The 121,896-nt window shown below is 33.7% G+C and overlaps 11 protein-coding genes and 2 non-coding genes across 20 annotated transcripts; 6 read left to right on the top strand and 7 right to left on the bottom strand.

The window, feature by feature from the left end:
• The first annotated feature begins 4,452 nt into the window (after positions 1-4,452).
• On the top strand, positions 4,453-10,918 carry LOC125056538 (FAD synthase-like). 2 transcript variants are annotated; one of them, XM_047659674.1, is made up of 5 exons: positions 4,453-4,635; positions 7,760-7,834; positions 8,447-8,803; positions 9,756-9,877; positions 10,494-10,918. In XM_047659674.1, exons 2-5 carry the CDS (start codon positions 7,766-7,768, stop codon positions 10,756-10,758), a joined length of 813 nt encoding a protein of 270 aa, XP_047515630.1. In that variant the 5' UTR covers positions 4,453-4,635; positions 7,760-7,765; the 3' UTR covers positions 10,759-10,918. The 2 variants fall into 2 exon arrangements, with proteins under 2 accessions (XP_047515630.1, XP_047515629.1); XM_047659673.1 differs by lacking the exon at positions 4,453-4,635 and adding an exon at positions 7,543-7,569.
• LOC125056537 (tRNA (guanine(37)-N1)-methyltransferase) lies at positions 4,632-6,046 on the top strand. Its single transcript, XM_047659672.1, has one exon. It carries the CDS (start codon positions 4,665-4,667, stop codon positions 6,012-6,014), a length of 1,350 nt encoding a protein of 449 aa, XP_047515628.1. The 5' UTR covers positions 4,632-4,664; the 3' UTR covers positions 6,015-6,046.
• A 2,833-nt stretch (positions 10,919-13,751) lies between the features above and the next one.
• LOC125056535 (GPN-loop GTPase 1) lies at positions 13,752-17,607 on the bottom strand. The gene is made up of 9 exons (XM_047659671.1): positions 17,403-17,607; positions 17,192-17,317; positions 16,647-16,814; positions 16,248-16,444; positions 15,411-15,602; positions 14,783-14,835; positions 14,484-14,572; positions 14,103-14,240; positions 13,752-13,868 (listed from the first exon to the last, which is right to left on the bottom strand). Exons 1-9 carry the CDS (start codon positions 17,443-17,445, stop codon positions 13,786-13,788), a joined length of 1,089 nt encoding a protein of 362 aa, XP_047515627.1. The 5' UTR covers positions 17,446-17,607; the 3' UTR covers positions 13,752-13,785.
• Positions 17,608-18,808: 1,201 nt separating this feature from the next.
• Positions 18,809-34,180, bottom strand: LOC125056455 (integrator complex subunit 5). Its single transcript, XM_047659552.1, has 17 exons — positions 33,846-34,180; positions 33,492-33,639; positions 33,178-33,288; positions 32,470-32,642; positions 31,739-31,859; positions 30,937-31,113; positions 29,899-30,057; positions 28,892-29,204; positions 25,325-25,502; positions 23,925-24,039; positions 23,195-23,418; positions 22,226-22,381; positions 21,654-21,770; positions 21,123-21,291; positions 20,314-20,453; positions 19,430-19,514; positions 18,809-18,997 (listed from the first exon to the last, which is right to left on the bottom strand). The coding sequence occupies exons 1-17, from the start codon at positions 34,059-34,061 to the stop codon at positions 18,849-18,851; spliced, it is 2,751 nt and encodes a 916-aa protein (XP_047515508.1). The 5' UTR covers positions 34,062-34,180; the 3' UTR covers positions 18,809-18,848.
• Positions 34,181-37,405: 3,225 nt separating this feature from the next.
• On the bottom strand, positions 37,406-45,551 carry LOC125056947 (kinesin-like protein KIF18A). Of its 3 annotated transcripts, none has more exons than XM_047660320.1 (8): positions 44,739-45,551; positions 44,450-44,668; positions 44,118-44,323; positions 43,625-43,926; positions 42,965-43,146; positions 41,601-42,465; positions 40,933-41,067; positions 37,406-39,042 (listed from the first exon to the last, which is right to left on the bottom strand). In XM_047660320.1, the coding sequence occupies exons 1-8, from the start codon at positions 45,285-45,287 to the stop codon at positions 38,981-38,983; spliced, it is 2,520 nt and encodes an 839-aa protein (XP_047516276.1). In that variant the 5' UTR covers positions 45,288-45,551; the 3' UTR covers positions 37,406-38,980. The 3 variants fall into 3 exon arrangements, with proteins under 3 accessions (XP_047516276.1, XP_047516277.1, XP_047516275.1); XM_047660321.1 differs by having other exon boundaries at positions 37,406-39,039; XM_047660319.1 differs by having other exon boundaries at positions 37,406-39,084; positions 44,739-45,550.
• Positions 45,552-46,282: 731 nt separating this feature from the next.
• LOC125056952 (zinc finger protein 271-like) lies at positions 46,283-50,651 on the top strand. Its single transcript, XM_047660329.1, has 7 exons — positions 46,283-46,410; positions 46,579-46,707; positions 47,023-47,134; positions 47,707-47,847; positions 48,270-48,391; positions 49,402-49,607; positions 50,331-50,651. Exons 1-6 carry the CDS (start codon positions 46,342-46,344, stop codon positions 49,408-49,410), a joined length of 582 nt encoding a protein of 193 aa, XP_047516285.1. The 5' UTR covers positions 46,283-46,341; the 3' UTR covers positions 49,411-49,607; positions 50,331-50,651.
• A 13,372-nt stretch (positions 50,652-64,023) lies between these two features.
• Positions 64,024-73,474, top strand: LOC125056948 (zinc finger and BTB domain-containing protein 17). Of its 3 annotated transcripts, none has more exons than XM_047660322.1 (10): positions 64,024-64,271; positions 66,155-66,477; positions 66,662-66,905; positions 67,066-67,379; positions 67,944-68,113; positions 68,294-68,422; positions 69,226-69,337; positions 69,971-70,111; positions 71,215-71,382; positions 72,715-73,474. In XM_047660322.1, the coding sequence occupies exons 1-9, from the start codon at positions 64,024-64,026 to the stop codon at positions 71,361-71,363; spliced, it is 1,830 nt and encodes a 609-aa protein (XP_047516278.1). In that variant the 3' UTR covers positions 71,364-71,382; positions 72,715-73,474. The 3 variants fall into 3 exon arrangements, with proteins under 3 accessions (XP_047516278.1, XP_047516279.1, XP_047516280.1); XM_047660323.1 differs by having other exon boundaries at positions 70,025-70,111; positions 72,715-73,473; XM_047660324.1 differs by lacking the exon at positions 64,024-64,271 and adding an exon at positions 65,150-65,328 and having other exon boundaries at positions 72,715-73,472.
• A 2-nt stretch (positions 73,475-73,476) lies between these two features.
• On the bottom strand, positions 73,477-80,492 carry LOC125056951 (proliferating cell nuclear antigen). The gene is made up of 7 exons (XM_047660327.1): positions 80,377-80,492; positions 80,118-80,238; positions 79,767-79,873; positions 74,750-74,907; positions 74,522-74,638; positions 74,176-74,351; positions 73,477-73,779 (listed from the first exon to the last, which is right to left on the bottom strand). Exons 2-7 carry the CDS (start codon positions 80,229-80,231, stop codon positions 73,669-73,671), a joined length of 783 nt encoding a protein of 260 aa, XP_047516283.1. The 5' UTR covers positions 80,232-80,238; positions 80,377-80,492; the 3' UTR covers positions 73,477-73,668.
• LOC125056950 (NAD(P)H-hydrate epimerase) lies at positions 80,377-82,186 on the bottom strand. Of its 2 annotated transcripts, none has more exons than XM_047660325.1 (4): positions 82,084-82,186; positions 81,627-81,841; positions 81,215-81,538; positions 80,377-81,010 (listed from the first exon to the last, which is right to left on the bottom strand). In XM_047660325.1, the coding sequence occupies exons 1-4, from the start codon at positions 82,153-82,155 to the stop codon at positions 80,779-80,781; spliced, it is 843 nt and encodes a 280-aa protein (XP_047516281.1). In that variant the 5' UTR covers positions 82,156-82,186; the 3' UTR covers positions 80,377-80,778. The 2 variants fall into 2 exon arrangements, with proteins under 2 accessions (XP_047516281.1, XP_047516282.1); XM_047660326.1 differs by having other exon boundaries at positions 82,050-82,160.
• Positions 82,187-84,767: 2,581 nt separating this feature from the next.
• LOC125056492 (transmembrane protein 115) lies at positions 84,768-87,080 on the top strand. Its single transcript, XM_047659616.1, has 4 exons — positions 84,768-85,302; positions 85,379-85,574; positions 85,691-85,867; positions 86,059-87,080. The coding sequence occupies exons 1-4, from the start codon at positions 84,792-84,794 to the stop codon at positions 86,279-86,281; spliced, it is 1,107 nt and encodes a 368-aa protein (XP_047515572.1). The 5' UTR covers positions 84,768-84,791; the 3' UTR covers positions 86,282-87,080.
• A 28-nt stretch (positions 87,081-87,108) lies between these two features.
• LOC125056493 (E3 ubiquitin-protein ligase Hakai) lies at positions 87,109-90,381 on the bottom strand. 2 transcript variants are annotated; one of them, XM_047659618.1, is made up of 8 exons: positions 89,900-90,381; positions 89,533-89,720; positions 89,300-89,374; positions 89,091-89,192; positions 88,582-88,680; positions 88,210-88,347; positions 87,927-88,053; positions 87,109-87,466 (listed from the first exon to the last, which is right to left on the bottom strand). In XM_047659618.1, the coding sequence occupies exons 1-8, from the start codon at positions 90,105-90,107 to the stop codon at positions 87,324-87,326; spliced, it is 1,080 nt and encodes a 359-aa protein (XP_047515574.1). In that variant the 5' UTR covers positions 90,108-90,381; the 3' UTR covers positions 87,109-87,323. The 2 variants fall into 2 exon arrangements, with proteins under 2 accessions (XP_047515574.1, XP_047515573.1); XM_047659617.1 differs by having other exon boundaries at positions 87,927-88,056; positions 89,900-90,379.
• A 2,152-nt stretch (positions 90,382-92,533) lies between these two features.
• Positions 92,534-92,652, top strand: LOC125056990. Its single transcript, XR_007118147.1, has one exon. It is a non-coding gene; the product is annotated as a 5S ribosomal RNA (ribosomal RNA).
• A 3,318-nt stretch (positions 92,653-95,970) lies between these two features.
• LOC125056989 lies at positions 95,971-96,089 on the bottom strand. The gene has a single exon (XR_007118146.1). It is a non-coding gene; the product is annotated as a 5S ribosomal RNA (ribosomal RNA).
• Between the last annotated feature and the right edge of the window lie 25,807 nt (positions 96,090-121,896).

The following is a 121,896-nucleotide window of genomic DNA, read 5'->3' as shown; positions in this document are numbered from 1 at the left end:
GAGTCGAACCACATATTGTTTATTTAGAGGAAACTCATAGCAGTGCAGCGGGTTCCGCAAATGTTGACACGGGGCAATATTGCTCGCCGCTTTTTGTACTGTTTGCCGCCGTTTATTGAAATGAATCAACGTTTTTAGTACAAGCTCTGTGGCGTGTGAAAAAGTAATCGAAAAAGCCTTTCCATTGATAGCTTACATATAGATGAAAGTACACAATTTATCGACTTTTCGTATCATTAAATCGCGATTGAGAATACGTACTAATAAGGTTCAAATATTTAGCAGCAGTATTGGCTTCAGCGTGTGCCTCTCATACCTGAGGTCGTACGTTCGATCTCCAGCTGTACACCAATGGACTTTCTTTCTATGTGCGCATTTAACATTCGCTTTAACGGTAAAGGAAAACATCGTGAGGAAACCGGCTTGCTTTATACCCAAAACGTCGACGGCGTGTGTCAGTTACAGGTTGATCACCTACTTGCCTATTAGATTGATAAATGATAATGAAACAGATACAGAAGCCTGAGGCCCAGACCTAAAAAGGTTTAAGCGCCCACTGATTTATTTTATTTCTTATCTCAAATATTAAGGGTGGAATAATGTTGGCCTAGTGGCTTGAGTGCGACGGGATGCGGACAAGGCTACGTTGTTACCATGTCCTACCTCGAGCGATTGCTGGTGGGGCCGTGGGGCTCAGGTGGCCGGGGGAAAGTCACAGGCTTGAACATGCAACCCTTAACCCAGCGGTCGAGGGTTCTAGTCACGGCGGGTCTTCAATGGAGTTATCCTCCGGCCATGGCCTCCAGGGGTGACAAAATAGTATTTAATCACTAGGAAGGGGTTAACTCTCTAAGGGCATACGTTTTGGATGATATTGTGTAAGAAACGCGCAAAGGATAAGGTCAGAAGGGCGGTAGAATTTTGTATTAGATCTTCGTACTTGTCATGTCAACTTTGACAATTTACTAAAAGTTTTACGAATGTTTTGTTAAATTATAGTTTTTTTTTTAATTATTAACTTTAAGGGCATTAAAGTGTGTTTAATTCTGACTCTTGAGTTCATTTTTTTTTTAAACAGACAGTCGATTACAACAGCTATACATGTCATGTATAGTTGTAATCGACAGAATATTTTTTTTTATGGCAATAGTTTTAACTTTATGCGACAGAATACATTCAACCCACTTATTCATGTCAAATTGTGATTACGCTGTGATGATAAAAGAGAGGTGAATACTTTACTTAAAATTGTGTAATTACAATAAATTAGTTTTGAATAAGTGGATATAAGTATTACGACGACACAGAAGCAATCTACCAAATGGGTTCTAGCAATTCTTGCTTTAGTTTATCTTGTGATTGAACATGGAAGTTCTCAAAGCTAGTTAACGAACAAAATTGGTAAACAGCAACCAGATCTTGAAACTCATTTTACCTGGATTACCGAAAGTATCCGTTTTGAAGCCACAATAATGCTTTTATAAACTTTTTTACGTTCGATCCCGCGTTTACATTCTACGGTTTACTGATGCAATAAAGATTTTTATAAGGAAATTGGGTACGTTGCTGTTTTAAGGTTGAAAGTTAGTACCAAACACTGTTTAAGGGCGTAGCACACGATCTTTAATATAAATAAGTATTTTTAAGTTTGTTTGTAAGAAGTAATGTATGGAACTGCAGATTTAGATATTTTTTTTGAACAGTAAAAATGTTAATTATTCCTTAGTGATATAGACTATAGTAACATTATTGGTATGTTTCCGTTTCTGAACGAATACGGCGGGCAATTGGCATATAATATCAAAATATTTTTTGCTTGCATGTGTCGACGTATGAAACCCCGTATGGAGCATATAGCAGATATATACATACATTTCCTTGAGAATTTTTTGGGTAAGTCGGTGATCTGCCTACAATGGCAATAGGCAAAGATTTCCAGCGATAGAACCCAAGAACGCCATAGCTTATACGTCACTCATTTAATGTCTCTGTAATTTACGTATACCTACCTCATTTATTTTAGTAGTTATGTTTTTAATAAGTAAAAGAGAGACAACAGATACAAATATGTAATTTTATAATTTAGTTAAGCATACACTTGAAAAGACAATTGAAGATCTTTAATTTTATTGAAAATATCATTGTTTATGATTTGGTGTACCTACACACTTATCTCTACATAGCCAATTTAATGAATACATCAAACCAACAGAAAATGTAGCATCACACAATTTACACATCGTCAATAAAACATTCGTTAACTGGCGAGCGAAGAGCAAAAATAATTTTAAAAATAAATAATCCTCACACATAAACAAACACTGACTTTTCGATGCAGAATAAATTACATAAATTCCCGCCAAATTGTCGCGGGAATTTGGCACAGACGGCATAAATAAGTAATAAACGTGAATGTGAATAAATCTGATTACTTTCAGCACGGTACAGTTAAGTATGACATTATAAAAAATTTTAGGTAAGGTAATTTTACAATTTATATTTAAAAAATACTTTCATTTATTTTACAAAATACACATTACTTACTTACTTATCCATAAATTACGTGAGGTGTTTTTTTTAATTTTCTGTAGCTCCCTCCCCCCCTGGTGAGATGTCGTGAGATTTTATTCAACCCCCTCCCCCATCCCCCAATCTCACGTGAGATTTTTCAAAATGTGGGTTTCTTAAGTAAACGCGTTGGATTGTTATTGTAAAAAGAAAAAAAAATTGCATCGTGCTTTTATTTTCGACTAAAACAAAATAAGTGAAATGTTGAGCGTAAAGGTATGGAGTTAGCGGGAAGTTGCAGAGATGGCCTTTAAGGGCCTGATCGACGGACGAGTAAGACCGCGGTTTTATGGCTCGTCGGTAAAGCTCGCCGGTGTAACACCAAAATAATATTTATTTATTCACACTGTTTAATTGTACTGTTACGAAACACGTGTTCTAAATATAAAAATACTAGAATATACAACTTGAACATAGTTATTATCGATTTTCATGCCACCTAGAACTAACTTCATTCTGTTAATTTTGTGTAACGGTGCGCGCGCATCGTAAAATTTCACTCTCATCAATTTTTCATAACGCGCCTAAAGAAGTATAGGTAACTTCAAAAATATGAACCAAACTCGGATATAACCGATGTTAAGAAAAAAATTCATTAAAATAAATAAAAAAATAAAACAAAACAAATAAATAAAACGAAACAAAAAAATTAAAACATAAAATTTATTTATCCTATGGCGAGATAACGCATGGCTTCAGACTCGGAACAAGACATGTTTGCGACTGTTTTGCTTGCTAATCGATCAGCACCAACGAGCCGCGAGCCAGGTTTGTCGGTATTTAAAACCACGGTCTTACTCGCCCGTCGATCATAGGCTTTAGGGTGAACCGTTTTCCTAAATTTTTTTTCAATCAGAAAAAATTGCGTGATATTTGCTGAGACCCCCCCCCCCCCCTCTCTCTAACGTAAGATTAAATGAGATTTGACTCGAACCCCTCCCCCCCTTAAACACCTCACGTAATTTATGGACGCCCCCTTATACAATATTACATTTGAAACCACTTTGTAGTAATCTAACATTAGAGTTAGTCAGAGAACAGAACAATCAAAGTTGTAGCTTAATTTCTACTACTAACAAAAATAAATAAAAATGTGTGCGTGTACTAGGTGTACACACGTAAAATAAAGTTAAATTAGATAAAGTTTAACAAAAGGCTTTTATTATCATAGACATGAATACAAATACAATTATTTCATTTTATCTTATTACTACTAAGATTATTACAGAATTTCACTAATTGTAATAGAATTATTACCATCATTGTTATCGTTATTATATATTTTTGTTATTAATGGCTTCGAATCTCTTCGGATCAACCGTGGCAGGGACAAGAAAAAGATGGCGCGTAACCGAAAAATGTGACGGTAATTTTTTTTACAACGCCGATAAAGAAGTTTGACTTCAATGAGCAAAATGGCGCTTAACCGTAAAAAAGTGACGATTTGCTACAAAATTTCTCCCATACGTCGATAAAGAAGTTTCACTTCAAATATCTTTCAACTTTTAATCAATTATTAAAAGTTATCCTTTTACGGTAATTTTACTTTCAATCTAAAATTGTGACTCATGCTCGTTTCTCTATTAAAAGTATAAAATTTAGAATTAATTCCCATTATTATTATCAATGTTTATATTTAATGAACCTTTTCCACGCCATCTGACTGTCAGAATATGTGACATAACTTAATGATTTCTGACCAGCACCATGTTACATTATGTTATACAAAAATGAATTCTACATGCTTAACTGGCATCATAAATGCAAGATTATATTATTATTATCTTTCAATTTTCAAACATCAATTGACTGACACTTTAATGTCATATCATATCCGTTCCATTCATTTGACAATTTGATTTTCATATTGAATGATGCAATGAAGTGCTAGTGTCAAGTGTCACGCGAGACAATATTGTTGGATATGGTTGGCACTTGGCTTTAATTTTAGTTTTTAAAATGTATAAATTATAGCTTTTGATACACCACCAATTCCCAAATTATTGTAATTTGTAGTGCATTTCTATGGAAGGAAAAACACATGTTTACTCTCTGACCTGGGATTAGGTTAGTATTTCAATATTTTGGTGTAAGTTATGACCGTAACCCAAATAAAAAATATTTTTCAAAAATTATTTACAAGGATGTCTGTGTCAGTTTCGTTGGCCCCAATTGGTGTCCGTGGTATGAAAGTCTTAGACCGCGAGAAATTCTTACGAAACGTGAGTGTTCCAGTGCTTGAGGTGACTGAAGATAAACTGGCAAAAACTACTCCAATAGTGAAGCCGTATTTTCTGAAGTTGGAAAATTTCAAGCCAGTTCAAAACTATGTGAAGGAAGACAACTTAAAGAGAAAAAGAATTTTTTTCAACCCGGAAAAAATCAAATGTTGGTCTGATATAGCAGAAAATCACAGATTAACACTTAAAAGCTATGATGTTGATGAGGCCAACTTTACATTTGTCACACTTGAGTTAACTTATGATAACTTCAAATTTGATATCATATTTAAAGCTGTTCTGCCAGAGAATGAGGAAATTGTAAGTAGTTTTTCTCAAATTGGTCATATTATTCACTTAAACTTGAGAGAACATTTGTTTGAATATCGCTATTTGATAGGTCAAGTCCTTTTGGACAAAATTAAAACTTGCAGAACAGTGGTAAATAAAAGCAATATCATAGATAACACCTACAGAAACTTCAAAATGGAAGTAATTGCAGGTGAAGAAGACTTTCTAGTGACAGTTAAGGAAAACCGCTGTAACTTTCAATTTGATTTCTCCAAAGTTTACTGGAATCCTCGTTTATGCAAGGAACATGAAAGAATTTTAGAATTCTTAAAACCAGATGATGTACTCTTTGATGTTTTCTGTGGTGTAGGTCCATTTTCAATACCAGCTGCTAAAAGAGAATGTCAAGTTTTTGCTAATGATCTTAACCCAGATTCTTTTAAATGGCTTGAACACAATGCTAAAAGTAATAAAATTGATATGACTAGACTAAAATTGTATAATCAAGATGGAAAAGATTTTATCTGTACCATATTTAAAGATTATGTCACAGATATTTTCAATGGCAAGAAGATATTAAAAAATGAAGCAAAAATCCACATTACTATGAATCTACCGGCATTGGCAGTTGAATTTCTTAATAATTTCAATACATTACTGAGTATTGAAGATTTATCTAGTAACATTAAGTGTGACATCATTGTTTATGTGTACTGTTTCGCTGTAGGTGACGACCCTGTAAAAATATCAAAGGAAAAAGTAATTGAAAATATTGGATATGATATTTCAAAAGATATCATTGATGTTTTTAATGTGCGCACTGTTTCACCTAAAAAGGAAATGATGAGAGTGACATTCAAGCTAAGCAAAGAAGTGTTGTTTAGTAAAAAGTTAGCGCAAAATGATGAGCCTCCTATTAAGAAACTCTGTGTATGAATAATAAGTATAAATATACATAATTTTATATACTTACTTGTATTTAATTCTTAAACTTTGAATATGAAGAACCAATGAGGAAACTAATAATTAAGTAAATAAAAATTATGCAATATCACTAATTAGTAAGAGAATTAAATTGAGCAAGATTAGGTAATAGTCACAACTTTATCATTTATAATTATGATAATTAAAACTATATTTACCAAATTTTATAAATGGGGGACTGAACTGAACTGGAAGTCCAATGTTTAGTACTTTTGAAAAAGCATAAAATTTCTTCTTATTTACGTTTATTTTTGGTTCTAACTGGCCTAGCTACGGATCTAGCTGCTTATTAACAGAAAGTAAATCTATACTACAATAAAACAGATGTTTTATTATTATCTTAAATGGCATTTAATATGGAGTTACGTTACTGCTGGATGCTGTGCTACATGATGTGATGGACTGCTGTTTATGGTTCAAACTCAAACTCAAAATGACTTTATTCATAGAGGTAACAGTACACTTATGAACAGAAAAGATGCTAAATTGATTCTAAATTTACATTTACTACCAGTTCGCAAATCAAGGGCGTAGAGCGGGCAAGAATATAAGAACTCATAGTATAAAAAGTCATAATTGTCCTAATTTATAATATTAAAAAAAAAGCGAAATAAGTCATCTCAGTCAATTCCATTATTAGGGGCACAATATTATCAATGAACTAGAATTGTGATCGTTTAATTATGATACACATTTAGATAACGTCTAACCTTTAAAGTTTAATAAATAGATAAACTTAGCAATAAAAATCAATACATAACTTATATGTTAAAAGAGCGTGTCAATTCTTAAAAGTCCGGCAACGCACTCGCGAGCCCTCTGGCATTGAGTGTGTCCATCGGCGGCGGTATCAATTAACATCGGGTGAGCCTCTGCCTGTTTGTCCCCGGTTCTATAAACAAAATTATAATCTTTATAAATTGTTGCTTTCGTCCATCTTGATATTGAAATAATAAAAGTAGACTACTCCAATTCTGATGTTAGCAGTGTTGGCTTAGTGGCTTCAGCGTGTGACTCATCCCTGAGGTCGTAGGTTCGAGCCCCGGCTGTACATTAACACTGTGCTTCTGACATTAGTCACGAGATCGGCATATCAGGTAGAAAGCCGATCATCTACTTTATATGAAATAAAAACGATTAAAGAAAACGGATACAAGACCGGTTTAGGGTTGCAGCGCCACTATATTATTTTTATTTACTAATAGAAAATGTATAAGAGAATAATGTAAATGTGTATAACCAATTCGGGCTTGGCTAAAAGAACAAAAAAAACCTCTCAAAAAAACCTCTAGGTACCTAAGAGGTTTACGTGTCTACACTCTAGCTATACACGATTATTGTTCTATTATTTAAAAAGAAAACGCCAAACATTAATTACTTTTTTTAAATTGGTACTTGTTAATTTATAATGACTTAAAATTACTTCCTACTATACTTATGCTATATAAAGGTTATTTGGTATTATCATGATCTAATGAGAATTAACTCACCGTGAATGTTACAAATGGTAAATAACGTCGATAGAAACAGTATATTAATTATATTATATTGTTCGTAGTTTTAGATGGATATCTACACGAGTATAACATTATCATTTCAGTTAAAGCATCAATTAATTTTTAATTGTCTTTAATTATAACAAATTGCCTTCGGGTTTTTTGTTGTAAAAAATTGTAAAAACATATTTCAATTTACAGCGAGCAATGCCGCAACCTAACGAGTTTATTATGAATTTTGAAGATATCGCCGAGGTCACTAAAGAATCTGAGCAGGTAAACCGTTTTTGTGGAAAAAATCTTTTAATGACATACATTTAATTTATTTATTTATTGAAGTTCCATCATACATAATACTATATCTACTGTAATATATATATATATATATATATTTATTTCTTGTAACATTTATATTTACCAAAATTGTCATATTTTTTAGATAAGCTAGCCTGTAACATATATACAGTAGATAAAGTATACTAGTATTTTTATTTTGCTTATTGTTAAAAGAAAAAAAGAAAAAAATTACCAGCAAACCAGTGCATTAGGTATGAGATAGGCACTTAACAATGCTTCCTTTAAAATTGATCAGCCCTCTACCAAATATATCCAGCTAAGTACTGTTTAATATTCGGGTAACTACTGTTTAATCCGTTATAATCGCGAAGAATTTGAATGAGGAGCCTGAACTCCTAGGTTGGTTTTTTTCCGAAATTTGGAAAATTCTGCTGATTTGAACTTTTGACTACTTAATTAGTAATTGAATAACGTATCCAATAACTCGTGTCGCTTTGCAAATCAGGCAACGTCGCTATAAACGTTTAATTGAAGTTTTATAAGGTAAGTAAGTACCCAGTAACATATTCGTAATTTTTTTATGCTTCACAGGTTATAAGACAATGCTTCTCACAATTCAGACTGGACGAGGTCTTCTTGTCTTTCAATGGCGGGAAAGACTGCACGGTCTTATTAGACCTGACAATAAACGTATTAAAGGATATTCATCAAAAAGATGATATCGCGAAAGATCTGAAAGTCATATACATGCGTACTAAGGGTCCTTTTAGAGAAATCGAGTCTTTTATAGAAGAAATTGAGGCGCATTATAAAGTTAAATTGGTTGTGACTGAGGGTGAAATGAAGACTGCGTTAGAAAATATATTAGAAGGCGACAGGAGATTGAAAGCTTGCCTTATGGGAACTAGACGGACTGATCCTTATAGTCAGAACTTGAAGTTTATGCAGGTGAGAAGTTTATTGATTTTCTCTACTTACATTTCCTGGATACCGATTCTAAGTACTTATTTGTATCTCAAGTAACAGTTTCGTCTCAGCGCTGTCAAATGTCAATCTTCACACAGCGGTTTCGGTTTGACAGCTCTAGTTTAGATTTAGGTTTGATTGACGTTCTAGAATGCGGGCTTTAACTCAACGTATAGTGCCCCAAATTTTGTTGCCCGGCGGCTGAAATTGGTACTACCGTCGCCATTTTGAAATGTCAGACTGACATTGTTTATTTTCTGTAATTTCTTGGTGCGTACAATAAATAATTTTACTATCTACCAACATATAATAAACATCCTACTAAAATTTATTAATATTTATTCCTTGCATGATTAATTTCAATTTCAAAGATTTAATAATCGACCGGTTCTGATTGCTAGATATTATATGCAATAATAGTACAGGTAACAAAACCTATCATATCATTTGTTTCTAAGTTTGCGTCACATTTATTTAAGCCTAGAACTGTATTTCCTAGATACATTGTTTCATTAAGATGTTTCAATAAATTATTAGGTTAGCCTGTATGACTTCAAATTATTGCCTTCATAATGGTTAATTTTCATTTACTGGCAATACTAATATCAATGACAGCAACGCTCTTACCGTGGCAGTGTAGTTCACTTATTGTGCTACCTATATATTTTTTTAATTACATATTAATATTCTATGGCCGTTGATGCGCCGGCAAAGAAAATAACACTTCTTATCTCATGAATGTCGGTAGCCTATTAACAAACTGCGTTGTCGTATTCTAAAATGCGAATTCAAATCTATATTTATTGAATATAGATTTGAATTCGCATTTTATAATATCTCAGATAATATTTAGGCAAGAATACGATATCCGAGAAACATCAAACTTATATCTAGACGCGAGATGTGGGTGTCAAAGTGCGTTTTTTTTTTTCAGAATACGGATTCATCCTGGCCCCAGGTAGTAAGAGTATTTCCAATTCTCAACTGGAGTTATCATCAAATATGGAGTTACATTCTGCAGCGTCACGTTCCTTACTGCAATCTATATGATATTGGGTGAGGTTTATTATTTAGCTATCATTAATACATATAAAAATCTATAGCGATCGGATTTGATAAAAGTATAATTCATACACTCAACTTTTTGTTGGTGGTTGTACAGTTACAGTTAAAAAAAAAATAGTCATAATTAAAAAACAAACAAAAAAATGGTTATGGAATAACTATTAAGTTGCTGAAAATCTGGGAACCCTGACACATGTATAATTTACTTAAAAGGGTTCCCAAATCTTACGCATTGGAATGCATTGTTATAATGAATTAACAAATTTTTAATTATTTAATACTGTATTTGCTACTTGGTATGCTATCTTGTTTTGTCGCGTTAAGGCATTAATATGTATCAAAATGCATAAGTATTTAATAAATTGCCATCAAGTATAATAAAATAATATCCTAAATAATTAAATCGTAAGAAATCCATATAAATAAATATAAACGAAATAAATTAAAGTTTTCTCAGTAAATATTATGTGCTATAAATGGTTATATTTTACAGCGGCCTTATTATATGTTCAGTTGACCTTATAAGTTTTTGACATATGGGAGACACACTCTTGTTAGTAGTAACCTGTGGTATAATTCAAATATTTTCATACAATTTTTATTTCAGTTACACATCAATTGGTAGCATTCACAATACGTGTCCGAACCCGTCCTTAGCGTACACCATTAGCGGGCACATTGCGTACAAGCCGGCATGGCTACTTGACGATCCAACAATGGAACGCGACGGCAGAATGACAGCTGTCAACAGCCGGGGTTTGACGGATGGGATGGGAAACACATTGACAGATGTCATGAGTGAATCTGTGAATGGACACGCTCACAAAGCAGATAAAACTGATTCTATCAGCAATGCACTTAACACGGCGTAAATACTTAAATTATACTAGTTTATATTATAGTAAAATCTAGATGTGATAAGTTATTGGATATTTTAATACACAGTACCTGACTTAAGAATTTTTCTTTGACTAATTATGTATTTAAAGAAAATTCGATTAGGTCTTTGAAAAGTCGTCAAACAATATCTTACGGACATAGATTTATATCGTTAGATAGGCCCCGACACCAAAAACTGTGGCATTGTTTTTGAATGTGTGCGTTAACAAAATGCCGACAACAAGTGTACTGAGAAAATAGTGTCATCTCTTTTTCTCGTACATTAGTTGCAAACACTACTTTCTCTTTCGTGCACTCGCCATTTAAATTTGTTATTTTAGACAGTGCGGAAGGAAAAATAAAAGTTTTTAAATCAAATCGCAATACTTACGAGTGAAATGTTACACCTCTGGCTTTATTTGTGTTTCTAGAATTGTTGTTGCACTTTAAAAAGGCACACGATGGCATTTTGTGACACTAAACTGCTCGCAAACGTCCTTTACAACACGTCCGGCTTACACTGTGTTTAGGGGTGCACTGATCCCAGGTTAGTGAGCTCACTCACTTCGACTGTGCGACAACACGGCGCGGTCTCACTGCGGTAAGGGCCTATCTAACGATATAAATCTATGCTTACGGACGACTAAATTGATACCTTGATATCTGATTTTGATTTTCAAATTGCTTTGAACTTCTAATTGATAATAGTACTTAGAAAACGAATCTGTATTATGATATTTTTTTTTAAATTAAAGGAATAGTCTTGTGGACGAAGGATTGCGAACAGTGTCTCCAACCTTAAGGCAGGTTCCTCAACCAGACTGTCCCGAGTGGCTAGGGCGAGAAGTAAATATCCTTAGTCGGAATTTCTTCTATAGCGCGTTTCAGGGTGTGACGTCATCGCAGTGATTTCTTTTATTGACAGGGTTTAATCTAACATTGAATGTTTGATACAATCTATAGAATTATATTTTGAAAAATCATTATGATAAGGACTTTGTTTTTTTGTTATTATATTATACAATATATGTATATGGGTTATGTAACCCATTACATACTGTGATTAAGTTCCAAATTATTCGCATCTCAAGTAAGAATCTCGCCTTGAGCGCTGTCAAATGTCATACAGAATTTTTTTTGACAGCCCTTGAAACTGGATATATGTTCGATTTAAATACTGTACTACACGTCTTAGAAACTGTCAAATTTCATACAGAAAACATTGTTTGACAGCACTTGAATACAGTATACAGGTTTGATTTACATACAGGCCTTAGAGTCCGTGTGTCAAACTTAATTTTGACAAATGGAAGTAGCTTTTAACTTCAAATTTTACTCTGAATCCCTAAAATTTTTGTTAATATTTATTGAGTGTATTCAATATAATATTGGGTATCTCGTCATAGATTTTTGTAAAACGTGGATTAAAGATACAGTGTCTTGTGTTACCATGGTAACGACGTAAAGGTTCGAATGATCCATGCTTATAAAGGCCAATTAAATTTTGCAGCAAAGTTAGACAAACTTTGCTTCGATTAGACAAACTTACAAAAATAATAAAAACGAGTTGTTAAATTTCGAAAATAAAGCCCAGTTTCTATAATAACGTCGATACTTAAGTTATGTTTGACCTTTAAATGGCGTTATCAATCTAGATATGGGCGTGTATTATCACACCGATAAGGAATACTTTGTTACGCGGTTAGATGTTATGCTTTATCATTACGTCAATTAATTAGTATACGACAAACTTAAATCAAGTTTCAAGACTTGAGACACGCTTTGAATATGAGTGATTTAATAAGACAGGCTGCTCTGCGTCTTAGGCGAATTGAAATCTAATCTTGTCCGAAGTGTCAAAGCACTTTATCTTAATTTAATAGTGCTAAAGACAAGACACGAATAGGCACGGAATACGAGCCTATACAAATAATACAATAAGTCTTGAGATTTAAGTTTGATAGGCTGAGATGACAGGTTTTAGTATGTAAGTCCCTCGAAAATTAATTTTATGTTGTGTTATTTATTTTTGTCCCAATTAATTATAGTATCCCAAATAATTTTTAAAAATAGCAGAATTTTTTACGTTATAGATGAATACCTCTACAATTAATAGTCTGTGACTTAAAAATTGTTCCTACTAACTAATCGAACAAATAATATTAGAATTTACATAATAAATTATATTTATACAATTTCTTTGACCTGTTGAATAAATAGTTAATACCATGCTGAAACAAATTTTTGTACTCATTTATTTGTTCTAGAATCTTAGTGTTGATAGTTCTATAATATTTGTGTGTTTCATAAATTTACGTTCTTTACTCTTATATTTTTACTAAGAGGACGTAATTTACACCCAATAAAACAACAGTAAATTTAACAAGTGCTAGTTTGAGCGCGAATAACCACTGTCAAGTTTTGACAGATGGCCATAAACTCACTTGTGTCTGAATGCCAAATGATTATACGAAATGTCGATGTATTCTATTTTTAAATATCCCTACCAATATATAAAGGAGCTAACTGTATTCTTTTTCATGCGCAAGCATTTTCTATTTTTTTTTTTTTAATTTTATGGCCTGGTAACGAGACCTTTAAGCCATTTTTCTAAATATATACTACAATACTTTTATCCTACAAATTGTGTCAATTAAAACAAAAAAACACAAGGCAGTCTATAACAATAAGATGGCCAGAACCAAGAAAGGTGGAAATCAAAAAACCTAGAATTTAAATAAAGAATGCTTATTTGACATGGTAAGTGGCGTTCTTAACACCGTTTTAGAATTATTTTATGAAATTGCTTATGTTTATTCAGTGTAACATTTTTTTTTTTTATTATAATTTTATGGCCTGGTAACGAGACCTTTAAGCCAAGTCTTATTTTCGGTCACTAAAAGTGTAACATTCAATTTTAATGTTATCTTAAGTTATTTATTTTATAATTATTTACATATTCTGTGTTTGTTTAATAAAAAATAGATTACCTTTTATCATATTTTATTTTACAAATAATTTCAAGTTTTGCTCTCACTATGATTGGGTTTTACATGTTTTTTAATAAACTCTTGAAATGCTAGGACATCTTCTGGTTTGTCATCTGAAAAAAAAAAAGATCTATTTACTACGAGCTTCTAAAATAAGATAAAATATAAATATTTAACTTATTATACAAGTATATAGTTAATATTGGTTATTTGATCTCTTAATGTAAAAATAATTACATAGTTTTAAACGGTCACTATATTTTTCTTTTTTCATGTGAATACAGTGTTTGCTAAGTAACAGTAATCTCAGCCAAGTTATAGACAGATAGTCAAGTATTCAAACTCACCAATATCTGGTTTATGTTCTTCACCTTCTTCATCACTGGAACTCTCATTTCCCGGATGCTTCAAATACATATCACTTATCTCCCTCCCACCCATAACTTCTTCAATAAGTTTGCTCTTTTCTAACACTGCATCATTAGCTGGAATAAAATTACTCCAAAGCTTGATTTCTATATGACCAAAGTTCTGGACTTGTTAAATCTGGGATGATTCATGATGAAACATTTTTCCCACAAAACTAATTCAATTAATGTCCTTGGATGGGGCTGAATATGTCCTCTGGGAGCCACTAGGTTGTTCGGTATTGAAATGAATATCAACCCATTTTTCTAATATTCATTTAAAGATTTAAAACACAATGTTATCCCAATTCTTATACTTACTGTCAGTGCTCATTTTTCTTTCTTCTTCTGTTCGTTTCTCTCCAGCAAGCTTCTCTTCGCGCATTTTTAACCAATCCGCTTTGTAGTCTCTGAAAATAAAAGTTTTAAAATCATCAAAACCTGTTTATACAATATTATATCTCTGTAACCATAAACACATGTTGTGCCAATCTGATATTACTTTTAAATTGTAATACCACAGAAGATAGCAAGAGTTAGGAATATATGTATTAAGAACCCAATAATTCTGTACCCATGTCCATGATCAGATGATAAATAAGCCCATTTTGATCATTTACCTTTCATATTCCTCTGCAGCTTCATCAACTAACTTGAAGAACTCATCTATTCCCTGAAAATTTAACATTATTATAAATTATTACATATATCCACTTTAAATATATATCACGACACAAACTTAATGAATTTAAAACAACTTTATATTTATAATAGCTACATGTATTCTTGTAAAAAAATTTATAAAAAGTTCTTTCCACACTAGTCTAGCTGTATAATAAACTACCCACAAATATAAAAAATATTTCTTCTATCAATTCATTCACATTCGATGTGCAGTGCTAAGTGAATTTGTTAGACAAAATTACTTTTAAATTCATTTCTTATAATTACTTTTATTAATATTTCTTTGGTTACTTTTAAGTTTATTGCATGTATCTTTTATTGTGATTATTTTAAGAACAACTACAATGTTATGTTAATAAAAGTATTATTCTCATGTAAGTGACATTTTTTTGTCTTTTTGAGAAATAAAGTCTTTAAACATAAATAACAACTGCATATGTTAGATATTGCTTTTCTTTGTAACATTCTTAAAATAATAATGTATTCAATCAAATTGCTTATAACAAAACTAACTAAGCCACAGAGACTAAAAAAGTACACATTAGTTACACAGGTTATACTTACATCTCCTGTATGAGCACTAACTCCACAACATTTTAGATCAGTATAAAAATTATCCAGCGCAAGTGCCATAGACCGAGTGAGATTCCCTACGTAAGAACTGCCTTCGCCACTATCTTCTGAATCTAATGCTTCTTGAAAAGCTTCAAAATCTCTCATCCACTCCACTGCATAGGCGTTATCAACTACATCTGTCTGAAATTATTATATGAAAACTTATTAACATTTAGATAATTAAACATAAAGATAATTTAAAGAATCAAGGACATCCAAAAGTTGAGGGTATGTTCTACATGTGTATCACTGTTATGAAATGCCAAATATATTGGAAGTGACGCTGTTTTTAAACTTGCATGTTATAATCTATGATAGCTATTGACCTATTACCACAGAACTTCTATAGTCCTGTTATAGGCAACAGCTTCTCACAAAGATAGCGTATACCTGTATTATGTAAACTTGTAAAGATGCATTGGTATCTTTGCAATTTTACTTACATTTTTTAATGATATTCCTAGTATTAAAATACAAAACGCGGTCTTATTAAGTGGCAGCTAGGTGAGGGGTACTGGGTTCGATTCCCGGTTCGAGGGCAAGTTTTAATTTAATTATAATTTGTTCCCGGCCTTTGGGAGGGTTGTGCGGTACCGGGCGAGTGCCTAAACTGTACATGGAGGACACGGTCGAATTTCTAAAGACAAGCACGAATTATAAAAAATCCTATACTTGACGCTGGCTAATGCACAAATCGTGCCAGAGCCATAAAAAAAAATATAAACCCCATTAAAAAATAGGTCTAAAGTGGTCTTAAGATGTGTAAAAAGTTTTAATCACACATACCTTATTCATAACAACAATAAAAGGTAACCTAGTCTTATACAGAATCGAACATGCATATAACATGTTAGACATGAATGTGACAGGTGATACACTTCTTACTGTGTCCATTACGTATACAACTACTGTGGGACACGATGATGCCAAGGTCTCTGTAACTATAGTACCTGATGCTGACCATGTGAATACCTCGATTTGACCTGCAAAAGCAAATTAATGTTTAGATTGTCCAAATTTAACTGAAGTCAGGCTTTGGAAATTTCAGAGTTAAGCTACATAAATTTAATGTAGCAGTAATATACTTGTAATGTTTTAATATCAAATAAAAATTATCACAAAAATGTGCCAAATTTTAAGGAATATAGAAACCTAAGTATGTACAGCTATCTATTTAAAACCTACCTGGTGTATCAATAACACAATATTTATGTTTCTTGCCAGCTTTTTCTATTAGATCTATAACTTGTCCAAACTTAGTTGAGAATAAATTCAGAGCAGTGACGATTCCACCATTTGGTCCTAATCCATACTGTTTCATAACTGCCTTATAATCTACTGTGTCTCTTATATCTGAAAGGAGTAATAAAAAACTTGACCTTGACTGCAGAATACTTATTAATAATAGTCCAATATAATATAAAAAACTATGTTTACAATATAGATGTTATAATGTTATTTCATATTTCTTTATATGATGAGAGATTTATATTCAACATCGAGTATATTGATGTAAGTTTATTAAGTTATGGTTATAAAATCTTCATATATGTTACAACTTTTAAAAAAATTTACACAGAAACATTTATATACAATTAATTTATTTGCACCGACTATTACCAGTTACAACATACAACACAAAAACGAGATAAGCTGATTAAAACTATTTTATTTCTCAGCGATATGATTACAGGAACCCAAGTGAGTCAATAAACTATAAAGGAGCTTACCTATATTAGCTGGATATGGCACTTCTCGACAAGCCGGGTCTAAATTTATTAAATAGGGCCTTGCACCATTAATGACTTTTCCTGCTAATCGTCTTGTAAACGACGTTTTACCCGCTCCTGCCATGCCTTCAAGTTTTGAAAATATAATTAGAAACACAGTAATAATTTACCACAATTTTACACAATAATTTATAAAAACAAGCAATCTAACCTAAAATGATTAAGCACACAGGCTTTTTAGCCTCTTCCTCCATTTTTTAAAGATCTTTATATAGTATTTCTCACTGATTCAATTATAATATAAACTATACAAACGATTTCAAAACTGACAAAAATTAATTTTGACTATAGCTTCTAAATTTTGTTGCTTGTAATTTGTTTTCGTAAATAATCTCGAAGTGTCTAATTTGAGTGATATTTTATATTATACATATTTATACATATTATACATTTTACAAGTACTTGTCATTTGTCAATGACAATTCACAAGGCGAAATATGACTACTTCAATTTTCAATGTCACAGAGCTAGACTAAATTTGGGGCAGCTCGGCCATAATATTTGTTATTGTTATGTGTTATTGGATACCAAAGGAATCCACTCGTAACCCAAGTTCACAAATACTTGTATTGCCGCACTTGTTCCAGCGTCTTTCCACCTATAGATAAATTAAGGCTTAATGCCTTTCGAGAAATGACCGATACCTTCGTGTTTACTGCATGAATAGTCAGTCCTCCAGTCTCTTACGCTAGTTTTATAAACTCTATATTAACAACATTGGCGGATTTACCAGCAAGCTGATTAGGCTCGAGCCTAGGGCGGCAGATTTTTAGGGAGAGAAATTTGGGAACTGACTATTTTCTACCTCTAAAAAATTTAAAAATAATAATATAATAAACAAAATTGTTGGATTCTAAAAATAATCTAGGATGTGTTATTAAAACTGTCGTCTGCATAGAAAATGTTGTTCGTGATCTTTCCGTTAACTTTTACTTCAACCTCTAATCCCTCAACGGCTTCTGATATAGTTTCTTCAGAACATATACATAGAATAACAACGGAAATCATATACAACCTTGACGAACACCACCGTAAATATTTATTTCATCAGTTTCCTCGTGATGAGCTTTCACGTTTACTTTTTGGTCTTTGTACATGTTTCAGATCATTCTTATATCCGTCTCATCCAGATTGGTGTTAATTAAACGATTTATGAGAACGTCTTGCTAAACCCTGTCAAAAGCTTTCTATAAAGCATAGCAAGATGTCATTCTGCATTAACACGTTTAAACGGGAACTAATGATCTCCCAATTGTTCGTCACACTTATTTCTTATTCTGTTTCTGTATGATGGTCAAAAATACCTTTAGCACGTGGCTCGCATTTTTCTTTTTCGGAATTCTCCTCGCAATTATTTAACAAAACATTATCCTTAAATCAAGCCGTTTTAAGACACAGCCTTCAGTTACACACACAAACATAGACACGCATTCTCTCTCTCATAATAGTGTTATGACTGTAAACCGTCTGATTGGCGTTTTGAATTAAAAATTATTTTGTATTATAGTTAAGTAAGCTGTAAGGTTTTTCTAAATAAATAGAAATAAAAAACAGAAGTATTTCCAGGCACTTTATTAACATACTGTGTACTTTTAATCTAGGTTAACTGCGAGTCTTTATCAAGATTTAGAAACATTATTGGATACATATGACCCAAAGTTGATATTCGTTTTTGTAAAATGATCCGTAATGAGTCTGTGTACGTCGTTGGAGGCTTGCATGTTGACGGATCGCGCCAATGTAGTCCTGAAAGAAGGAAATGTCAAATAGTACCAACATTAACATTTGCATGTCAGTGTCATTCTGATCAAACTTTATTCAAGAGCTGTCAAAACATGTTCTGAAGTTTGATATATTTGACAGCGATGCCATTACGTATACATTGTATAAATTAATTTTTGTACACTAGCTGCCAGAGCGAACCGTGTTTCGCGATGATTTCTTTACTTAGTCTACCATAGTGGAATATTTTGCTATGCTACCTCATAGACTGTTCGCTTTTTCGGAATAAAAACCTAAGTACTGAATAAAACATTTTTTTTTATTATTCCAATTTTCGTCTCCATAAAAAACTTCCTCAGAGAATATTCCTGTTCAAGGGATAAATAAAAAAAATCGAATTGATCTTCGAGTTTTTAGCAACATATTTTGCGATTAATTTTTATTTATTTAGATTACCTGTAGAGTCGCAAGTGAATAAAGCAGGTGAGGGGACATGATCCCTTGTGTAATTCCATAAACAGTCCCGCAATACTTGGACAAGCTGAAATACAATAAAAAAGTGTGTATTTATATGGAAAATTATTATTTTACTAGTAGACTCGGCCAAGCGTTGCTGTGGCTAAGGTTTTTGTTATATTACATAGTAGTAAACTATTCAAGGGAAACGGTAGGAGAACTTATGTGAAAAGTAGATAGCTTATGTAAAACTTTGGTACTTTTAACACAGCGCCATCTGTTAGAATTCTAAATAATAAACAAATATTTGCAATAAAATAATATTGCGGGTATAAATTGAGAAGTAAGCTATCCTATCTTTTAAGTTAGATCAAACTGCACACGGTGTGCAAATTTGATTGATATCGGTTCGGTAGTTTAGGAGTCCATAGCGGACAAACAACGTGACACGTAATTTATATGTGTTAAGATTATGGCTATACAGTCAAAACCGTTTACGACGACATAGTTTAGAACAACATACCGGTTATATTGACCAAAATCAAAGGTCCTGGTTGAATTCTTATGTATTAGGTACTTAATAACAACCTCATCGGCTGGTACGATTATCGGTTTTTACGACCAAATATGAGTAGTCCCTTTGATGTCGTTATAACAGATTTCGCCTGTATTTAGAATTGGTACTATAAATAAATTATTCATAATTTAATAGACTAATTTTTTTGTCAAAATGTCAACAACCACTGCACTGTCAGTTTTTTATGGCATTAAGTATGAGTTTGATAGACAATTTACAAAATACCTTTAATTAGAATAAGTTTTTCTACCCGTGGTTGCATGTGCGAGATTTAAAAAAAAACTAAAAAAATGGAAAAACATCTTACTTCGTTGGCTGTAAGTTCTGGGGCCAATTCGAGTATATGACACAATGGGTGTGGTAGCAATTGTCCCAAAGTCATCGTACTCAACAGTTCAGTCAGAGCTGACAGCTCTCGACTAAGTTCCGGGGATTGTGTGTGACGATCTGCAAATTTTCTTTTACTTATAAATAAAGAAACGTAATTATACTTTTGAAAATAAATAAAAAAAAATATTTCGTAAAATACTTTTAACAATTAAATTATTTTACATTTAGCGTCCATTCTCGTCCAATTGTCTAATTAAGTTAAGCCGTCAAAAGTCAAAACCATAGACATCAAAACATATGATTGTTCAATGCACACGATTCACGCTTGCGGTGCCTACATCATTACGTATTTATCTATTCCGTGTATATTTTATTTTGACATATCTCACCGGAGTATCTGGACTAAGTATATCAAGTTATATAAGGTTATACAGTACATTAAAACCTTAAATTTAAATTAATCACAGATTGCATCCGATTCGTTGGTAATTTTTAAAAAAAAGTAATAGTTCATTCATTTTTATATATGTTATAACATACTTTTAAGCAACTTCCTTTGTTTCGCTAAAATCTCAAGAATGCCTGGACCAATTTGGCTAATGATGATCTTGAAATATTTGTGAAAGTTTAGGGGAGGTTTAAACATGTATAAATATAATATATATATTGTATTTATGACATGTGTACAGAACAACGTTTGACCGCTTGGACCGCCGTTGGACCGCTAGTTATTAATATATTAATAATAAGATTTAATAAATAAATATTCAGTCTTAAATGTCTTACCAAGATGTGCCCTCAACCTATGTAAAAGCGTAGCAGCTGAGGCCCTCAACAGCGCCGAGGAAAGACAAAGGGCAGGCCTAGCGAGGGCCACTCGTCTAAGAGCCGCCCGCGCAACCGCACAACGCTCCACTGCGCCGCGCATGTATAGTTCCCGTTCAATACTCACTTGCTGAAATATATATTCATAGAGTAATTGTTTTATACATTCGAGAATCAAACACATATTTATTATGACAAAAATATATTTTATTTAACAAAAACTAAGTTGCATTTAAAAAAGATTTCGGTGATAGAGATATTTTTGGTGGTGTTGAATTTCCACTATGAGCAGTGTTGTCCTAGTGCGTTCAACGTGCGACTCACATCCCTGAGGTCGTAGGTTCGATCCCCGGCTGTGTACCAATGGACTTTCTAAATGATGATCATGAACCAGATACAGAAATCTGAGGCTTCACATACTTTTTTTTATTCCACTCAGTATTAAAGGTATTTAAAAGATTCTAATTAAAAACCATATCAACGAAAAGTTACCTTAGTAAAGTCTTCATCGGGCCAAGGCAAACCGTTGTACATAACATCAGGCGACACTAATTCAACTAATAATAATGATACGGATGTGGCGCCCTCTACTATACCACTATTGCCATCCTGAGAAAAAAAACAATTCCCCAAAATTAAATTGTATTTTAATTTACGGAGCACAACGAAAATAAATAGTCACGAATTATTTTTTATAATAAAAATTACAGAAAAATCAAATATCAAACATACGAAAAAACGGACTATAAAAAAATTGTCTATGGTAAGTTTTAAAAAAAAATGTTTATGGTAAGTTTCGCAAAAAAAGAAAAGTAAAAAAATTGTTTGTGGTAAGGTTTAGAAAAAATAACTTACATTCATAGCCATTTCCAATCCTATTGACGCAAATTTCAGTTCAAATTCTTTATATATCATGAAGTGGTACATAGATGATAGAATACCAAAGATCTGTCTTGCGATTCTGTATCTCAAATGAGTCGTGAGCGGAATCCGCTGTGAGAATTTGAAGAGTGAGTTACAGCAAGGCTGTACAATCAAAGCATGCAAAATGTCAAAAGTCTCACCATACAAGACATAAGCGCCCCCATCAGCAGTTCATTGTTAGTCGTGAGTATTGGCGGGATGCCATCATCTCCGCCTCTATGTTTGCGCACACCCGAGCCGATCACGCCCGCGTGGAACACGGACGTATGGCTTTGGGTGAGTTGTGTTATTGGGCCCTGGGAAAACGGATTGTTAAGTCAAACGGACGTTCAATATAAAAATACCTATGCAGGTAGGTGCGCTACTGGATTATTATAGACATAGACATAACATTTATTACTAACAAAAACACATAAACACACAAAATAACAATAATCAAAGAAAAAAATATGAAAAAAAAACCCATTCGGTTCGTTTCAAGTGTGTAATGCGTGTGTGCTGTGGCTGTAATTTGCCCTGGCTCAGCATTATGCTGAGGAGCAGACTGTTCCACAGCGCTGGCCATTCTGCCAGAGCAGCAATAAACAGTCGCAAAAAAAGAAATAACAGGAATGTAATAACTTTAGAAAAAATATATAATAATAATAATATTAGTAAAAGTTAGCAGTGGAAGTAATGAAGTATTGTGAAAAGGTGTTAAATAAAAAATAATAATAATAAAGAAACAAAAAAATAATAAGATTATAGAAAATATCATTATTTGGGCTCGAGTGGAATATACCTAAGTACAGTAATCCCTCCTACAACGCGATTTCGTGTAACGCGAAATTACCCCCTATAACGCGGATATTTCTCAAGTTATATAAATATATATTCTGTATTGTGAAATTTATTTTGTCCATGACATAATTAGTTTTGCGTACCTTGGCACCTGTTTCAATTATATGTGTTATAAAATTCGTGTTCTACGAGAATACTCCTACAACGCGGTCCGGGTCAACCGCGTTATAGGGGGATTACTATACCGGGTAATACCACTCGTAATTGCTACGAATCATAGATTTTCACAGCCATCAATGATCAAACGAGTTAAGTATTTAACAACTTACATGTTTCTGATTCATATAAATCAACAAATCATCATTGGTCCATTCCTTGGATGCAGAAAGAAGATTTGGTATGACTGGTTTACTCCCGAAAATCTTGTCTTCTCTAAACATTGCGGTCTCAAGTAAATCTCTCAACGCCACGGCTCTGGCCAATTTGCTGTGAAGGCATAATTTCCGAAGAAGTCTACTCGCCGTTTGGACTCCGCGGAGTTTCGCCATAATGTCTAAAATAAATAAGGGAGCGTTCAAGTATTACGTCACGCAATTTTTGGAGACTATTGACCCCCCCCCCCCATGTAACGCGCCGTAACATTTTTCTGTTCCCAAGTTTCGTGACCACCTTGTATCTTATTATACCTAAAAGTTACCATTATGTGATGTAAAGTACTGGAATGTCGAAAATAATATTAACAATAACGCGTAAATCAATCCCCGCCCCGCATGTAACGTTTTATAAAATAAAATCTAGAATTTATTGAAAATCTCTTAATTCTCTCAATGTACGACTTTTTGGGTCTTAGACATGTCGGTTTCCTCACGATGTTTTCCTTTACCGTTCGAGCGAATGTAAATTGCGCACATAGAAATAAAGTCCATTGGTGCACAGCCGGGGATCGAACCTACGACCTAAGGGATGAGAGTAGCACGCTAAAGCCACTAGTCTAACATTTCTCTCTGCTCTATGATAATGATTATTATTATGTATTAAAAACACCTAAGCTATACTGACCCTCTTCGTGCAAACACCTGAAGAAATATTTAACAACGGCTTGAACAACTTTCAGTATGACCTCAACACTGGGCGGAGGTGACTTTGAACCAGACATGTCTACTCTATCCAGGACCTGGAAATGAAGTAAATAACAATACATAAATTAACCCGAATTGACCCCAGAACTGCTTTCCTCGCTCAATGAATAAGTATCGCAATACATAAATTAACCCGAATAGACCCCAGAACTGGTGCTTTCCTCGCTCAATGAATAAGTACCGCAATACATAAATTAACCCCAATTGACCCCAGAACTGGTACTTTCCTCGCTCAACGAATAACTATCGCAATACATAAATTAACCCCAATTGACCCCAGAACTGGTACTTTCCTCGCTCAACGAATAACTATCGCAATATATAAATTAACCCCAATTGACCCCAGAACTGGTACTTTCCTCGCTCAACGAATAACTATCGCAATACATAAGTTAACCCCAATTGACCCCAGAACTGGTACTTTCCTCGCTCAAAGAATAAGTATCGCAATACATAAATTAACCCCAATTGACCCCAGAACTGGTACTTTCCTCGCTCAAAGAATAAGTATCGCAATACATAATTTAACCCCAATTGACCCCAGAACTGGTACTTTCCTCGCTCAAAGAATAAGTATCGCAATACAGCGAGGAAATGCTGCCAGCGTTAAAGGTACACTGCCACAGGGACCAAACTTTTTTAATAATTTTTATTATTACTATGTGGATTAAGAAAATTGTAAATACTGTATAATTGATTGCTATAGTGACATAAATAAATGAATGAGATTTAAAAAAAAACATACATTCCAATAAAGGTTATAGGTCAATCAATTATTTTTATAACTAATGAAATATATATAATTAAAAACCAAAACTCCATCACAATTTTAGTCCAGTCATTACAGTAAGTTCACCTCGGAATTCGAGATATGCAGCTGTTAGTCTGTATATTGACACTATAAAAGTTGTCTCAAAACCTACATATTATGGTAGGGTAAACGCAACTATTAAATTTAAAAGTCAATTTTGATAATAAACACACATAGCAAAAACCCCATAGGAAATGAGATATTTACAGAAAAAGCGCAAAAATCCGATTTTTGTGACCTTTGACCTTGAAATTTGATATTTGCGTACACCCTACCATATGTAGGTTTTAAAACAACTTTTAGGGTGTCAAAATACAAGTATTTACAGACTAACAGCTGGGTATCTCGAATTCCGAGATTCTTACCTAATTTAAGTTTAAATGACTGGACTACTAACAAATACAGCCGATCGCCTGAATTTCAAAGCTTCAAAACTGCATTGAATTCGATCCATTCGATTAGGAGCTATGATGCCACAGACACACATTTATAAAAGACGATGTTCTTACCTGCGCAAGCGCATGACAAGTAGGCATTTCTGGTAACGCGGTGACAGTGCATTCCATTCGTGGTTGGAGTATACACGAATACCGTTGTAGGGCAGCTCCAATTCGATACAAATTTCCTTCCACTGCCCGACATATACTGCGCGTGCGCAACGCTGACACACGATTTGAATTTTCCCATCTAGAATTGTATAAACAAAGTGATGTTGATTGCTACATGGTGCTACATGGTGATGGTCAATTGTTTGAATTTGAAATACTAAAATGTAAAGATCAAAAAAAGAAAATATGCACAATTCCTATAACAGAGGATCGGTTAGATAGATTTAGGAAAAATTTGATATTTAAAATGCCATTTTTGCGTAGTAACCAATGCCCTAATAATTTATATAGCACATTCTTTGATTCATTTATTGGTGAATTCAAAAATGTGTTCACTCCAAAGACTTTTTTGGTCTCGGAGAAACCTACCTTTTGTGACTGGGCAACTCCGGAGCTACACAAAAAAAGGCTAAAATTGTATGAGTTGTATGATGAAAAACAGTATAATGACAGTGAAGAATTTAAAACTTATGTTAGGATATTCTCAAAAAGTTTTAGGCAAGAGTGTAGAATCGCTAAGGCGAAACACTTAAGTCTTAGAATAAACAACAGCTCTGATAAGATAAAGGCTACTTGGAAAATTATAAACGAGGAGACTGGAAGAACCTCCAGAAAGGATACTGAATTCAAAGTGAACATAAACGGCAAAGTAATTAGTTCCGACCTCGAAGTAGCCTCTGCATTTGAAGAGTTTTTTACTAACATTCCTTTAAATACAACCAGCGTTTTAAATTCTTCACCATCAGCCGCCCTTTTATTATTGAAAAAGAATGTTCCTGTATGCAATCATAAGTTTGTATTTAGCCGCATTAGCTGCAATGACATTATAAAAACATTTAAACAGCTAAAAATAAAAAAAACTAAAGATCTTTGGGGTGTATCTGTTTTCATTTTACAATCAGTAATCAATACTATCAGTTCAGAGTTGGCTATAATATTTAATGAATGTATAGATTGTGGAGTCTTTCCAGACCAGATGAAGATAAGTAAAATCACACCGTTATTCAAAACGGGCAGCACTTCGGACCCCACAAATTTTAGACCCATATCTGTGCTGCCGGCTTTGAGTAAAATCTTTGAAAAAATCATTCTTGAACAATTATTGACACATTTTAATAATAATAAAATTATGCATAGCCAGCAGTTTGGTTTTACAAGAGGTCGCTCCACAGCAGATGCTGGCATTCAATTAATTTCCGAGATTTTAAATGCTTGGGAAAATTCTCATGATGCCATTGGAGTTTTTTGCGACTTATCAAAGGCTTTTGATTGTGTCCATCACGAAATCCTAATCAAGAAACTTCAACACTATGGCATTGGCGAAAGGGCGCTAAATCTTGTGGAATCATACCTGAGCGATAGAATTCAAAAGGTAAATGTAAATGGAGCTATATCACAGGGATCCTCTGTTACTATGGGAGTACCGCAGGGCTCCATACTTGGTCCCTTCTTATTCCTTGTCTATATAAATGACCTGCCATTTCTTGTAAAGGAGCTTCACGAGATAGTACTGTTTGCTGATGACACTTCGCTTTTATTTAAAGTGAAACGACAAAATCCATCACTTGATAACGTAAACAGTGCCATCTCCAGTGTAGTTCACTGGTTTAATACAAATAATCTTAAGTTAAACGAAAAGAAGACAAAATGTGTTAAATTTGTAACTACAAATGTAAAAAGTAGTCATTCTCAAATAATAATTAAAGACGAGGAAATAGACTTTGTTGATAATGCGGTGTTCTTGGGAATTACTTTAGATAGTAAACTCCAGTGGGGCCGACACATAGAAGGTCTTTCGAATAGGCTAAGTTCCGCAGCGTTCGCAGTTAAAAAGATACGCGATCTTACGGATGAGAACACAGCAAAGCTTGTTTATTTCAGCTATTTTCATAGTATAATGTCATATGGTGTTATTTTGTGGGGTAATGCAGCTGACATTAAATCGATATTTGTAGTGCAAAAGCGGGCTATAAGAGCGATCTGTGGGTTGTCCCCACGGGAGTCGGTCCGAAGCAAATTTAAGGAATTACATATTTTGACTCTGGCAAGTCAATACATTTATGAGAATATTTTGTATGTGCGGAAAAATATAGATATCTTTAAAAAGAATAGTAGCTTCCATAATTATAGTACTCGTAATAAAGACAAAATTAGCGCACCAACCAGAAGGCTGCATAAAACGAGTAATTCTTTCCAAGGCAATTGTATACGTTTTTTCAACAAAATCCCTAGTGAGATACAAGCGTTGTCAATAAATAAATTTAAATCGTACATTAAAGTAAAACTGTTTACTAAGGCTTATTATAATATAAATGAATATTTAAACGATCCTAGTGCTTGGATATGAGTTGCTCCAGTATATATTATAGGTAACACGACTGAATCTCTCGGCTGCATTTCCAGACTCTGGGGCGATCGTCAACATCCACGACTGTTTTAATGTAAAGTGGGAACAAACCGTGATCCATGTGGTATCCAATTATTTCAGTATTATTATTATTTTCTTATGTAGCTAAGTCCACATTTCAAGGATCGTCATGCTCGCTTAAATGTCATGGCTTGTGGCGGCGTCCATGCGTCGGGTTGTCTCTCTCCCTAAAATATGGCGAGGGGGCCGATGGCTGGCCATGCGTCATACTCGTGAACGGGTGCTGCTTGTGGTGACTGGTCGTACTTGAATTCGTGTATGCGGTGATGTTAATTATTTCGACTATGTGTTTGCGTGTTGTTCCCACGAGAATGTAAGTGCGTGCTCCTATTTCACCATGCCTCCTGCTGATAGGGGACAAGTCTTTGTTTTTATTTATGTTCTTATTATTAATTACTTAAAATGTCGTGTGGAACATGGTGTAATGGTTGCAGCTCCTTACAACCGTTGTGTAAAAAAAAAAAAAAAAAAACATGGCGATTAAAAAGAGTGGCGGAGAGTTTATTGCCAGTTCTTCTCTTCCGTTCTACGCCCTTGATTTGAGAACTGGCAGTAAATGTAAAATTAGAAGCATTAATATTTATATCTTTAATGACGAATCACAAGTGTACATTGTGTTACCTACGTGAATAAATGATTTTTGAATTTGAATTTGAATTTGAATACATATAAAAGCATAATTTTTTTTTCTAATTCACACTAATAATATTCAGATAAATAATAAAAAAAAACATTAGATATACAATATATAAATACTATAGCTAAAGAAAACACTTTTTACCGGATTAAAGTTGGCAAAAAAGACTATAACGCGCGTAACAGATAAAAATCTTTTTTCAAAAATTTTATTCAACGTTTGTAGAAAAAACTACACTAACAATAGAAAAAACTAAAATGTTGACTATAGCTTAATTCAGGGTGTCGGTTTTCTGTGACGGTGTGCGCGCATCGTAAAAATTTACCCTCATCACTTTTCCCTAAAGCGCCAAAAATATAACTTCAAAAAAATGCTTTGGCAATAATTTGAGACAATTCCTTACCTCAACAATTTAACGATATTCAAACAAAACTGATGCATGTATGTATCCTGTCCCTCTGGCACTCTATCCTCTATGAAACACCTTTTAATCTGCTGATCTGACAGCACAGCATCCCTCAACGCGTACTCGATTCCCGATTTAATGAAATTCTGATATCTCTCCGTGTCCATATTAATATCGGTCGAGTCGTTCGGTGTATGCATCGTTATCGTACCAGATATAATACGCACTAATAATGCCAGGGTAGCATCAGTTTTTGAATATTGTAGGAGATAGGCGATTGTACTAATGAATTCTGACGGCTGATTATAACCTAAAATAAAATGGATACGACGATTTTATTGGAAGTCACCATCTTATTACGTTTCTATTCCGTTAAACGTAAATAATGAATAAAGCTTTTTGTAAGTTTGGCGATTATTTAAATGATCCTAATCCTTGAGATTGATTTGCTCCAGCCTTGCGATTCTGAAACTCACTTTTCGATTGACGATTGGCACGATTTGGCATTCGGATAAGGAGGGAGCTTGTGTTTATTGTTTATCAGAATGCCAAATCGTAAAATGACTGCTTCACGACTGATTGGAGCGCGACCGCCGCTGCAAAAACCACTGTGAGAGTTCGAAAAGTGAGTTACAGAATCGCAAGGGAGTTCAAACAATTTGTATGACTCAAAACTTAGCGATTAAAAAGAGTGGCGGAGAGTTTCTTGCCAGTTCTTCTTGCCCGCTCTACGCCCTTGACTTGCGAACTGGTAGTAAAAGTAAATTTAGAATCAATTTAACATCTTTTCTGTTGACGTTCGCAAGTGTACTTGTTTACCTATATGAATTAAATTATTTTGAGTTTGATTTATTGGCCATCCACACTCTCCATTTGTCGGTTTTTGGGGCGTGAGTCAAGCAACTGATCCCGCCATTTTTAACGTCAAAAAAACCAAAGGAGTTTTTATGTTTTTTTCTACTCTTTACTGTGTGTCAAATAAAAAAAATATCAAAAATACTCACATACTAGTATCAATATTCGCGCTATAGAATACTGCTCCAGCTGATTTCCATCCAATAACTTTTCTCTTACAATATTTATTTCCTCTCCCGTACTTATCAAAAGCGGTACACTGCGATCCGGGAACATCACCTCATTTTCTAACTTTTGTAACAAATACTCTAAAAATATTTAATATTTAAGTATGTTTTTATTAATTCCAATAAATTGGAACTCATCCTGTCTTATGACAAGACTCAGTAACGATAGCGGTAAGTCTGACTCCCCTAAGTCAAATATATTGGATTTTGACATACTTATGGAAGTAAATTGCAATAAGTATGTCAAAATCACATGAGGGTAAAATTTTTACGGGTGAAACGCAATAATAATAACGTTAGTCTCACGAAGATGTGCAGCGTTTTTGTCGAAGAAAAGGGAGAGAGCTATTGAGACCGATTGAGAGAGAGTGAGAAGGGCGAATTACCTTATAGAAATTCTTTGTGAAGTGTAAAGACTTTGTGACATATTACTATTTTATATTTTATGCTAAATAATTTGACAAATTGTCCATTAAATACCGTGTTTTAACGTGTTTTTATTATCGAAGAAATAAATTTAAAAAAAAAAATTTATAACTTGTATTAATTTTCGACACTTTTAATATTTTAATGCCTATAATAATTTTGCCTCCCTCTAAATCTCGGAAATCTAAAGTTTTAGATTTTTACAAATATGAACAAGACTTAAAAATTAGTTTGCCAAAGAAGTTTCACTTCTGACTTTGTACGCACGTATTTTTTTTTAAATAAGTGTGCTAATTACAGAAGAATCATAGAGATACTTTCTTACAATGGATTATTATGTAAAATAAAAATTCCAAACAGAGCACTTAAAAATCAGTGTAATAAAAAAGATCCACCCCCAAAGACATGCAGGGCAAAGTCTTAACTGTAAATCTCGACCCTGCTTCTTACCGAAATCTTAGGACATAGACTACAGAACATGATAATGATTATAATAATTTTATTCGGCTTGCAAATGTATGTTAAAACACTCACCAAGCAACTGTCGAGAAAAGAGATTTTTCTGTGCGTGTTTAAGCAATAATAGGAAGCAGTGGACATCAGAGCGTAACAACAAAGTCACTAGGGAAGCCGGTCCGACCCCTTCCCAGGAACCACTGTGTCTATACATAGAGCATATAACGTTCAGGCGATCCATTACTTCGTCTGTCACTAAAATTGTAAAAAGTATATATTTTTAATAAGTCAATTATTAGGTATTATAATCTGTGTATTTCTTCACAAAAATATTAATCTATGTATGATATACGAGAGCTAGATTTAGGAGCGGAACGGGGCACCGGGGCTTCCACAACAGACTTTTTTTTTTATTATTATGGCTCTGGCACGATTTGTGCATTAGCCAGTGTCAAGTATAGGATTTTTTATAATTCGTGCTTGTCTTTAGAAATTCGACCGTGTCCTCCATGTACGGTTTAGGCACTCACAGGCAAAGGCCGAGAACAAATTTAAATTAAATTAAAACTTGCCCTCGATCCGGGAATCGAACCCGGTACCCCTCACCTAGCTGCCACTTAATAAGAGGCTAGGCTATGAGGCCCCTCAACAGAGACTTAAATATTGGCAAAAAAAAACATTTAATAAGTCAATCATTAAATATATATTATAATCTGTGCATTTCTTCCCAAAGATATTATTAATCTATATAATAAAATTACTAATCTATGGAACAAATTTAATATTTTTAATGATCTATTTGGTTTCATAATAAATCAATTAATCAATTATTAGAAAACTTGAACAAAAAGAAGAACCTGAAATATATCAAAATACTTACAAGTAGCTTCAATGTCTTGGATTAACGCTTTCAGTACAATATCAGATTTTGATGCTAGATTTAGCAAATATGGAATAACATCTCGTTTCTTATCAGACTTTAGGTCTTCATCAATAGCTTCCTGGAATACATAGTTCAAAAAATTATTACTAAAATTGCACTTTTTTTTACTTATTTGACCACAATTTGACAGAAAGGGACAAAAGAGTACTTAATAACAACTTACATATAGAGATTCATATAAACCTTATGGTTTTCACATTTTACTCAGCTACGACAATGCAAGATACAACACACCAATTAGATGTAAAAAATAAACAAACATAAAGGTATTTTTACCAATAAAAAAAATAAAATATGTTTATTATGGAACATAAGATTCATCAATATCACTTATTCCACGTCATTAAATTTGAATTTGTAGGCCCTACTCATCGGCAAAGAAGACAGACTTCTATAGTTTAATGATTCCCAATAACCACACATAACAATCCCAGTTTTCAATTCTGGCACCGTTTGGATATTAAACTAAACAATTAAAAAACTAAAAGAAACTTCTAAACTAATAAATCACCCAAAAAGTTCAGCGCTCATTTATAAATTTATTCTTAATTCATATTGCAAATGACATAAAAATAGAAATTACAAAAGTTTGTGGATTAATAGAGGAACCCTAAACTAAACTAGGCACAATCAACCAAGTCATACAGATGAGTGGGATATTCACTAACCTGGAACAAATTCACAAGAGCTCTACGGACATGGAGCAACGCTGGTGGGTGATTGGCTAAATGGGCTAGGACTGCACGAGCCGCATCAGCCCCTAGGGCAAGGGCTCTTGGGGCTACCAAAGCTGGCTCTGCTCTACCAACCCAACCTACCGCCCATGAGCAGGCACGACATCCTAAAAAAATTTAGTTGTGTATAAGACAAACATCTTTGTAAAAGAAAAAACATGGCAATAAAACTGAGTGGTAAAGAGATTTCTGTCAGTTTTTCTGGTAGTAAAGAAAATTTTGAAGCATTAGTTCATTACTGAACAATGAAGTATTTGTAAAATGCATTAATTAAAGGCAATTTCATAGTAAGTGTTTATCCATTTAAGGTGTAACATTTCCAATTACTATTTTTGTTATATTTTAATTGAAGTTGTAACTTGTAAGTATGTGTTTGTATTAAATATGAATATAATTTAGCAACCGCATATCTGTTATGGACATTACTTAACAACCTTAGTTAATCTGTTATAATTATTTTTAAATGTATTGAAAATAATTTATTCAGATTCTACAGGAAACTTGTTGAACAAAACAAGCAGACTACTAAATACCATAGATGTTGTCTGTTATTCTATATAAAAGGTAAATATCCACTATGACCATAAAAGCTAAGAATCTCTCAGTCTCTCTCAATAAGGGTATTAGACAATAAAATCTTACCTAACATCATATCAATGCATTTTGCCCTTTCTTCAGCATTGAGCAGCATCAAATTTTGAGTGGTAATGTCAAGCAGAACTCTTACTGGATCTATGTTTTGAAGAGTTGCATCTATAACACAAATGTAATTAAATTCATATAGAGCTTATGATATATCTGTCTTAACATTTAACTACTGAAGGTTTACAATGTTAAAGTATATTTTTTTATTTAATATGTTTGTGTGTATATTTATATAACTTAAAATTAATTAGAATAAATATGTCTGAAAAAGGCTTCTAGAATTTGAATATGTATTAAATATATGGACTAACTTGGCAAATTAGCTTTGTCTATTGCTATATCCATTATCAATTTTATACACCATGGAGCTATAAAGGGTGCCCATGCTTCACCAAGGCCACAGAGCTCTGGACCAATCATGCTGACAGCTTCCAATGAACCATTTGTACTCGAGTCTACCTGTTTCAAAATTAAAATGTTAATATGTACGTACGTAAAGTAATAAAAGTATGAACTACTAATTTTTTCAAAATTTGGCATATTTTTTTGAGTATTAACGAGCTAAGGACTGAAAGTGTCGTGGAAACAATACAAATTTATGAATATAATTGTGTATCCAAAGTCGTACAAACACGATAAGGCAGTATTTATACGAAATTTCTTACATCATAGTCCGAAGGATTGACCGCAATATTAACAGCATCATGAAAAACCATCGCGAAGTACTCTAACACAGCATCTCTAGCTGCTGGAAAAGTTTTTAACAAAGATAATGCAACTTTTGTCAACTCTGGTGAGTTTTGAAAATTTCTTCGTGAAACGCCGTAAATAAAGTTGTTTAGATCGCTGGATAAGCATGTTGATTTGCTCGGATTATTCATTTTTTTTAAATTAACCAACAATTGTGCTTAATGGTAAATTTTACTTAGATTCTAATACGTAAAGTATAAATAAACACGAACATTCAACACGGTCTACATTATATTGACATGTTGACTGTTGACACCAGCTATTTTCTTTTTTTTTTTGAGTTTATGGCCTGGTATCTAGACCTTTAGGCCAAGTCTTGAGTATTTTTATTCAACGTTTGACAGCTAGCTTTGAAAGCGTCACAGAATATATACAACTTAGATTGGAACGTTAAAATAATACCAACCGCACTATTTGGATATTAATAGATTATCCTTCAATTATTTATTATTGATGTTGTTTTATGTATCTCAATAATTGTAATCTATGTATATAAAATGAAACCCGTTTTCCGTTGTCACGACATAACATGAAAACGGCTTGACCGATTTGTCTGATTCTTTTTTTATAATATTCCTTGAAGTACGAGGATGGTTCTTACGGAGAGAAAACATAAAAAAATTGAGTGAAAAAGTCTAAAAACAACACTTTTCTATATTCCCATACAAAATATTCGTAATAATATTTAAAGGCAATTTGAACTTTAATATCATATCATAAAGTTCAAGTGTTAGTGAAGGGGTTCCGGGAAGGTAAATTTTTATTTTTTGACATAATGTATTTGTTGTATTATTAACTTTCTTTTTTTATCTTACTAGCTAGACCGGTGTCCAGAATAGCAGAATAAGTATTAAAAAAAAATAAAGAATCGAGTGTTAGGCGGTACGATGTTCGCCAGGCCAGCTAGTAGTTATATAACTAAAATGAATGAATGTTTAAAAAATAATTTTAACATACATCCACAGATGCTGTATCGCCATATAGTATATAACAAAAACGCATCTTTACAAAACAAAACAGATTTTCGGTACAATACGAAAAAACATGATTTGTCAATAATATTACCTAAGAATTTATTATATTTAAGTTTAAATGTGTTTTAGAGCCAGAGCCCACGACGGCCAGACCTTCCTTATTTAATAAAAACTGAAAGTTCTTCTGTGCGTAGGGGACACGCACAGAAGTCGTGGTAAGGTAACTGGTAAGAATGACCAGGGACTATAGAGTTTGGGTAGTGACTAGTGGTTACTTGGGCAGGTAACAGGTAGTAAAGGTGTATAAAATAATACCTTAAATTCGTTAAAGTATAAAGCTCAATTTTTTTATATTTTATTAGGGACAACATTATAAATCTCGTCATCCATTGCCAGACACTTACGACAGTTGCTACCCCCTGCCAGACACCCCTAAACTTTAATAAATTATAATTATACTCAGTTTTGTTTCCATGATGCGATAGCGTTTTAATTGGTCTGTATCAAAGACAAAAGGTCTGGTGAAAAGGCTTTTATTGCTACGATAAGGGGTACCTTGAGAACAGTTGCCCTTAATATCAATTTCGTACCCGAATCACGTCTGTTTAACAGCTTAATTTACAATATATGCGTATCTCACAATTAGAAACCCTAAGTTGTAGAAATGACCCAGGAAACTTCGCAAAGGGGGTTTTGTAACCGGACTCCCGGGAAAACCAAACCATAATTACAAAAGGCTGTAGAGATATCTTCGGGGCTAATAATAACTCCGGGCTAAATAAGGCACGGAAATCTATAAGAAAACAAACCAGTAGCCCTAACTTTTAGGTCTAGGCCTCAGATTTTTGTATCTGTTGCGTGATCAATTGTTTTTTCTAATAGACACATATCAGTCTTATGCTTGAGACACGTCATTTACTTTTTAACTAAAGCATGCTGTTTGTGTGTACGATGTTTTCACCGTACGAGCGAGTGTTGCGATTATAGAAAGTCTAATGGTGCCCAGCCGGGGAACTAACCTACGATCTTAAAAAGTCGCACGCTGAAGCCAATGTTGCTCGCCTAAAATTATAAAAAAAACTGCACACTCAGCCATATAAAAATAGGCATGCAAATGTCATATTAATTATTATAATGTCATAATAAGGAAATATACGTATAGGTTTCAGTATATTTAGATAGCATTGAATTTCTTCGAGATTTTTCGATAGTCAGTTAAAAGTAAACTTTCATATTTTCTTAGAATCATAAAAAACTGTGTGTCAGCAACGAATAGGTAAACATTTTAGACTTTAAATTTAAATAACGATATGGTATGGCAAAATCTATATATATAAAAGAAAGTCGTGTTTGTTACAACACTTATAACTCGAGAACGGCTGGACCGATTGCCATGGTTTTTGATTTGTTGGATTTGTTTCCGTCCCGAATAGCAGAATAAGCAATAAAATATCGGATAAGTTATCGAATAACAATTAATTAATTAATTAATTTTACGAATGCAAAAACCATATGGTGCCATCTGTTGACAAAACTACGCATCATTTTACGTCGAATTCGTGTCAGTTCAAGAAATTCCGATCTTGAGGTGAATGAGGAGATGCATAACCATGCTTTGATCCTGATCAAAAGATGTTGGATATCAGAAAGTGCTTAACATGCAGTATCGCCATATTGACGCTAGAGAGAAGATGCCTAATGTGTAAAACTGCCATTCTTCTTTCGCAATGGCAAGCAATAAAACATTTCTGTATTTGCAAAAAAGTTGTATTAATGTATTAATCCTAAAATAAGTTAAATTAAAGTAACAACGATACAATATAAGGTTGTAGGGCGGAACGAAGTTAGCCAGGTCAGCTAGTCTAATATAAAAGTATGTGTAAATCGAATCGATCGTAATGATCATAAACACCCTCTCTTATCCACAGGAACTATGTCAGTCTAATTACAAGATTTTAACGAAAATACTTGTCTTTTCATCACAGCGTATAGTGTATATGTTAACGTAAAATTGTAAATACCGTTAGATTGTATATTTTGATATATTTTTTTATCATGTGGTGTCAGAATTATTGATTACCTACCTACTAAGTAATAAATACTAATTTTTGAAGTGCATTTATTTTATTTGACCGATACCCTTGTTTCATTCCTAACTTCACAATCAATGTTGAAAATTGACAATTTTAAGATTTTAATTTGACGGTTTCACTTCGATAGATTACAATTTACCGAATAATAATACGTTAAATTGTAAGCAGTTCGTTGAGGTTCACAATCTTTCGACAGTTTACAATTTCGCGAGATAGATTACAATCTAACGGTTTTTACAATTTTACGGTGACATATATACACAATATTATTTGACAGAGACGAAAGAGTGCTTTAGTAAAAAGAGGCAATTTAAATGTACTTTTATGAATTAAATGAATATTTCCTATTCATATACGTATTGGCATTGTCATAAAATAACGTTTTTTGGGAAGAATTAAAATAAAAAATCAATCATAATCTATTTATTCAGAAACATTAATATAATTCAAATATAATTCTTAATTTAAAACGCATCACAATTATTGAAAAATTAGCATAAACTATAATTGGCACCAAATTACAAAATTCTTAAACTTCTACAATATTATACTATATCAATAAATTATTTAACCCGGCTCATTAAAGAAACGTATACATGGCGGCGCTAACCATGCATCATGCTTGCACACTAGTGCCTGCTCAAGTGCGAATTTCGTTTCTGTAATGAACTCTTAATATTAAAAAATATTACAAAAAACCTATATATAAAATACAAACACTGCATTACATTAGTATAAATACTTTAAAGCTAAACACCGTAGCGCGCACACACACACACACACAACAAAATAATTTATAAGACCAAGTTATGGGCAAGATTAATTTTGTCAAGAAATGCGTCAATGCCTTAAAAGTATGTAGTATACAGCCGATACCATATTTTCATAAAGTTTTACTACAAGGGAGGTTTAGAATTTCTAGACTGATGTAAATAGAACTCCCTAGTGTCAAAAGTATATTTGACGTATAGAAGTCATACTTAGAGCTAAGTCGCTACTACGAGCGTTACCAGAGGGCAGAGACTGGTTTGAAAAGAAAACCGACCAATAATTTTACTATTGAACTATAATTGTCGGGTTTGTATAAACGCGTGACTCAACATTTTTTTCATATTTAATTAATGAAGCTATTTACGCTTTAATTTTACAAATGTGTCTAAGCTGTGTAGACATGTTTATCCGCAAATATTCTATTCAAAGCAACTGTTATACGATCTATCATACAAAAGTGTTTGTCCATAAATACATAGTCAAGATATCGTCAAAAAATATTAATAAAACCGATGCAAAACCGCAAATTAGGCGTTGCAAAGTTCTTATGAAACTCAAAGAAAATTAGCTTTTCCTCAAAAAGATAATGCAAAGACGCCTGTGTCCAATCAATAAACGTACATTTCAATATAAAGGGGAATATCGGCCGCAACTTGGTATCATAGTATATTATATGTCATTATATTATATGTCATTATATTATATGTCATTATATTATATGTCATTATATTATGTGTCATTATAGTATATTACATTTCATATATTATTATGCCATGAATCGGTAGATAACTGAGTTTAATTTATTTTAATTTCATTAATTGAAATTCGGTTTGAGAAAGTCGTTAACGATTCGTTTGGTTGCGATTGGTCAACATCTCTCGTCCAATCACAGACTGTCATTCCGTTTTTCTAATGACAATCATCTTCGTACCGTCTTAATCTAAGTCTTTAACACTTGGAACAAAATTGGTAGACATTGACTTTGTTCCTTGCTAAAATACTGTTATATAAAGATGAAAACTATACTTCTCAAGTGTCAAAAAGTTTATGATCCGATCTATTGGGGAATTTATAATAATGTTTATTGATTAACTTGTTGACACACATTTGTATACACTTAAAAAACAATTAAACAGTACTAAAACATCAAAATATAATCCCTATAAATAATTCTATACAAAAATACACTTTTCTATATAATATCTTATTTTATCATTTTCTTAAGGCAGGCCTCGAGTATGGATGAGTCTGCATTCGTTGCCTCGCTCGGACTGCTTTAAAACCAACTGATTTTTCATTTGAATTCGCCGTATGGCCTGTTAGTTGTTAATGACGTCACAGGACACACACAGGTTAGTTAATTAATACATGAAACAAAAACATCACATTATAAAACATATTATCAAGGATTTTAAGAAACAAACCCGTAATAATTTTAACCTAGAAAATTATTTACGGTTCAAAAATGCGTCGCCATTTTGGATTAGTTTCTTCATTGGTTGCGGATTTTTTGAAATAAAATTTTAACCTGTTTGTTTCCGTTTCATATTAAAAATCTAATCAATTCTTTACCTAACCAATATCCCGTTAATATCATATGCAATGCCTACCTATCAGACAAATATGACAAGCTCAGACATAGCTTTGTATCGTTACACGTCAATTCACTCGACAACTAATTAAGATAGCTTTCACTTCAATAAACCAATCAAAAGTCATGTAGAACTATCAAACTAATCAAAACTAACTTAGGATTTTAATTAATAATCTATATATATAAAAGAAAGTCGTGTTTGTTACAACACTTATAACTCGAGAACGGCTGGACCGATTGCCATGGTTTTTGATTTGTCGGATTTGTTTCCGTCCCGAATAGCAGAATAAGCAATAAAATATCGGATAAGTTATCGAATAACAATAAATTAATTAATTAATTTTACGAAAGCAAAAACCATGTGGTGCCATCTGTTGACAAAACTACGCATCATTTTACGTCGAATTCGTGTCAGTTCAAGAAATTCCGATCTTGAGGTGAATGAGGAGATGCATAACCATGTTTTGATCCTGATCAAAAGATGTTGGATATCAGAAAGTGCTTAACATGCAGTATCGCCATATTGACGCTAGAGAGAAGATGCCTAATGTGTAAAACTGCCATTCTTTTTTCGCAATGGCAAGCAATAAAACATTTCTGTATTTGCAAAAAAGTTGTATTAATGTAATACTTAACATTAATGAAATCCTAAAATAAGTTAAATTAAAGTAACAACGATATTATAAGGTTGTAGGGCGGAACGAAGTTAGCCAGGTCAGCTAGTAATAAATAAACAATCCAGGTAGCGCTATATATAAATATGAGTCTTAGTATCACATAAATAAACAGCCTTATGTCTGACACATGTCATAGATTTTTGGGTTTAAGACATGCCGGTTTCCTCACGATATTTGCCCTCACCGTATCAGCAAGTATTAATTGCAGATAGAGAAATAAAATTGCCTAGGTGCACAGCCGTGATTTGAACGCACGACCTCAGAGTCACACGATCAAGCCACTGCCAACACTGCTATGAAGGACGTCATACTGAAATATATCTAGCTACTACCTTTAAGCATTTCATAAAGAGAAATAAAGTGTTGCAAGTGCTGAAGAAAACTTTTATCAATTATGGTTTAGCAAAATATTGATATTTTGGTTTTACGCTTTTTGTGTCTAAAAAAATTCTACACAGTCAGGACACCTTTACGGAACGGTTTTTTTTAACAATATTATTAATAAAAGGCATTTCAATTATAAGAAATTAACATTACAACATCCGAGAATACGACGATATTTTTAAAAATTTAAGGGACTACTACTGAGCAATACCTACATATCCAATTAGAAATATAAAATCTAAACTTTGTTAAACAAACATTGAAATCCATATGTTAAAAATAAAGAAATGCATTTTAGTACTACCACTCTAGATTATATGTTAAAAAATTCCACCATGCTTTTATATACATACATATTTAATTTTAAATTTGTTAAAATTATTTCGTGTTAAACTCATAGTCTATTTATTACAACTTTATTATTGAGACAATTTTAATAAATTTTATCTTATGCATTTTAAAATCAAAAATCATTACAAATAAAAATAACGTAAATTATAAAACGTTACCTTGACCATTCCTTTGCAACGATGTCCCATCTCTGGCGACACCAGAGCCGAAGCCAGCAAGAGGCCTTACTGCTTCAGGCGCCGGGTTTCGTTTGAAGGGAATTACTTTTCCGACTATCGGCTTCACTATTTTAGCTGTTGAAATTATTATTTTATAATATTACTTATTTTGTCGACGTATTGAAATGTTTTAAAGCAAATAATATTAATTGTGTTTAAAGGGTAGTTTTGAAAAAAAAAACTACTCTAAAACTAAATTTCTAATAATAAAATATTCGAAAAATTCGAAAAATAGAACATAAATAATATAAGCTATCGTTTTACAATAAATTTTTCTTATTTTGGGATTCATTTTGATTCATCAACGAACAATTTATGATTTTTACTTATAAGTTTATTTTTGTTAATTTAGTTAAGCACTTCTCGCAGTTTACCGTTAAAATATTTGTTCCTTTCTAGGGTTGCCTGGAAGACGACGCTTAGCGATAAGGTGGTTCGTTGCATCGTGAATAATTTATATTTAATGTAAGGAAGTTTAAATAAATAAAATAATTTGCTAAGATAAACAAAGTTCGATTCCCGGCTAAGCAATAATTGTGTAACTCAGAAAACGAAATTAACTTAACAAATAATCAATGAACAATATCTGATACGCAACATAGACTTACCTCTGTCATTAAAATTGTTTGTACGGGTGATTGTATTCGTCCTTTCCATCAGAGTTTTAATCGGTTGTCTGTTCGGTTCCACCTTCACAGTTTTCTTCCAGTCCATTTTATTTGCCATAACAAATGTTGAATTCAAACAGTTCGGATCAATAGTACTATAATTATCCACTTCTGATGACTGACTCGGTTCTTTTTTTACCTTCTTCGCTGAATTCATGGCTTGTTTCACATCCATGCTCTCAAATGAATCATCAATAATGATTGTATCGTTATTTATCTTCATAGGAGTGTCTTTAGTGAATGACCCTTTACGCTTCTTTGCTGAAGGAAGCGGCTCCCTATTTTCAATGTTCTCTTCATCATCAAAGTTGATACCACTGATTGGCTTTTCTAAATCTAGTGATGACACAAATTTCAATAAGTCATCGTTATCCGGTACCTCATCGGACCACACTATACCCTTGACCGACTTTGCCTTCTTCATAATCTCTAGATACTCATTGGTCAACGCAGGAGTGGCTCTATCATAACCTTTTAAAGTTAGATAAAGCTTCTTCAGCATTCTGGGCATTTCGCTGGCATAGTCTGTGAAGGATTTAATTTCCTGGTGCTCGATGGCTAGAAGCTTGTATCGTAGATTGTCTCTGGCTTCAGCTATTCTTAGTTTGGCTTGGGTCTGTAGTTTCTGGACTAAGTCTATGAGTTCTGGATGGTCTGCAACAGCTTGATTGTACATTAAATTCAACTTCTTTTGGCTCTCATTACATTCGCTCCAAGTAGAAAGTACTTTGGTATCGAGTAGTGCACATTGCTTTACACAACTTTCAGCGGCACGTTCTTGACGAGGAATATCTTCTGCACACATCTAAAAAAAAGCATTTTTATCTCTATATATATAATGTCACAATGTTCTTTCCCATACTCCTCCGAAACGGCTCGACTTATTATTATGACATTTTTTATGCATATTCAGTAAGTCTGAGAATCGGCTTCAATCTATCTTTCAAACTCCAAGTGATAAGGGATGTCCAACCCAAATAATTTTTTATTTCTTGGATAATTTTTACTATTTTATGATACATTACATATTTTTATTTGTTAATTTAAAACTTGTGACTTGTTCGCAGGGGCAGCTAGTTTACATAATATATTATTCAATACAATACAATTATGCCAGTGGCACTACACCCAGTATCTCTTTCTTAATAGCAAAGTAGGTAATCAGCCTTCTGTGCCTGACACATGTCGACTTGTGACTTGGGAGTCTAAAGCATGCCGGCGCTACAAACTACATTGGCGAACAGCCATGATTCAAAAGCACTTCTCTTTTTATTGCCCTTGTGATATTATACTATCTTTATTACCTGTTGCATATGTTCAGTGGAGCACCGATGAGCCAAATCTGTGAGATGCTGGAAGGCCCGCGTTCGCAAATGTTGACGTAACGCTAGCACGCGCTGTTGGCACATGTTTGCTATTAGACGACTTTCAATCGCAGCGTGTGCGCTTTCAGCTGATTGTATGCGCTGTCGCCATTGCTGAGACACTGTAATAAAGGTACATTAAAATTCGAAAAGCGCCGTTACCGCTCTTCAAAACTAAAATCACAAAGAATTGATAAACTCCTGCTTTGGCTGGCAAAGCACTCGCCTTCTAGCAATGGACGGTATTACTTAACATCAAATTTAACTTAATTACCTCTTTGATATAATAAAAATTAGTTTCCTATAAAAGCACCTTAGAAAAGTAATAACCAAACACTAGGCTACGCCATGAGAAAAGGAAGAACAAAATTATAAAAACAATTAAGTAAACTGTACAAAAAAAATTATATACATACAAAGATTTTTTTTATTAATACTACACAGTATCAACTTAGCTTTAAGCTGCTCTGTCTGATTTTACAAGTACAATTACTCATTACACAACACACATAAAAAAATATTAAAATTAAAAAAGTATCAATTTTTTTTACTAAATTTTCATGTTAAGGCACAGTTTTAAATATAAATCAATTAACTTACATTTTTCCTTAACTCCGTCAGACTCTTTGCCAGTCTTCAGAGAGGACAGAGATAATTTGGCTTCCAACTCTTTTATTCTCTTCTTAAGCTCCTCATTTATCTTGACATATTGTGACGCCCGTATATCACCATCAACAATATTCTTTTTAACTGATAGTTGGATTTTATTTGCTCTTGCAGCGTATTTGAGTGTGTTGTATGTGTCTTCATATGTTATACATGATGGGGATACATTAGCGATCATAACTGTCTTACAGTTGCCACCTAGACTGTCTTTAAGAAGACGAGTCAACTTTGAATCTCTAAAAAGTTACACATAATTATTATATTTAAAGATATTTTGTCATTCCACCCAACCATTATCCTTGAGCAGTCAACATTGCAATGACAATCTACTCAAATTGTTCATAGAGAAAATAATTGAAAATTGGATTTAATAAACTCACTAATGATAAGAATATTATATTGTAAAATACTCAAATATTAAACAAACCTGTAAGGAATATAATTGCTTCCGTCAGCCAATTTGTTGATACAATTGCCAAGTGACAAGAGACTTTTATTAATATTAGCACCTTCTTTGAACCGGGCTCCTTTACAACCAGTAGCTGAGGCGCGCTCACTACCAGCAAGATCTATCATAGACAATTTTACCATACGCAGCTGGCTGCTAATCTTATACTGCATTTTAACATACACCTTAAACAATTTTTTTCACATTTACTTACATTTTCGAATGAATCTAAGAATAATATAAAAATGATAGTATTTTTGTTAGACAAATATATTAATAACTTCAAAGTACCAAAACTTGCATAAACAAACCTGAAACACAGCATGACTCCTAGAGCTTTCGGCATTAGCATCAGTAGGATGTTGTGTTCTGTTTTTATTTCCATCTTCAAGCATGTTAAGAAGCTCTCTAGCTGTTTTAATAGAATGAAGGCTGAGACCAGCTACCATCACCCCATATTTTGAGTCTTCCCGAAGTTGGAGTGGAGTAGAAGATGGTTTAAGCAGATCATACACATTTTCATTATAAACCTAAAAAGGCAAAAAAGGTTTGAATATAAAGTAGTAGCATTGAAAATTAACGCCTACTAAGCATACTTACCTCAATATATGACACGCCAATATCAAAATCTCTATCCTTTTCGAATGAATCAATTGTGTAAAATAAGTGCTCCATTGTTAAATAAGTAATACCAGGATTCTCTAGAGTTCCAATCATAGTAAACGTTTTCCCAGCCCCAGTCGCTCCATATGCAAAGACTGAACAATTATACCCCTCCATTAGAGATGAAATAATATCCTTTGTTGTGGTTTCAAATACATCTTGATTTGAGGCTTCCTGACCACAAACATCATCGAAGACAAACTTTAACTCTTTGTTAGCACGTTTCAGATAGTTCTTGTTAGGCTGCTGGACTCCCTGATAAAAGAAAGGTCTGGTTTCTTCCTTCGGGTCAAACACTAACATTTTGTCATCAACAACGTCTACAACAATACGATTGTTCGACTGCATTTCTTTCATATTTAAGGGACGAACCCTCACCACTACTTTAATAGTAGAAGACATGTTTTGTGTGGACCCGGTTTTCGAGGGAGCAGCTCCCGAACCCTTTTTCGCGCCCAAGCCAGGGCCTTTTTGCAGTCCCACCATCTTTATATCACTCACAAGTCACACACATTTAAGTTATTAAAAACTTTAGAAACACTTATAATATACTGTTTAACTTTCTTCCATTTAGATACTAAAAAGTACTTTTCGTTAAAATTATGACTTATGAGAATCCGAAGCCCACATTCATCAATTGGTTGCCGTTCGTTAGATTTGAAAATATTTAAAGTCACCACTCACTAACCGTCAAAATTTAAAACTGATATGACAAGCGATGCTATAATATGCTCGTGCGGTAATACATCGACCTGCTGTGGCCATTACATAAAGGCTTAAGAACTAGGGAAATAAACATCTTTCTATTCTATGTGTGGATAATATGCAATTTATGAAAGAATATATTGGTTATAACTTTTTAGTATAGTGTGTTCTCAGTTCACGGTCATGTTCAAAAATCAACTTTTACAATCAATCAAATTACTGATGACAATTGACATTTTCGATAGTGACAAAAATTTCAAATTCCAATTATCCGCTGTTAGTTGTTACTCCGTTCACGATGTTGGCGGTTAGATTTTGTTGTTAATAAAAAATGGTTATAAATGTTTTACAGATGTAGTAAACTAGAGAAGGAAAAATTAAAAATGACATCGACTGACACATATCAGTTAAAATGGCATTCTCACAGCTCCCATGTAAATGGTACCGTAGCATCGTTGCTACGCTCGGAGCAATTTACGGATGTGGTCCTTTGCACCATGGATGGGTCTCAGATACCGGCCCACAAATTCATCCTCAGTTCATGCAGCGTCTACTTCAGCGGTCTTTTCGAAGGACAACGGTCTGTGACGCGTATGGGTGGAATACTGTACGTAGTACTGCCGTCGGAGATATCCACAAAAGCCTTGAAGATTCTCGTAGAGTACATGTACAAAGGTATAGAATTTTAATTATTGTTTATTTTAATGTTTGCTTGTTGTACTGTAAGAAAAAAAATTACAATTTTACTTGTTAATAAACACAATCGGGATCTGAATGGGATGCAGGCAGCATTGAGAAGAGAAGCGAAGCAAGAGAAGAGAGATCCATCCCAGAGATGTTCCAAGCCGAGATGAGTGTCAAGTCGGAGCCATGTGATGATGTAGAAGTTGAAGAAGAGGGACTGGTAGGATTTTTTATGCTGTAATATTTGTACTTATATGGTACTATGCTCGGTACGGGCTTTCCTATATAGGCTTTAAAGACCCAAGACCATTTATTTTGTATTTGATAAATTAATAAATAAAATAGACATTCTCACATTCTATCGCCCTTAAAATTAAATTGATTTCAGCTCTACAGTCCACTCTCATGTGAGCTATGCGCTGAAGTGTTCTCGGTGCCGGCTGCATGGGTCAGGCATGTGCAGCATCATGCGGACCAAGATGATCATCATGCTCGGAAGAGAAAACGGATATCAGATGTTAGTGAGATTTGATTGTTTTAATACTTTAAAGCTAAAGATGTGTATCTGAAGAAATGCTTATGATATAGTCCATTTACGTACGGTGAAGGAAAACATCGTAGGGAAACCGACTTGCCTTAGACTCAAAAAGTCAGGCACAAAAAACTGATCACCTACTTTCCTATTAGAACTAAAAAATTGTCAAGAAACTGAGGTGTAGACCTACAAGCTTTTTACGATGTTTTATAAAATCATTGTAACATGTAATTTGTTTAAACAATTACTATACGATATTCAATCGAATTTGTAGTCAAAACGGAAAATAAATTTCAGAGCGACGACACAGAAGACACGACAGCTTTACTCCGCTGTGACCTTTGTCAGAAACATTTCCCGAACCCCGCGGAATGGGTGAGACACATACAAAGCTCGCACACGGAGACAGGTAATTATAAAAATATATTTATCAAGATTCACCTTCTTATGAGCTGGGAATCGAACTCAGAACCTCGGATTACAAAACCATACAAATATTTAATTTCCACTAAAATAGCTACTCTAAATATCCAAATATCCATAATATAATTATTTGTTAAATAGTCTATAGAAATGTTGCCATATTATGCAATAGCAGTGTTATTTTAATGTATATAAACTGAGCGTAGCTATTTTATATTGTCTATACCGTAGAAGTTTGCCTTTTTATAATAAAAATAATGCTTTGCCATTCATGTGTTGCCATTTTTCATTTATTTTTTGTCAGTATTAAATTAATAAGTTACAATTAATAATATGGCAACATCAGCTAGTGTTGCCATTTTACATTGATTGATGTGAGTAATTCTCGTAAATGGCAACATTAGCCAGAGTTGCCATTTTACATTGAATAATGTGAGTAATTCTCGTAAATGATAACATTGGCCAGTGTTGCCATATCACACTGAATACTGCTAGTAATGAATAAGATGGCAACACTGGCCCGAGTGGTCCTAAAGCGTCGGATGTTGCGTTGTCCAGAATTGGCCTTATCAAACAACAGTGAACCACCAAAACGTCACAATCGTTTCACAGACGGCGAGCAAAGCAAGAAATGCGAACAATGCAACAGGAACTTCCCGTCGCATGCCTCCATGCTCATACACTTGCGCACGCACACGGGTTCGTATGTTTATTAATAAATCTTTTTTTATTATTAATTATATACATGTACATGTAGGTACTTTAATTTGCTGCTACTAAATTCCATGGGATACTGAATTATCGGAGGCTGCAAAAGTGTTTCTATTCGATCTTAGAACATAAATTAAAAATGACCTTATACAGCGTGTAACGGAAGGAAGGTATCAACCCTGAAGGATGTGAATATGCTCATGAAACTGAACTACTTTCATCCAAAGAACATAGGTCGCAGTATGAAAAAAAATGTTGGACCTCCCATAGTAATACTTTATTATTAATCAAATTTATTTTTTTCATATTTTTACATGCTCTCTTCTAAGTTGTTCAGTTTCGCGAGTTCTGTGGTAAAACTCATAAAATGTTAATAAATCACAGGGAATTAAGAAAAAAATTCATTTCAGAAAATCAAGTAATACCTAAGGACAATGACCATGTCCTTGAGATGAGCACTAAACGAAGAAATTGTGCAGGGTGCTACGACAGACTGCGGAAAACCTTAAATAGTTTCCAAGCAAAAAGAAAAGTTAAGAAAATAAAAAAATATTGCAGGAAATGCAACCAAAACCTTTGCTTAACATGTTTCCAAGACAGGCATAAGTAAATAAAAACATTTTTCAGTTATTTTACGATAATTCTGTTTATTACCTTATTTTTCTGTGTCCCATCACTAATAAAAATACTTTCTAGTGCGGTTCAGGTCGATATCGGCCTGCCGCTTTTCCTTTTTGCTTTATTACTCATTTCCTATTTGGCAGTTCCCGTGGTGAATCAAACCTAAGGAAGTCAGGTTCAAGGTCATTCTAACTATATAAAAAAAATATACATTAGGTTTCCACAAAGTTATAGCAATTTAATCTATCCTATTGCTGGTGGGTCTAAAAAGACCTGCCACTTATTGGCGGAAATATCATTGGGGGCGCATATTGGCCGCCGCCGCACCAGATGAATTAGACCGCGGCCTCACAAACTGTTAAAGGTGCGGTGCGGCGCCGGAGCGGTGCCGCAACGTCGTCCTACATACAAATTACTATCCCATGTCACACGATGCGTTGCGCCGCCGCGCGGCGACGCACCGCAAGCGCGCCGAAGTTGTGACCTGCTAGACGAGGCAGGGAGGGGTAAAATATATTGGCGCGCCCGTGTGGCACCCTATAGCTCTAAGTAATTGCGGTGCGCCGCCGCACCGCACCGTTAACGCATCGTGTGGCCGCGCTCTTATGATTTTACTTGCCGCAGTACACGTGTTAATCTATTTTTATTTCTAACACCATATTTTTACACGGGTTAAGTCAACTAAACCATTGTTATAATAGAACGCGAGAATAGAATAGAATCTTCTGAATTTCTGAAATTAAAATAGAAACATTTTAATTTTTTTGATTAATTTATAATATGTATCTGTTTTTAGTATTTATTATTTAAATTAATAAAATTATTATTTTTGATATTATCATTCAAGGGCATTATTTCCTTAAAAAATTTATCAGTCTATCCCGTTCTAACTTAAGTTTGTTCTCTTTTCATCACCGATAGATAGATTGAAGATACTGGAAAGGCTTCTACCTGATCCTGATGAAGTCAATCGACGCAATGTTTTGAAAGTGAAAAAGAAACTCACCAAAATAGAAAAGACCCGAGTGAGACAGAAGAAAGTAGGAAGAAAGAAACCACTGAAGCGGCCCGAAAAGAATGCAAGGGCTGCAAAGCCCAGAAGAAGAGAGTGCAAATAATTTATGAATGTAAGCAATGTGTATGTCTCCAGGCAGTACAAAATGTTTCTGTCAGGCACACTAAGTAGTGAAACTTCTTTAGTTAGTGTTTTTGTCGAAGAAAAGGGAGAGAGCGATTGAGAGAGAGAAGGAGCCAACTACCTTATAGAAATTCTATTTTTATAATTAAAATTTCGTAAAGAGAATTTATGAAATATTAGTATTTCATATTTTATATTTACGGTAATTCCGGGGGAGATGGCCGTACGGGAGAGATGGCCAATAGAAAAAAGTTCGAGTATTAATTCATAGATGTCAATACTTTTTATTTATTTGCATTCATGTCGGCACCGGCAACAAGTGACAGTGAATTGTTTTGCAAAAAAAATAGTAAAAAGTAAGTAATTTGACTTTGTTTTTCATTAACACGTTAGATCTAAACTAAGGGATTGACACATTAAGTGGTCAAAAAAAAGTTTGGACAGTTTTGTACGTTTTCGTGATATCTGCGTGAAGTAAAGAACTTTCTCGTGTTCTAGCCTCAAAATTAACTCCATAATTGAGATGTTGCTTTTATTACGCCCTGTGGCCATCTCACCCGGTCAATAGGGATAGATAGCCATAGTATTTTCGGGAGAGATAGCCATAAAATTGTATGCCCAAATTTAAATTTATTTTTAATATTTAATAAAATAGATGAAAGAAGATGGGCTGCCTCCAGGTTCAGTGGTATAACCTCTGACATATTTCTAGAATGAAGATTTGAAGATTAGATGCAATGCAATATTTGTATGCTCTGGGTGCACGAAAATTGCACCGAGTTTGATGACATGTGTTCTCACTGCGGCCATAAGAAAAAAAAGGAGTTAAAAGATCTCAAGGGTAACGGGAAAGGTAAAAAAAGTACTGGCCATCTCGCCCCGAACACTATGGCCATCTTTCCCGGGCACTCGGTGAGAGATGGCCAGTCCTAGTTTTTTTTTAAAGTTTAAAATTATATTGTTAGCGTTGTCTAAAGTGATGTATCGTTAATATTTGATAAGAATAATAAATAAAGTTTATGTTCTATACGAATTCACTGTTTTATTCATCATAATTCCTTCATAATACAGTTTTATAGTTACTAGGGCCATCTCCCCCGGAATTACCCTATATATTATTTTTTTTTCAAATGTTATTCGTCATTTGAGAGTTCAATAAATTATATTTCATATTAATTCTCTTTAAAAAATTTTAATTATTAAAAGAATTTCGTATATTTTCAATTTGTATAATATCTATATTCACAAATATAGGTATAAAAATACTTGGAGTGATCGTATACTGGTACATGATCACCTATTGGGGCTTTTACCTTAGTAATAATTAATTTACAAAGAAGTTTCACTTCTGACATGTGTTCTTTGTATGCACGCCCTTTTTTTTTATTCTAATCTAAGTTTTTTTTTTTTTGTAAAGGTAACTCACCGTCAGAGTGACATTTTTCTTTCTTATAATAAAGTATAATGTTTTTTTATTTCATTTTTTATATTATTGATTGTTGCTCGCTTCTTATTCCTCGTCTATATAAATGACCTAACATTTCTTGTAAAGGAGCTTCACGAGATAGTACTGTTTGCTGATGACACTTCGCTTTTATTTATAGTGAAACGACGAAATCCATCGCTTGAGAATGTAAACAGTGCCATCTCCAGTGTAGTTCACTGGTTTAATTCAAATAATCTTAAGGTAAACGAAAAGAAGACAAAATGTATTAAATTTGTAACTGCAAATGTAAAAAGTAAAAATAATAATTAAAGATGAGGAAATTTGTTGTTGTTGATAATAGTACGGGAGGTAGCAACGTTTGAAAAAAAAGAATTTCAGGTCAGCTGATTTTGTGATGTCTTCCTTCTTGTACTTCCGGTTAGAGTCTGGGCAATCTGGCTGGCGGTAGCGGTTGCGTTCATTAGTGCGCATCCTATCTGTCCAGGTAATAATCCTGGATTTTAAAAGCATTTTAAGAAGCGTAATTTTTAATTTTTCGTTTTTAAATACGTCTACCTGACAATGACAATTTACGATTCTTAAAATGCAATGCTTCATCATACTGCAATACTTTATCATTTTAATTCAAGACGAAAAAAATAATAATAATAATAATAATAATAGAAAAAAATGTGCTTTATCTGGGAGTCATACCACAAAAATAGGGGTGCTTACATTATATGATAAACTATTTTACACAACAGTGATCGTATAATAAAATGAGTGGCCCAAGGAAAAAGTTAACCCAGCAGGACATTCACCGCAGCTTGTTCGTCACCAGGCCCAGAAGCCTTAGGAAGTAACCCTCCAGAAAGCTCACAAACCGTGACAGAACTACCGAGAGACACGACCATGCAAAATGCACCAAGCCAGCAAGGCACTCCATGCCCCCCGTCTTGGCAAAGAGTACCAAGCACGAGAAATCCAAAACGAAAAAAGTCAGTGACTCTCCAGAGAATATAACCACCAGCAATATGTTCAGTCAACTAACAATTGACCTAATGGAAGAACCCACTACAACAAAAAAACCAGTGGAAAAAAAACCCAGCAAGCCTCCACCCATAATATTATATGGCATAGAAGATGTCAATAAATTAACGGAACTCGTGGAAACAGTTACAGATAAAAGCTCATTTACATTTCGGATAATGAACAGAAACCAACTAAGAATCAACACCCTAGATACAGAGGCCTACAAAAAAATCATCACTAAAATCCGTGTTAGTGGCTTAATTGGTCACACATTTAACAAAAAGGAAGAACGACCCTGTCGTATTGTCATTCGGAATCTTCACCACACAACACCTATAAGCGAGATAAAGGATGAAATTGAAAAAACTGGAAATACTGTGGTCGGGGAAATTATTAATTCCAGATATGGCCCAGAAAAAAAACCTACCTCAACATTCTTTGTTAATCTCCTACCTAGCCACAACAATAAGGCAGCTAAAGAAATTAAATACATCTACCACCAATCTGTAACCATAGAGGATCCCAAAAAGAAAAACTCAATAGTACAGTGCCAACGGTGTCAGCAATATGGATACACAAAGAACTACTGCATGAGACCTTTCCGCTGCGTGAAGTGTGCGCAAGCACATAAAACCTCAGACTGTCCAAAGCGGGATAGAAATACACCCGCCCAATGTGCACTATGTAATGGCTCACACCCGGCGAACTATAAGGGTTGTGAAGTATACAGAGAAATTCTTGCTAGAAAAACTAACAAATATGGCCATCAAAGAACTGACAGACACATTACCGCAAAAGAAAACACGATTCAAGCCGTAAACACTCCAAGAAACACTGCCCAACAATCTTCCTTCATTGGTAAGGAAAACGAACCACTCTCTTACGTGGGAGCTGCTAGAAAAGTTCCAGACAAAGAAAATGCTTCACCTGATGCTAACCAAAACCCTACATTATTAGAAACTCTCCTCACCAAACAAAATGAGAAATTTGACTTAATATTACAACAAATGAGTACTCTAATGAGTCTCATGACTACGCTCATAACCAAACTACAAGGCTAACCGGCCTTGGGTTAAGACTGGCGACCTGGAACATAAATGGTCTCTCACCCAATAAAAATGAACTCGAGATACTAATAACTGAGCACAAGCTAGACATAGTCCTAATATCGGAAGCACACTGCACAGACAAAACCACTGTCAAAATTAAAGGGTTCCAGATATACACCACGAACCACCCAGATGGAACAGGTCATGCAGGATCAGCTATAGTTATTAGAAACAAAATAAAGCACCATCTACTGCCTGAATATAGAACCGAGCAAATACAAGCCACTACGGTCGCAATACAAGACAGAGGTGGATACTTTAATGTCTCAGCTGTTTACTGTCCACCAAAACATCGAATAGACGCCGACCTGTTCTCTCATTTCTTCTCGACTCTAGGCAATCGCTTTATAACAGGAGGCGACTGGAACTCCAAACATGTGCATTGGGGGTCAAGATTAATAACAACTAGGGGAAGACAATTGATGTTGAGCATCGATACAAATCACCTAAACATAATTGCTCCATCAGAACCTACCAACTGGCCAGCTGATCACAATCGAATCCCGGACATCCTCGATTTCTTCCTAACAAAAGGACTCTCTAAACAATACATGAAGATCGAATCATGTGCTGATGGTTCATCTGATCACACTCCAGTCTTATTAACTGTTAGCTCCACTATAATTGAAGTCGAGAGACCGATAAGATTGTATAACCAGCAAACTGATTGGCCTTCCTTCAGGGAACACATAGATGAAAACCTTAATCTAAATGTCAGACTTAAAGAAGCAGAGGAAATTGAAACAGCACTAGTGCAGTTTACTAATCTCATACAAGCTGCTGCGTGGAGAAGCACGCCTACTACTGAACACAAAAACCAGCACACAAACATACCATTGGAAATAAAGATGATGATTCAGGAGAAACGCAGATTGCGCAGAGTTTGGCAACTGAGTCGTCATCCACAAGACAAGACAGCCCTTAATAAAGCCATTGTAGAATTGAAGGAAGCTATAAAGAATGTTAATGACTTAACAATGCAAGCAAAGTTGGAGTCTCTAACCGCTACTAAGGCCAGCAACTATTCGCTCTGGAAAATCACCCGTTCTTGTAGCCAACCTAACAAATCAAAAGCCCCAATTAAAAAGGAAAACGGCTGGGCCAGAACGAGCCAGGACAAAGCGGACTTGTTTGCGAACTATCTAACAAGCTCCTTTAAACCTAATGTAACACTGGACAACTCATCCGATGAATATGTTGACCAAGTTCTAAATCAAGACCTTCAAATGGATCATCCCCCTAGACCTGTGTCGCCTGCAGAAGTCATTAAAACTATCAAATGCCTGGACAGTAAAAAGGCACCAGGTTACGACCTGATAACTAAATAAGTATTGATGGAACTACCGAGAAAGGCTATGATCTTCATCACTATACTCTTCAATGCTATGTTACTAGGGCATCGAGCCCGGGTTTACCCGGACCGAAAAAACCCGGGTTTTCCCGGTTCTGAGTCTTTCAAAAAAACCCGGGTTTAATTTTTAAAACTCGGGTTTTTCGGGTTTTTTTTAATACTTTTGTTATTGCTATTTATTCACTTCGAATGCAATAATAAGTAAATTGAATAAAAATACGCTTTGATAAATTATTATTTAAAACGTAAAAAGTAGCTTGGTTGCTACGTTCCTAACAATAAAACAAGCCTTGCAAGTTAAATTCGCGTTTCGCGCGTCCATCTCAAGACGTGATTCATAGAATGAAGTGTGGAGCAGTGGAGAGGTGAGGGTGTAGCGAAGCTCGTCGCGCGTTGTGCGGGGTGTTGTAAATTTTTTTAATTAAAAGCTTTAATTGATTTAAAAACAGATATTGTATTTACTGATGATGACTGGAGAAATAAAGATGAGATCCAAAAAATATTGGATGTTATTAAAACTGTCGTCGAGGCGCTATGTCGACGCGAAGCAACATTACTTACAGCTGATGTTTCCCTAAAATTTGCATTGAAGAAAATGGATGAAATGAAGACACCACTAAGTAACAAAATGGCAACTGCATCGAACAAACGATACGCCAAAAAAATACTAACTCAAGCAACACTACAGTACCTACTTGACAAATCCGGGTAAATATTTTGAGAACGTTCAAAATGAAGATAAAACTGTTTTTATCGGCCTACAGGTAATGAAATGCTAAACGAAATTGTTAATCTGATTAGACGCACAACCAAAAAACAAAATATACCTCTTGAAAATTTACCAGCGCCAGTCCAAGACCTGCGAGAAATTGACATTCAGTTGTCTACTTCGACAAATGAAGAGGAACTGAACACACAGTTAAGTCAAGCTGTTGCTACTGATAATAATGCTCCTGAAACTGGATCAGCTTGTCCATCAGACGATTAGCTTACTACTGTGAGGGTAGAAATAGCACTCTTCGAGAATGGCGGTACGCGACAGCGAGAGCGTTCTTCTCTTTTTTTCTAAAGTGGTCAGATTGTCAGAGGTTATGTCTTAGCTATGTTGTTTAAATAATGTGTCAAATGCATAACTACTTTTTACTTAGTTAGTTAATTATATAAAGACCTAATTATTAAGCAAACGACTGCAATTTAAATTATAGTAGAATAGAAGACTAGAATTATTCGTTACTTAATTGTTAATGCGAAGAAGAGCTTTATTAATATTAAAATTAATTGTGATACTACAAAAATGTCTTATGAAGAATTTATTTGTATCAGCTTTTAAATACAATAAGTGAATGTTACCAAAATAATTCATTTAATGTTTAAACTAATCTCTACAAGTCTGTGGTTTAAAAAAAGACTAGATTACTTACTAAGTTTTAAGATATTCTGAAGAAAAAAATAAATTTAATCACTTTTTTAAATATTAAAACTGTTTTTGTAATTTATAAAGTACTGTTTCATTTATTTAAATTCTTCCTCATCCTTTATATTTTGTATTCATTGTAGGAAATTGATATATAAACGCAGATTAGTGCATTTTTTTTAAAAATCAATAAAAAGACCGAAATGCTCGAAAAAACCGGTCTACCCGGTTTTGATTACTCTTAGACCCGAAAACCCGGGTTTTCAAAATTGAACCGAGTTTCGATGCCCTATATGTTACGAATAGGCTACTTCCCAGTTGCGTGGAAAATCTCAGAAATCATCATGATTTATAAGGCTGGCAAACTGATGACCGAAAAAACATCCTACCGACCAATCAGTCTGTTGCCTACTCTTTCCAAGGTATTGGAAAAGACAATACTTCGTAGAATTGTGCCAAGCCTTGTGGAGCGCAAAGTAATACCAGATCATCAATTCGGCTTCAGACAATACCATGGCACAGTGGAACAAGCTCACAGAGTATGTGACGCCATAAGAAAGTCCTTAGAACAAAGGGAATACTGCTCATCAGCATTTCTGGATATCCAACAAGCATTTGACAAGGTCTGGCACAAAGGCCTGCTATGTAAGATCAAGCAGAATATTTCCCACTCTTACTTTCCAATATTCAAATCTTACCTAGAGGATCGCATATTTTATGTAAAAGAAGGTGACGCCACTTCGGAATTTCAAAACATTGATGCCGGGGTACCACAAGGATCTGTTCTCGGCCCCATGCTCTACACGTTGTACACTGCTGACCTGCCGCTATTGCCAGGAATAACCACAGCAACATTTGCAGACGACACCGCTATATTAGCAAGCAATAAAGACCCAGGACTTGCATCAGAGGACTTGCAGAAAGGCCTTGACAAAGTTAACGAATGGCTGCAAAAATGTAAAATAAAAGCTAGTGCCGCGAAGTCAGTACACGTGACCTTCACCCTTAGAAGAGGAGACTGCCCACCTGTAAAGTTGGACCAATGTATTCTGCCCCACAGCGACCATGTAAGATATCTTGGCTTACACATTGATCGTGGATTAACGTGGAGGCACCACATCAAATGTAAAAAGCAGGAGCTACAGCTAAAGTACAACAGCCTTTACTGGATGCTAGGTAGAAACTCAAGACTTTCTCTAGATAACAAACTTCTTATATATAAAGTCATCCTTAAGCCCATTTTTACATATGGCCTCCAACTATGGGGCAGCGCAAGTGATACCAACATAAACATACTCCAGCGACAACAGAACAAGATCCTAAGAGCAGTTGCAAAAGTACCCTGGTACATTACAAACAACGAAGTTCACGAGCACCTCAACATAAGAACAATCAAAGAAGAAATCCGGAGACTGGCAGCTAAGTACAAAGAGCGGCTAAGCTGTCACCCGAATACACTTGCTCGCCAACTCACCATTAGACAGTATGTGAGTCGACTAAAACGTCACCATATTCTAGAGCTAGAAGACCGGCAGTAGCTCTAGACAGAAGATGAGTAGATGCTTCCAATGGGAAGTCACTCCACATGACAGCACCACAGAAAAAATTTGCTCATAGCCTTGGGGCTGATTGCAAATAACCGCAGAAAAAAAAAAAAATTCAAGACTTAACAATCGAATTAATGTCTGGCAAATTCATTTTCAGTTTTTCTTATATTTAAATAACATAATATTAAAATTACAGACATTCTAAAATACTTTGAAATTTTTATAAAAATAAAACTTTCGCGTCTGGCACATAGTTAGCAATGGGGAAAAAAGTCTGGCAATAAAAAAAGTATGTCAGGTAGACGTATTTAAAAAGGAAAAATTAAAAATTACGCTTCTTAAAATGCAATGCTTCATCATACTGCAATACTTTATCATTTTAATTCAAGACTTAACAATCGAATTAATGTCTGGCAAATTCATTTTCAGTTTTTCTTATATTTAAATAACATAATATTAAAATTACAGACATTCTAAAATACTTTGAAATTTTTATAAAAATAAAACTTAAAATCGCGTCTGGCACATAGTTAGCAACGTGAAAAATGTCTGGCAATAAAAAAAGTATGTCAGGTAGACGTATTTAAAAAGGAAAAATTAAAAATTACGCTTCTTAAAATGCTTTTAAAATCCAGGATTATTACCTGGACAGATAGGATGCGCACTAATGAACGCAACCGCTACCGCCAGCCAGATTGCCCAGACTCTAACCGGAAGTGCAAGAAGGAAGACATATCACAAAATCAGCTGACCTGAAATTCTTTCTCGAAAACGTTGCTACCTCCCGTAGGTACTATAATGCGGTGTTCTTGGGAATCTCATCAACACTAACTACGCAAAAAGTTTATATCGCGCAGCCCGGACATACAACGCGGAATATGAATACTCAAAATCCCCCCATCCATCATGAGCATACCCCACATACTCACCTTACCCTCACTTTTACACCATCACACAACACAGCCAAATTGGTACCACTTAGTTAAATGTATTGAATAATTTTTATTTGTTTCCTTTTGATCCTTTTTGCAGTTAAATGTATTATGTATTCCATCTCTGGCCATAGTTTCAGTGTAACTGTTTGTTATTATATATAATTTATGTTAGCTATAGGATTACGAAATAAATTACTTTAGATAGTAAACTCCAGTGGGGCCGACACATAGAAGGTCTTTCGAATAGGCTAAGTTCTGCCTTGTGATTCTGTAACTCACTTTTCGAACTCACTCAGCGGATTTCGCATCGGCGGTTGCTCTCAAATCAGTCGTGAAGCAGTCATTTTATGATTTGGCATTCTGAAAAGGTGGAAGCTTGTAGTTTATTGTTTATTAGAAAGCCAAATCATAAAATGACTGCTTCACGACTGATTTGAGAGCTACCGCCGATGCGAAATCCGCTGAGTGAGTTACAGAATCGCAGGGCTGTAGCGTTCGCAGTGAAAGAGATACGCTATCCTACGAATACAGCAAAGCTCGTTTATTACAGCTATTTTCATAGTATCATGTCATGTGGTGTTATTTTGTGGGGTAATGCATCTGACATTAAATAGATATTTGTAGTGAAAAAGCGATCTGTGGGTTGTCCCCACGGGAGTCAGCCCGAAGGAAGTTTAAGGAATTAAATATTTTGACTTTGGCAAGCCTGATGAATCAAGACAAGATGATGTTAGTTATTTCGACTATGTATTTGCGTGTTGTTCCCACGAGAATGTATGTACGTGCTATTTCACCATGCCTCCTGCTGATAGAGGACAAATCTTTGTTTTTAATTTATTTTATTATTATTTATTACTTAAGATGTCTTGTGGAACATGGTGTAATGGTTGCAGCTCCTTCAAACATGTAAAACATAAAACTTGGCGATTAAAAAGAGTGGCGAAGAGTTTATTGCCAGTTCTTCTCTTCCGTTCTACGCCCTTGATTTGAGAACTGGCAGTAAATGTAAAATTAGAAGCATGTCATATATATTTATTTTTTGACGTTCACAAAAGTACATTTTGTTACGTATATGAATAAATGAATTTTTTGAATGCTAGATTTTTGATTGCATAGATTGATTAACAATCTTCCTAAATAAATAATTCTCCATATGCAAACATTGTATTTACTTACTATTTTTTTAAGTTATCATATGATAATGACACGTCTGAACTGTATAGTGTATGTGGTGTATAAGCGTGTATGTATAAAATAAAATATGTTTATTATGGAATATAACATATAGGTATCACTTATTCCACGTCATTAAATTTGTATCGGTAGACATCCCTACTCATCGGCAAAGAAGACAGAGGGTGTAGGCCGAGAGAAAAAGCCAGTGTAAAAAAAAACGGTACTCTTTTAAAACAGCAAATCATCTTACAAAACAACACTTATTTTAAAACAAATATCGCAAATTAATTATTAGTAGTAGTAGCCTGTCTAGCACTAGTCCCAGGCCCTTTTATCATTATTATCATTGATATACAAAAAACCCAAGATGCACAGTCTCGAATAAAAGTAACGCTCGAAAGTGTCCCGAAACACTATTTCTGTCCCTTTCTATAACAGTATATGTTACAAGCATACATTATTGCAAAATCAACCTTACGCGAATTGCTTAAAGTTCTTATTACAACGCAGTGTATACGCACTTAAAGCAATAAAATTTTACGACCGACCGTGGTCGGTAGGACAAGGTATTGAGTCGAACATGACTTTTTTATTTACAACTATTTAACATAATTTTAAATTTATCCGACTTTTCGGGTGCTTTACAGCGTGCGTGGTCACGGTGACTGAAGACAAAAGGTGTTGGATGTTAAATAGTTGTAAATTTATAATAATACATAATTTTAATCCGGTTAAAAAGTCTTTTCTTTAAATTAAAAAAAAAAGTTAACTTGGCACTTTATATAGCGTAAATATATTTGTCAAAAACTACACACAAAAAAGTTCAAAGTACATAAATTTATTTATAAAAAAAACAAATAAATAACATCGACTCCAATTATTAGACGCGAGACTATTCGAAATGAGCGCACAATTTAGAATGTTGCGCTCATTTTTTGAGGACGTTTTTTTGACGTTGAGTGTGCATCTTGGGTTTTTTGTATATCAATGATTATAATATAAATATAAGTGTGTATGGTCTGAGTTCTGTGTGAGTATGGCCTGTCTGTGAATAGCTTATGTGTGAGTCCTGTTTGTATGGTCAGTGTGTGTGTCCTATGTATGTATCCTATCTTTGTATGGACCCTTAATGTCTGTAAGAATTATTGTTTTGTGAGGTATTTAGGGTGTGTGTCGGTCACAATGTACGGATAAGTTCCAAATTAGCTATTTACTACTTATTGGTACGATAAACACTATTGTTGCGTTTCACGACTGTCAGATAGCGCTATTCGTCACATAAAGTCCATCATAAGTTATGAGTCCGATGAACTGTCAAATAGCACAATAATTTATCTTCCAAATAATTTATGTGTTGCATAGCTGTGGTACTTTGTCCATACATTGTGATACAGTCTACAGACCCTTAATGTCATTAAATGATTTTTCCTGCCAACGAAGACACTATAATTTAAAATAAACGACATAGCCTGAATTGATTCAACTTGTAAAATCGAATTACCTTATTAATTCACGAATATACATACTTTGCAAGTTACATTGAAAACAGTTTAGTGGTTTTGACATTGTGAAACGTAACAAGCGCGTATTTAATTATAATTTAGTCCAAATGAAACCCGTCTGTAGCTTGTGCAAACACCTTTATTAAGGCATGCCATAAGCCGTAGTTTAATTAAAGGTAACTAGAAAAATATTTAAGTTTTTTTAGATTATTATCTGCACAAGAATGTGCCTGCTTAGTTTATCTAATATATAAAATTCTCGTGTCACAATGTTCGTTCATACTCCTCCGAAACGTCTCAACCCATTCTTATGAAAATTTTATCCATATTCATAAAGTCTGAGATTCGGCTACTATCTATTTTTCAAACCCCTAAATATTAAGGGTGTTCCATCCCTAAGTTTTTATTTTTTAGAAAAGAATTGTGTGTGTTTTTTTTATGTACAGCATACGAAACTACATACAACCCTTATATATTTTATTTTCTACCTTCTAGGATTAACCCCTATTTTTTATTTGTAATTAAAACTTAAAAGAAAAACGCTTTTTACCGGATTAAAGTTATGTATTATTATAAATTTACAACTATTTGACATAATTTTAAAATTATCCGACGATTAAAACTTATGAAACTCCGAGGTTCATATAGAGAAAAATTCACAGAACAACCTAAAACGTTTTAATTTCGGAAAACCGAACAGTCTCTGGGGTAGCATAGCAAAATGTTCCATGTTGGTATGTACTAAACAGGTAGGCTAAGTAAAATCACATTAAGGAGAAACGAAGTTCGCGGGGGCAGCAAGTATTACCTATAATTCTGTGAAGCAGGCTCAAAATTGTGTTTCCCAATATTAAGCAAGGAATATTAGACACCGCGTTTATATAAAACACCTACAGTACATATATATTTATACACAATAGGGTTCTCAGAGCCCACAGGCGGCACCGTGAATCGCGTGCGCAGAGTTTATTGATTTACCCTCCCTTCCCCCAAACCGCACAACCCTCAGCACCAACGCACCCCCTCGTTGATTCCACTACCTCACCATTACTGCAGATTATATATACGTATAGATTATAGTTTAGTGACGTATGGAAATTGCTTCATCGAACCCAGAATTAGATCATTGTAAGTAAAAATAAACATTTAAGATGTAATCCACATATCTACTATATAAAAATAAGTCGGGTTTTTCTTCCTGACGCTATAACTCCAGAACGCACGAACCGATTTCCACGGTTTTGCATTCGTTGGAAAGGTCTCCGTGAGGTTTATAGCAAAGAAAATTCAGGAAAAATTTCATCGGAAAAGCGGGATCACCAAACGAAATGTTATATAAAACGAAGCCATCTGGTGGCAAAACGGAGGTCGCCGGGTTTGCTAGTTATTATTGTATTTCTTTGATAGAACATTGCTTCATTATCCAAATATAATTGCGATGTTAGCCCTAATAAGTTATTATAACCAAAATAAAGTTCATATTAGCTTTACTATGTCGGCCTCACACACGATCGATCGGTTTCCAAGCACAGAAACGAGGTTAACAAAAATCGGTTATACGAAATATAAGCCTTAGTGCCTTCATGTTTTGGTTGAAATTCCTGCATTGGTAGGTATATTTCAAAAATTAAAGTTATTTTATGGTTATTAAAATACGGAAATTAAAAAAGAACGGATTATCAAAAAAGAAGGACATCAAATTTTTAATAAGATATGAATTTGTATTTGGCGCCAGTTTATATTAATAATATTTTTTGAAGTTATACTTCTTTAGGCGCGTTATGAAAAATTGATGAGAGTGAAATTTTACGATGCGCGCGCAACGTGACACAAAATTATTGAAGCTATACTTCATTAGGCGCGTTATGAAAAATTGATGAGAGTGAAATTTTACGATGCGCGCACACCGTGACACAAAATCAACAGAATGAAGTTGCCCACTAAATCGGAACCTCTGTTAGTGGCGCATGTTGGCACGCACGCCGCCTCTGTTCACTGTGTATTTATATTTATAATATTTATCCACATGCTTTGAGTTTCTACATTTAAAACACGTGATTTCATTTTGTTTTCATTATACAAGTGCGAATTTTATAAGTGCGTCTGAATTATAATAATAAGTGATTTAAATTGAATATCTAAAATATTTGTGAAAAACACTGTGCTCATCAACCTTCCTAAGTGCTTCAATACAGTAAAACTATCCGTATGTATTATTTAGTAATATAAATGACAAAATTATTATTTAATATAATTCATACTAAATATATATTTAATATAATTAAACTATTAACGTTAAATATTTATTACTATCTAATTATTTAATATTTAAAAAAAAAGAAATAAATTTAATAAAACATTACCTAATTGAAAAATTTGTGATAAAAATTAAAATTGAACATCAAATTTAAATATTAATTTCTAATATTTATTATTAAATTGAATGAATAATATAATAAAATAATAAATCATAATAATCATTATTAGTTATTACTAATATTAATTAATAATTGAATAATATACTAAATATTATTAAATTATTAACGTTAAATATTTATATTAATTATTTAATATTTTAAATAAATAAAAAAATAAATAGAATAAATAAAAAATATTTAAAAAATGATAAATACTTAAAAAATTAATAAATTCAAATACAATTTTCAAATTTATCAATAAGTTCATTCATTGACTCTTGAAATATGAATTAATTATTAACAAATAAATATTTTGAATTAAGAATCCTGTAATAGGTATGTAGGAAATGATGATGTCATATACATATATATAATTGAATTATTAAATGTCAATTTTTAATATCTATTATTAATGTATCAATCTAAGAGTTTTTTTCGCTTACATTTGATGACTATTAATGGTACTAAGTATTCAATTTCTTTTTCAGATTTCAAGATGGTTAACACAAATGCGCAAAATAATAAAAACTATTACTGGCGAAAAAAAGCTGCCAAGGAAGCTGAAATGGCTCGTCAAGGCTTGTCAGTAAACAAGCCAATAAGAAAAACAGCAGCAGAACGTAATCGTGCCTATAGGCTGCGAAAAAAAATGCTTTCACAAGTAGAAGAATCATCCGTGCCTGAGATTTTATCCACACCGTCAACTTCAAGTTCACGAATAGTGACTTTTGCGCCATCATTTCGGTTAGCTACCATCAGTGATAATTAATTAATTAATTATTTGCATGCAATCAAAAACTATTTTTAGTAATGCCGTACATAAGCACGCACCCTTTTTTTCTAAGCTTCTATCATCTATGCTTTTATAAATTTTAACAATACTAACCGATTATCATTACGAAATCAAGATGCTAATAGCAAATTTAATTAACACAGATTAGTACTTTGTTTACAAATGCAGTAGAACCTAGACTTTTTGCATCTTATTTTTTCCTTTATTCTTATTTTCATTTATATTTACTCACCTCTTACTAAAACATGTATTCTGAGTGCTGAGCCGTTTCAATAAACATGTATGTATTAATTATAATAAGTAATATAAAGCTTTCGGCTTTGTCAAATCATATTATAAAAATCTGCGTAGACAAAAACAGGCGCGTGTTTTTGAGTTCGTTGACCTTTGTATTAGTTTTACAGCAACTTGAGCAAATCGTCCTATTAAATTATATTGTGTTTTACGTGCGACCCTTTTTTGTGAAAAAAAGTATAAACTATACAAATAATTTAAATGTTATTTTTCATCTCTAAAAATTTAATTACATCGCATAAATATTAAAATTTATAAAAATTTAATTACATCGCATAAGTATTAAAATTTCTATCATGGTGTGACCTATCTTAAACTTGAAAATTAAATAAAGTCTAGGGAGTTTGCGCATGGACAGCGTGGACTCGTGTTGGCGGGCGCTGTCGCCGCTTCTAGAATCGCGTGGCGTGCCCTATGTACGCGCACGCGCGCGCAGCCGACGCTTTGCGTAGCCCCCGCCGAACAAACACGAATCGCGACGCTAACCGTCGATCGATAAGATAAACGCGCAACCCCGCTTCTATGCGCTGAATCAATACCATTTTCATCGATTTTCATAGCCGCAGCCGCCGCACACGGAATTTGAGGGTCGCAAGCGGTGGTTGCGCGCAGTTTACTTGTGTCACGCTGTAGTTTAGTGAATATTTTAATAAATTTTACACCTATTGATTTTATTAAACCAGCTACAGCTAGATCTTCAATAAAATTTAAAAGGTAAACTTTTTTTTTAAATTTATTTACAATAATATCTATTTATGTATTTATGTCGTACTTTTACATGCATTTTTCTAAATACAATTAAATGTACTTAGGTATACATATTTTAAAATAAATTTAAAAAATGCTACTTTTATATTTACTATTTCGAAACTATTCAAAGACATTTTACATTTAATATACTTATTTATTATAATGAAAAGTGATTGCTTAGTGGTTAAGCGTACGATTGTCAATCGTAAGATCGTGCGTTTAAGCCCTGACTTTGCACCAATACATTTTTAAGCATGTGCGCAATGAACACATGCTCGTGCGGTGTAAGGAAACATTAGCATTTCGTAAACCCAAAAATTTACGACCTGTATAAGGCATAGAAAATATCAAACAAATACATCACAAATAGATGAAGCAGAGGTGTAGCACTTTTGCATTATTGGTATTTATTGCAAGATAACTGTTGACAGCGATGAAATATGTCGATAATTTACAATGCAATTTATGAAAGAATATATTGATTATATATTATATAGTGTGTACATATAATTAGAATAGTACACACTATATATTATGCTCTCAGTTCACGGTCAAGTTCCAAAAATCAACAACTTTTACGATTGATGTTATTTGTTTGGGGCTATCGGCTGCCGACTGCCGTTCGTTACTCGTTAGCCGTAAAGCTTAGGTATATTTTTAATCAATCAAATTACTGATGACAATTGACATTTTTTGACATTGAAAATTTCAAATTCCAATTTTTCCGCCGTTACAGAATGTTGGCGGTTAGAGTTTGTGTTAATAAAAAATGGTTATAAATCTATTACAGATGGATTAACCTTGAGAAGGAATCATTAAAAATGACATCGACTGACACATATCAGTTAAAATGGCATTCTCACAGTTCCCATTTAAATGGTTCCGTAGCATCGTTGCTACGCTCGGAGCGATTTACGGATGTGGTCCTTTGCACCATGGATGGGTCTCAGATACCGGCGCACAAATTCATCCTCAGTTCATGCAGCGTCTACTTCAGCGGTCTTTTCGAAGGACAACGTTCTGTGACGCGTATGGGGGGAATACTGTACGTAGTTCTGCCGTCGGAGATATCCACTAAAGCCTTGAAGATTCTCGTAGAGTACATGTACAAAGGTATAGAATTTTCATTATTGTTTATTTTAATGTATTGTAAGTAAATATTTACAGTTTCACTTGTAAATTAAGGATCTGCAATAGTTTTTCTTATTTAAACTTCATTAAGTATATTAATTTAATATAATTACTTATTTTTCTATTAATATTTGCCGGTTTAATTATTATAAATTAATATTTGCAGGTGAAACCACAGTCTCTAATGAAGTGTTAGACATAGTATTAAAAGCAGGAGAAGTGCTCAAAATTAGGGGATTATGGCGTCAGACAGATGAGATTGGGGGTGATTCTACACCTGCTGAGAAGACCACTACAAGCCCATCATCTGCTAAGCAAACAGAGAAAACAAAAGAAGTAACCAAAATAGCTTTAAAAAAAGATGAAAAAATTCTCAAAACATTTAATCCAATTCAGGGCCAGGGTGGGAGGTGTGTAATTTTTTTATGAAATATATATCTTATTGTTACACAACTTGAACAAGTCCATTTGTATGTTATTTTTATAACTTAGTTTTATAGGATAGAACTTTAAAAAATCATGATATCTGCTCCACACAGTAAGCAATATACCTTGTGTAATAATTTTCAGACCAATGTTTATTGGCCCTCCAAAGTTGGTTTTCATCAAAACAAGTGATGGGACTACTCAAGCTGCTATAAGACCTGCCGTACCAGGAACCAAAGGTCAGACTATATTTGTGACCCCTGCTCCAGCTAACACGGAAACCACTACATCCACTATCACAATGCCCACACCAACTATCAGCTTGGCTTTAGATGACGCAGAAGAAGGAATTCCAGCTAGGGTTGTAAAAAGAAATGTTGCAGAAAAGAAATATGGCAAGAAACAAAAGGTGGAGACTCCGGAAGAAGTTAAGGATGATAATGCCTCCGTTAGTTCAAGTAAGCTCTATTTATAATGTAAATAAGACTGGTTTTTATATGTAATTTCATTCAGAGTTTTCGATAAATGACACAAACTATTTTGATAAATGACACAAGAGATTTTCAGACGAGACTTATGCTAAGTATGACCAGGGCCGGATTTAGGGTAGGGCAACAGGCCTACAGCCCCGAGACCCCATACAATAGAGACTTCAAAAAAATGTTTTAAATTCCAATTAGTAAACAAATTTTCTTTTGATATATTATTATATTTTGTTAAATACTAAAAGAATCTACTTGGTTTCACAATAAATTATTGATTGAAAAACTCAACTGAATTTTTTTTCATTTCATTTGGAAAATAACTAGGCCCAGGGGGCCTCGACTCCTTTGTTGCCCGAGGCCTCCAGACCTCTAAATGCAGCCCTGGGTATGACTCCAGTATGTCAAAAAATGGAGTTTGGCATCTCAAAGCTTAAAATATTTGATAGCTTTAATGATGTTTTATATTTTTATATAACACATTGAAATATAAATAAGTAAATTTTCCTTTTAAATAACTAAATTTTAAAATATTTACAGAGAAATCAAGTCAAAGTAATTCAGCTGTGGAAGTCCATGTGAAAGAAGAGCCAGAATGGGATGCAAGCAGCATTGAGGAAGAAGAGAGATCCATTGCAGAGATGTTCCAAGCCGAGATGAGTGTCAAGTCGGAGCCATGTGATGATGTAGAAGTTGAAGAAGAGGGACTGGTAGGATTTTTTATGCTGTAATATTTGTACTTATATGGTACTATGCTCGGTACGGGCTTTCCTATATAGGCTTTAAAGACCCAAGACCATTTATTTTGTATTTGATAAATTAATAAATAAAATAGACATTCTATTGCCCTTGGGTTAGGAAGACTTGTTTTAAAATAAAATTAATTTCAGCTCTACAGTCCACTCTCATGTGAGCTATGCGCTGAAGTGTTCTCGGTGCCGGCTGCATGGGTCAGGCATGTGCAGCATCATGCGGACCAAGATGATCATCATGCTCGGAAGAGAAAACGGAGATCAGATGTTAGTGAGATTTTATTGTTTTAATACTTTAAAGCTAAAGATGTGTATCTGAAGAAATGCTTATGATATAGTCCATTTATCGAAGGCTATATTTTATACAAAATCTGCTACTTGGGTAGAAAAAAACGTTTCGTGACCACCCAGTGACTCTTTATACCTAAAAGTTACCATTATGTGGTGTAAAGTACTGGAAAGTCGAAAATAATATTAACAATAATGCGTAATTCAATCCCCACCCCGCATCGAGTAAAAATTTGATGTCAGGCACAGGCACATTACCCTCACAGTCTGTGCTTGAAAACAAAACGCATTCGAGGATTCCTACAAAAAATTAATAAAGCTTATGTAGTATAATTTTTGAGAGCTTTGCTTATTTTTGCTGGCAAGAGGAAGGAGGGGGGGGGTGATAAATTGCAGTAAATCAGATTACGTAATAATACTTGAGCGGCGGCTATACCTAAAAGGTTTTCTGAGATTTGGACGTGACAACGTCTTATAAATCGATGGAGCCGGCTGCACGCACGAAAAAACATGACTCATGCGGCGTTACCTCGCTCTGACGCGTTCCATTTAAGGCTTGAAGTGCAAGCGAGAGCGCGAAGCGACAGAGAGGCACAATCGGACTCCGCGCTCTTCAGCGTTCGACATCTGTCTCTCTCCTACTTGAGTGAGCGATTCGTGACGTCACGTTCAACTATCGTCAGTAAACCGACTTTACAGACAACCGATTTTCTTTTTTTTAATAATAATTACTATACGATTTTACAATTGAAATTGTAGTCAAAACGGAAAATAAATTTCAGAGCGACGACACAGAAGACACGACAGCTTTACTCCGCTGTGACCTTTGTCAGAAACATTTCCCGAACCCAGCGGAATGGGTGAGACACATACAAAGCTCGCACACGGAGACAGGTAATTATAAAAAAATATATTTTTCAAAATTCACCTTTTTATGAGCTGGGAATAGAACTCAGAACCTCGGATTACAAAACCATACAAATATTTAATTTCCACTAAAATAGCTACTCTAAATATGCATAATATAATAATATAATTATTTGTTAAATAGTCTATAGAAATGTTGCCATATTATGCAATAGCAGTGTTATTTTAATGTATATAAACTGAGCTTAGCTATTTTATATTGTCTATACCGTAGAAGTTTGCCTTTTTATAAAAAAAAATAATGCTTTAAATACAACATAGCTGAAATCTGATTGTTATGTATGTGGCTAATTCTTGAAACTCATGATAATCACTTCAGTTATGTTTAACATGTGTTGCCATTTTTCATTTATTTTTTGTCAGTATTAAATTAATAAGATGGCAACATCAGCTAGTGTTGCCATTTTACATTGATTGATGTGAGTAATTCTCGTAAATGGCAACATTAGCCAGAGTTGCCATTTTACATTGATTAATGTGAGTAATCGTAAATGATAACATTGGCCAGTGTTGCCATATCACACTGAATACTGCTAGTAATGAATAAGATGGCAACACTGGCCCGAGTGGTCCTAAAGCGTCGGATGTTGCGTTGTCCAGAATTGGCCTTATCAAACAACAGTGAACCACCAAAACGTCACAATCGTTTCACAGACGGCGAGCAAAGCAAGAAATGCGAACAATGCAACAGGAACTTCCCGTCGCATGCCTCCATGCTCATACACTTGCGCACGCACACGGGTTCGTATGTTTATTTATTAATAATCTTTTTTCATTATTTATTATATACATACTGAATTATCGGAGGCTGCAAAAGTGTTTCTTTTCGACCTTAGAACATGCACCCGTTATTTTCTCAAATATTTTATATTATTAGGGAACGTTCAAGTATTACGTCACGCAATTTTCTGAGATTTTTGCCCCCCCCCCCCCCCTGCAACGCGCCGTAACGTTTTCCTTTACCCAATACTAAAACGTTTTGTGACCACGCAGTGACTCTTTATGCCTAAAATTTACCATTATGTGGTGTAAAGTACTGGAAAGTCGAAAATAATATTAACGCGTAATTTAATCCCAAGCCCGCGCGCGCCAAAATTCGTTACGTGTTACTTGAACGCTCCCTATTTAATGTAGAAAATTTCTTTTGTTTGTAAAATTACTAAAGAAAATTTTAAAAAAAGTAAGTCATCAATAATTATAATATTATTACTAACTTATAAACGTTACAATTAACTAATTACTAATATTATATACTATAAATTAACTAATTAACTAATACACTTCTAATCACATTTACGTTTACACAAATTTCTCATATCGACATGATACTATACGAGTATTAATTAAAAATATATCACTAAACTAAATACGCACTTCTAGGTGGGATATATAGTATTTAAGTCGAAATTAATTTAGTTTTTTTATAAACAAAATAAAAATGAACTTCGCTGTTTTTCTTCGTTAACGTATTTTTAATTTAAATACGACATTTTTACACGCTGATTCAATTGAACAATAATTGAACGCGTTTTAATACATTAATATTGACTATTTTAACATTTTAAATTTTTGAATTAATTTATAATATGTATCTGTTTTTAGTATTTATTATTTAATTAGTAAAATAAAATTAGGTATTATTTAAATAAATAAAAAAATCATCAATTTTTAAAAAAATCATCAATTTTAAAAAAATCATCAATATTTCCCGTTTTATCTTAAGTACTCTTCTCTCTTTTCATCACTGCATAAACATAATTTGACAGAAAGAGACGAAACGACTTTAGTTAAAAGAGGACAATTGGACTGATTAATTTTTATTAAAAAATATTTAATTTTGTTAGGCGAACGCCCATTCGTATGCGGGCTCTGCAACAAAGGTTTCAACGTGAAATCCAACTTGTTGCGCCACCTGCGTACGTTACACGACCAAGTGGTAAGCCCCACTGAGCTCGATGAAGCTGGACCTTCGGAGCTGAAGAAGGAAACCTGAGCCAGGGGAGGAGGGGCAGGTAAATTAACATTATGGTCTCTTAAATGTTTTTTTTTTATGGAATGTAAATGTTTTTTTTTTATTGTTGGAGATTCTAAAATATATTTCGCCAAATTTTGCTAAGTTACAAAGCTGACCCATGGCAAACATAGTTCAATAAAAATAACTATCTACTATAATAATAATATTGGTTGTTGGTAGAGGGGCAAAAATTACGGGTTGTATGTATTTTTGTATGTTGATAAGAAAATAAAAAAATTACTTAAAAAATAAAAAACATTATTGGGGTGGACACCTTTTATTACTTAGGGGTTCGAAAAATTGATAGTAGCCCATTCTCAGACTTACTGAATATGCATGTAAAATTTCATAAGAATCAGTCGAGCCGTTTCGGAGGAGTATGGGAACAAACATCGTGACACGAGAATTTTATATATTAGATAAAAATTAATTAAGATTATTATTATCTTTTTTCTTAGCGTATAGAGAATATAATAAAAGAAATGGAATGCTTATTTAATTAATTTTAATAACTAAAATAATAAGAATTTAAAAAAAAACTTAGCAATATAATCAGCTCGTAATAGGTGTTAAGCTAAAATGTTGCAATAGGAATGATTTCCCTTTGAGAGCTTCCCTCAGTTTGCTATCAACCGGTTTCAAGAACTACAGGAATAAAATTCTTATCATGGTTCATAGACCAGGCTTTTAACACCATACGAACTATATAAGGGGAGTGAAACCGGGGGCACAGCTAGTTAAAAGTCAAAAAACATTTATTCATAAAGGTAACACAATGTACACTTATGAACGTCAAAAAACAGATATACATTAAATGTTTCAAATTTTACATTTACTGCCAGTTCTCAAGGGCGTAGAACGGAAGAGAAAAACTGTCAATAAACTCTCCGCCACTCATTTTAGTCGCCAAGTTTTTTGTTTTACACAACGTTTGTAAGGAGCTGCAACCATTACAATTTTTTTTTTTTTTTGGACAATTCACACCAATTGACCTAGTCCCATGCTAAGCTGGTGAAGCTTGTGTTATGGGTAATAAGCAACGGATATACATACATATTATAGAAAGATAGACATATAAATACATATTTAAACACCCAAGACCTAAGCACAACATCAAATGCTCATCACATTGATGTTTGTCTCAGCCGGGGATCGAACCCGGGATTCGCAGTCAGGGGTACTAACTACTAGACCAATAAGCCGTCAAAATAATAAAATAAATTAAAAACAAAAATTTGTCCTCTAGCAGCAGGAGGCATGGTGAAATAGGAGCACGCACTTACATTCCTCTTTTGTCTTTGAAATCTGTTAATAAACACATGTATGACAGGCAGAGGTCGCGGTCGTCCGCCTCTTACGATGAGCGCCAGTCGCAAAGGCGGCGTGGGCCGAGGCGACGCACTTCGCAAGCAGAGCTACTCGCTCTTCCTCAAGCAGCGGGCCGTTCTCTTCTCCGCCAAGAAGTGGAAATAGCACCGCTCGTACCGTGAGACGCTCATTTAATTTTTTACTTTGTTTTATGATGCAATTAAGAATCATATTATACTCCATTTAGATCTGCCTTATTATGATCTGCCATATTCAACAACGGTAAGACTTAAATGTCATACATACATACAGAATTTAAAAAGCTAATAAGTAATAGTGCACTTTGGTAAAATCTGAACAATTTTAATTCAGCTGTAACTAAATAGTGAGTGTCTCAAGGTAGAAGTGGGAATTATCTGCCCCTCCTCCCTTTTTAATTTTAAGAGTAAATTATTTTTATATCTAGTCTACTAGATCTCATTTCTTAGACAAGTAGTCATTTAAATATAGTTTTAGGTTAACATTGGTTTTAATGCTAATATAATATCCAAAGAATAGTTTCGTTGTTGAACGAATGTCAACTGTTTTTAAATTTCATGTGACAATTGCATGACATTTTAAGTGATTTGACATTTTAATTTTGTCATAGAGACATTAATTTTATTGAAGAAACTTATTTTATGTTCTTACATTCCTATGTGTGGTACTTAATTTAATACTCATGTTTAACATGTATTTGTACTATTTTATAAAATAGTGAAGAGAAATAAAATTCAGACATTACAAAAATTGTTTTATTATCTTACACAATAATAGGCACTGCGGTATTGATATCTTAGTACTATTGAATAAGGTTCACAAAGAAGCTTATAAAAGAGGAAATCACGGTTTCCATTTATTATGAATTAACTTTGTGAATTATATGATTTGTATTTAGTGGAATGACAGCGGTATCAGCCTTGAACACGATGGTCGTCTAGTTATCATCTTCCTCAATCTTAGGAGCTAAGTAGTAACGGATATGTCCAATATCTGGGATACGGTATTCCACAACTAAAGGTACATCGGCTGACATTGATAGTTGTACCTGAGAGGAATAATAAAAATTTGTACTCAATTTTATTCAGAGCAGTGTTGGTCTAGTGGTATAAGCGTGTGACTTTTAAACTTGAAATTGCGAGTTCAAATCACTTGTGGACCAAGACCATGCTTTGTGTGTACAAAACGAAAGTAAATATTGTAAAGAAACAGGCAATTCAAGCAGATTATGTAAGCTATTATGTCATCCTTAGTGCTAAGTCTCATTCTGAATCTCATCCTAAGACCCATTCTATTGTCTCATTGTTATAGAAATCCACTTATTGCCATATAATTTGAATTACCTGTTTGTCTAAAAAGATCAATGGATAGGCCATTGAAGGATTTAAAGAGGACTCTAATTTAACTAGTATCCTTAAAGTGGATATTTAATTAAAATAATCACCTGAGGACTGAGTGAAGTGGCCTTTGTGAAATAGTTGAGGTATTGACAAGCAAAGGTAAGTGTGACAGGCTCGTCCATTTCTATAATGACAGCTTCGTCTTCCTTGTCTATTGATGCTGTCTGAGCTAACTTTATGTTAGCAGAACCAATGTCACCACTTGTTGAGAACTTTACACCTGTAAATAGAATATATTTTGTTAAGTGGCCTGACCACCTATTGGAAAAAAAAAAATGAAGGCACGTCTCACTGAAACTTTATACTGCATATTGGCTTAATATAACAATATTATGCATGTTAATAAATAAAAGATCAATCATTGAAAATTGAATACAACATTTTACGAACCTTCTTTGGTGCATGAGATAACAATGGATTCTCCAAACTGTGACAGATCTCGACACATGCGTGCAAACTCTGCACTGGGCATACGAATTGTGCAGCTATACTCAGTCTCAGGTATACCTGTAGAAAAATTAAAAAAAAAAAAACAATTAATGATACCAAAATTGTACTAAAGGATACATCCCTCTTATAAGATATATGTATATACATATTATAGCGAAGCAAACATACCTAAATGCTCTAGATCCAGATTCATAAGTTTCATTTCATAGTCAGAAACTTTTTCTTGGTTTGGACTTTCAAAGACAAATGTAACTGTATCAGCATTGTCTTGGGCCTTCATAGTAACCGTATCTTTGTCCCCAGCACATTTTAAGATCTTTGTCATACTGCAACATTATAAATTTTATATATACATTATATAAAATAATAATATTAGCCTTTATTCTTAAATATGAATTTTAATACTTAAAAAGCTTAGATATTTGTTAGATAATAAGGGCATAAAGAATATCATTATATTACAATTTTAGGGTATAAAGAAGTTACTTGAATTATTAAAACCCTGTAATTAACTATCAGAAACTAATTATATGAAAAGAAATGTTATGTTTTGTTTTTTCATAAACAAGTACAATTTTCTATAATGCAATAAAATGTGCTGACCTTTCAGCATCACTAAACCATACAAATTAAGGTCTAGAGTTGTTAAATATTGCCCTGGGGATAGAGTTAGGTTTAAAGACTTTATTTCTCAAAAAAGACAACAAATGTCACTTACATGAGAATAATACTCTAGATAACATAACATTGTAGTCGTTCTTAAAATAATCACAATAAAATATAGCCGTACATGCAATAAATTTAAAAAATAAAAGTAAACAAAGAAATATGAATTAAAAGTAAGTAATAAGTAAGTAATAAGAAATGAATTTAAAAGTAATTTTGTTTAACATATTCACTTAGCTTCGATTTGAATGAATTGATAGAAGTAATATTTTTTATATATGTGGGTAGTTTATTATACAGCTGTGCGCCTTCGTAGGTAAACATTTTTTTGCCGTAGTTCGTACGTACTTTAGGTAATGCAAGATAACTCGTTCGACGCATACTTCGTACACGTGGCGGTTTGGAGAAAGCTAAACTAGTATGGAGAGAACTTGTTATAATTTTTTTTACAAGAATACATGTGTGATAAATATAAAGTTGTTTTAGATTCATTATGTTTGTGTCTCGATATATATTTATGGTAGGTGCAAGATAATTATAGTGGAACAGTATTTTTATAATTTTATTTTGTAATACTTGAATATTTATTAATTTAGTTTTAGCGGCGCTGCCCCATACTTCAATTAAATAAAGTAGATGTGGCTTGACCAACGAGTTGTAGATGGTGTAACGTACCTGACGTGTGATACACCGAGCAATGTGTCGAAGTGATCCCATAAGTGAGCAGAGCTTAGATCTGATGTGCTCAATTTGTGTATTCCACGTCAAACCGCTATCCATTCTAAGACCGAGATATTTTTCCGTACTTTTTTCTTCTATGACCGTGTTATTTATTTGTAATGGATCATGAGGTAAAACTTTTTTATTTTTAGATTTAAATATAATGTAGCATGATTTCGACGCGTTGACAGTGAGTAAATTATATTGAAACCAAGTGAAGAGTAGATTAAGGTCTTCTTGGGCTCTGCTGAAGATATCTTTGATTGAACTGCCAAAGTAAAATAAACACGTATCATCTGCATATAAAGTAAGGTGACCGTTTAATCCAATTTCATGCAAGTTATTTATATAAATAAGAAAGAGTAATGGACCCAAAATAGAACCCTGTGGAACGCCGTATTCGATAGGCAACGGTTTACTCTGAGTATTATCTATTTTAACTACCTGAAATCGATTTTTTAAATATGATTGAAAAATTTTGAGAGCTGTGCCTTTGATTCCAATGCATTCAAGCTTTTGTAGTAATAGTTTATGGCTTACAGTATCAAATGCTTTTTTTAAATCAATAAATACACCTAACGTAATGTTTTTATTATCTATGTTGGTCCTAATTTTAGTAATTAAGTCAATAGTTGCAGTTAATGTATTACTTTTTGGTCTAAAACCATACTGTCGTTCAAATAAAAAATTTATAGACGTTAGATACTTTGTAAGACGGTTATATAGTATCTTTTCAAGTATTTTACTTATTATGGGTAGCACCGAGATTGGTCTATAGTTTCCAGTGTTAGTTTTAGATCCAGATTTAAAAATGGGAGTAACTTTAGCTATTTTTAGAGAGTCTGGGAATTCTCCAATTTCTAATAATTTGTTAAAACATTTAGATAGGTTTTTAGCAATATGATCTTTTATACATTTTATAGATTTTGTGCTAATACCGTCCAGGCCTGCACTACAATGTGTATCCAAATTATTTATTACTTTTAAAATTTCGTCACTACTACATGGTTCTAGAATCATCAAGTTTGTAGACTGTTTAGTTGAAGGTAAAGCTTTTGAAAAATTATCATGATAGGTTTTTGGTATTTCGTCAGCCAGAATTTTACCTATTCCAGTGAAGTATCGGTTAAATTCCTCACAAATATTGTTTTTATTAGTAATTTCGATAGAATTTATTATAATTTTCGAAGGCCCACAGCTAGTATTTGTTTTATTTTTTGCTAGGTCATTTACAAGGTTCCACATTTTTTTCGGATTATTTTTTAATTTTATGAATTTTTGAAAGTAATAGGCATCTTTGGTATCCCTAATGCGTTTACAAACATAGTTTTTATAGTCTTCGAATTCTTGCTTTGTAGTTTCACAGTCACGCATGTTTTTTAATTTTATCCATAGTTTATTTCTTTGGTTTATTTCGCTGATTAAATCATTATTAATCCAATCCTTTTGAGGTTCGTTAAGTATTTTCTTTTTGATTATTTTACAGTTGTTTACGTGATCTATAATAGAATTTTCCAGTATCTTGTAGTCATCATTATCTTCGTCAAGTCCAAGAGTTGTTGTTAATTTTCCCAATTTTTCGTAATCGATCGCTTGGTACTCGATAATTTCTTTCTTCAGAATCTTGACAGTTTTTAACTCTACATATATATGTTTATGGTCTGACATAGAAGATTCCATTAAAGCCATGTGAAAGTGATCTTTTATTAAGTTCGTTGTAGCGTGATCTAATATAGATTTTCGTGTTGTTGAATCCCTTGTGGAATACTTTTTAGATATTTTATTGAGTATTGTATATCCAATTTCGTTCATAAGTTCAATGTACTGCTTAGATTTAGTGTTTTTAGTTAATAAATCTGTATTGAAATCTCCAAAAACTATAGCTCTGCGTTTTCTTCGAAGCTGTTGAGTGTATGCTTCAAGGAATTGATTGTAGTTAGTATTACCAGGGTAATAGATGACACCTACTTCTATTTTATATCTTTTTAATTGTACCCAAAGATAATTATTTCCATCCTGGTAGATTGATTCTGACAAGTTGTGCTCAAGACTGTTATGAACATATATAGAAACTCCACCACCAATTGTATCTGTACGAAAATTGTAATAGTGTGTGTAATTTGGTAGTTTTAGTTCGCAAGCCTGTTTCTCATTTTTGATCCAGGTTTCAGTTAGTAATATTATGTGTATAGTTGTCGAGAACGATTTGAGCACGCATTGTAGTTCATCAAACTTTCCTTGTTTGCAAATACTTCGAGCATTTAGATAAAAGAATGACAGTCTGAAATTAGTTTTTTGTATGTCGTTGTAGCTGTCGAGCACTTGATATGTGTTTACATTCGCTATTGCCTCTTTAATTATCAGTTTTTTGATGAATTTTTTATTATTAATGGTGTTCCGTTTTTATATTTTATTGTTATGTCTGTTTCGCCATTACTTTGGCGTCGGAGCAATTCTTCTTTTAAGTTTTTTAGGAATTTTTGCTGTGCTGGAGTTTGGTCTGAGAAAATTTGTATTGTTGAAGGCAGCTTACTTTTGTTTTGAAGAAGAAATTTGACTGTGTCTGAAGAGTTATAGAATACCTTAACTCGACGAATTTTCGTTGGATTATATTTGCCTAACCTAATAATTTTTATCGGTTTCGGAACATCTTCTGTAAGTGCTCGGAATATATTTAATATATCGGTTTCGTCTTGAAGCATATTTTCTCTTAAATTATTGGTATTTTGTTCTGGTAGCCCAACCATAATGATGTTTTTCTTTCTTTTATTTCGTTCGTTTACTTCTTGAATCAATTCTTCGCTAAACATTGGTTGGATAAGCTTTGAAGATGTCTGGGGTTCAGTAAGACTCATTTTTTTCACACTGGTTTCTAAAGTATTGATTTTATTTTCTCCTAAAATAAGTTTCTTCTCTAATTGACTCATTTGTTTTTTAATTTCAGTATGTTCTTTGTGAATACTAGATGAAGATCCTTTTATTTCATTTATTTGAGATTTTATTTCCGAAATATTTTCATGAATTATTATTCTTGTTTGCTCATTTGATGATCTAATTTCCGTTATCTGATTTTTTACCTCAGCAATACTGTTCTGCATTTTGTTCATGATTTGCTCATTTGATTCATTATTTTTCTCTAAGAGTGATATTATGTGGGACAATTCGGAACGTACAGACTTGATTTCGTTTAAACACTTGCATTCATGATCAAGTGGTTGTTTTCGTTTGCGATTTGTTATATAGTCCGCTTCCATACTACGCAACTTTGACAAGTCCGGTTGTGAACCGCCACTTGCATGTGTTGGTGAACGCAAAACACTCATTATAAAATATGTGCGTGTTGACTCGTTACTAGACTATACTTGCCTATTGGTGTAAGCAGGCTAAAAAATAGTTTCTGTTTCCTTCCCTCGAGGTGGTGAGGGGGGCCGCTGTGCACTACACTCGCGATTTTTTTGTCCTTGGTGTAATAAGCAAAACAGCACAAAAACAAAATGCTAATTGTAAACCATTTGAGCCGTAGTAACCAGCTAATAAGTTCGAGTTCCAAATGACAATAAATAAATTAACTTAGCAATGACTCCGTGCACACGTCCACTCAGCAAAAGATTCGAACGACTACTCAGCAGGAGTTGTAGATCTTATGTTAACAATTAGGTAGTTAATACCAATTACATAATTTAAGAACTTTGCTTTATTTTAAGGCCAGTTCCTGTTTTAAATGTTAATAAATGATGACCTTTATTTTAAAGTAAAAAAAATAAATGTATGCATTCCGAAAATATTGTGTTAAGCATACCTGCCAAGATTCATGCCCATTGTTACATTTCTATCACATCGGTACTTGTCGAATCCATCTGCCCTTAATAACAGTGATACTAATGCAACATGGGAGTTGTCCATAGCCTGTAAAAAAAAATTTAAGACTTTGGGAATTATATATTTGCTTCAAATGCATCATTTATAGCACTATCTGAGCAAACTTTTACTTTGTTGCTGTCCATTTGTATAGCAAGTGTACATTTGACTACTATTTTAGCCATATACCAATTAAAAATTGAACAACCATATTAGATGGCGCTTTTAAAATTTGCAAATTCTGTATTTAAATCCTAAGATTAATTTGTACATTTTTTAAACCAGTGCATACCTGCAGTTGGATTCCATTGTCATCGCAGTCAAATGTGGCCTGAGTGAGAAGATCTTTGATTGCTTCTAAGACTTTCTTTAAAATAGAGCTTTTAAGTAAGCGTGCTTCGAACATTTTGTTTCTGTAATAGAAGAAATATTGTCTAAGTCGTCATTTCGCAACGCGGTAATGGACGTGTAAAGCCGTAACAGAAAATGTAAGAAAGTTTGGTAATATTTTTTTACTACTACAGTATAAATCACTTTAAATAAGTACTTACGTCTATTGTTAAACTTTATAATGTTAAAATATCAATAGCCGTTGAGAATAAATAATTCCAACTGGAGTTGCTGACCGCTTACAAAACGAATGACAGCAAGACGCCGGATTTCGCTGACAGCGGCGAAAAATACCGCGAAAATCATAACTTGACAGATATTGTCTATGGTGCATTCTATCTACTCTAGATTTTATGCCTAAATAAATGTGCGTTCATAAACTAATATTTTAAATTTTTTTCAAAGGTACGTTTATAAAATAAATCAAACATCTAATATTTATAGTTTATTTTATTAAAATAAAATAAAAATCAGAATTAGGATTCAGAGCAGTATATATATTGTGTACTGCTTCTTAATTTAAATAAATTATGAAATCACAATAAAATAAATTACATAATAATTTAGCTTAATTCAACAACTTGATCTTGATTAGAGTACGGAGGGAGAGTCAAGTTATATTTTTGTAAAATAGCAGGAGGAAGGAATCTGCCACCCAAAAAATGTCGAGCATTTTTGATAAATTCTGGCTTTGCACATTTCTTTGGCGCAGATAGGGAAATAATTAATGTTGGCTTCAATGCAGAATCTGAATCTGGACCTGTTTCTACATCCCATCCACTTGGGATATCCACACTAAAATAAAAATAAAACATTTTTAATATCTAAATACCACCTATCTAATACCATAATACCAACTTTCATGTTAATACTTATTTAAATGTTATATTCTTAGTCTTATTTAATTCATGTTATGTATTATGTTTAATTTAGCTAAAACCTATGGTTTCATAGACACCAAAATGTAATTTCTTTTAGTTGTAAACTCTAACTACAAACCTACAAACAGGTAATCCAGAGTAAATTAAGGCATCTAATGCTGGTTTTAATGCATCTCTCACTGGAGGTTTAAAACTAAATCCAAATAATGCATCTACAACCAATTTGTAATGATTCTTCAATTCATTAGATGGAGGGAGGTTATCCACAATATTAACCCCAAACTTCTCACATTGCCATAACAAATTATCATATAAGGGTTTAGGAGTTCTTTTTGGATAGTATACTGCTACAGAATAGCCAAATAATGTCAAGTGTCGAGCAGCTACCAACCCATCACCACCATTATTGCCTGGTCCACAAACAATTAGTGCTGTATTACAACTGTAAAAAGATATAAATTCTACTAAATAAGTTATTGCAGTTGATTAAGTAAATAAATAAAGTAGTGGATCTTTAAATAGTATCTTACGAAGTCACTGGATAGACTTTGGCTACTGCTGTTGCAACACTTAATCCAGCTAATTCCATAAGTTGATCTACACTAAACTTATATTCATTGAATAAGTCCTGATCTAAAGCTGCAGCATCTTCTTGACTTAAATAAGATATATTTCTTGTAAGGTCACTACATGTTTCTCCAGTACAAGCCATTTTGCTGTAACTCCAAGTATTTGTAATCCTTAACTAGAAAAATATACATTGAATTTTCATATACGGTTTGAAAATTGTTATAAAATAATGTTTATAATTATATACATGAAATCAGTAATTGTTACAATAATCAGAACCATGATTTTTTAAAATAATTTATTATTCTCCTTGTCTAAAATCTAATAAATGTCCTACAATAAAAAAAAAATTATTTAAATATTGAATAAACACATCCGCGTACCAAAAAAACAGTTCTGATTAATTTATTGACTAACATTGAGATTATTACAAAGGAATAATAAAAACTTTGGTCTTTGTGTTTTTATGATAACAATAACATTAAACATATCGATATCACGCACAGATCAAGTATAGGTAAAATTGATACATTTACAAATTAGGAAGACTCTCAATATATAAGTTTATTTTTATCTATGGAAGACAGTCAATAAACAAATTTGCTGGTGTTTCATTTTCACATTATAATCTATATATATAAAAAGAAAATGGTGTTCGTTTGAGGCTCTTTCACGCTTAAACCACTGATCGTATCGACATGAAACTACCACCATTCGATGCGAATTTTTTCCTAGATGGTTTATGGCTATTTATTATTTTAATTCCAACGTTCCTTCATTTTTTTATTGCTGTTTTACTTTTATGAAAATTTATGCATACGGACTTCCTAGAACGTGAAAACGTCAACATCTGTCAAAAACTCGATTTACGAAATATTTCAATTTTCTTAGCGGGAAATTAAAAAGAAGATATGAAAAATATGAAAAAATAATAATAATGAAACATAAAATTTTATTTATTTCGCCCAGCACAGCGGGCGCGAAACGGCTAGTATTATATATAACTTATATTATATTATACAATATTGTACTTCTTGCAATGCTTCTGCTCATGGCTCTGTGAAGTGAACCTAAATTCTTACTGATTCGTAAGTCGTAACTCGTAACTGTGTGTATTGTGATTGTGGTTTTGAATTGATTTGATATTTTTAATATAATTCATTTAACAAAGATGATTCATTTAAGAAACAGTTAACAAATATGAATTCACCCATTGCATGAGAACTAAAAAACTATGTACAACAAAATATGAATATATAATATATAAAAAAAATTGGTTTAAATTATAGGTCTTTTGTCATTTCAATCTATATCGCCAATAATTGTCGGATATCGATAACGGTTTAAAAATTTAAGAATATTGGCTTTGATATGTCACACTTTTAAACTCTATATTCATTCTCTAGTTTTTATAGCTTACTTTTTGTATACCGCCGGTTTTTCGACTTTAATTATGAAATTGAAATCAAATAATTATATTAAGCATAGCAAGTTAAAATCTGTATAAGTCTTTGAGTATTTAGCCAGAAGTGGTGTAGGACAAGCACTACTAACACAGACTATGATTTATCCCGGAAATGTGTAAGGTCCCCAAGGGATAGTCAAAAAATTGTTACAATCCAAAATCCGCCCAGACGAATTCGCAAGTAGAAGGTTAGTTTAAAATAACAATCATAAAGATCTATTTGCTTCGTATGTTGACAGAATAAATTTCTGAAAACCGTTATATTTTAAGGTATACATTGAAGTAAAGAATAGGTATACATTGGTGTTGGAAAAGCAATTAATCGTTTTTTAGTTACTCCAGTGGAGGTTCAAAACTATATGGAATACATAATACGTTATTACAGATCCCTACATGTTTGCATCGAAACTAGATATAACTTACATTTGGTAATTTCAAAGTAGGTGTTGCTGATTCCTTTAATTTTATTTTGTTGTTAGCCAGCAACAAGAATCATGACGTATCAAAATTATCGGAGCAAACTTTACTTGTACGTTTGGGTAGCCATGTTCTGTGATTTTCACAAGCTTTTATCCATTGTTGTCGACGGATAGGGTCTTTTGGAAATCTATAATAAAAATAAAACTGTTATATAACAAACTAAAAAAAATGTATCCATAATTACATTATATTGTTCATTCGTTCAATAATTTATCGATAAAAAAATAGTATGTGTCCCCTCTCTAAAATGACGTAAACCGGCGTTGGTGTGGCTAACTACCAACTTAGGAAAATAACCATTATTAGGATAAATTCATGTGATAAATTTTTAAAATTTTTCACGTCCTTTCTTCATTAATTAAAGACATTAGTATAATAAGAAAATTTGAAGTGTCGGGTAAACCTTCAAAGTATTTGTGAGCGAATCCACGAACAGGACAACTAATCAATAGTAAAGCATATTTACTTAAGTCATTGAACAATATGATTGCTATGTAAGTACCATCTGTTAGTAAAAAAATTAAGCCACAAAAAACGTCGTAGTGCGGAACTTTGCAATAAACTGGCAACATTGACTCGGCATTACTCGGCAATGAATATTTATTTGATTTTCACGTATTCTTATAATATACGATAATATTACTTAAGAAAATACTTACAGATGAAATGTCACGTTGTCTTTTTGTACACTCGATGTGTCAGACCTTTTTTTACAGCCGAATACACTGCATCCAGTCATTTTTGTCGGAGCTCTTTACACTAACAAGCGTCATACCGGAATGGCGCGGAAGGGTCGAGAAACAGTTTTATATAACGCGTATGTCCAGCGGGTTCGTACTTTGACAGAGGGGGACGCGCGTAAAGGCGACTCCTGTCTGGCTTAATACTCAAAGGTATAAAGGCCGATTTACATTATCTTAGTGTTTAGGAGAGTGCTTTAGTACAACTTGAAAGGCAAGTTCTTTAGCGTAGCGTTTACTAAAGCAAGTAGCGTTTACATGTTTCAACTAAAGTACTATCCTAAAGCACTCTCCTAAACACTAATGATAATGTAAATCGGCCTTAAGTTTAAGTTCAAGTTGTAAAGATGTAAAAGTTGACGATTTAATCTGTACCTACTTATCTTGATGCAACGTAGAACAGGGTCTATTGTCAGTGTCAAACATGATTTGTTATAAAAATGGCTACGCTGCGAGCGTTTAGTCGTAATATACCATATTTACGCCAACAATTTTCAGCATTATTGGGAAACACATCGCCTTCAGTTAAATTTATTTGTGTCGTAGTAGTAATAGGTTACATATTATCATTTTCTGAGGATGTCATCAATGTGCTTAGCGTTACCCCTGGTTATTTATTACCTCCCTCATTTCAATTATGGTCTACTTTTACCTTTTGGTTTCTTGAAATACACTTGTGGGAGGTGATTATAGATGTAATAACGGTAGGTTTGTGCGGAAAACTGATCGAACCGTTATGGGGTCAAATAGAGATGATGAAGTTTTTTATGCTAACAAATATTGGTGTAGCATTCCTGACGACGTTTTACTACCTGATGATATTTATGTGGACTCAAGAAACATCGTATCTCTTCGATATACACGTGCACGGACTCGCAGGATATTTAGCAGCAGTGAGTGTAGCTGTGAAACAAATAATTCCAGATCATTTATTGATAAAAACCCCTTTAGGTATGAATTATTTTCAATTTTATTTATGTTAAAATAATTGTTATTCAATCTAATCTAATTTTGTGGTGTCTTTCAGGCAAACTTACAAACCGATCCCTTCCTCTCCTGATTCTAATACTGGCAATTATATTTTGGGCTGTGGGTGCCCTAGAAGGAACTTACCCCTGTATGTGGGGTAGTGGTACATTGCTTTCATGGATATATCTAAGATTCTGGCAGCGTCACAGTAATGGTTCCAGAGGTGATATGGCTGATAATTTCAGTTTTGATAAGTGAGTATTAAAATGATAGCTAAGAATTCTATGTTCAGCTTTTAGAAAATTCACCATGCAATTCAGACAACATATTTAGCGTTTAGCTTATAAATATCTGCTTTTTCTCATTTCAGTTTCTTCCCCACTGTTCTTCAGCCTGTTATAAGAGGAATTTTAAGTCCAATTCATCGTTGCTTTGTAAGATTAGGTTTGTGCTCACCTAGTCAGAGAAGAGTTCATCTAGCACTTAGTCCTCGTGGGGTTACAATCACTATGCCAGGTGTTGAACCACAGGACATGGAGAGAAGGCGGTATGTTATTTAAATTACATTAATTAAAAGAATTAATAAAAAACATGAAATTATGTTATTCTACAATAATGTCATAAAGATGAAATATTTAATTATTCTATATTTGCTTGTTTAATATTGAAAGTTCCAATCATATTAGAAAGTATCAAAAAGCACTGCACTGAATTAAATCATAAATATTTTGCTTTTAGGCAAATTGCGCTTAAAGCCTTGAGTGAAAGGTTATCCAAAACGTCTGAACAAACACGGCAAAAAAACTTATCTACAAAAGTTAACATAGACGCTGTGAGGAAAATGCAGTCCTCTCATGTGATTCCCCAATTTCCAACTGAACCAGAAACTAGTTCATCACCTGCAGAAGCTACTCTAGTGGACATTGACACTGAGGCACCACCAACAACCAAGACTTCATGATCTTTGTCACTTGTCTAGGACCCACTAGACATGTTTTTTTTCAGAATTCAATTGATTTTAATGTCAGTAGTTCTGTGTAAATACCATTTCAGTTCTTTATAACCAGTACTGCATAAAAGTAAATTTGGTACTGCATGTTTTGTCCAAAACCAAAGAAAAATTATCAATTTCCAGGTGAGTTGTCTCAGAAATAAATATTTATAGTAATACAGGTTTTGTTAAATCACAATTGAAGGATTTGGTAGAACTACATATTCCTGAAAACGGTATGTTACACAACACAAATTATCTGTAGATAATAATTATCGTTATGTCTGTTATTAGTCAGTATAAAAAAGTTATAGATTGAATTCCAGATCTTTTCTATATGAAAAATATATAAAAACGGTTATTCGTTATAAGCTGACATTCACAAAGTTGTTAAAAAATGTACTATTTCTGGGTGAGATATATTTGTTTATAAGTTACTATACAGTTTCAGTGTAGGATAAAAATGTTTGGCAGTGATGTGAATAGGGACTGATAGGTTAAGAGACCTTTGAACAAAGCTATATGGTTATTTTTGAGAAAGTCCGGAATTGATACTGCATGTCATGCTTTATTTTGAAATTATAATTATTGAGCACAGAATGTCCTACATTGCCACTGTGCTACTTTTTAATTACTTTCAATGTATTTATATTTCTGGTATTAAACTTATATTTTGCATTTGTTGTCAGTTGTGTATGTTATTGGTAATTGTGAGGAATGTTTGTAAATATTATGTAATAGTGTTAAATAAATAACTAATTATTGATTCTTTCATTTGTTTTATTTTGTGTAGTTTGACATTTAAATACCAAATGAAGGTTGTCAATAAATAATTATTGAGCAATTTATATTTTGTACACCTCTATTTCAATTAGTTATTGTAACATTATTTCCTTATGCAATGTTATTTTTATATACATTGGTTTAAACTGGTCTTTACAGACTATTTCAGAAATTGTAATTAATATTCTGCTAAAAGGCATGTTTCATGGACATAAGATAGTTGCTAATGTTATCTATAATAGTGATTTTGAGGCCACTGTTGTGTGGGCGGCTGATAAGTCTCTGGCCATCTCGTTGTATCTCCAAGAGTACTGGGTGGTAACGGTACTGGAGTTCCCATGGGTGGTGTTACATTAGCGCTCATGGTTGTTCCTGAGAATGAGAAATTAATTTTACCTTTTTTGTACACTATACATATGTAATAAAGTATCCTATGTCAGGAAATCAGCTGTAATATTAAAAAAAACAACTACTATATGAATCGCATACATCCCATGTTCCATATTTTCTAATAACACTAATAAAAATTAATTTTTTATCAACTTCTTACAACTGTACTGATTGTTTGGATGTTACAACAAAGTGTTAATTACAACTGGTCACATTTATATCAAGAGACCTGCCTACACAGTTTAAAGGGCAAAAAAACATAATTTTTAAAAATTTTATAGCGTTCTGTGGTAGTACTTGAAACTAAACGTAAGCAGATAATTTTGTCTATTTATTTAGCATACTAAAGGCAGGATGCAAAATGTATTGATTAATATCTACGACTGCTGTGAAAAGTCGCATAGTAAGCAAGTCGACTATAAATCTAAGGAAAATATCTTACCAGGACCAACGTATGTCGCAGGCGCAGTATACGCAGCGGGATAGTATGGAGGTGGAACAGCCATATTGTGAGCTAACACGGGCACAGTCGACACTGGCACTACCGGGGCTGGGACCGGCTGGGGATTCTGCTGATAATTTTTTTAAACTAAATTTTTCGTAAACAAATTATAAAAAAAAAGTTGAGTCAAAAAGATATTTTTGAAACCCCTCTCCCACACTGGTCCAAAAAAGAATAATTTTAATTGATGTTGTTGGGTATCAAATAATATTTTTGAACTCACTTGATAATATGGATAGTATGTATGTTCAGTATGATCATGTATAGGAACTGCTATAAGATTGGCACGAGACGCTCTTGGTCGTTCTGCGTGCGTATGCGCAGTGGTATGGGCTCTAGGATCTCCCGCTTTACTTGGTACCTGCAATAAATAAGAGACTTAATAAATAATTTATATATAAGAATCTTTTATTTACAAAAACTTCAAAATAAATAACTTAAATGGGTACATTGCTAGGAATTACTAAATCAATGTATATTTTACAGCTTTATAAAAAAAGTTTTTAAGTTTTACACTTTTACTCGACCTCCGATAGAGTGAAGGCCTCTAAAGTTCTAATAATAACTTCTTAAATATGAATAGAATGCATCATACCGATAAAGGTTTTACAATAGTAACAGGCGGTTCAGGTTCCAGCTTGGCATCACCTCCACTTGATACATGCCGGTGGTTTATATGGGCTTGTAGATCTCTCTGTAAACATTATGTAATTTAAGGTACAAAAATGGCAACGGCATGGTTCAATGGAGTTATTAATGTCAGTCAATAGTATTATTTGATATTGACATATCCAGCATCATTTTATTTATTTATTTAAACATACTCTGGACTGAAATTTGCTAGGCAACCCATATGGATTATATTTATTGACATATTAAATTAAATATAAAATATGTTTCATTAATAAGCATCTCGGTGAAGGTCGTTGTATATCGGGATCTTATACTATTACATATCAATATATTTATGTTTGTATATGTAATGTACTTAGTATCCTAGCATTTTAATTTCTACCATCTTTTATTTTTCAGAAAAAAAAAAAACGGATTTTGCTTTTAAAACTTTCCCCGGGGCAAGCGATATTACATTTATAATTTCAGTACCTGTGACAAATATGTTCTTCTACATCCAGTGTTGCCATATCTTGATCCAGAATGTGTACACATAAACACTGTTCCCAAACCAGTCTGTTCAACTCTTAAAACCTGTAAAATATATTGAAACAGATTGACAAATTACAAGCAATTATCAGTGACAATTGTTTACTGTGAACCAATTTCATGATAGACAAGAAAATCTACAAAACAATTACCTTTTCTTTACAGCGAGGGCAATGAGTGTGTTCTGCTCTGGCGCAGGATAAACAAAAAACATGCTTACATGGTATCTGAAATTCACGTAGTTACATTAAATAAAATATATTATTATTCTTATCAAAGCAATAAAATTTAGAATTATCTTCTTACATCTTAATTTTATTTCAAATATTTTTAAGCACTGAAGTATATGATATTGATATATGATTTAAAGTAAGATAGCAATTACCATTCTTCCATAAATCAGAATAGGTTTAGAGCATGTATCACAACAATATATCATAGGATTTAAAACTTTCTCCCCAATGAGATTTGCTCTATGATTCCATTCCAGTCGCAACATAGGCTCTGGTGGTCCACGCTGTATTGTAGTGAACACAGGTGCTTCCAACTGTGATATGTCTGAGGGCACCTCCACTGTATAAAACAAATTTATTAGTTTTAAACACAGGTAAATTAAGAATGAAAACTTTATATTTTTAACATAAATGTACAAGTATATATGAGATGAATTTTTATACTAAATGTTTGTTATAACTATACTTTTTTTTACAATTTGAAGGACCTTAGAGATACATCAACAATATGTAACTCACATTTAGCAGGTTCATTTTCCTCATTAACTTTACTATCTTCGGGTGGTGGTTCTTCTTGGTCTTGTGCAGTCTCTTCCATGGAGCATTCTTCTTCATCAGACGACATCACTTTTGGCACCTTTTTACCTCTCCCCCGTCCACGGCCACGACCTCTTCCCCGGCCGCGACCACGACCACGGCCGCGAGCATTCCTCTTTTCACTATTCATTTAAGACTTATGTCCAATCCGATGAATGATAAGATATTCAGTATTGACAACACATAAGTCGAAAAGACAAGAACTGTTTTATACCGGTTTATAGTAATATCAATAGTATCACAATCGTAACTTAATCAGTTATCAAAAAAGTAACCTCGATTGTAGATTCTCCTGTCCATCCAAGAGAAGGATTAATTTATAATCAATTGCTTAAGCTTTTACAAAAACCTTTTGAATTAAATATATATTAATTTCTAAGCATAAACTTTCAAGTTTATGGAATATAGATGATTTTGACAATTGACAGCTTCATAGCATTTCACTTTGTTGACAGATGATGAATACTAAAGCAAATGAAGATAGAGAAACTAAAAAAATCATAAAATGTAAAGTAAAATTTATATATTTATGGAGGTTAATCTTCGGTTCGTAATTATTCTAAAATATAATTGGAATTAAAGAAAATTGACAATTATTAAATAAACTGATTAAGGAAATCAATTAAAATAATATATATACCACTAGATGACGTTATTAGACATTTTGAAATAATAATTTTTATTATTTTCCCTCCCAAAAGAAAGTGTAAACAAAAATCAATTCTTTTAATATTTTATTTCATAATAAAAATATATTTTTCTCAAGTTATATACTTAAAACATTCCACATCAGGAATATGTTCTTTATGAACGAGGATGTTGATGCATAGGTACATATTATACTAATAATTGTTTTTATTGGTTACGTAAGAGTTCGATGTGCGAGAGGTCGATGGGCGATGGCGACCACAAAGCGGTCACGGCCGGTTGACGCTCTAAAACTGCAAGCTGGTATAATGAATTGTCATTTATACGTGATGAACTAGTACCTGACAACTTCGTTTGCATTAAAATCGTTTCAAACTAAACGTTTAAGCCGCCAAATCAACAAATAGAAACAGCTGTATGCAAAAAATTGTTAAGCTTTTAAACTGTGTTTTGTTTTGTATTTATTCTTTAACACAGACACAGTTTAGATTGTAATGATTTTAATACACCCATATTAAAACTGATCAGGAAGGATAGTTTTCGTTGATCTTCTTTTTATACTAAGGTCGCAAGGGCTAGTCGTACTATAAATTTTTCAACCGTAAGTTAACCGGGAAGTTGTTAAAAAGTTCGCAATGAATAACCTATAACGAGTTAAAAATAAAAATAAATTTTGGCAAACTTTTGCTTCCTTGAAGCGTAGAACATTCGCGATGATGCTAACAACTCACGTGAAATGATGATAGTAGTGAATATTTGTTGGGAATATTCCTTTATCAATTAATTAAAGATAGTTTGAAGGGAAAAATATTTTAGTCCTAATCAATTGTTTGTTCCTCGATCATGTCCTGAATCATTAAGCAGTTAGAACGTGATTGAGGAACATAATATCTGCTTACGCAAGAGCTATTGATTGCTTTCTTCGTTTTATAATTGCGGTTATTATCGAATGACTGGCTATATCCATATATAATTTATTAGCATAATTCTTTCGTTATATTATTCGTGATTGGTTAATTAAATTCGAAAATTACATTATCTGTTAATTAATGAATCCCTCTAAAAAATTGACAGCTCATAGAAATATTCTACCGGTAGTGATTTTTTAAAATGATTTAGTAGACTGCGTATTTTGGAGTAGGTAATTGAATTATGTGGAGTTTGAAGTTTGGACTGAACATGTTAATAGTGTGGCACAACACCTCTTTATGGGCTTCATTTCTGGGTCTGTTTCAAGAAAGATTTCGGTTTCTTGCGAGTCATCAACATTTGTTTGATAAAATCTCTTTGGCGTGACACAGAGCAGGGGCTTTAGTCAAGATGCCTTAACAGTAGTGTATGTAGAAAGTCAATAACTAAATTTGTATGAAAACTTTTCGACACGAACTGTAATTTTCATACAAATTTAGTTATTGACTTTCTACATACACTACTGTTAAGGCATCTTGACTAAGGCCCCAGCATGTGCTATATTCCTGTAGATGTTGTATAACGTCAAATAGTAGTGTAAACCAACTAAGTACCTACGTGTGCCAAATCTATTAATATTCTGATGCGCTCAGTTCCTCAGAAGTAACTGAGTTCATTGGGGTCAGTGTTTAGTAAAACATGCGTGTTTTGTGATTTAAACAGTCACTTATACTTACCGTAAAGTGAGACTTTAAATAATCATTTTTTTTTTGTATTACGTATCAAATATTTACATGGCTTTACGAAATCGTTCAACTAAAGTAAAAACTAAATAAATGAAGTTCAATTATGGGAGGTACATTACATAATAAACATCTTTATAATATTGTAGGTAAGGATATTCCATACTTAATCTCCTCATACAATTATTATTTATTTATACGATCAATATTCTAAAAAATAAAACAAAATATGATAGACAATTTAACCTTTGTAATTGCCAACGTCCATACCACGCTGAACACACCGGTTCTTGTCCGATCACCGAAGTTAAGCAACGTCGGGCGTGGTTAGTACTTGGATGGGTGACCGCCTGGGAACACCACGTGATGTTGGCTTTTTTGTTTATTAACTTTTGTAGTTTTTACTAAGAATTAGACATACGTTCAGCTTGATATCGGAAAAGGTTGGACCTTGAAGATCGTCAACACATTTTCTATTTCTATAGATAAAGAAGGTTATATTAATTTGAACTCTTCCAGCATTGCTTAATTGAATCTGTACCAATAAATAAGTAAACTAGTAACTGTAAATTAATCAGTTTATAGTTTTGTAAAACTGTATGCGGATGTTTTAGAATTTTGGCGCCAATAAGTCAATATTATGGTTTCATTGTAATTTGTAACTTTGTTATATAAATGGAATGTAATCCATTGATTTTATTTCAACATCTCATCTAAATCGATGTTTTCATTAAAGAATCACCGATTACTTTACGGGGTCTTCTATCAGTTAATAATTGTATAAAAAATCGCATATTTGTAGATAATAATAATCCAGTGCCCATGTAATGCTTAGAGGCGCTTCACGTTTCATTGGTAATTTTGGTAATTATTAGGTCTATGGGTAAGGGTGATTCAGAAACGACAGCGCGGAATTTGCTTCTGTCAATATCCAATGCATTTTTGACGTATATACACAAACACAAACTTAGGGGGAAGAAGGCTGTGGCCTCATAGCCTAGCGGTCTTATTAAGTGGCAGCTAGGTGAGGGGTACCGGGTTCGATTCCCGGTTCGAGGGCTAGGTTTAATTTAATTTAAATTTGTTCTCGGCCTTTGGGAGGGTTGTGCGGTACCGGCCGAGTGCCTAAACCGTACTTGGAGGACATGGTCGAATTTCTAAGGCAAAAAGCACAAATTATAAAAATCTTATACTTGACGCTGGCTAATGCACAAACCGTGCCAGAGCCATAAAAAAAAAGAAGGCTGTGCACGAAATACGAAATTAGGTCGACAACAATACAATACAATCATGTACAATTACTTAACTAAAATAAGAGAATATTAAAGGAATCACAACTAATATCAGATAATACAAACGGAAATACTTATAAGATACGTGAAAACAAAAATCACTTGTTTGAAGAGGATGTGATAGGAACGTAGAAGTTTATAAAACAATTAAACAAACGAAATTCAGTTGTTTTTAGTAAGAATAATACGATTACAGTCACATCTTTATATTTTTAAGCAGTTTTATTCATTAATGGCTCAAGTGTAACATACAGTATGCATTCATGTGTTTCAGCTAGCTTTATATACTAGATACAAAAGTTTCTCATGAAACTTTGTATAAAAAACGCCCTCCAGCGCCTGAATAAAAGCCAAAAAAGTTCCAGTCTAGGTTATAAACGCTGGTTGACAAATTTTAAAGCGAGAAGCTAGTTTGGGTGTATCAAACGCTTCATAATGAGAATTCTGTATCTCAGGCAATTTTTATTTGTTAATTTCTTTCACTCGATGTCTTGCTAATTACTCTGTTATTTTTTTTCTAATAAATAGATACCTCTACCAAAGATTTATTCAACTTAAAGAAGAGAAATAAAACGTTATTTGTACCCTACCAATTACAAATAAAAACCACGATAGTACACAATATATTAAAAGGACGGTCAACGATGTTGCGTGTTCTCCGGCTGTGCACTTAACATCAGATAAGCTTTCTGCCTCTTTGTCTCCTGCTCTATAACAAAATATATAAATATTGAATATATTAGCCCTCTTAAAAATTAAAGAATGTATATTATGTCGCAGCCAACTAGCTTAAATATCCGTTGAAAGAATTGTTTGAACATATGACATACATTTGTATCGGTGTATCTGTTAACGTAAAATTGTAAACACCGTTAGATTGTAATCTATCTCGCGAGATTATAAACTGTCGAAAGATTGTGAACCTCAGCTTACTGCTTACAATTTAACATATTATTATTCGGTAGATTGTACTACACTAACTTAGTTATCATTCAAACTTCTTTGGTCAATTACAGATTAATTTTACTTTCCAACAATTTCATATAACTACCGAATAATAATACGTTAAATTGTAAGCACTTCGTTGAGGTTCACAATCTTTCGACAGTTTATAATCTCGCGAGATAGATTACAATCTAACGGTGTTTACAATTTTACGGTGACATATCTAAACAAGATCTTTTCATTCAAAAAAAAACGCATAACCAAAAAAATAAACTATAGTTAATTAGATTGGCTGCAATTAAAATTCCCTATTGGTGACACGACTCGACTAACAAATACATGACGTTCACTTCGAGGAAAAACATTGAAAAATTAATCGATTATGTCTATTAATATAATATAAGGTCATTCATAGTTATGCAAATATATAGTGTTCTTAATCTGAAAACGGAACTTATATAACTTATTAGTAATCACAGTTTGACTAGAACTAAAACAAAGGCGTGTGGAAGATCCCTTTTTTGTGTTTCGCGATCCTTTATCTGTATCGAGGCTGTGCTATGGTGCTGGGAGCTGTGCTGTGAACATTCACGTTCACGTAGATTCGGCGGGAAACAGTAGATAACTGGAATACCACAGGAACAGAGATATCAGGTAATCCAAAAGGATGCCCCTAGTTTTTAAAGAATCAACACGGAAACAAAGAGGTGATATATTTGACTGGTGCAATTCTCTTCAAAATCTTATCATTATAATAAAAAGTTCATTGGACCCATCAACTGGTAGTAAATGTAAATTTACAATTAATTTAACTTCTTTTGACGTTCATAAGTGTACCTACTTGTTTACTTATATGAATAAAGGTTTTTTTGAGTTTGAAACGATTTTTAAATTATATTTCGACAACACACTTGTCGGTGCCACGTGACATGAAGAATGAAATTAATCGAAAGAAAGCTGCTATTCTAGCTTGAAGTCAAACCATACAAAAGAAAACAAACCTAAGAACTTATTAATCCAAAAATGTAAATTTTTAACGAGGACTTGTATGTGACCATACTTCGTAGATTTCCTTGTCTTTCATTTGTTGAAACAGAAAAATTCTATTGCTTTTTAAACAAAGCTAAGGGCTAAAGTAAACGTTACAATTTATGTAGGTATAAAGATAACATTGAGATGTTAACCGGAGTACTCTGTACTTCTGACCTTTTCTATATTTCTAGTCTGACGCAATATTTATTTACGTTTGCAATTTGCATAGAGCATTATTCTTGGCTATATAGATAAAGATAGGTTAGTGACAAACGTAACGACGCAATAGTGCACAGACTAATAAACATTGTTGGACGTACACATAATAATATGTTATCTTATAATTTATTGGTTACGTTTGCAGTTTACTTTAATATAGTCTCGTATAACGAGTATTATCCTAACAATTTAAAATAAAAAAAAATGCCAACATCACGCGGTGTTCCCAGGCGGTCACCCATCCAAGTACTAACCACGCCCGATGTTGCTTAACTTCGGTGATCGGACGAGAACCGGTGTATTCAACGTGGTATGGACGTTGGCAATTTGAGACTTGAAATGTATAAATAGTTTCTACGTTATGCCATATAATATATGTATTTAATTCTGTACAGAAAACCTCAGTTTCCACGCATTTATTATTATTATATTACCGATCTGAATCCGATCACCAAAGTTAAGCAACGTCAGGCGCGGTCAGTACTTGGCTGGGTGACGGCCTGGGAACACTGTGTGTCAGCTTTTTGTTTCTAACTATAAATACATATTTTTATTAATTAATAATTATCACGCTACAACAATTTTTTTTAATTTTAAATAAAATTGTAACATGTACAAGCAGAACGTATATAACATTATCCTTATCAGAATACCAATTTTGGTTGGATTTCTTTTCAGACTAAATTGGAGCCGTAATACATATAGTGCTGTTTAAACCTTGGTTCTAAATTAAACCTGTTCTTCCTTGACCCGTTAACCGAGTGATGGGCATTACGCACTGGTATTTAACTGAAGCCATAAACTTCAATTCCGACCGTTCTAGCCACGAGTTATGTCTCACGTGAATTTGAAAATAAGAATATGTATTTTTTTGTATATGTCACCGTAAAATTGTAAAAACCGTTAGATTGTAATCTATCTCGCGAGATTGTAAACTGTCGAAAGATTGTGAACCTCAACGAACTGCTTACAAATTAACGTATTATTATTCGGTAGTTATATGAAATTGTTGGGAAATAAAATTAATCTGTAATTGACCAATGAAGTTTGAATGATAACTAAGTTAGTGTAGTACAATCTACCGAATAATAATACGTTAAATTGTAAGCAGTACGCTGAGGTTCACAATCTTTCGACTGTTTATAATCTCGCGAGATAGATTACAATCTAACGGTGTTTACAATTTTACGTTAACATATCGACACTTGACATTGAACAAGCTTATATATGCCTTCTGTTTGACATATATCTCTCTGTAATCTGTGAAAACTTTACAATTTGCCATTACTTGTAATACACATATCTTAATACATATAAATTACGTGTCACGTTGTTTGTCCGCTATGTACTCCTAAACTACCGAACCGATATCAATCAAATTTGCACACCGTGTGTAGTTTGATCCAACTTAAAAGATAGGATAGCTTACATCTCAATTTATACCCGCAATATTATTTTATTGCAAAATATTTGTTTATTATTTGATAGTCACAATTCTAACAGATGGCGCTGTGTTGAAAGTACCAACGTTTCACATAAGCTACAATTTAATGGCTTAACCAACAATGAAGCATGTAGGAGAATACCAGTCATGGGGACCACCCCCATGACTGGTATTCTCCTACCGGTTCCCTTGAATAGTTTACTACTACAACAAAAACCTTAGCCTCAGCAACGCGTGGCCCGGTCTGCTAGTACTAGTATAAAATAACTACCATATTGTTGCCACCATACATCTTTAGCCGTAGTAAATATGCTGAATAATTATATATTTTTAACATACCAAGAAAATATGATAAAAACTTATGTAAAGTTTCACGAATCGTAAAAAATAATTGTCTATTTAATAATTCATTCAAAATATCTTACAAACAGGATTATCTTAATTACTTTCAATTGCGTAGTTGGCGAAAAGTTTTTGTAAACATACTTCTAGAACATTTTACGATTCTAATTTATGTAACATAGAACATTTTTAACGGGTTATTCAGATGAAGACAAAATGATCAAGTCATTTGTAGTGTCATACATTCTTAAGAAGTCTAATAATTGTAAAGGAACTTGTCAATATTATTATAAACAAATGTACTGTTCTATTAATGATTCTTTGAGTGAAACATTATATTTCTGTGGCCATAGGTCAGAATTTGATAAATGCAATTTCATTACTTTGTACTTATCATTGTCTGATCTATGACCACAGAAATAATTTTGATAATGTAATAATATATTTTAATAATTTGATTTAGTGATAAGATAATATAAGATTTGACTATGTACTATGAAAATTTCTACCTTTTAATTATGTAACAAAAATTTGCACGCCATTAAGTGGCAGAAAATGCGATGTTTAGATTGTACCATATTTTTGCAAATAAATTATAATTGAAGAAATAATCAATTATTAACACTTTGTTGCATGATAATACGGTCAGTAGGGCAATAAATCATTTCTAGAAGCGATCTCTACTAAAACAACATTGTCAAGAATATGTAACAATGTAAGTATATATGAAGCCTATTTCCTCGCACATAATTAATATTTAGTAATAGTTTTTGCCTTTTAGTGCCCATTATGATGCGCAAACAACATTTATAATAACCTCTTAAAAACACTGCGATGTCGAGGCCTCATTACTGAATATAAATGAACCATGATAGCAGAAAAGCGAAAAATTCACATAATTCAAAACTTGTTTGCGTAATTAATTCATATATTCAGCTGCGCAATTATGGTCAAATTAATGATTTCCGGCACGCCTTCATTACAACGACAATTTATTTATATATTAAATTTAAAAGGCGTACTATCAACGGTAGCTACATCATAATCTGTGTGTATTAATAATTCTGCGTCGTTTGTAGTTCTTATAGCAATTTTATTAATCAATACGGAAATCGAATCACTTACACCAGTATCACCATCAATCCCTGAAGTCGTAAGTTTGATCCCCGGCTACGCACCAATGGACTTTCCTTCTATGTGCGCATTTAACATTCGCTTGAACGGTAAAGGAAAACATCGTGAGGAAACCGGCTTGCCTTAGACTTAAAAGTCGACTGCGTATGTGCGGCACCGGAGGATCACCTACTTGCCTATTTGATTGTCAAATGATCAAAATCAAAATCAAAATACGTTTATTCAATTTAGATGCTTCTTAGAGCATGCTTATGAATGTCAACAACGTTTACAAAATTCACGAAAGAGCAGGACTACGCCATCCGTTCGCAAAACTACCAGGAGGCCTTGTTCTGAGAAGAACGGGCAAGAAACTCAGCAAGTTTTGCCCTCCCTTTACATTACAATTATTCAAAGGAAAATGTCATAAACCACAACGTCATTAAAGTTACATAAGTAAAAAAAAATAAAAATCTGTTCTGTGATTTACCACATTCACCATTACACACATATTCATAACACTTCAAAGATAACAAATCAAATTATAAGAATATAATTAGAACTATTGCCAAGCGTTTTTATCTTCCAGGTAGTCATTGACTGTGTAGTAACCTTTACACATTAAGGTTTTTTTGATATGTGTTTTGAATCTGTTTAAAGGCAGTTCCAATATTTCACTAGGAATCATGTTATAGCAGCGTATACTTAGGCCCATAAATGAAGTATTTATTTTCTGCAACCTGTAAGACGGCTGGAAAAGTTTTCCCTTATTTCTTGTATTCCTATTGCGAATGTCGCTGTTCATTAAAAGAGAACTAATATTACTACGCACAAAAACGATACAGTTGTAAATATATTGGGAAGGTACCGTCAAAATATCGATTTTCTTGAAAAAATTTCTAAGTGAAGTGCCTGGTTTCAAGCAATAAATTGACCTAATAGCACGTTTTTGCAATATAAAAATAGATTGTATATCTGCTGCTTTGCCCCATAAAAGAATTCCATACGACATAACGCTGTGAAAGTAACTAAAATATACTATTCTGGCTGTTTCCTCGTCTGTAAGTTGCCTAATTTTCCTAATAGCGTATGCCGCAGAACTAAGCTTGTCAGAAAGTTTAGTGATATGCTGACTCCATTGAAGTTTTTGGTCTATTGTAATGCCCAGAAATACCGTAGAATCAACTAAATTTAGTTCATGAAACAGATACAGTAATCTGAGGCCCAGACCTAAAAAGGTAGCCAATGATTTATTGTCTATCACAGTGCTTATAAAAAACCGTTTTCCTCACACTCAAACCCAAGTCCGGGATAACCACATTGCTAACTGCGCGACAGCACCAACCATTGCCAACAAATAATGATAATAATAATAATATCTCTATGATATCTTTTGAGTCTTCGTTGCGATTACGGAAACTATACAAATCTTTTCTAATGGATTTTTGGAACTACGCAAAATACCGATTTATTTTCACGCGTTAAACATTAGCTACAAATTTCGATTTCGAGGACAGGCGTGAAAATATATTGCCTCGCAAAATATTGGCACAAAAAATAATTGTAATTCCGCGTTTATTCTCGGTATTTAGAGCTATTAGAGACTGCTCGTCAGTGACTGTCAACGAAACGTATTCGTTTCGTAGTTTAAATAATGTAATTTTAGTAGATAAAGAGCAATGTTGGCCTGGCGGTTTACGTGCGACTCTCATCCCTGAGGTCATAGATTCGATACCCGCTCTGCACCAATGTACTTTCTGTCAATGTGCGCATTTAACATTCGCTCGAACGGTGAAGGACCACCGCTGATTGAAGTGTCCTGGTGTCACTTGAGTTCGTCAGCGGTGAAAAGGCGTATAAAATAAGGTATTTGTGATTCAGGAAGTGACGTGCTATGTAACATCTTGGGACAGAAAACTTGGGTAGATGCAAAACGCACTGATAATATCTGTCGTAGTATCTGTAGCAGGACGTCAGTGAATGGAATCACTGACAACAGAGATAAATATAAAGTTACGACGTCCGTCGTTCCACAACTGAGCGTTTTTTATGGCAGTTTTTGCCGCGCACCACCACTGTATGGAACCAGTTGACCGCTGAAGTATTTTCGAACTAATTCGACTTAGGGTACTTTAAGAAGAGCGTACCAATTATTAAAAGGCAGGCAACGGACGTGAGCCCTCTAACATTGAGATTAAAAAAAGTGCGGCAGGAGGCCTATACGGAATTATAAATTTAGAAAATTAAACTAAGACTACGAATTATTAACAATATTACGTTTGAATTGTGAATTTAATAAATAAGATAAAGAATGTCTCCCAATCTTAGGTAGGTATATCTAAAACACCTCGTTTTTAAGACACTACTTTCTCCTGATAATTAATTAGCTAAAACACATACACAAGGAAAGAATAATCCAACGGCTTAATTCAACCTCACAGCTTATCCGTGCGCTTAGCTAACCTAAAACAAAATGAATTCGAAATACCATTATTTCGAATAGGTTCAAGGTAGGATTCAAGAAACGTAAGTTATTGTAATATCGGCCTAATTCATGATTATTCATTGGTGAAATAATTGCGTAATGATTTCTAGTTGGCGGGAAAATCTGACAACGTTGCATCAGCTTGACAATATGTTCTATGCTCTATTGGCTGCGCTTCCCAAGATAAAGTCAAGTTCTTTTCAATTGTAATAGTATCTTTATGGTTTTTAATGCGATGTATTTTACAAAAAAAATGTAATATTGCATCAGTTTTTAGTCGTTAGTAGTAAAATCCATTGGTGAGTCAGTACACAAAGATATAGGTCACAGTTAATTTATTTATTTATTAAAGTTCACCACAGTATATATAATGCTATTTCTACAGTATATGTTACAAGCTATCATTTATAAGATGCATGACAAATATAAATGTTACAAAAAATACAAATATTAGACGTCCAATATTAGATTTTACTAGTACCTAATTCTTTGCTTACCTACTGTTAAACAAAAAATCACTAGAAAAACAGTGGATTAGGTATCAGATAGGAACTTACCAGCGCTTTTTTTTAAATTGTTTAGTCCTTTTCCGAATATACCAAGCTCTGGATAAGTAGTGTTTATTTTGTTATACATTCGCGAAGAATTCGAATGAGGGGCCTAGGTTGGTTTTCGCAGACGAAAACTTGGTGAAAAAAAAAACCACATTTGAATCCGAGCGAATATATATATATATGTATATCGATTTGTTTACCTCGTCTCTTCCTATTTTGTGAATCGGTACAAAATTAAAATAAACATCGAACCGAAAAGATTAATTTTGAATTTGCTTAGAAGTCATCAAACCGGTTGAAAATTGGTGTTTGTTTACAAAGATGATGAAACCTAACGTAACAGCCTTATATAGTATAGCTAACATTTAAACAGGCTCACGTTATAAATACTAACTTATATTGCAATAAAGAGTTTTATATGTATTTGTCTTGACAATAAATATCTGTCATAGAAGAGATATTAGTATGCAATTCCATTTTTGTCTATAGAATTAAATTGTGATGGTTATATCGTTTTAAAATTAAATTAAACATCTGCAAAACGTTTCATCATAAAATTACTGATGAAGTTTATCATACATTTACTTGTTTATTTATTTATATATTCTCACCTTTTTCCCGAAGGGGCAGGTAGGGACCACGGATCTCCCGCTACGGTTCTAGCATACCTCTCTTGCTTCTTCCACTTTCATGTTATTCACCATGCGGTCTCGTCGGTTGTAGGTACTTTTGATCTGTCCATTTTATACCACGTCCTGGATTTGGTAGACATAAAATTTATTACTAACAAAAACACACACACATAAACACACAAAATAATCAACGATAAAAATAAAATAAAAAATATTATGAGAGATATAAAAAAATACTGGTAAAGGTATATACGACAAGGCGTGATGTTTTTCAAGTCTTAAGCAAGGCCAGAGGTTAGTACAAATAACATATATCCTAGAGTTCCTGAGTTCGATTTCTGACGTCACAATAATTTTCTACAGTTAGACTTCTGTGAATTCCAGCCCTTTTCTGTGCCATGTCCCACCTTTCCTTACCTAAGAAACTTAAGTGATAGGTTTTAGAAAAAAAATACTAGGTAATTGTTAACGAAACACAGTAACACAACTAAGCGTTTTTCAAGGCAGTTTTTGCCACGCACCATCACTATGTGGAACCAGCTGCCCACTGAAGTATTTCCGAACCAATTTGACTTAGGGTCCTTCAAGAAAAGAGCGTACCAATTCTTAAAACCAGCAACGTACTCGCGAGCCCTCTGCCATTGAGAGTGTCCATGGGCGGCGGTATCACTTAACATTAGGTGAGCCTATTGCCCGGTTGCCACCTGTACTATAAAAAAAAAGTAAGTTTTCTAAAAATATAATTAAAAACTGAACTTCGAATTCAAATTAGGTTAATAAAGATTTTTCTATATTATTTTTTTATTTTTATTTAGTGACATTCTTGCACAGGATGCGCTCTGCACAGAGATTTTGTATTATCCAATTCGGTTATTACAACACTATGAAGTTGTTAGAGATTTTTAACCACGAAAGAAAATACATATCTCGATATACAACTCGACTTATAAATTCACGCCAGTGGCCTCAATTACGCGGAAATAGGTCGTGAGTGTCAAAGATTCGTTTGTCTGCAGGAATTCCTACAATATTAACGTTTTGGACATTGTAGGCAATAAACATTTGCGATTAAAGGAAGCAGATAATGACAAAGTATGTACAGTTTACTACCGGTTTTGCTGTACTTTTAATTGGATGTTGACAGACAAAAACAAAAATACAACTCCTGCGAATCGTTTTTTAATTAAAAATACAGTTTTTTTATACGGAAAAAGATTTTCTGAGAGCGATAGCATTTTCTCTACAAATCAATTCGGGACAGCCGTCCCGTTCTTTGGCTAGAAATCTTTTAAGTCAAAAAGTCTATGGCTAACATTTCCCTCCATTTTTAGTCCTATTTTAATTTTATTTTTTGAACAATCTGATACTTCTTCACACGAAAAAGACTTTATAATAGACATGTATTTACTTTCATTGTGGGGGACTATATTTCATGAGATGCCGTACCAGTGTCGCAGACTGCTTTTAATTTATTTCTTGAAGTTGCTGAACTATCCGTTCGCATAGATCTTCCAGGGTGTTCAAGGTATGTCATTAACTGGGGAAATGAAGCTTTTGTCAGAGCGACGTTTGTTTTCTGCTCCAGTTCGTACCTGGAATATAGGTACGCCGGATAGTCCAGAAGCATTTTTGGTCCAATTAAAGTATTAATTATCAATAAACTTAAAAATTTTAGAAGACAGTTTGCTACTAGTTATTGCTATATTTCATATACATTTCTTTGTTTGACGATCATAAGTGTACAATGTTACCTATATGATTAAATGATTTTTGATTTAGAATTTTGCTATGAGATTTAATTCCTTTAAACATAAGCTTACTCATTACCAGGTCATAGAATCTTCAAACAAAAATTGTTGAATGGTGACCTAAGAATTAAGAATGAACGATTCAAAGTGGTGTGCTCACATTTTTGACACAGTAACACATGTACGACCTAATTTCAAACATTGTCTAAACGCACACGGCGCCTAGCCAATTCTATTTCGAATTTTATATACGTGATAGAGATCGCGAGTTCCCTCGTTTTTTGCAATGTTTATGTCTGCTATTTGCACGTTTTAATGTAGTTTTTTTTTCATTAATATCAAATCCGCAGCAGTTTGACAATTAGGTTTTAGGGTCACGATATCGTCCAAGGCTGTACATCGTTGAGCTATAACGAAGACAAATGTAGCGATGTATCTGTCGTAGCCAACTAGCTCAATTAGCCGTTCAATCAACATCCTAGCCTCTTAACTAAACAGCGCCGTTTAACTATCGGCTTGAAAGATATTGAGCCACTTGATCAAACAGCTAGGCAAATGATTAAGACGTTTCATTACTTGCTTAGCCTGTGGACTGTTAATTTAAATTTAGTTCCACTTTCTGCCACTTAGCGGCTAGCGTCGAAACTCTTCAAACTTCAATATAGCGTCGGCAAACCACAACTTTGACGGTGTTTTCCAAAGTTTAATGAAAAATAAGTAGATGGAAGAGTATAGTTTTTAAAGAAATATTTTTTATGTCAGATGATGCATCTTTTTTATTTCTGTCAGATGTCACTCTATCGTACGAATAGCCTAAGCATTACCCAGCCAGTTTATTATATGTTACAAACTCTACGGCTCTACCTTTCAGGCCGCTAATTAAACGGCGCTGTTTAGTTAAAAGGCTGGGCTATTAATTGGATGGCTAATTAAGCTAGTTTGCTGCGACATATATATAGCTACATTATTCGAATGAGTTGTTTAAAATATCATTTAAGCGCTAAATAGGCAGAATAATAATCATGGTCGCCAAGAGTGGCGTACCAAGTTGTCATAACATTCATTTGTAATGCCTTAAGAGAATCAGAAAAGTATATGGAAATACGACAAAAAAGTTTTATTTTTGATAAATTTTAAAACCTACCTTACTTATACTTCTGCGTCTGTTTGTTTAATAAGACAAGTGGGTATAGAGTTCAGCTCCCGTGTTTCCCAACGTGGGGCCCACGGGACACGGGACAATTTGATTTATAAGAGGACTTGAGACTGTGACCAAATTGGATAATATAAAATATCTGTGCAGCAAGCGTCAAGCGCATGGATCTCACTTAATAATAAATAAATTTAGAAAAATCTAGCGTTAAAACGTGGCGTTTTTCGTTAATAATTACCAAGTTTCTTCCTGAAACCTATCACTTCGGTTTCTTAAGTAAGGTGGGACATGGTACAGAAAAGGCTGGGAAACACTGCAGTCTAACTGCAATTACTGTGTCGTCAGAGATCGAACTCAGGAACTCCAGGCTAAACGCTATTTGTACTAAGCTTCTTTTTTATAGACCAAGGCGGCTTGAACATCCCAGTAAACTTATCAACTTACCATGTAAGTAAGTCAAGCTTCTGATATTGAACTTGAACACATATACACTATATGTAAAATCAGTTTTATTATTCTTCTTTTAAGTGCAAGGAGCGAAACTTCACGTAAACAAATGTTAATTTTATTTAAATACAGGACGTTATTGCAAAACAGAGCATTAGAGGTGATTCAGGTTATCTGTGTATATTTTGTTACGATTGGCTTTGGAAACATGAGTTAGGGTTTGATTTATATCCTTTACATGCCTGGCATTGTCCCAGAATGGCCGTGCGTATTGATAAATCTTAATAACGATACCATACAAACGAAAATTTTATTATAATTATCAACTATTTAAGTCTGATTGAAGTGAAACTTCTTTAGGCGCATGAGGGTAAAATTTTTAGCGTCACAAAGATGTGCAGCGTTTTTGTCGAAGAAAAGGGAGAGAGCGATTGAGACCGATTGAGAGAGAGAGAGTGAGAAAGGGCGAACGTAGCATGAAGAACTTATATTTTTAAAATTAAAATTTCGTAATTAGAGAATTTATGAATATTAGTATTTTTTTTATAATATAGATAATAGATATACAAATACATGGAGTGATCATATACTGTTACATGATCATCAAGCACCTGCCCAAGAGATGTTATGTTCTATGGATGAATGTAAAGTACGTAAGATGAATACGTATGAATACGTATTGTGCTAGCGTGAGGACTACAGACTATTCCCTCTCGCCTAAGAGAGGAGGCCATTAGTGGGACATATACAACGTGTACGCTGAAAATCTCGAATTTTATTAAAATTAAACTGAGTACAACGAGTCGATTTTTACTGTTAGGGCCCCATCAAAAGAATTTGCCACGGGCCCCAGATGGTATAGTTACGCCACTGACGATTTTATTTAAATATAGCTATGGAAACTATGTTCGTACACATTCTAGGAAGGTGTAACTCTATATTTAGAAATACATCACACGCCTTTCCCTAAAACGAGTATAAAATACGTAGTTGATTTCTTGCCAAAGATGTTAAAATGTAATCATGCTACTTTAAGAACTGTTTAATATAATAATTATTATAAGTCTTTATTTATTTAGTTTTTATTTGTGAATGAAACCAAAGCGATGGTGCAAACCAAAAAGAAAGACTGTTGTATCGGAAACACAATTAAGTTGCAATGATCTTTATGATCAGCCCTGCGATTCTGTAACTCACTTTTCGAACTCACACAGCGGTTTTCGCATCGGCGGTCGCTCTGAAATCAGTCGTGAAGCAGTCATTTTATGATTTGGCATTCTAATAAACAATAAACTACAAGCTCCCACCTTTTCAGAATGACAAATCATAAAATGACTGTTTCACGACTGATTTGAGAGCGACCGCCGATGCGAAAACCGCTGTGTGAGTTCGAAAAGTGAGTTACAGAATCGCAGGGCAGTTTGCAAACGTCTTGTTAAACTACAAGTAGTAGTAAGCTACTACATGTGCCAAACATGTGTAGGATAGGTTATTTATCTAAAGTCCACATTTACAAAACACAAAAACATACGAGGAACAAGATAAGAGTATGATATGATTTGTATTAAACACCATGAACACGTTACAACTTTTCGTGACATTCTTTCCGGACATGCTTTTCAGTATTTGTATCGATTATACCATTTATGAGGTGTGATGTCGCAGGTTCGATCCTCAGCAGTGCAACAATGGACTTACTATGTGCGCACTTAACACTCCTTCCTTCGGCGAACGGTATTTTACTTACAAAAGTCCACGCGAGGCTGTGCTGTGTATTGTACCGTTTACGTATTGTTATCGCTCAGGAACCAAATTACAATCTACTAAATAATAAACTGATAGTGAATGATAAAACAAAAGAAGGCTAGATCACGTGACCGTTCACCGAATTCCTTACAGAAATTTTTCAGTTTTCAATATATAATATTTTACGTTAAGTGTTGAGATGTTTCGTGTGTGGTTAGTTCTAAGGTACAAAATAAACATAAATACAACCTTATTGGCTTCGTCTTTCAGCAACACAAGGTCTGGAATTCAGAACACGATTGTTTACGGATTCAGTGACGACAACACAATATTCTTGCCAAAATCGAAATTTATTTTATATCTCTTGCTATTGCGTATGCCTCGTAATAAATAGGTGTATTTAAAGAAAGATTATATCGAAGTATCCGATTAGCCACACAATTTTTATTTTATTTTGACAACGCTCAAGAGAGAGAGAGATTTGGAACTGGCTTTAACTTTGTTTTAAGGTTTCACTTTGCATATACAGTCAAATCCGTTTACCACGACATCGTTTAGATCAACATACCGGTTATTTTTACCAAAATCAAAGGTCCTGGTTGAATTCTATTGTATTAGGTACTTAATTACAACGTCATCGGCTGTTACGACGAAATATGAGTAGTCCCTTCGATGTCGTTATAACAGATACTGACTATATTGTTAACTACGTTCTGATAATGCTTACTAATAAAAATACTGTTAAAAAAAAATGTGTTAATATACAGAAACAAACCTTTAGGTGTATTTAGATAAATTTATAGCATCTAATCAACCTTTATTGTTCATTATTTTATTTGTGTCGTCGTAGTCTCACGTACGTCTCACCCTGATAGTCGGAGCTTGGATTTCTGAAGAAGAAGTTTTTAAGAAGAAACTATATGACGGTAATGGGAGAAAGTTTTAGCCTTCTAATGTTTCTGTGTGCAGGCCCGAAAAGCAATTAATAAATTGATATTTATCCAGACGCCTATCGTACGAATACGCTTTTCCCAGCTTGGATTTGTGCCCAAGTAATCATGAATTGCGTCAAATACAATATTTGTATACGGATGCGATATAACTCCCGTCAGGTCACAAAAATAAATAAGATTTATTTCCATAACCACTGTCTTCGCCACCTGTCAACAAAATGGTGGCACAGTCCGCCATTTTGTTGTTACTTTTTGCAGTTGTGTTTACAAAATATGTCAAAAAACGCTTGTATTGTTTATTAAATATATAATTCGGTGTGAATATATTTTTTTATTAGTAATCAAAACAAATATAAGGTATTTACAATTTTCTTAATCTACATAGTAATAATAATTAAAAATTAATAACTAGAAATATAAACAAATTTAAAAAGTTTCATCCCTGTGGCAGTGAGCGAAAGCACCAGCTCTGGGGTCAGCGGTACTATCCAGGTGCCAACTGAAATCTTTAATAAGAGTCTCTACTCCAAAGGGAACAAAATCGAAGTTGGAGGAAAGACTATTAGTATATAGTAATATATTTATGTATGCTAAGTATTACATTTGGAACACAGAGGTTAGTTAGTTACTTAGTTAAGACTAGAAGTGTACGTTTTGTTTGACAAAAACATACTTTGATTATTATTCATCAATCTACATCCTATTGAGAGATAATATGTTGTGTAAAAACCTACAACAGCATTTTTTGGTTAACTTATAGATTTTTCTATGTGTTACTTTAAGGATTTTCATCCTTTGATTTAAATGAAGTTCCTGTTCCATATGTCTTTAACTTACGACTTAAGGTAGTACCCCTCATTGATAAGCTTCTCTGAGTTTTATATAATAGGACTGAAGGCAAGAGGATCATAAGATGTCATATACATAGACACATTTCCATATATAAAGAGTATACTCTCAAGTTCGTTAGCTATTTCAATAGAAATCTTAATAGGATACTGTTTAAAGTTCGTATTAGTTTCCAAGTAGACTGTTTGTAAAAATAGTGTTTATTTCTTGTTTTGAATACCCACGGATTCGGCGAAGAATAATATTTTTAGATCTATTCGTTGGGATTCATCCAAATTATCGATTTGCCGTGTTTATTGAGCCACGTGGTTTTTAGTCAATTTGAAGTAGAAAGCGAACAGCTTTGAGCTTACAGAAACTGTTTAAATAGTGGATTTTACGTCAATCCTATTAACATTCTACATTTATTATTTATAAATATATACATCTAGATTATTATTATACATATAGAATTACGTATATTCTATATATATATATATAGATTGATTCTGTTAATAGAAATAATTTACGAATTCATTTATTTCTATAAAACTGTATTCATTAAAGATTTAGGTTGGTGCGTGGTAGATAGTACCGGTGACCCCAGAGCTAGTGCTTTTCACGCTCAACGAAAAGTAGGTATCGCAATACAGCGAGGAAATTCCAGCATTATAGGTACACTGCCACAGGGACCAAACCTTTTAAATTTGTTTTGATTTTATTATAATATTATGTCGGTTAAGAATGTTGTAAGTACTGTATATTTGTGTGTATTAAATAAATTATAGTATATATTTTCTAAAATGACACTATTAAAAATCTTAAGTTTGCTGGAACATGATAAACGTCACTAATTTAAAGAGACATCATTACTGGCAACACTAATAAAAGCATAAATGTATTTAAGAGATCTCGTTTGAAGCACGTCACGTATTGTAGAATACGAAAACAGCCAAAATGGCGAACAATGTTTTTTTAAAAAATCTTTGCCAAAATCTCAAAATGATAGATTGCATACGCACATGTTAGACCGCAACTATTTCCTGCGATTTCCAGTAACGTTTGGCAAACAGCCACTGGATCAACGACTTCATAATTGACTTTTTAATGGCGGAAAATAGTCTATGGCTCCTGGGAAACAGATGTTGCCATGTTCAAAAAAAATATAAAACTGATATTGGTTTTATTACCCAATCTGGGTCAAGAGAAAGGATTATGGTTTATCAGTTATGTCGTTCAATTTCAGTAGTTTTGTAAATCAATATCTTTTATCTGTGGCTCTGCTCACATTCATAAAACACTTTAGAATACATCGTCATCACGTCATCCCTATTATGTCAGCCATTTCTCTTAAAGAATGGTAATGAAAAACATTTTTACTGTCTACGAGTAGTCTTTTATTTACGTAAGTAAAATAATGCATTTTTATATTATGAAATTTTCAAGAAAATTACATTTTAAATGAAATTATAAAAGCTGGGGCGGCCGCAGAGCAGGCAGAAAATAATAAACGACACAATTATAGTCTTTCCTCCAACTTCGATTTTGTTCCCTTTGGAGTAGAGACTCTTGGGCCGTGTCGTACAAGTGCCCAGGCGCTTATTAAAGATTTAAGTTGGCGCCTCGTAGATAGTACCGGTGACCCCAGAGCTGGTACTTTCCTGGCTCAACGAATAAGTATCGCAATACAGCGAGGAAATGCTGCCAGCGTTAAAGGTACATTGCCCCACAGGGAACAAACTTTTTAATTTTCTTTTTAATAATTTTTATTATTACTTTGTAAGTTAAGAAAATTGTAAATATTATTACAATAAATGAAATTATGGTAAAACTATGACAGATTTCTGTATCTGTTTCGTGATCATTTGTTTTTTTCTTTCTCTTTCTACAAGTAGCTGATTAGCCTTCTGTGTCTGACACACGACGACGTCAAAGGCATGACATTCCTCACGATGTTTCCTTAAGAGAGCTGCTGAGGACCGATCAGGCTGGATTTCTACGCTGGATACCCTCTGCCCTTGGACTTTAAGTCAAGTTAGTCACAAGCGAGTTTTAAATCCATTGGCGGTTTGAACCTGCGACATCAGGGATAAGAATCACACACTGCAGTCACTGGGCCAACACTACTATCTAGAGTGTAGGTACTAAACAGAATGTATGTGCGAAAGCAGCCGAGCTATTAAGTGAATACATTACATCAACTATAAATCTATTTTTCTCTCTCACAATGGAATTTGAGACGTAGACTAATATACCCACTTACTAAAATCGTGTAACACAGGCAAGCATATAAATAAATTTAGTACCTAAAATGAAAGTTACCTCTCCTGCAACGAAAATGGTTGCCAAAGTCACACACGACTATTTGCGGCTGCGCTGACGCAAGACATCGGTCAAAGAACTGTTTAGACGTCAACTTCACTATCGGATGTCTGCTTTTTATACTGAAGTACATGGTTTCCGTTTAAATGCGGATGGAACCATTAGTAGTATGTAAATAAAATAGACAATCGTTATACCACAAACAGAATTTTCTATTTATCAATTATTAGCATGTGAAAAGGAAGATACTAGCTGCCCACGACACAGTGAATCCTATTGCACTTTCTTTTTACCTAAATATCCTTTTTATTGTGTATACATATATCCTCGACTTACGTCGTTTCAAGTTACGTCGAACAATGTTTTGACACTATGCCTCAAGGATACGTCATTTGTTTCGATTCCCGGGATAGGAGAATTCACTTGTCTTGTGCAAATTTGGAGAATGAAAATTTTTGAAGAAAATTATCCTAATTTTGAGAGAAGTTTCAACGTTAATAACAAAATTTGTGCAGCCTATCATTGTTACCAAGATCTGTATAGCAGTTCACTTCTGCTATGCAATCTAGAATTGATAGTTTCTCTAAGCCAAAAGTTAAATTTATTATTTCTCATTACATATTTTGATTACATATTAAAGTTTTAAATAAGAAATATTTAAAAGTGACATGCCTCTAGGACTCAAGAGGAGAGTTATGGACTCATGCCTTCTGCCATGTCTGACATATGCATGCCAAACATGGAAATTTACAAATAAAACAAAAAATAAAATAAATACAAATTACGATTTCGTCAGCCCGGACTCCCAAAAAAAACCAATAGTTAGCTAGGTATTTATTATATTTAAACTTATAATTAAATTACAAAATTACATCCGTTATCGATGCTAGATATATACGGAGTGGCAAACATATTTTATTTAATTAAAATGTTAAATCGCGGTAAACACTGTGTCAGCAGAGTAATTCCTTGAAGCCGGCACGTTGACCATACACGTGCCGCGATGTCAGCGATCTTCTTTAGGGTACCGTATGTAATTCCTCCACCCTCAGAACAGCAACTATTTGAGCACTTTGAGGGAAAATGTTGCTGGTACTCCAGGTTTTTCAGAATCAGGAACAGCATATATAGGGTTGCTTCTTGGTTCTTCTTCTGGTGTAGTAGGGTTCTTTCGCAGGTATCGTCGAAGAATATAGGCAAGGAAAATTATAACTATACCAGATACAAGTGCATAGAGGGGCAACGTTGTATGGTACAGTGAAGAATCAAAGTGGGCAAGACGTATGGGATTCTGTAGCATAATTCTGTTTTCCAGATGATGTAAGTTATCGAGATTTAAAGAATTTAGAGTTATATGTGGAATCTCGTTATTTTGAACTTCAGTGAAATTACTTCGTATCTCAGTGATCTTCAGCGGCTGTCCCTTGACTTCATCTTCGCTATTGGTTATCTTAAAGGTATCTGTTCGTAATGAACATTCATGGGGAATTGTTGCTAAGTAGCTGCCAGATAAGAATACATATTCCTGCCGTTCACATTGAAGTTCGACATTCGTAGTCTTTGGGAAGACAATAGTATAGTGTCTATCATCCAGTTGTTCCATAGCTTGTCTTGTGATGGAGACTTCAGTGGGGATACATGATTTATCTAAAGATTGATGAATGATAATACTCTGGATACAATCTGCGTGTTCTTGAGGCTGGTAATAATTTGTGCTTTTCTCACAGAGAAGGTATTCGCCGACTTTCGGGCATTCGGTTTGCAAATACATGAAATATTTCCCATTGGTTGCTATGAAAGGATGTATAGGTATAAAGGTCTGTTGGAATTTATTAGGAACAATGGCAAGCCTAAATAAGTCGTAACTATCTTTAGATATTACAGGAATTTTAAAAATTATAACAATTCTCTTACCTATGAAATAACTACCTGGTTTTATAAGATTATAATATTCTCTCAAATCAATATCTAAGATTTCATTATTACTATATATTTCTCTTAATCTACCTATCATGTATTCTAAGTTATCTATGTTTATCATACTATGATGCGTGCTCGCTGCACGTATAAATCCTAAAATATTCTCTATTCTAATTAGCTCTAAATATAAATCATCTGTATTTTCAGTAATAATAGCTAATAATTGAGCGAATTTAGCAAACTTAACTTCAAAAAGATAATGCTTATCCATAACTAATTTCAGTGTTTCATTGATTTTAATTTGGTTTTCCGCTAAATTACTAATAAGTTGCGAATATTGGCTCGTCCAATTTTTATTAATACTTATATGATCATTTAACTCAGAAACTAATTTATTTTCATTTGCTTCTAATAACTCTATAGCTTTATTAAATCTTTCAGCATCTTCATGATCTAAATTACCTGTAAGACCTTTAATTAATGATCCTAATCCATTAATAAGTCCCCTTTTTACTTTAGAAGGTTCCAAAGTTTTTAATTGCGAATCTATTTTTGACAATTTAGTATAAAGATAATCAATCTGAATTTCATATATAGGCAAAGTAGTATTATCTAGTTGAATTTTAAAATAGTCTAACTGTTCATTTATAGAATTAATACGATTCTCTAGTTCTGAAAGTTCTAAATATTGTATAAAGGTATGATAATGAGATATTAGCTTAGCTTGACCAAGTTTAAAGGGTAAAAGTCCAGGTCCATTGTCAAGAGTCTCAAGTTTTATCTCTGCTGCCTTCGTCATTGTCATTGTCATTATCAGTATTAGTCGGTACCTGTAACAATTTTGATGACTTTGGTACTCGTTTCAAGCGACATTTAGCAACAGGTCCCTTTTTCTTTGAAGTGTAAATGTGTATGGGTAGATCTGCAAGAACTGTGTCGTGAGTGTATCGTGGTGCTAACTTTTGTCTACTTGCTAAGGGGTTCTTAATAAAAACCTGCTGATCGGGTACATATTCAGTTTCTGGCTCACGATTTTTATTTCTATTAGTCATTAAATTCGTACGGTCAATAGTTGTAGCTTCGCTAATCATTTCATATACTGTCTTCATTTGGTCTCTATGAGTTATAATATATTGTTGCATAAGGTGTTCAGCTAAATTAAGATCTAAAGGGTCTCTAGGATCAAAATGACCTCTAATGATATCGTGTGGTCTACATTTGGTGAAACTATGTACTGAACTGTTATAAGCTAGGATTGCATAAGGTATTTGATTTATCGTGGGTTCATCTTTATTTTTCAGGCAAAGGATACGAAGGTGTTCTAGTAAGGAAGAATGGAATCTTTCAATAATTCCGTTGTCATTAGGCGAATGAGCTAGTGTTCTGTGATGATTAATTTTATGAAGTCTAACAAATTCTGCGAAAAGTTGATTAGTGAACTCAGTCCCGTTATCTGTCACAATAGTCAAAGGTAGTCCATGATGAGTACTGAAATGTAATAGACCTTGAATGATACTTATAGCTGTACCATCTCGTAAGTGATATGCTTGGCCGTATTTTGAAAAAGAATCTACAAAGGTAAGATATTTTTCAGCTTGCGCTGTGAATAGGTCCATATGAACTATCTCAAAGGGCTTGGTTGCAGGTGGTACTATGTTAAACTGTGGTCTAATTGGGTTTCTGTCATATTTAGTCTGTCCACAAATTGTACATTCATTTATATATTTAGTAATTTCTTCCCTCATTTTAGGCCAGTAATAACGACGTGATAAGGCTAAATAACATTCATTGATACCTCTATGGTTAGTTTTACCTTCATGATAGTGTTTAATTATTTCTTGCTGCCGTAAATACTCCTTAACATCTTCTAACTCGGTTTTTACTAAAACCAGATGCATAGAGTTACATTTAAAGTTATTTTGTAAGATTGGGATTATCGAATACATACCTAATGGTGGAGTTATTTTAATAGCAGTTTTTATTTTAGGATTGACAAATTCTTTTATTGCATTTAGGACGTCTTGTTCTAATGAAGACTCTGAGACTTGTATATGCGTACGCGTATGGGTATCAAAAGGTTTAGTAACATTCGGTCTTCTTTTAATGTCACCTACTATAGTCAAACAAACCTGTCTATGGAATTTGTTAAGTGGTTCATCTGTGATAGGTATTTCAAGGATAGGATTTTCAGCGGATGTGTGTGCTGTTACAGTGGTAGATCCAGGTGGTTCTGGTCTTACTGACACATCTATACCACATTCTTTAAGGAGTGATTCTATTTCCTCATTATTAATTTGTACACGGGATAAAGCGTCAGCGTTGGTATTATATTTTCCTTTTTTGTAAATCACTGTATAGTCAAACTCACTCAATTTAAGTCGCCATCGCGTCAGTCTCGAGTTCGGTTCCTTCAAATTCATAATCCACTGGAGTGGTTTATGGTCTGTAATAATTTTGAATTTCCTACCAAACAAATAGGGTCTAAAATACTTAGTTGCCCAAACTATTGCCAAAAGTTCTTTTTCGATAGTACTGTAATTCAATTCACTGTCACTCAATGTTCTAGAAGCATAACAGATCGGTTTGTCAGAGCCTACTGTGCCTTGTGAAAGTACTGCCCCTAAAGCTACGTTGGAGGCATCTGTTGTCAGAATGAACTCTTTATTAAAGTCGGGATATTGTAAAATAGGATCGTTAGTTAGTAAGGTTTTGCACTTCTCAAAACATTTGATATAGTCAGAGTCTAAAGTTATTTTGTTAGTCTTTTTAAGACATTTAGTCATCGGTTTCGTTAGTCTTGCAAAGTCAGGTATGAACTTCCTATAATAACCTAATAGTCCTAAAAATTGTTTAATTTCCTTTGTTGTTTTAGGTAAAGGATAATTTTCTATGGCTCTAATTTTATCGGGGTTCGGTTTAATACCTTCATTACTAATTATATGACCAAGGTAAGCAGTTTCAAGTTTTAAAAATTCAGATTTGTCCATCTGGATCTTAAAATTGGACTCTCTCAGTCTGTTAAATACTTTTTCTAAATTAATTATATGCTCCTGCAAAGATGTGCTAAAAACTATGATGTCATCAAGGTACACTAAACATATCTCATTTTGTAAACCCTTAAGGATGTTATCCATTACACGCTGAAATGTCGAAGGTGAATTTTTGAGTCCCATTGGCATGCGTAGAAATTCAAAATGACCGTGTTCTACGTTAAATGCTGTCTTCGGTATGTCTTCAGGATTCATCTCGACTTGGTAAAAGCCAGATGCAAGGTCAAGAGTCGTAAAATACTGACACCTACCTAATTTGTCTAAAACGTCAGTGATGTTTGGAATAGGGTATTTATCGTCAATAGTCTTGTCATTTAACTTCCTAAAGTCCACAACAAGTCGCCATTTTTGTCTACCAGATGCATCAGCTTTCTTTGGGACTACCCAAATGGGTGAGCTCCAAGCAGAGTCAGAAGGTCGTATTATACCTTGTTCGAGCATTTTACTTATCTGTTCCCTAACTTCCTGACGATGTACAAAAGGATATCTGTAACTTTTGGTATAGACTGGGTTTTCATCATGAGTTCTAATATTATGTTTGATTTTATTAGTGAAGGTTAATGGTTCACCTTCAATGTAAAATATGTCAGCGTAGCGCTTACATAGGGTTTCTAAATTAACTCGTTCCTCACTATTTAAATGGTCAGTTCTAAGTCTATCTAAAACTTGGTTTACCCTGTCTGAGTCTAGTTCAGTATAAGAACTTTCAAAGTTAAATAAGTCAAGTTGTAAAGGTCTGTCTATTGGAAATACAATGTCTTCGTCTGTCATATTCTCAACTTCTACTATACCAGTCCAATCAGTCACATTAGTAATGCATTCGTGAATAATGCAATTACTTATTATTTGTTCTGGTATAAACACGTCACCATCGTCATGATGTATCGGTATACCAACTAAACGAGATGATTTCGCTGGTATTATTTGTTCTGTGAATTTTTTACATTTATAACGCAATAGAGGGATTTTTGCAGTGTCAGTGATTAGTATATCGTCTTTAAAATCGATTCTACAGTTTTCTAATAAATCTAATCCTATCAAACCATCAAAATAATTATGAAATTTATAGATAAATAATTTTATATTTTTAGTATCATTAAATTCAGGAAAACTAGGAATTGATATTGAGTGTTCATGAACACTTGTTAATCTAGAATTAGTAACTTCAAAAGGATCGTACATTTTTGGAATATTACTGAAATATTTATCTACTGCTTCAGGGCTTATGAATGATTGGTTTGCTCCTGTATCAATAAGAAGTTTTAAAGGTGGATTGTTAATTTTGATATAAGGTAATTCTTTTTTTGATTGTATATTTAATTCTATTCTGGTGGGGATTTTCGATGGCTCTGTTGAAAATCCTGACGTTTTCTACCTTTGGAATGTCTCGGTTCAATGTCTTTACTAGTACTAGGCATGTTATTATTATAGCGAGTATCCTCTATTGGTGGTAAATCTTGTTGTTCATAGTACTGATAATTATCTGAGTCACAATAAGAGTATTGTCCATAATAGTCATTATAGTCATAGTCAGTATTACAATAATTATAGTCAACATAATCATTGTCGTATTCATAATCATTATAATCATTAAATTCATTAAAATTAACCTCTCTAAACTTAAAGTAATTAGATGGAGGAGGATTGCCGAATTTTTGCCAATCATGACCGGGAATTCTAGGTGGTAAAGGTTTTGTCACAAAATGACTCACTCCACTCATAGGCATAGGGCCAGAATTATTCTGTGGAGGGTTCCTGTTAGGTATTCTAAAACCACTGTTATTATTAGGCAATGGTGCTCGGAACATTTGCTGAGTACGCGTTGGTTGCATAGGCATGCGCTGATGACTATTAAATTGGGGATTAAAATTAGGTTTATGCCAACTAGGTCCGGGTAAAAATTTAGGAGGATTAAAGTTATTGTTCATAGGAGGAAATTTAGGCTGTGTAAATTGTTGATGTGAGTTGTGTGGTGTTAATGGTAATAATGGTTTCTTCAGATCTGTTGCTAAATTATTTCGCTGCTGCAAGTACATAACATTAAGTTCATCCTGGACAAATTCCAAAGCCTTCTCAATAGTTTCAGGTCTCATACACCTTATTCGGGACCCGAGAGGATCTTTTAAACCTCTTACAAACACTTGTAAAGTTAATTTTCGATATAAAATTCTCTTAGCTTCTATAGTTGTCTCTAATGTCTCGTGCAACGATACATAAGACATTATAGTGCTAAAAAGGTTTTGGCATTTGTCATAGAATTCCTGTGGAGTCTCATTACACTGTGTCGCTAATGCTAAGTCATTGTATAGAGCGGTCTCGTCCCTTTGGTCAGAAAAATTATTAATTAAAGTATTTCTAATTCCTAACCAATTTTCAGGAATACCATTTGAATTTATTGTACGAGCTGCGGAACCAGTAATTTTATTTAAAATGCCATTTATAACACATAAATTCGATAACTCATATCCGAACTCGTCCTTCACGCATTGAATTACGATCTGATCACATATTCTAATAAATCTAGGGAGAATATGTGGGTTACCGTCAAATTCAGGAACTGGGCGGAGAGCCTTATATACTGTATCAGGATCCATTTTATATTTTAAATTACTAAAACTTAAATTCAACCTACTGTCTAAACTTTGAGGGCAATTCGAGCTCTCAGGAAAATTATTTAAATCTACTGAAGGGCAATTCGAGCCTTCCCTTAATTGACGATTCGAGTCTATACCTAATTGACGATTCAAGTCTACTAAGCTATCCCTACGAATTTTATGCCTGGAGGACGCAGGGCTATTTTTCGTAGGACGGAAAATTGTGACGAGGAGAAAGCAACACTGATGGAAAAATAATTCAATGTACTCACATAACTCGTCGACTTCCCTGGTTTTCTTTGCGTTGTACTGAAGTTTGAGTACGCCCCGGCTGCTTCCAAATGTTCTTTGATATTTCGGTGAACGCTTAAGAGCGACAGCTAGAACGACCGCGCGCGGTGTCGAATCTAGACCCCGGAAATCTTCTTTATAACGATCGTAGTAGCCCCGAAAGTATCCTACCGACTGCGCCAATTACGATTTCGTCAGCCCGGACTCCCAAAAAAAACCAATAGTTAGCTAGGTATTTATTATATTTAAACTTATAATTAAATTACAAAATTACATCCGTTATCGATGCTAGATATATACGGAGTGGCAAACATATTTTATTTAATTAAAATGTTAAATCGCGGTAAACACTGTGTCAGCAGAGTAATTCCTTGAAGCCGGCACGTTGACCATACACGTGCCGCGATGTCAGCGATCTTCTTTAGGGTACCGTATGTAATTTACATGTCAACGAGGAATGGAAAGGAGCATGCTAAATATTAAAAAGGTACATAAAATAAGACACATTAAAATTAGACAAGAGACGAAAGCAATTGATGCTCTAAGCCACGCAAAAAAATTGAAGTGGAAGTGGGCGGGTCATGTAGCGCGCCTCACAGATCATAGGTGGACGAAAACAGTAACTACATGGAGTGGCCCAGCAGGCAAACGAAACAGAGGCAGACCCTACGCTCGATGGGATGATGACATCAAAAAAATCGCGGGTCCTCACTGGGTCCAAATAGCTCGGGATAGAGAAAGATGGCAAGCCTTGGAGGAGGCCTTTACCGGAGAGGGTTCCTGATACTTACTAACTGTAAAAGTTATTCACTAACACACGAGATAACTTGATATATTTGTATTAGGAAATTAAGTTAAGGCTTAAAAAAAAAAATTAAAGTTTTATAATTATTATTAAAATTAATAACACACAAATTCCAAAAGTAACTAGCAATTTCATAAGTGCATATTTATTTTAAGAACTTACCTTTGATACTAAAGTATGTATATCCTATGTTATAAATGCAATTTTTTTTTAATTTCGAGTCCGTATGGAAGTTTGAGTTTTACATGTAAAGATACGAAAAAATATTATATTAAAATGAAATTTTATTTCCTTCCTTTAAATTCTAATTTGTTTGTCTGAAATTTGTCTTGTTTCTAATTTGTATCAGAAACCCTACCCTAACACAAATAATCCTGGGTACATTAAAGGATAGTATGCGTCATACAGTCTGTAAAAAAGAAAACGAGTAATATAATTCTGTATGCTCTCCAACATAAGATAGTTAGTATCATGCGGAGCCAAAACAGACGAGTAGCATAGTAGCATACTACACTCAAACCCAGTGTTTCCCAACGTGGTCCCCTACGCCCCACAAGGGGCAATATGATTATTAAGGGGGCTATTCGAAAATTATTTGGAATTTAAATTTTAGTGGTTCATTATGTTTTAAAAATTTATTTGCTGTATTTTTTGTTAATAATTTCATAGTGATATCTTACTAAAACCTATCATTTAAGTTTCTTAAGTGAACAATTCAATGTTTAATATTATATATGTTACATATTGGTGGGCATACAATTTTTAGAAAGGCTCAGATGGGGCATAGCACGAAAAAGGTTGGGATAACACTGTTCTAACCAATGCGTTGAAAAAGCTTGAGATGTCCCTAATGTTAGTAAACGTGCCCTTTGAAGCAAAAATCTTTTGTATGCTTTCTTGGATGACTAAAATTTTCAGAAATGATGTTATATTATTTTCTATTCCAGAAACAAGTTTACCTTATGGTTTGTAAGTGTAAATAAAATCGCGGAAGGAAAAATATGGTGTATGACGTGGCTCGCTATTGGCCACGACTCACGCCAGACACGCTCGTGGGCGAAGAGTCATCACACTTCTACTACGAAATTTCTTAGAAAGATCATTAAACTATTTCTAATTTGGGACAAAATAAATGAAAAGACCGTCGCGTAAAACGGTAAGAAAATATAAAACAAAACATTTTTTAAGGCAGTTTTTGCCGCGCACCACCAATATGTGGAACCAGCCCTGCGATTCTGTAACTCACTTCACGAACTCACACAGCGGTTTTCGCATCGGCGGTCGCTCAAAAATCAGTCGTGAAGCAGTCATTTTATGATTTGGCATTCTGAAAAGGTGGGAGCTTGTACTTTATTGTTTATCAGACTGCCATATCATAAAATGACTGCTTCACGACTGATTTGAGAGCGACCGCCGATGCGAAAACCGCTGTGTGAGTTCGTGAAGTGAGTTACAGAATCGCAGGGCAGCTGCCCACTGAAGTATTTCCGAACCAATTTGACTTAGGGTCCTTCAAGAAAAGAGCGTACCAATTCTTAAAAGGCTGACAGCCCGCTTGCGAGCTTTCTTGCAGTGTGAGTGTCGAGTGGGCAGGAGGCACACCTGATGTAAAGTGATACCGCCACCCATGGACACTCTCAATGCCAGAGGACTCGAGTGCGTTGCCGGCCTTTTAAGTAGTTTTTGGAACTTGAGAGATATTTA

This window comes from Pieris napi, chromosome 15, assembly GCF_905475465.1.
Source record: "Pieris napi chromosome 15, ilPieNapi1.2, whole genome shotgun sequence".
NCBI lineage: Eukaryota > Metazoa > Arthropoda > Insecta > Lepidoptera > Pieridae > Pieris > Pieris napi.
The sequence above is the reverse complement of the archived record's forward strand: the minus strand, read 5'-3'. Positions and strand labels throughout refer to the sequence as shown.

Excerpts from the sequence above, each read along its gene's own strand:
- LOC125056492 (XM_047659616.1), top strand. The coding sequence starts at position 84,792 with ATGGCTACGCTGCGAGCGTTTAGTCGTAATATACCATATTTACGCCAA. Across the intron at positions 85,575-85,690 it reads GATAATTTCAGTTTTGATAA|TTTCTTCCCCACTGTTCTTC; the intron begins GTGAGTATTAAA and ends TTCTCATTTCAG. Across the intron at positions 85,868-86,058 it reads CAGGACATGGAGAGAAGGCG|GCAAATTGCGCTTAAAGCCT; the intron begins GTATGTTATTTA and ends TTTTGCTTTTAG.
- LOC125056535 (XM_047659671.1), bottom strand. The coding sequence starts at position 17,445 with ATGGAGGAAGAGGCTAAAAAGCCTGTGTGCTTAATCATTTTAG. Across the intron at positions 17,318-17,402 it reads TGTGTGCTTAATCATTTTAG|GCATGGCAGGAGCGGGTAAA; the intron begins GTTAGATTGCTT and ends CAAAACTTGAAG. Across the intron at positions 14,241-14,483 it reads AAGAAAAATGAGCACTGACA|CTAATGATGCAGTGTTAGAA; the intron begins GTAAGTATAAGA and ends ATTTTATTCCAG.
- LOC125056948 (XM_047660322.1), top strand. The coding sequence starts at position 64,024 with ATGGTTAACACAAATGCGCAAAATAATAAAAACTATTACTGGCGAAAA. Across the intron at positions 68,114-68,293 it reads AAGTTGAAGAAGAGGGACTG|CTCTACAGTCCACTCTCATG; the intron begins GTAGGATTTTTT and ends AATTAATTTCAG. Across the intron at positions 68,423-69,225 it reads AGAGAAAACGGAGATCAGAT|AGCGACGACACAGAAGACAC; the intron begins GTTAGTGAGATT and ends AATAAATTTCAG.
- LOC125056455 (XM_047659552.1), bottom strand. The coding sequence starts at position 34,061 with ATGAATAATCCGAGCAAATCAACATGCTTATCCAGCGATCTAAACAAC. Across the intron at positions 32,643-33,177 it reads ATGCATTGATATGATGTTAG|GATGTCGTGCCTGCTCATGG; the intron begins GTAAGATTTTAT and ends AAATTTTTTTAG. Across the intron at positions 19,515-20,313 it reads CAGAACTTACAGCCAACGAA|CTTGTCCAAGTATTGCGGGA; the intron begins GTAAGATGTTTT and ends ATTGTATTTCAG.
- LOC125056952 (XM_047660329.1), top strand. The coding sequence starts at position 46,342 with ATGTTCCAAGCCGAGATGAGTGTCAAGTCGGAGCCATGTGATGATGTA. Across the intron at positions 46,411-46,578 it reads AAGTTGAAGAAGAGGGACTG|CTCTACAGTCCACTCTCATG; the intron begins GTAGGATTTTTT and ends AATTGATTTCAG. Across the intron at positions 47,848-48,269 it reads ACACTTGCGCACGCACACGG|AAAATCAAGTAATACCTAAG; the intron begins GTTCGTATGTTT and ends AATTCATTTCAG.
- LOC125056951 (XM_047660327.1), bottom strand. The coding sequence starts at position 80,231 with ATGTTCGAAGCACGCTTACTTAAAAGCTCTATTTTAAAGAAAGTCTTA. Across the intron at positions 79,874-80,117 it reads ACAATGGAATCCAACTGCAG|GCTATGGACAACTCCCATGT; the intron begins GTATGCACTGGT and ends TTTTTTTTACAG. Across the intron at positions 73,780-74,175 it reads CCACTTCACTCAGTCCTCAG|GTACAACTATCAATGTCAGC; the intron begins GTGATTATTTTA and ends TATTCCTCTCAG.
- LOC125056950 (XM_047660325.1), bottom strand. The coding sequence starts at position 82,155 with ATGTTTAATGTTATTGTTATCATAAAAACACAAAGACCAAAGTTTTTA. Across the intron at positions 81,842-82,083 it reads TCCTTTGTAATAATCTCAAT|TTAAGGATTACAAATACTTG; the intron begins GTTAGTCAATAA and ends ATATTTTTCTAG. Across the intron at positions 81,011-81,214 it reads TCTGGATTACCTGTTTGTAG|TGTGGATATCCCAAGTGGAT; the intron begins GTTTGTAGTTAG and ends TTTTTATTTTAG.
- LOC125056537 (XM_047659672.1), top strand. The coding sequence starts at position 4,665 with ATGACCGTAACCCAAATAAAAAATATTTTTCAAAAATTATTTACAAGG.
- LOC125056538 (XM_047659673.1), top strand. Across the intron at positions 7,835-8,446 it reads TCACTAAAGAATCTGAGCAG|GTTATAAGACAATGCTTCTC; the intron begins GTAAACCGTTTT and ends TATGCTTCACAG. Across the intron at positions 9,878-10,493 it reads TGCAATCTATATGATATTGG|TTACACATCAATTGGTAGCA; the intron begins GTGAGGTTTATT and ends TTTTTATTTCAG.
- LOC125056493 (XM_047659617.1), bottom strand. The coding sequence starts at position 90,107 with ATGAATAGTGAAAAGAGGAATGCTCGCGGCCGTGGTCGTGGTCGCGGC. Across the intron at positions 89,721-89,899 it reads GGAAAATGAACCTGCTAAAT|TGGAGGTGCCCTCAGACATA; the intron begins GTGAGTTACATA and ends TGTTTTATACAG. Across the intron at positions 89,193-89,299 it reads GCCCTCGCTGTAAAGAAAAG|GTTTTAAGAGTTGAACAGAC; the intron begins GTAATTGTTTTG and ends TATATTTTACAG.
- LOC125056947 (XM_047660319.1), bottom strand. The coding sequence starts at position 45,287 with ATGGTGGGACTGCAAAAAGGCCCTGGCTTGGGCGCGAAAAAGGGTTCG. Across the intron at positions 41,068-41,600 it reads AAACAATTTTAATGACAGAG|CTAAAATAGTGAAGCCGATA; the intron begins GTAAGTCTATGT and ends TAATTTCAACAG. Across the intron at positions 39,085-40,932 it reads GTTGCAAAGGAATGGTCAAG|GCCATACGGCGAATTCAAAT; the intron begins GTAACGTTTTAT and ends AACAACTAACAG.